This window comes from Phoca vitulina, unplaced genomic scaffold (assembly GCF_004348235.1).
Source record: "Phoca vitulina isolate PV1807 unplaced genomic scaffold, GSC_HSeal_1.0 scaffold5, whole genome shotgun sequence".
Taxonomy (NCBI): Eukaryota; Metazoa; Chordata; class Mammalia; order Carnivora; family Phocidae; genus Phoca; species Phoca vitulina.
The window spans coordinates 78021553-78154689 of NW_022589708.1; the positions used below are offsets into that span (position 1 = coordinate 78021553).

General features: G+C 37.9%; 2 protein-coding genes and 1 pseudogene across 11 annotated transcripts in view; 2 read left to right on the forward strand and 1 right to left on the reverse strand.

Moving 5' to 3' along the window:
- MICU2 (mitochondrial calcium uptake 2) overlaps positions 1-12677 on the forward strand; it is a 165770-nt gene extending 153093 nt beyond the window's left edge. The window contains exons 9-12 of the mRNA XM_032403355.1: positions 4284-4455; positions 9806-9914; positions 10390-10547; positions 12045-12677. Of these exons, the coding sequence (XP_032259246.1) occupies positions 4284-4455; positions 9806-9914; positions 10390-10547; positions 12045-12149 (544 nt within the window). The 3' untranslated portion in view covers positions 12150-12677. The remainder of the gene's footprint in view (positions 1-4283; positions 4456-9805; positions 9915-10389; positions 10548-12044) is intronic.
- A 25251-nt stretch (positions 12678-37928) lies between these two features.
- On the forward strand, positions 37929-114831 carry ZDHHC20 (zinc finger DHHC-type palmitoyltransferase 20). 10 transcript variants are annotated; one of them, XM_032403360.1, is made up of 13 exons: positions 37929-38222; positions 67848-67874; positions 72003-72106; positions 78089-78209; positions 87505-87574; positions 89386-89418; positions 90035-90155; positions 98743-98875; positions 103452-103514; positions 106846-106935; positions 107969-108013; positions 108358-108473; positions 111060-114831. In XM_032403360.1, exons 1-12 carry the CDS (start codon positions 38105-38107, stop codon positions 108438-108440), a joined length of 1008 nt encoding a protein of 335 aa, XP_032259251.1. In that variant the 5' UTR covers positions 37929-38104; the 3' UTR covers positions 108441-108473; positions 111060-114831. The 10 variants fall into 10 exon arrangements, with proteins under 10 accessions (XP_032259251.1, XP_032259256.1, XP_032259250.1 ...); XM_032403359.1 differs by lacking the exon at positions 111060-114831 and adding an exon at positions 109532-111043 and having other exon boundaries at positions 37930-38222; XM_032403357.1 differs by lacking the exon at positions 107969-108013 and adding an exon at positions 109532-109609 and having other exon boundaries at positions 37933-38222; positions 103388-103514; positions 111060-114830.
- Positions 114832-119054: 4223 nt separating this feature from the next.
- Positions 119055-121356, reverse strand: LOC116631261 (annotated as a pseudogene).
- Between the last annotated feature and the right edge of the window lie 11781 nt (positions 121357-133137).

Genomic DNA, 133137 nt, shown 5'->3' on the forward strand with positions numbered 1-133137 from the left:
CACAGTTGTGAAGGCTTTTGTGCCATGCCAAGAACAACAGAGAGCTGTGAAGGCCTTGAAGCAGGGAAGTAAGGTGAACATCAGATCCAGCAGATTGGCTAAGGAAACTAGACAAAAGGCAAGGAGATCTGTTAGAGACTATTGCATTGATAGAGAAGAAAGGATAATAATTAGACCAAGGTGGTGGCAGTGGGAACAGAAAGGAAGTGGAGGAATCCAAGGGATTAGTTAGGAGAAGGGACTTAATAGTATTGGTGACTGGTTGAAGAGTAAATAAGGTAAAATCTAAGCTACGCCTGGTTTCTGAGTGGAGCCAATGAAATGTGTGATACCTATTCACTGAGCTAGAGAACACAAGTAAGAACAAGTTTAGGAAAGAAAATGATGAATGTAGGGTAGATGTGATCAGTGGGAGCAAAAGGCAAATTGCAGTGGGTTGAGGAGTAAGTGAGGGGTGAGTAGAGAAAGAAATACAGGTAATTCTTTGAAGGAGATTGACTATAGCAAAGGAAGAGAGGGGGCAGTAGCAGAAAGGGAATGTAAGAAAGGTTTCCCCACATATTTAAATGATGATATGAAGAGGGAAAGACAATGCAGGAGTGAATGGGAGTCCAGAGGAGCAAGCCTCCTGAGAAGGAAGAGCTAGAGGAATATAGGTGGAATTCAGAGCACAGGTAGCCATCAACAGGAAAAGGGGCTCCTCCTTTTCACTAGGACAGAAAAGAGATTGGCAGTGGTGAGAATGGGGATGTGTGCTGTTACATTCCTAGAGTGATAGAAAGAAAATGAATTTCCTAGGTAGTGACCTCTAGTTTCTCTGAGAAGTTGGGGCAAGTCATCTGCTGAGGACAAATAGAAAGCCAGTGGGATAGATTTGTAGAGAAAGTAAACAAATTGAAATAGCCACCGTGTGAAATAAAGAGAGCTCTCTGGCCTAGCAGCAGGGTGTTGGCAGGGTTGAGGACCCAGTTACAGGTGTAGACCATTAATTTCTGCTGGTGTCACTGTGCGCAGTTGTATGATTTTCTTCAGGCTGCCCTTGAAGGCCTTCAACAGCCACAGGGAGCTGAGGGTAAGAGAGTGGCTGAAGCAATTTAGTAGCTAATTCTTGATACTAAGTCTGGGCTTGAGTAAGGATGGAAAGGGAGGGTGGTTACCTGCATCCTCAGTGCCATCACTACGTGCCTGACATTTGAGTATTTCACATATATTATTTCACCTATCCTTAGAAAGTCAGATAGGAGTCTTCCCTTTTTACAGCTGGAATTTGATGAGATTAATAAGGGACTTGGTCCAGGGTTAAAGATCTTAGAAATTCAGACCCAGGTTTCTCTTAAAAGGTTTAAATGGTCACAAAGTTTCTGAAAGAACTAGTCCCACAGTTCTGTGGTAGGTGGTTAGGTACAGTGAATGGGCTTTCAAGGACCTAGCACTAGACCAGGTGACCAGAGGGATAGAAGACGCATTAAGTAGATACTACCACATGTCAAGAGAAACTTACCAGTTAATGAGAGAGTGTGTGGATAAATTTGTGATTTGTTTGGGTTATTGTTTTTTGGGTTGGTTTGGTTTTTTACTTTTACAAGTAGTGAAAAGACTGAAATACCTCTTAGCCATTTATATTTTTTTTAAGATTGATTTTATTTATTTATTTATTTATTTATTTATTTATTTGACAGAACACGAGTGGGGGGGGGCAGCAGGCAGAGGGAGGGGGAGAAGCAGGCAAGCAGGCTCCCCACCGAGCAGGGAGCCCGATGCGGGGCCCGATCCCAGGACCCTGGGATCACGACCTGAGCCAAAGGCAGACGCTTAACGGCTGAGCCAGCCAGGTGTCCCCCTCTTAGCCATTTAAATAAAAACTAAAGTATAATTTAAGCTCTGTCTGCTGGAATTTCAGTGTTTATTCATTGTTATGAAATCAACAGGTAATTTAATTGTGAAAAATCCATTCTGTATCAGCATATATATAGCTCAGGGGAAAAAGAGATGATGCTCAGCCTACTCAGATAGCTGTTGATGGCCCTACCGACTCTGCATCACTACCTCTGTTTTTCCAGTCTCTTTTTTCCTTTTTTTCTATTTTCTTTAGGGCCTTTTCTTCTACATTTCTTTTCCCACTGTTTTTGTTTCCCCCATTGGCTTTCAGAGCCATACGTTTTGGGAGCTTTTCTCTGCAGTGTAGGTGCTAAAGGTTGGGGTGCCTGATGTAGAGTAGGACCATTACTCCTCAGGGAGAGGCTGCTTATTTGTGAGATCCATCCTGATTGGTTGTCCTGGGCTGGGGTTTTTACGGAGACCACAATATGGACCTTTTATCAGCTCTTCAGCTAGTTTTCAGGTCTTTTTCACAGGGAATTGATCCGTATGTAACTGTAGGTTTTGTGTGCATGTGCCATGTTCCTGATGTACTTTAATTCAGAAATGCCAATTAGTTGAGGATGTTCTAAATTCATGAGGAGTTTTTTATAATTTCAAAGATGTCTATAAGCAGTGGTGTGCTAATACATATGTTTAACAATCTGCTCTCAGGAAGAACAGCCTGTTTTGTAGCATTTGCCAGTGAGTAATGTATATATTCTACCAAGCCAGTTTCAAGCTGTCATACATGAAATAGAGGTGGAAAAACGTGCACAATGGATTCTCAGAGCTGGTAGAAGCCAGCTCCAGCACCCTGTGACCTAAAAAATTTTAAAAAAAAAAAAAAAAAGATAAGGAAAATCAGATTTTTTTCCCATTGTTCCCAACTAATCCACGAATTTATAATCTATTTAATTTGTTCAGAATGTATCTGGTGACTCTATTTACTCTAAATTCAATTCATATATTTACGTCCAGTAATCATGTTCCAAGATTTTCAAGTCATAGCAAGATCTATAATTTTAGAGTTAGGAAAGATGGTTTTCCTAAAATATACTTATGTTCTTCAGAAGTAGTATAGTTAGTAAGATGAAAGTAGCTTAAACCAGACAATGTATAGTTTAACAGTAGTTAAATTTATAATATTTTGACCTCAGGGCCTGAAGAAAAAGAAAAAGAAAAGGAGTGAGTTAGTAATGTGTTTATACCACATTCTCTACTTTCCTAAATTCACTGTACACTCATTTGCAAGTAAAGCATTTTTTTTAGCAATCCTAGTTAAGTTGAATTTTCTCACAGTACACGGTATAATAAAACTCAGTAAAACAAAGGACAAGGCATATCAGTAAAAGGTTTCGTCGATCTCTCAGCCCAAACTGGAAATGCTTCATATTTTAGACAAACCTCTGCCTTGACCCAGAAGGACACGTGGCATTGATAAATCTGTATATCCTAGTACATTCAGAAAATGTTGTAGGTAACAAACTCTTACCTATCACACAGATAGAAGCCTAAAATCAAACTCCCCCTTCATGCTTTTAAGGTTTATGGGATAAATGTAGAGCCGAAAGCAAGTAGTTTTTGAACAGTGGCAGTTTTTCTCCCACTGAACTGCAATAGATTTTTCACCCCACGTATAATTCCATTAAATTGTGACATGACAGATTTTTAACATGTAGAAAGGTGAATAAAACTATCTGCAACATGTTAAAACACATGGAGATAATACTTTTCACATGATTTAGGATATAAATAAATCAAGTGCAGCATTTCTGAGTTCTTGTTCAAAGAAGATTTTTTTTAATCTGATATCCTTTCAACCTGTACTTCTCTCAGGGAGCTGTTGGTGACTGTTTGATCAGACTGCCATGTTTTTATTTTCAAAAGAATGTTGAGTCATTTATTCATATGTTATTGTCCAAATGATTATAAATACTTTTAGATAAATCTAAGATTTTGATACAAAGCCATTGACTACATTAATCAACTTTGGTATCTGAAAAATATTAAGAACCATTAATTATGATTAACATTCTAAAAACAGTAGCCCAACTGAATGTTAAGTTTCTCTGATTATGGATAATTTTTCTATGTTGGAAAAAAATTGTTATAGATACATCAGAGCAACATTTTACATACTTTTGTAAATCTTTATCAGAATGTACGTTGCCAAGTATAATTTGCACAAACAAATTGAGTATAGGGAGTGACAGATTGAAGCAAGTATTGGACTTAATCATAATCAGCTTCTCTGCATCCTCCACTCCCCCACTCCTTGCACAGCACTAATACTTTGTTTGACTCAACATTTCAAGAGGCCAGCCACTCAGTAGGTTTTGCTGAAGGTGCTTTGCAATCCTATTTACGATACTAAGGTTGAATGCTACTAGTTCCTTACATCAATTTTATATTTTAACATTTAGATTTATGGAGAATTTACAAACAGAGGTCCAAGAAATGGAATTCCTTCAGTTTTCTAAAGGTTTGAGTTTCATGAGAAAAGAAGACTTTGCAGAGTGGCTACTTTTCTTCACTAACACTGAAAATAAAGACATCTATTGGAAAAATGTAAGAGAGAAGTTGTCAGCAGGAGAGGTTGGTATACCTTTTTATTATGCTTCTGGTAAAGGTGAAATAATGTTAGAAATATTTACGTAATTAGGGACACCTGGGTGGCTCAGTTGTTAAGCATCTGCTCAGGTTATGATCCCAGGGTCCTGGGATCGAGTCCTGCATCAGGCTCCCTGCTCAGTGGGAAGCCTGCTTCTCCCTCTCCCACTCCCCCTGATTGTGTTCCCTCTCTTGCTGTGTCTCTATCAAATAAATAAATAAAATCTTTTAAAAAATTAAATAAATAAAAAAGAAATATTTACGTAATTAAATAAAGTAACTTACAAATTAACAAAAACCATGTTACTCTCTATTATATAAGTATAAAATCAAGGTGAGAAATGTTCTTTACATACTGTTTTCATATGAATGAATTATTGCCTAAGATAGAATCAGTATAGCAATATGAGTTTTGCATTTCCGGTAAAGTCGGGAATAAGAATGTTCACTGTCACCACTATTACTTACTATTGTTCTGGAAATCTTAGCCAGTGCAAATTAATAGGATTAAAGAATATAAACATTTGAAAGGAGTCACAGTTGTCTTTGTTTGCGTAGATGTAATTATATATCTAGAAAACCCAAGAGACTCAAATTGAAAAGCATTTAGAAACAGTAAAAATTCAATAAAGTGCCTGTTACAATGCTAATATATTAGCAGTAACTGTCCTGTGTACAAATTGCAAATTAGAAAATGTATTGGGACTAGTGTGTGTATGTATATGAAGAAATGATTGCCAAACTACTAATAATGATTAATACACTGTTGTGAGATTTTTTTGTGACTTTTTACTTTATGTATTGCTTTTACTTCATTGTTCCAATACATGTTTTTGGAGTAGACATGTATTTTTATATAATTTTTTTAAAGCTATTTCTATAGTGAGGAAAAAGATAATAAAATGTAATGAAGATCCCATTTATAATTACAATAGAAACATGTAACAATTAGAAATAAATTTAACGCCAAATATATGAAGAAAACCTTTAAGGTCTTGATAGATATAAAAGTTACCTAATTATAGTGACATCTCCTATGAATGGGAAATCTTAGTATTATAAATGTAGCAGTTCTCCCTTAGATTCATCTATAAATGTAATGGTTATATTAGAACAGCCTCGGTTGCAGTTACAAATTAACCCTGAAATCCCCATGGCTAACACAAGAAAGATTTCTTTCTCAATCATGGTGGGAAGCTATGCATACAGTTGCTCAGGGACCCAGACTCTCCAAGCTCTGCCATCTTGGAGCTTTACCTCTGGAAAAAACATCATCTGCAGAGGCTGTGTCAGGAAAATAAAGGAGTGAGTACATTCTAGCAATTAAATCTTTTGGCCAGAAACATCACACTTGGTTATTGGCCAGACTAATTACATGACCCCCATGTAACTGCAAAGAGGCAAAAAGGTGTAATCTTTCCTATATGCAGGAATCAAAAGAGAACCAGATATTGGTGAACACGAATGGATTCCAATAAAAATGCTGTTGGATTCTTACAAGTGACCTAGACAACCCATAAAAGTTTATATGAAAAGAATGCTGAGGGGACAAGAGCTATATGGGAAATCTCTGTACCTTCCCCTCAGTTTTGCTATGAACCTGAAACTGCTTTAAAAAAATTAAGTCTTTAAAAAAAGAATGCCAAGATAAAGTGGCATTAGGTTAATTCACTGGCCATGTGAGGGAGAAAATGAAGGTAAATCTCTGCCTCACTCATTACTCTAAAATTCCAAATGGATCTAAGAATTAAATGTTAAAGGGAAAAATGGGGCACCTGGGTGGCTCAATCGGTTAGGCATCTGCCTTCGGCTCAGGCCATGATCTCAGGGTCCTAGGATCGAGTCCCACATCAGGCTCCCTGCTCAGCGGGGAGTCTGTTTGTCCTTTTTTCTCTGCCTCTCCTCCCCTGTTCATGCTCTCTCTTTCTCTCTCAAAAATAAATAAATAAAATCTTAGAAAAAAGAGAGAGAGAAAAATGAAACTGGATGTGTTTTTGGTTTTGTTTTCTTAAGATTTTATTTATTCATTTGAGACACAGAGAGAGAGAGAGCATGAGCAGGGGGAGAGGCAGAGAAAGAGGGAGAAGCAGGCTCCCTGCTGAGCCAGGAGCCCAATGTGGGGCTCGCTCCCAGGACCCTGGGATCATGACCTGAGCAGAAGGCAGACACTTAACCATCTGAGCCACCCAGGCACCCCGAAACTGAGTGTATTTAGAAGAAAACTTGGAAACAATCATCTTAGAGTGGGGTATACATATCTTTCTAGGCAAAACTCAGAAACTTTCAAGGAAAACTTGATGAAATTGCTACCTAAAAGTTAAAATTCTATTGCTTCCCCTCATCTCCTCCCAAAATTACAATCAAAGTCAAAAGAAAAAAACGAAATGGGGAGGGGAGGAATATTGGCATCACATGTAGTAGGCCCATTTCTTTAATTTATAATGAGATCTTAAAAATCAAGAACTTTGGGAGCACCTGGGTGGCTCAATCATTTAAGTGTCTGACTCTTGATTTCAGCTCAGATCATGATCTCAGGGTCATGAGATAGAGCCCCACATTGGGCTCTGCGCTGGGTATGGAGCCTGCTTGAGGTTTTTTCTCTCCCTCTCTCTTTGCCCCTTCCCCCTCAAAAAAAATTTTAAAAATCAGGAACTTTGAAGGGTCTTACATTTTGCCCTATTTAATATATAATGGGATCCTAAAAATCACTGTGTTAATAACTGTAAGGTATCTGAGGTTTTATCTATTTAGAAGTTAGCCTGTACCATTTCATGGATGCTGACAAAAGACACGTGCTTGGGTCAGAGACAAAACAACTTTATTATTCATAGCATAGCAACAGTATGAACATCATGTTTGGTCAGTTCCTCCTCACCTCCCAAGTCCTGCGGGGACCATGTTGAGGGGCCCTTGTGGATGCTGCCCATGCACATAGTCGAGAAAGCTCATTTTCAGGAATCTGAATCTTTTATAATGGGCAGTAAGCAAAACTGTCCTCTGCTTCCAAAGGAGACATTGTCAATATTCGAGGCTGTTCACTATACAAACATCCTTGGGAAGATAGTCTGGAATAAAAAGGTGGTTGGAGCCTTTGTTTGAAAGATGTGCAGAAACATGAGAGACCCATGGACACTTGTTTCCTAGCAATAAGTCACATAACATTAAAAATCTGGGCAAAGGACATAAAAAAGACACAAGAAGAGAAAGCCACAAATGATTAATAAGAACATAAAACTGAAAGTGTTTCACATCATTCACAATTCAAGACATACAGATTGAAACATTAATGGCGTACCATTTTTCACTTATCAGTAAAAGAAAAATCAGAAAGATTGCACCCAGTGATGGCTTATGACGCAGAGAAATGGCCATTCTTATTTGTGCTAATAAGATCTATTGTTAAAAGTATAAAGCAAGGGGGGTTGCCTGGGTGGCTCAGTTGGTTAAGCATCTGACTCTTGATTTCAGTTCAGGTCATGATCTCAGGGTCCTGGGATCAAGCCCTGCTTCAGGCTCTGTACTCAGTGGGGAGTCTGCTTGAGGAGTTTCTCCTTCTCTGTCTCTGCCCCCACTCACACACACACACTCTCTCTCTCTCTCTCAAATAAATCTTTAAAAAAAAAAAGTATAAAGGTGTAGAAATGTGTGAAGAGGATGCTCCCACTGTGTAAAACAGGGGTGTGTGTGTGTTCTTTTATATGAGTAGAATATTCCTGGAAGGGTACACAAAGAATTGGTAACAGTGCTTTACCTATGGGGAAGAGAACTGGAGGTCGAAGGAAGAGAGAAGACTTTATTTTTTATGCATAATATGGTTAGAATTTTTTTTACCATGTGTATATGTTACCTCTTCAAAAACTTAGTTAAAATTTTAAAAGTAAAAATTCCATAAATTCACAAAGGCTAAAAGCAGTAAAACTTGAATAAGACCACACATAAGCAGAGGACATGATCCTGAAGGTCCCTACAAAGAGAAACTTTTTCAGGAAGAGAAGAATTTATTTTCAAATTAAGAATTTTCATACTTGGGACACCTAGGTGGCTCAGTCGGTTAAGCATCTGCCTTCGGCTCAGGTCACGATCCCAGGGTCCTGGGATCGAGTCCCACATCGGGCTTCTTGTTCAGCGGGGAGCCTGCTTCTCCCTCTCTCTCTAACAAATAAATAAATTTTTAAAAAAAAGAATTTTCTTACTTTGTTTACTTTTTCAATGGAAAAACTAGTTTTTCTAACTTATTTTTTGTTTTGTTTTTATGTGTATAGGTGTTTTTTTTGTTGTTTGTTTGTTTTTTAAGATTTTATTTATTTGACAGAGAGAGAGATAGCGAGAGCAGGAACACAAGCAGGGGGAGTGGGAGAGGGAGAAGCAGGCTTCCCGCCGAGCAGGGAGCCCGATGTGGGACTCAATCCCGGGACCCCGGGATCATGACCTGAGCCAAAGGCAGACGCTTAACGACTGAGCCACCCAGGCGCCCTTTATGTGTATAGGTTTTAAAGTCAGGTGAACCAAGGTTCAAATCCCCATGTTCCATTTAGTAGACCTGAACAAATTACTTAATTCGTGAAAGGTTACTTACCTTAGGCTTAGAGAGGCTAAGACCATGCACATAGTAAATGGCAGAACTGAAGTTTCAACATAGGTTCCTCTAACTCCAAAACCCAGTACTCTTACTCAGTGCTGTGTCCATTGATAAAGCAGAAAAGCGAGGAGGCAGACCACTTAACAGGATGTATTAGTTTCCTTAGGCTGCCATAACAAAATACCACAGGCTGGATGGCTTAAACAACAAATTTGTTTTCTCACATCTGGAACCTGGAAGTCTAAGATCAAGGTGCTGGCAAGTTGGTTTTGGTGAAGTCTCTCCTCCCAGTTTGCATACTTCTCACTGTGTCCTCACATGGCCTGTCCTCTGTGCTTAACACACACAGTCAGAGAGCCCTGGTGTCTCTTCGTCATTTTATCAGGATACTAGTCCTATCAGATTAGGGTCCTACCCTTATGACTTCACTTAGCCTTCATTGCCTTCCTAACAGCCCTGTCTCCAAATACAGTCATGTTGAGCGTTAGGGTTTCAACCTATGCATTTTGAGAAGACAGAATCCAGTCTGTACCACAGGGCCACCCCAGGTCTTGGCCTACTCCAGGAGACCCCTTTCACCCAGTGAGCAGTCTACACAACCATACACCGTGGCCATGCCCATTCTCTTTAATAAGACTTTCTTAGAAAGCTATAAAAGTTCAGAAGCTTTATGACAGAAACAGGACTTATGCTTATATTCTAAGATTTTTAATGTATTTACAAAATTGTAATTAAAATTCACTTTTGTTTTATTAGAGCATTAGTTTGGATGAGTTCAAGTCATTTTGTCATTTTACGACCCACTTGGAAGACTTTGCTATTGCTATGCAAATGTTCAGTTTAGCTCATCGTCCTGTCAGACTGGGTAAGTTTTATGACTTAATTTTTATCATCTATAAACAGTGTCACTCTATTCTTCAACTAGAACATACTGATCAAGGGGCCAGTTATCAGTAAAACAGTTGATTGGCCTTTTAATTCATTGTGGTTACTCTAGACTTAAAGCATTGACTCTTACATTTAACAATTACTTTATTTGCTTTTACTTTCCTTATTTTCCCCTAAGAAGGAAAAGAGAATATTTAAATACCTTCTTTAAAATATTGGTTAAATTAAAATAGCCTGCTTCTCTTTCAATTACTTTCATGACATTTCTCAGCCAAATTTATTATTTCGATATGCTCTTAATGAGTATTTTTGGTTTTGTTTTACTTCCCATTAATGAACATTTAGATTTGTTTTTGCTTCTCAAATAATAAAATTTAGATGAATTCCACTTAGACTATTTCACTATTTCACCATCAGCTATGGTTGATGAGTTCTTTTATGTTTTCTTTTAGCGGAGTTTAAGAGGGCCGTGAAAGTGGCAACAGGACAGGAGCTCTCAAACAATATTTTGGACACCGTCTTCAAGATCTTTGATGTGGATGGTGATGAATGTCTTAGTCATGGAGAGTTTCTCGGGGTTTTAAAAAACAGGATGCATCGAGGTTTATGGGTAAAGATTTTGAGTTTTTAAATAATTACATGTTTACATGTAATTGAATGAATGATATTTTACACCTAGAATTTGGACAAATCTATAGTCTTAAATGGAGGCTTTATCATTTATAAAGAGATTATAAGCTATGATCACAACACCGAGATATCTCCTACAGATGGAATCCAGTATTTTTCTTTGCCTTTATTTTTTATCTGAATCTAATCAGAAACCACTATTCAGAAATCATAGCCTAGAATTTTGCCTTGGGCTCTGTAGTTAAGACACACCTAAATTCAAATCCCAACTCTGTCACTTACTAACTTCCTCATCTTGCAAAGCCACTTAATTTTTCAGAGCCTCACATTCCTCATCTGTGTACAATGAGGAAACTAATAGAATCTATCGGAAAAAAAATTTTTAAGAATTAAGTGTGGAATATTTAGTATAGTGTCTGAGACACTTGAAGTAAACGTTAGCCATTATCACTGCATTCAATTCACATACTGGTCTGTGGGACAAATAAAACTCAGAATTTTGTTTAAAGTCTTCAGGTTGAAAACATGGGTGGAAAGAGAACTATGCGATAAGCAGGTAGTTAGGCCATAAGAGAGGAGAGAGAATGAGGGAGAGGATATGGTAGGTTCATAAACAAATCTATTTATTTACAACTCAGGAAAGCATGTTCGTTTTCCTGCTACAAGCATTTATGGAAAATGAATAAATATGATTTCTATTAGCAAACATGTTTTACAAGCTTTGTAGTAGTACCCAGTACCTCATAGTTAACAGTCATATCCCTGGAAATTAAATCAGCCTTTGCAGTTAACAGTTTAATATACTAAGGAGCCTCTTTGCCATTTCTCAAGAGACATTAAATAGAAGACCTGTAAATCGATCAGAAACTTTTGCTTCCATTTGGCAGATTTCCAGCAATGCTGTGCTCCTGTGGTCACCAGGATACAAATATTTTCTAACCTTTACTTTGTTGTTTAACTGAGAAGACCCATACAGAACCTTTTAATTCACAGAGCACTTAGGTGAATTATATTATTTCTTCTTAAGGGTTCTTATCAAATGTATTGTTTTCTTTTTTTTAACTTCGGCAAGGTTAAATCAAAGTTTTAGGCTTATAATTTTTATCCCACTTAGCTAAATAAAGTTCACCGTTAAAAGGGAAACATTATAAAATATTATAAAGCATTATGAAATAATTACATTTTAAACCAATATGTGAACAAGATCACCCAAAGTCTTCATTATCTTCTTAGGGAGGAAGCTTTAATCACGTATACTTAGCTTCCATTCCCTAGTTACCCCAAGGATATTCTTACATCACGTTCACTTTTTTGTCTTTTATCCTGTCTTACTTACAATTCTGTTGCAGTTATCTTTTACAACATAATCCATCTCAACTACTTTTTGGAGGTGTGTGGGGAATAATAACAGAGCTCACATGAAATCGTGTTTAATCTTGAAGAGAATGATCTCTTTACTTTTACTTTTGGTTAACAGGTACCACAACAACAAAGTGTACAGGAATACTGGAAATGTGTGAAAAGAGAAAGCATTAAAGGAGTAAAAGAAGTCTGGAAACAAGCTGGAAGAAATCTCTTTTAGAAAAAGATAATCTGGGAATCAATACTGCTCCAAATGTCAGAATTTGGAATTTGTTTAAAATACTAGATTTTTGTCTTCTTGATTTTCTTTGTAATATAAAGATGCCTTGTATTTACCTTCTGAATCAATAATTTCTTAATAAAATTTCATTAAAGAACTTAGTAAAAATAGATACATTCTGTTAGAGGGCCTAGAATTGAAGTAATGCTTTGTACTTTGATAAGATGGAAAACCTAGTTATTCACTGATTTCTTAGACACAGTAGTACAACATGCTCTTTGGAAGGGTGTCAGCTAGTACTTACAGAAAAAAGTATTTGATATACAAGGCCAATATCAAGTCCAGGAGTCCTGATGTTCCCAGTAGAGCAAATTAAATTAAAAACTTCTCAGGTTTTCTCATCTGTATCTCGTAACTCATAAGCTTCTTGTGTATTTTATTTCAGTTAGCTGTATATTAGTTGTCTTAAAAATAATGTGTAAATTTCAATATCCTATGTAGAAACAGAATAAAGTATTTACACAGATACAAAATTACATGTGTTTTTTTACATGTGTTTTTTAAAGCTTTTTTTATAAATGTAAATTCTCTCATTAGTATTGACAACTTACTGGTTTATGTTCTTATAAACTAGTGTAATTGGTGGGGTGTCTGGCTGGCTCAGTCCGTGGAGTGTGCAACTCTTGATCTTGGAATTGTGGGTTTGAGCCCCACACTGGGTGTAGAGAGTACTTAAAAATAAAAAAATAAAAAAACTAGTGGGGCACCGGAGTAGCTCGGTTGGTTGAATGTCTGACTCTTGATCTCAGCTCAGGTCTTGATCTCAGGGCCATGAGTTCAAACCCCATGTTGGGATCCACAATGAGCATGGAGCCTACTTTAAAAAAAAAAAAAGGCAAACAAAAAAACTATTGTGATTGGGGAATCTTGATCACAAGATCAGGGTCTCATGGCATGTATTGGGTTGTGGGTAAATGTTTAAAATGGCACTAAAAATTAATTGGCATTAAATATAAAATGCTGTTATTAATAAAATAAAAACATAAAAATTTTTAACACAGTAAATGAAAATTATTTTTTAAAAATATGCTTCTCAAACAAGAATATTGCAAATATTTAAAACACATTGCATTCCCTGATTAAATGGCTGACTCTCAGACTGGAGCAGGAAAGGTACAAGATGAACCTGGAAGTGAAGTAGTCAAAAAACAATGAGGACATACCAAAAGGGCAAGAGCCACTTGAAGGGGCCCTCCCTGGCCAAATATGATACAATTTGAGTAACAAAGTAATTAATGTCAGTAATGGATCATAACCTATTGAATGAATTAAGAATCAATGAGCTTACCACTGATAATCAATTGATTAATGGGACAAGAGGAATCTCTCCCTTACAGCTGCTACATGGAAAACTCTTGTTTGAATAATGCTTGAGAATGACAAGTGGTAAAAGCTTTTGTCCAATTATTATTTAAAAAAACATTTATTTTGGTGCTGATTAGGAAACATAAATTTGTTCTAACTCACTATTTTAGGAATAACTAATTTTTGTATTTCTTTATTGTAAAACCAAACCAAGAGAAAAGATAAGCAGTGCAAATAGAGGATGTACATCCTCCCATCATTTCCTCTTAGCCATAAAAATACTATCTGACTCTCTCCTACCTGACTACCCAGTTGTCCTTATGGGTAAATATTAGGGGTATAAAAGTCAAAACCTAGGATAGTTTCTGGTGTTTTCACAGTCTCAATTTTCCCAGCTTCTACCTGGCACTGACTCCCTCTGCCCACTTTCCTCAGCATCCAATGAATACTATGCTCCAGCCCTATAAAACCTCTAGCCTTTCCCCACTTACACCCATGCTTTTCATTTTCATGTTTCCCTACCTCCAAGCCTTTACACACACCAGCTTCTCCTGATGGCAATGATTTTTGCTCTCCTGTCGTTGTGGCAAAGTTTTAGAAATCCACTTGCTGTCTACATGTCAAGTATGTCTCTACTAAACTGTTAAATCAGGATTAGGAACAGTGCCTTAGTCATCTTTATATTTTTTTATATAAAATGTATATATTTTTATAATAAATATATTAAAAATATAAAATTTATGTAATTTATAAAATTTTATATAAAATATATGTTAAAAAATAATATATATAGGGGAACCTGGGTGGCTCAGTCAGTTAAGCGTCTGCCTTCAGCTCAGGTCATGATCCCAGCGTCCTGGGATTGAGCCCTGCATCGGACTCCCTGCTCCGCGGGGAGCCTGCTTCTCACTCTCCTAATGCTGCTCCCCTGCTTCTGCTTTCTTTCTCTCTGTCAAATAAATAAATAATCTTAAAAAAAAAAGTTCTCATATCTAACCCCATTCTGTTTATATATATATATTTAAAATTATATATATAATTATATAATTATATATATAATTATATATATAACATATATAATTATATATATTTTATGTATAATTATATATAATTATATATAATATTACATATTTATATATATAATATATATATTACATATATAATATATATATAATTATATATATAATTTTAAAATTTTAAATCTAGCTGAGTACCTGGCTTATAGAAGGCATCCAACAAATATTTGTATAAAGGAAGAAAGAGGAGAATGGGACAGAGAAGGAGTGGAAGAGAAATAGGGAGGGAAGGAAGGCTTTTTTTTTTTTTTAAGATTTTATTTATTTATTTGACAGAGAGAGACACAGCGAGAGAGGGAACACAAGCAGGGGGAGTGGGAGAGGGAGAAGCAGGCTTCCCGCGGAGCAGAGAGCCCAACATGGGGCTCGATCCCAGGACCCTGGGATCATGACCTGAGCTGAAGGCAGATGCTTAACGACTGAGCCACGCAGGTGCCCCGGGAAGGAAGGCTTTTAATGTCCGTCAGTAAGTATACAAACAAGAACCTGCCGGGTTGCCAAACATAAAATGGTGAATTAAGACAAATGGTCACTGTTGTCATGGAACTTATAGCCTAAAGGTAGAGACCGAAAACTAACCAGGAAACTTTTTTTAAGATTTTATTCATTTATTTGAGAGAGAGAGCATGAGCAGGGGGACGGACAGAAGGAGAAGCCGACTCCCCACTGAGCACAGAACCTGATGTGGGGCTCCATCCCAGACTCCAGGATCATGACCTGAGTCCAAAGCAGAAGTTTAACTGACTGAGCCACCTGGGCGCCCCTAACCAGAAAACTTTTTAATTATATCATCATAAATTAAGATTTTTTAATAATAAAGCAGTATTAGAGAACAGAGGAGTAGACTTTCTTAAAACAGGAGTTTTCAGGGATTGAGAAAATTTTCAATTTTTCCAAGACAAAAGGAGATGTTCTACAACCAAAAAATGAATAATTCATTTTCATCATTATCATATGATTGCTGCAAACAACTTGATCCCATTTGAAAAGGATATGGATAAAATATTTGTATCAAATAAGCAAACTAGGTTTGCTAGTGTCTCCTCTTAGCAGTGTGGAGACAGTCACCTTGAAAGCAGCTGCACTTTCTAATCTGAACTGAATCTTCGGTCCTTTCCTTTTCTCTGATTTTATGGAATAAATGATCATTGAGTCTCCTGATATTTTGGTGGTTAGCTTGTACTTCTCTGCTTAATTTGAAAGCAGGGAGGGTGGCAGTTATCCTATCCTGAGCCCTGCCTCCACCTCTTTTCTCCTTGTCCACTCCCTTAGATTTCATTCTCACCTCTGGCTTCTGTTCCCTCCCCTGAATTTCTGGCCCAGCTACCTTCTGGATGTCTCCATTTTGTTGGTCCAACTCAACATGTCCAAAACTGACCTGATCATCTCCCCCTCTTTTCCCAAACCTTGCTTCTTCACACGTGTCCCTCTGTTTCAGTGAGTGTCTCTCAATAGACCAAAGCGGGAACCAAGCATTTGTCCTAGAATCTTATACTCCCTTATTCCTCCATATTGAATGAAGTCCTGTCAATTCTACTTCCTCAAAATCTCCCAAACTTGTTCACCTTCCAGCCCCATTGCCACTGCCTTAGTTCAGGCCCTGAGTGGTTAGTTATTACTTAGATCACCACAACAGAATCCTGGTACCCTCCAGGCCTGGCCCCCACTAACAGCACAGTGATTAAGCATCCACGCTGGTGTTAGACTACCTGGATTCAATCTCGGCTCCATCACTTAACAATGTCCTAATCTTTGGCAAGGTACTTAACTTTTATGTGCCCACTTGCTCATCTAAAAAGTGGGAATGATTGTAATTCCAATGTAATAGTGTGTTATGAGGATTAAATGAGACATATGTAAAATGCATGGGAGCACATCTTCATTATGTGTTAAATTACTGTTGTTAACTTCTTTCACCAGATTTAATTTTTTTTAAGATTTATTTATTTTAGAGAGAGAATGAGAGAGAGTGAATGAGCAGAGGGAGGGAGAGAGGGAGAGGGAGAGAGGGAGAGGGAGAGAGGGAGAGGGAGAGAGGGAATCTCCAGCAGACGCCACACTGAGTGCAGAGCCCATCATGGGGCTCAGTCTCATGACCCTTAGATCATGACCTGAACCGAAATCAACTGAGCCACCCAGGTGCCTCACACCAGCTTAATTTTTCTAAAACAAATCTGATCATGTCACCACTACTGACAATCCTATGACACTACAGTCACTACAAAATAAAATTCAACTCCTACATGATCTTGCTCCCCCCCCCAACTTCTCTGGCCTCATCTCCTAAACCTCCCCCACACACCTTATACCAAAATTACTTGCTAGCACCCCCGCTGGCCATGTTCTCACTCTCCAAGTATTTGGACTTGCTAGTGCTCTGGAAGATGTTCCCACCTGGCTACCTTCTTCAAGTCCTACTTCATTTGTGAAGTTTCCAATTTTTCTCCCTGCTTTTCTCTCAAACTCATTTAGGCATTCCCTCTCTCAGCTCCCTCAGCATCTTTTTTCCACCTCTTTCAAATCTCACCAAGTATACTGGAATTTTTCATTTGCCTTTCTCACTCAACTAATAGCTCATTAAGAACAAGTACCTGTAGTTCTTTGAACACCATCTCCCCAGCATCCATCAAAGAGCTGGCACATAGTGGTTGTTCAAAAAATATGTGAGAAATAAAGAATAAAAAAGGAAAAGGAGGGAGGGAGGAAGAAAAAGTGAGACAAGTAATATCCCCATATGTGCATGACTTTTCCTGATATTTCAGCTTTTCTGTTACAGGACTGGGCAGGAAAAAGAGAAGAGCCCTCTTAGGAGCTGTCTTCTCAGAACTATAAGACAGCTCTGGTTTGGCCTCTGCCTTGGACATAGAGGACAAATGAGAGAATCTGGCCAGGGGCTCTGCTATGGTTGGAAGACAGAATAGGTGCTAGAGATGGAAACAAAATTGAAGTGCCGTCCCGAAAGTTAGAAAGAAATAGGTTTACCCTCTGGGAGTTAAATCAAATAAGCAAAACATAATGTAGAGAGTGATGTCAAGGAAGATGGCAGAGTAGGAAACTAAGAATTTGTACCTCCACCTAAACAACTATCAAACTGGCAGGAACTGTCTCAAGTTACTATTTTGGAACTCTGGAGCTCAGTAGAAGAGGTTCAGCACGTGGGAGAACTCCGTGAAGAAGCTGGTAAATTTTGGTGAATTTGAGCCTTTTGCAAGGTTGCAGTTACCAGCCCAGGAGCAGGCAGCTGTGGACGTAGCAGCCTACATTCCTGGTGTGCCTTACTAGACCCAGGGTGGGCAAAAAGAACATTGTGTAGATAGCTGATGGCTGCTTTTGCTCACCAAAGGACCAGAGGTCAGCCATTTTTGAACACCCACTTCCTAGGAGCAGCTTCCCAGCTACCGGGGATTTAAAGAGACAAGACCTTTTTCTTCTTCCTCTCAGGAGCCAGAGATTTAAGGAAATTTTTGTCAGGTCAGTGGCTGGCCACAGAGAAAATGGAAAACTTCAGTGACCACAAAACAAGAAATACACGCTTTTTAAAAATAGTTTAGAAAAGCCACAAGAGGATGGATCTATCCACAAAAAAAGCAAAAACAAGCAATCCCAGAGGAATGGGAGAATTAGGTTTCAAGAGCTCCTACAACATATACTTAGAATGTTGAGTTCTCAACAAAAAATTATGGAATATACAAAGCAACTGGCAAGTATGACCCATTCACAGGAAAAAAAGAATTTCACAGAAACCATCCCTGAAGAAGCCCAGATACTGGAATTAATAGTCAAAGACATTAAATTAACTGCCTTAAATATGTTCAATGAGCTAAAGGCAACCATGGACAAAGACTAAAGGAAATCAGGAAAATGATGTCTGGACAAAATGAGAATGTTAATAAAGAGATATTATGAAAAGCAACCAAACAGATCACTAGAGGGATTCAGCAGCAGATGGATCTGAGTGGCTAAAAAAGAAACGTTTGCTCACTAGTAACCAGAGAAATGCAAATTAAAACAAGATACCAATTTACACCTTATCAGATTGGCAAAAAATAGGAATCTGATAATACCCAATGTTCATGTGGATGTGGAGCAACAGAATCCCTTCCTCATGTGCTACTGGTTAGAAAACAATCTGACAGTCTTTGGTGAAATTAAGTATATGTTCAACCTGTGACTCAGAAGCCTCCCTCTTGGACAGATGCCTCAGAGAAACGAGCACAAATCTACAAGAGGGCGTGTCCGAAGATGTTCATCCCTGGATTAACTGTAGTAGTAGGAAGGTGGAGGAACACAAGTGTCCACCACTAAGAGATGCATAAGTAAAATGTGGTGAGTGCATGCTGAGGAATGCTAGGTAGAACAGAGAACTATAAACCGGAACAACATGGATAAATCTTCAAAATATAATATTGACTTTAAAAGGGAAAAAAAACAAATAAGATTGATAACAAATACAATTTACCCAAATTTAAAATACATACAAGAACGACAATATTGACAGAGGGGAGGGTGGGAGGGAATGGCTGGGGAAAATGAATAAAGAGGAAAACAAATAAATAAAAAAAATTTTTTTTAAACAGACTCCTTTTTTTTAAAAGATTTTATTTATTTATTTGACAGAGAGAAAGAGAGAACAAACGAGCACAAGCAGGGGGAGCAGGAGAGGGAGAAGCAGGCTCCCTGACGAGCAGGGAGCCCAATGCGGGGCTCGATCCCAGGACCCTGGGATCATGACCTGAGCCGAAGGCAGCCGTTTACCCGACTGAGCCACCCAGGTGCCCCACAAATAAATAAAAACTCTTAAAAAATAAATAAAATGAGAGAGGCATTGCTTAGACCAATAATGTTGGTGTGCCTCAAAATAAGAAGTATGACTAACTCAACACTATGCACCTGAGGTCCAATATAAAACAAAAATATAGGGACACCTGGGTGACTCAGTCGGTTAAGCATCTGCCTTTGGCTTGGGTCATGATCCCCAGGTCCTGGGATGGAGCCCCACATTGGGCTCCCTGCTCTGCGGGGAGCCCGCTTCTCCCTTTGCCTGCCACTCCCCCTGCTTGTGTTCTCTCTCTCTCTCTCTGACAAATAAATAAATAAAATTAAAAAATAAAAAAGAATCACAGCCTAAAGGATCTGAGGTAGGCAACATCACCTAGTAAAATGGCTTCATATTATAATTTAATAGAATATATTAGTATATCCAAAGAAAATTTCTCTCAGGCTCTTACACTGGACTTCTCTTCAGAAACCACACAAGCAAGAAGAGAATGGACCAAAATACTCATAAGAGTTAGAAAGAAAAAACCCACCAACCTAGAATCCTGTATCTAGCAAAATCATCCTTCAAAAGTGAAGCCAATGAACAAAAATTCTCAGACAAAAATTGAGGGAATTTGTTGCCAGTGTACCAGCTTTGCAGGAAATGTTAAAAGAAATCCTTCAGAAAGAAAGAAAATTATGGGGGCAACTGGGTGGCTCAGTCAGTTAAGCATCCCTGTTCTTCAGGGAGCCTGCTTCTCCCTCTCCCACTCCCTCTGCTTGTGTTCCCTCTCTTGCTGTGTCTCTGTCAAATAAATAAATAAAATCTTAAAAAAAAAAAAAAAATATGGAGGTCAGAAACTCAGCTCTGCATAATTGGACAGTACTAGAGAAGGCATAAATGAAGTTTTTTTCTTATTCTTTATTGATCTAACAGATCTAATTGGTTTGCTCAAAATAATAACAGCAACAATGTCTTGGGTGATTCTGGATCACCAGCTTGTAGATAAGTGAAATTAATGACAGCAATGCTGTAATCGCTGGACATGAGGGAGGAATTGGCAACACCCTGTTATAATGTACCTGCAGGACCCAGCAGCAGCATCTATGAAGTGTGTAGTGTTCTTTGACATGGGGACACAGATTAGTTGTAAATGTATATTGAAAACTCTAGGGTAACCACTAAAAAAATAAATAACTTATTTAGGTTACTTTCAAAGGCTTCCCCTAACAGTAAAATATGAACTGCTACCATGTCCCAAGGCTCTTCCTCCCCTTCCCCCCTGACTCTCCCAACATTATCTCCCATTGCTCTCCTTCTTGCTGCCACCATGGCCATTTTGTTTCTCCTGGAACCACCGCCGCCCCCCCGCTCCCCGGGCTCACTCCTGCCTCAAGCTGTTTGCCCCTGCTATTCACTTGCCCTATACGGTTCTGACTCTGGGTCTTCCATGCGACTCACTCTTCTACTCGCTGCTCTCTGCTCTATTCTTATTTTTTTTTTTTTTTAGATTTTATTTATTTATTTATTTGAGAGAGAGAGATAGCAAGAGAGAACACAAGCAGGTGGTGTGGGGAGAGGGAGAAGCAGGCTTCCTGCTGAGCAGGGAGCCCGCCTAGGGCCTCGATCCCAAAACCCTGGGATCATGACCTGAGCCAAAGGCAGACGCTTAATGACTGAGCCACCCAGGCGCCCCTGCTCAAACTATTCTTATCAAAGAGACTTTCACAGACCAATGCCCATCCTCTTGCGATCTCCAACCACTCCATCTTCTTACTCTATTTTTTCTTTATAGAACTTTATCATCCCCTACAAATATATATGTACATAATTTTTAATTTGACTATTCTCTGTCTATGCTCTTAGAATTTCTGCTTCATAAGAGTAGGAAATTTTTTTCACCATTTTTCTTATTCTCATTTAACACTTAAAAGAACACCTGGCACATAGTAGATGCTCAACAAATATTTTTGAATCACTCAATAAATAAATCAGAAAGAGCTATTGACCAGCTATGGAAGCATAGAAAAGACACCACAGAAATAAGCAACGTGGGGCGCCTGGGTGGCTCAGTTGGTTAAGGGTCTGCCTTCAGCTCAGGTCATGATCCCAGGAACCTGGGATGGAGCCTCGTATCAGGCTCCCTGCTCAGTTGGGGACCCTGCTTCTCCTTCTCCCTCTGCCTGCAGCTCCCCCTGCTTGTGCTGTCTCTCTGTGTCAAATAAATAAAATCTTAAATTTAAAAAAAAAAAAAGTAATAAAGCAATGCAATGCAGAACTTACCAGAGAGAGGGAGGCTGATCAGTGAAGCATCCTTCTGAGACAGATCTATCCCTATTAAAAGATTAGCACATCAAGCTATCAGAGCCTGTGGTTATCAAGGCTCACATAGTTAGTGCTCCCTGTTCTGATTTTATGCTCACCAAACAACCTTCTGATAATCTGGTTCCATCTCGTCTGCTTACAGGGATGAAAAACTCTGGTCAGGGGGTACCTGGGTGGCTCGGTCAGTTAAGCGTCTGCCTTGGCTCAGGTCATGATCCCTGGGGTCCTGGGATCCGGTCCTGCATGGGGCTTCCTGCTCAGCGGGGCGCCTGCTTCTTCCTCTGCCCCACCCCCTGCTCGTGCTCTCTCTCGCTATCTCTCTCTCTCTCTCTCTCTCTCTCTCTCTCAAACAGATAAATAAAATCTTAAAACAAAAACAAAACAAAACAAAACAAAAAACCTCTGGTCAGGCCAGTCTTTCCTGACCATCCTATGACCTTGATGTGGTCCTTCCCATGGGTATTCGTTAGGACTCTTGGACACAAACAGTAGAAAGCTGTTCTGAAATAGGTTATACGAAAGAAGAATTTATTGAAAGCACGGAGAGGTGTGTCACATAGTCAGACCCTAGGAAGGTCAGAGGAGCAGCGGGAATTAGAAATTTCTAACTCCAGCCCAGGACCTGAAAACCACTAGAACTTTCACAGTCCTTTGCTCCTCTCTGCCTGTGGATCATTTCATTCTCTTTCACTGCCCAGGCAGCAGAGAAGGACCAACTCGGCTCTCTCTGAAATTCAGAAACTCCAGGGGAAGGTGCTGATTGGCTGGCCATCTGGCTCAGGTTCCATCCCAGACCAATCAACTGTGGCCAGAAGGGTGGGGTCTATAAGAACACGGCAGCTTCTAGGGGTCCGCAGGGTTGGAGTGTGGCAGAGGAGGGGCCTTTTCTAAAAAAATGGGTTGCTGCTTTCAGAAGAATGTGAAGGTACTGGGCAGATACACGGTCGATTCTTTCTCCACAAGTTGAAATTCTGTAAGCTGAAACCAGTTTAGGAGTCTCTAGAGGCATGCAGGGCAAGCTAGTACTCGGCGCTAAAGGAGCAAGGTGAAACTTACAAAGAAGTTTCAGGAAAACTTTCAAGAAATTGGCTGCCTGGCCAAAAAAAGGATACAGCTGAGCAAGTTACTCCTAAAGTTCAATATACTTAACCCTTTTTCACCAATACATTTGAAAGCATGCAATAAATTAAGAGCTATGTATAAGGTTTTTTTTTTTAAGATTTTTATTTATTTGACAGAGACACAGCGAGAGAGGGAACACAAGCAGGGGGAGTGGGAGAGGGAGAAGCAGGCTTCCCGCAGAGCAGGGAGCCCGATGCGGAGCTGGATCTCAGGACCCTGGGATCACGACCTGAGCCGAAGGCAGACGCTTAACGACTGAGCCACCCAGGCACCCCTATGTATAAGGTTTTAATTTGATTTGTATATTTGATTTTTTTCCTCTTCTTGCTAGAGCATGTTTTAGACTTTTATGTGGGGCCAAGAAGTGAAATAGTAGGACAATTGGGGTAAGCTGAGAGCTAGGCCTTCAGCTGCCAGCCCTTGAGTCTTCCTCTGCAAGCCCTCAGGTATCCCATATGCTAGTAGAAGCACGAGTGCCTGGAATCCTTCTCCTCATGATACGTGAAACCTTTCTCCGGACTCCAGCCTTTTCCAAAGAAAAGCAGAACCAATATCAACAAATGCACATGTTGAACAGCTGAGCTGAACGCCACCTTTGGAGAGTTACCTCCACATTCTCTCCCCTCTCCTCTTAAGTGGCAGATATTTACCTCTAAACTGTAATGGCTACAAAGATTTTTAAAGAAATTTCCCTGATGTTACCTGGGGAACTGGAAGGCAAACTAGAAAATCGGAGTTTGATGCCAGTAAGGAAAAAAGCGAATAGACAGGGGCCGCACAGGACAGGCAAGGGGTTAGGTTTTGTTTAGTGGAAATTACCTGTGCTCAAAAGCTGGGGTGCAAATCAACACCAATACCACCCCAATGCCAAAAGGATGAGATGAAAAAAAAAAAAAAAAGTAGTAGAAAAACTTAAAGAATCCTTGTAGAGAACAAAATGGAGTCTCTCATGTCAAGCGAGAGCCCGTGTCAAGCAATGACGCAAGCCGCCAGGACCAATGTCAGCTGACCCTCCAGAACTGATAACGAGCAGAACCAGAGGTCTGCAGAGACCCCAAACTGATTATATCCCTTTAAAAAGGGAAGGGTTTTGGCAGCAAACTGTCAGACTCTTCAGACCTGACCCCTCTATATCTGACCACTTCAAAAAGGCAACCGCTGCCTAAGGCTCTGTCCCTTGGATGTCGGAGCAGAACCGAGAGCCTTCCCTGCCTGAACGCCGTAAGCAGTGAGTGCGGAGAGCTGACCCCGACCAGCCTGAGACCTTGTCTCGACTGCGCGCCCACAGATGGACTTCGAGTTTAGTTCATTAACTTCCTACACCCTTCTGTTATCTTGTTTGTCATGTGGTTTGTCTTCTGTCCTGCTCTGTGTGCCGTGTAAGAAGCCAAGCTTAATCCCATGGTGAAACGTCATTGAGTTTGGAATCCTGAACCAGCTTTATAATTGAGGTTTAACTTTGCTTTATGATTGAATAAAGCTGACATTGTGAAAAGACACAACTCGTGTGTGCGCCTTCACAGAGTGCTCATGACAATCCTGCAAATCACTTGCAGTAGCTCTGCAGTTCATTGAAAATCATTAAAACACACACACACACACACACACACACACACACACAAAATCCTAAATATGAATGTTCCACAAGATGGCAGTCTTGCTTTTCCAAAATGTTTATCTGCCTTGGGCACTAAGCATGATCTTTAACAGAAAAACCGAGCAAATGTACAGAAAATTATAGAACATTTCAAAGACGACTTCCCTATTGAAGGAGAAGAACTGTGGGAGACTTTGGACTGACTTTGGACCCACACGCCTAAAGTAAATATTTACCAGCTCTTAGAGAAATAAACAGTGAGTTACCGTAATTATCACTAACATGTGCTGTTTGTAATTGGTTACATTCAGTGAGGAAGGAAATTAATCTTTGGAATCACTAGGTGACACTTTGTAATTGGGCAGGTTATTTCTTCAGCAGCATTAGAATCAAACCTTTATTGAAAGCTCCTCTGTTCGATGCACTCTGCTAGGTGCTAGTCCTCCTTCTCTAAGAGTTTTCTTTCCAAAAGGATGGAAACGGGAGAAAATATTTTGCTTATAACATTCATACCACCTAGATTTATATAATATTCAGATGCTCAATATTGCAGGGAAAAAAGGATTAATTAATAACTCCATTATTGTTTGCAGAATGTCATAGAACTCTCCCCAACTACAAATTTTACAATCCAAAGAGTATTAAAGGAATGCTCATTGCAGTATCATTTCAAATAAGAAAAATTTGGACCCAACTTGAATATACAGCCCCATGAAAATGAATAAATAAACCGTGCTATAGTTGTGTTGTGGATTTCTAGGCAGCTGTCAAAATGACGAATGAATCAAGTTACAGGATTCTGCTGGTCACTAAGCTATTGTCTCTGGGTCCCAGCCCCTCCCCTCCACACGCTCTGCTTTCTGATGCTGGGCTGAGCCTGCAAAGCCTGTTTCCCCTTTGCTGTGAGGCTCTGCGCAGCTGGAGGAGCTGGAGCTGTCCTGGCTGTGGCCCCGCAGTCACAGCCTTTGCCCTGGCAGCAGATGGTACCAGTCTCCGGCTTTTGTTGTTATTGTTTTAGAGCTTCCAGAACCAGCTCATTGTGTCCTGGAGGATGAGCACTGAGTGGCAGGCGCCCCCTCCCTGAGCGGGACAGGGCCTTTCCTTGAAGCTTCCAGACTCTGACACACCTAACCTTTCCCTTTGTACCCTTGGCCTGAGGAGCCATAGCTCTTGCTACAGGTCCTTTCTCTGTGTCGCCCTTTGCTTTTTTAGTTCTCTAACACCTGTTCGACCCATTCCTTAATATTATATTTCCTCTGTTGAAATACTTCCCACCGACCCTGGCTGATATAATGACCATATAGCAGGAATTATAGATATATAATATAGATAGATGATACATAGGAAGACAGAGGGATTCATATATACACATTAGAACATACGTGCATATATACATACAAGCCTATATCTACATTGTTGTACATATGCTACATCTATACCCATAGGCATGCATTGTACTTAAAATTTCATCTATTCCTCACAACAAATGCTGTGAGACGCTATTACCCCTGTCATACGAAAGAAGAAAGTGAGTCTCAGGACGCTGAGATAAATTTCACAATAGTACATAGCTAGTAAGTGATGAAGCTGGGATTTGAGTCCAAATATCACCACTCCACAATCTATCTTTTTTCTACTCAGTTCAAAGTCGGTTTATCCTGAAGAGTGCTCTATATCAAAGGTCAGTCCCTAGGCTAGTCCACAAATGGTTTTTTTTTTTACCTCATAATACAAACTATAGCACTATTCAAATAACACCAGAAAATATAACCATCATATACAAGATTGCCTCCATGATTGAAGTTATGGGGAGTTCGAGAAAAACTGGGAAAACATGGATATCCATAATTCCAGGGCACTTGTCATTCATGTGTTCAATTAATATGATTTAGTGCCTTTTGTGTCCCTAGCAATGCTCTGGTAAGCAAAATAGAACCTAATCACTCTGTCAAAAAGTTTACAGTCTGGGGAAAGTGATAGTTTTTAATTAAATCACCTCCCATAGGAGAGGTACCTGAGTGTATTATACAGAGACTTAACATAGACAAACTGCATGACTGCAGGGCAGTTCCAAATGCTGACCCCTCTACACACACACACACACTCACACACACACATTCATACTCACACACACACACACACACTCGCACTCACACACACGAAAGCTTGGCGTCTACGCATCTCCTGTCGAGCATGGCGTGTCCTCCCTGCTTTTGTTTTCCAAGAACTTGTCAGCTCTTAATCCAAAGTGATTGTAGAGAGATATCACAGCAGTAGAGACTGTGGAGTTGTGTAATGTTTCCTGAAAACCTGCTCTTCTCTCATAAGGAGTCAATCAATGTTTCCAACGGCAGCAGCCAAGCCCAGACTTTTCTCTGTCAGCTACACGCAATCAGTAACACATGCCTGGACTGATCGATGAATAAGTGGCCAGGAGGCCTTCTGGGGGACAGACTTCCAGATGTGCAGACATAAATGTAACCAAACCAGAAACTCTTGCAATAATCATGGTCAGGAATCTATTTGTCATCCCACCATGACAGCTAAATCTCTGGGCTCCCTTTTTGGCTGCATTTCATTAGTCAAGAAACAGATCATTAGTCAACTATGCAGCAAAGAAAAAGGCCTTGCTGCAGCCTAGGTCCTCAGAGGGATGTTAAAATTAGTGGGAGAAACCTCACAGAGAAACAGGGTATTGGTACAGCCTCAAAGTACCTCCCCCAAAATACTTACTAATTACTGTAATGGTTTGAGTAGATGTCCACACAGTCTTTGACATTCCTCCCTCCAGGAGGGAGAATTTAATTCCCTGTCCTTTGAGTGTGGCCGGATTTAATGACGGTTTTCCAATGAGTAGTGTAGGGAAAGGGGAAAATTGTGGCTTTACAGTAGAGATAGCATCTTACCCAAGTGGTGGAGTCCAAACCAGTATCACCAGTAAAAGCATGTCCACCCTGACATGATGTGAGAAGAAAGGCACATCATCTCTGTGGTTTTCTCCCCCAAACCTCATAACCCCAGTCTAGTCATGGGAGAGCATCAGACAAACCCAAATTGAGGGACGTTCCACAAAATACCTGAGCAGTCCTTCTCGAAAGTTCTTCTATGAAAACCAAGGGAAGTCTAAGAAATGGTCAGAGAAAGAATTGTTGACTGAAAGCCAACCTCTAAGTAGGTTAGGAAGCACTTTATTCATTGTGTTACAGAGGACTGTAGCCTGGGAGACACTCTTTCAGATTGCCCTGAAGATCTGCTCCGAAGCTTGTTAGTTACAGGGGAGTCTATATTTACTTTTTTTATTTTTTTTTAAAGATTTTATTTATTTATTTGACAGAGAGACACAGGGAGAGAGGGAACACAAGCAGGGGGAGTGGGAGAGGGAGAAGCAGGCTTCCCACTGAGCAGGGAGCCCGATGTAGGGCTTGATCCCAGGACCCTGGGATCATGACCTGAGCCGAAGACAGACGCTTAACGACTGAGCCACCCAGGCGCCCCAGGAGAGTCTATATTTAAAAAGGTATAGGGATATACGTGCTTGTAAGCAGTTCTCCAAATACTTGTGCTTCGCAAGATATACTTTGGTTGCAAAAATTAAGGTTTTCTGATTTCCACGTAGACACGAGAAAGACCCTTAGGTCATCTTAATACATTATATTTCTATCATATCTGATTGTTCAAAATATTGCCTGCATCCTTCTGCTTAACTTGTTTCCTTGTTCTTCCTGTTTTGGATATTTTCTTGAGGTCACTTGAGATGGTCACAGAAGGCTGACGTCTGTCACCTACTACAGTTTGAGTACACAGAAGGGGACTAAGAGGACATGATAACTAAATGCAAATCCTGGACCAGGAAATTACATTAAAGAGAAAACTGGTAAAAAACCAGTCTGTAGTTTAGTTAAAAGTGTTGTGCCAATGTTAATTTCTTAGCTTTGATAAATATGCCATGGTTATGTAACATACTAACAGCAAGGAAAGCGGGGTGAAGGTTATATAGGAACTCTCTACACTATCTTAATAACTTTTCTGCAAATTTAAAATTATTGTGAAATAAAAAGTTTAAAGAAGAAAAGGGAAAAAAGCCACCAGAAGCTGGAATCCATCTCTACTAATGCATATGGCATTTCTGCTATTTAAGTAATAGGTAATGGAAATGTTACTTTTACATTCAGCAAAGACGTGGTCTGCAGAGGAGAGGTTGGTCCTCTAAGAATTGGACCCAACCCCTTAGCAACCAGGCCAGGACACAGGAGGATTCAGGGAAGGCTCCCCTGAGGCAGAGATGAGTCAGGTCTGAAGGAGGCGTGAGAAATATCAGGGTGAGGTGGACGGAGTGGACACTCTGTAGGCGGAGTGGGCAGACGGAGCAGCATTGCCAGGACCTGAGGAAGCCTGGACTGAGGTTCAAGGGGAAGGAAGGAAGCCATGGGGGAGGGAGGTGAGCGAGGGTGGCAGGCCCAGCGAAAGCCTGGGGAAAAAAGAGCTAAGATGAAGTGGGGGTGGGTAGGAAGGCAACATGGCTGCAGGGCCTTTGAAGCCCCATCAGACATCATTCAAATCATTTAAGTGTGTTGAGATTTGATTTTCTAAAGGCTCACTCTAACCATGGCATGGAGATGAACAGAATACAAGAAAGAACAATACAAGAAAAGCTGCATATGACCAAGATTTTGTCTCTGTTCCCCATGCTTAGAATAGTGCCTGGCACAAAGCAGGCAATCAGAAAATGTTTACTAAATGAGCGAGTAAAGGAATGAATGAATATGTAGAATGGATTGGAGGAGGGTCAGTGTGGGGAGAGCAGATGCGAGGTGGGTGAGGTAACGCAGGCCCAAGACGTACTGGTAGACAGGTCAGCCGAGGGCGGGAAGCAGGCCCTTAGCCGTGAGTGATGTCTCTGCTTCCTGAAGCAGCTTGCCACCCCTCTCTTTTTACTGCCCCGCCCCCACCCTGCCCCTGCTCCCTCTCTCTCTCTGAATGCATCATCAAAGAACGGGCATTTGTAGCTTTCCTAACTCATTGGTTCCTAAAGCAAGACACAGACATTCTGAAGTCCTCAAAGAATATTTTTTATTATCAGTAGAAATAGGGAAGCAAGGCTTTGTTTTTTCATGTGTCTCAGCCTTTCCCCTACACTTTGATGGGCTGACATATTCAAAAGACTGTGGTACGATTCATTCCCACTACAACAGAAAGCCAAGACAAGGCCTGTGTGGGGGCCCAGGGCAGCCTGCCCCAAGAGCAGCCTGGGCCACTTTGGCATGACGATTATTTTGAGTTAAAAGCAATCCAAACCCAGCAGATTCAGAAGTTCTTTACCTCTCCCTCAGCTGCCCGCCTGTACCAGGAAGAGAGCTATTGACAGCTTCCTCTTGACCTAAGAAACTTATCTGCCTAACAGAGCAAACTTTGTTTTCCAAACATCTCCTCTCACCTCCCTAAAGGTCTTCCTTCCCTTTGTATCCTCAGACCCCTACCCCTCTCCTTAGCTCATATAAGCTTCACGTGGCCTCACTGTCTTTGGAGTTTCCATGTCTGTGTGGTTTCCCCTTATGTATGCTATTAAATTTTCTTTTCTCCTGTTAATCTGTCTTGCATCAATTTGATTCCTAGTCTAGCTAGAAGAACTCTGAGGGCAGAGGAAATTATTCCTCCCCAACACCTGTCTTGACATTTTTAATGATTATTAATTACCACCCATTCCAGTAGGCCAGGGATTTTCCTCTTTTTAAAAATGATCACATATAAAAGTATGTTTTTGTAGAACTGTGGAAAATACCAAAGCAATTGTGGCTGGTAACAGTTTGCTTCCAATTTTTTCCCAAGCACTTTTATGTTTAAAAATCTAGTGCCTACTCTGTTTATATTAATTGTAGTTACTGAGCTAGTTGATTTTAACTTTCTCGTCTCATGTAAGTTTTCTGTTTCCAATCTTTTTTTGTTGCTTTTTTTCCTCTCCTTCCTATCTTCCTTTGGACTGAAGAACTTTTCTCTATTTTCTCAACTGCTGTTCTGATAGTTTACAAGTTAGAAATTGTATTTCTATTCTTTCAGTGAATACACTTGTTTTAGCATACATATTTAAATTTTTTGTCTAACAAAATTATTCACTATTTATCTCCAGCTTGTGTATAAAAGAAGCTTTTCCACACAAAATGAACATACTTTTTAGAATCTCTAAAAGTCAGAGAGAGAGTTTTATTTGAGCCCAAGTTAGGACAGCTGCCAGGAAAACACATTCTTCACAGGGAAGAACATGCTCTGGAGAATGAACAGTTTTACAGGATTATATATTTTTTCCATTTTGTAAAAGCTCAAAAGATTATAGATTAACATAGAGGCAGAAATCACAAGTTTTAACCTCAAGAAATGCAGAGAGTAGGAGCATTGATCAATATCTTAAGGACAAGACGGTTTTCCTTTATGCTACTCATTTACAAAGTAGGTGCACAATGTATGCTTGGTGGGCCATAAATCAGACTATACAAAGTTTATGTACAGTCATGCTGACTTAAAAAGAAATCTAAAATGGCTTTCCTTATATCTCAGGCCCATAAAGAGTTGTTTGTTTGTTTGTTTGTTTTTCTCTCATCAAGCTTAACATCTGATGACCTATATGTACCATCCATTCCCTCATCTGGTTATCACTGTCCAGAGCTTTCCTTTTACTCTTTTTTAAACACAAAAGAAAGTTGTTTTAGGTTTTTACATTAGTTATAATTAAATTCTCAAGCATACTTTACCAATACCTGTATTCACCACTGTTTCTTGTTTCGTATACCTTCCTTCTTTCTGATCACTATTCTATGTGCTCAAATATGTCACCTAATAGCTCTTTCAGTGAGAGTCTGTAGGTGGTAAGCTTTCTTAGTTTTCATGTCTGAAAATGTCTTTACTTTGCCTTCACTCTTTTTGTTGTGGCAAAATATACACTACATAAAATTTACCTTTTTTAAGTGTGCAGGTCAGGGGTATTAAGTATGTTCACTAATGTCACCACCATCCATCTCCAGAACTTTTTCATCTTCTGCAGCTGAAACTCTATACCCATTAAACAATAATTTCCATTTCCCCTCCCCTCAGCCCCTGGCAACCACCATTTTTCTTTCTGTCTCTATGAATTTGACTCTTCTAGGTACCTCATATAAGTGGAATCACACATTATTTGTCCTTTTGTGACTGGCTTATTTCACTTAAGCATAATGTCTTTAAGATTCATTCATGTTGTAGCATGTGCCAGAATTTCCTTTCTTCTTAAGGCTAAGTGATATTCCACTGTACGTATATATCACATTTTGTTTATCCATTCATCTGACAATGGATACTTGGGTTGCTTTTGTAACCAAACTCAAGGGGCTCACTGCTTGGGGTGTATTAAATTGAACACAACCCAAAGAAGTGTTGAAAGCAAAGGACTTTTATTACTTATTACAAGTAAGGAGACAGGGAAATAGCTCTCAAAGCACTGTTTCCCCCATGGGGTTAGTACAGGAAGTTTTATTTAGTGTATTAGGTGGTGGGGGCAGGGAGCTTGTATACACATTAAGGAACCTATACGTATTCTATTATTTAGGCATTTGGTTCACTTGCACATATCTAGCATGTCAACATACATTGTATATTCAAAAAATGGTGGAAAACCCTGCCCATATGAGGAGCTCTTAGTATTATAATGAGCTAAAAGTAACTTTGGGACGACTCAGAGGGGCTTCTGGGTAGGTCCTCATCTCCAAACCACCTCAAACTTACTCACGTAAGGGGCTATCAGGCAAAACACCTAGCTAGGCAGCTCCTTAGTGGGAACTGCTGGTTCAGCAAAACAAAACACATTCCTTCCCTGCTTTTGTCCTTTCCCCTTCCTCCCTTCTGCTGATAGCTTTTAGCCCTCTGATCTAAACTCCCTATTGCATCCTAGCTAACAGGGGCAGGAGAATCCTGAGAGGGTGGATGCAGTCGATTGCTAGCCCATGAGGTCATGCTAACAGGCATTCTGGTGCCTCTTCATCTGGTCCCCTGGAGGTCTCTATCCTCTCAAGGGACTTGGAATCTAAAAAATAAACTTTATTCTTCAGGTTAGAGATTTCATTAGGTACATTTGGTGATTATATCTCTACGGTAGTGCTGATTAACTACTTGTCTGTCCTACAGGTTCCTTTAAATGATAAACAAGATTTCCCATCCCTTGAGCCTCGGCCAATGTGTTCCTTGGTTCGTCCAGCCGTGCCTGGGGATGATATGACCTCTAATGTTCGGAACTGATAAGATGGATGTTTGGATGGTGTCTTCATTTCCACCTTTCGACACCAGTGAATAATGCTGCTATGAACATGGGTGTACAAATATCTGAATCCCTGCTTTCATTTCTCTGGGCTATATACCAGAAGTAGATCGTATGATAATTCTGTGGTTAATTTTCTGAGGGATTACCATATGTTTTCCACAGCAGCTACACAATTTTATATTCCCACCAGCAACACACAAGGCTTCCAAATTTCCTCATAACCTCTAAATTTGTTATTTTCTGCTTTTGTTGTTGTTATTGTTTGTTTGATAATAGCCATCCTAATGGATGTAAAATGGTATCTCATTTTTGTTTAGTTTTGCATTTTCCAAATGATTAGTTCTGTTGAGTGTCTTATCAGTCATTTGTATATATCTGTTTGGAGAAATATCTGTTCAAATCCTTTGCCCACTTTTTAATGGAATTGTTTTGTTTTGTTGTTGTTGAGTTGTAGGGGTTCTTTATATATTCTTTATATCAATCTCTTATCAGATATATGATTTGCAAATATTTGCTCCTATTCCTTTAACTGCCTTTTCAATTTGTCTTTACTCTTTTTTTTTTTTTTTAAGATTTTATTTATTTGACAGAGAGAGAGAGAGCAAGCACAAGCAGGGGGAATGGCATGCAGAGGGAGAGGGAGAAGCAGGCTCCCCACAGAGTAGGGAGCCAGATGCGGGGTTCAATCCCAGGACCCTGGGATCATGACCTGAGCTGAAGGCAGATGCTTAATTGACTGAGCCACCCAGGCACCCCAATTTGTCTTTACTCTTAAGTGATCATATCTCTGGCTATAAAATTTAAGGATATTATTTTCCCTCAGCACTTTGAAAATATTACTTCATTGTCTTCTGGCATCCGTTATCACTGATGAGAAGTCAGCTGTCTGTCTAATTAGTGTTCCTTTGGTAATTTGACTTTTATGCCTGGAATTCTGGAAGAGTTTTCTCTTTATCCTAAATGTTCAATAGTTTCACTACTCTGTGTCTAGGGAAAGATTTATCATTATTTATCCTGGTTGATATTCAAGTGACCCTTTACCATAAGGACTTACGTCTTTCTTCAGTTCTGAAATTAATCTCTTCAACACTTGTTTCTTTAATATTCTTCTCAGTCTCTTCTGGAACTTTTAATAGAAATTTATGTTGAAGCCTGCAAATATATGTGTTTTTCCATGTGTTTTTCATATTTAAAAAAACTGTCTGTGTTGTGTTTTGCATGAATTATTCAGCACTGTCTTCCAACTTGCTAAGCCCCCCTTCTCTGGTATCCAGATTACATTTATTTTATCTACTGAGTTTTTAATTTGAGAAGAATATTTTATTATTTTGAAGATTCCTAAATGGGTATTTTTCAAATCCATCTGCTCTTTTTCCATTTTTGTTTATTTCTCATTTTATTTAGATAGAAGTTGGGCATGCCATATACTGTTTGAGAAGTTTTTTTAAGACCACTTCATAAAATTAATTTTATTTTGAGTGAATTCAAGTTGATTGTTTTTGTTTGTGTTCTTTCTTAGCATTAGATTTCTTTGTGTTTTGGCATCGTTATTTGATTCTGAATTTGTGAGTTTATGTTTTTTTCTTCTTCACTCTTTCCATATCTACCTGGTTTCCATAAACTGTCCAATGGTTTCATAGATGCTTAAAGCTGCCTTTATTCTTCTCCAGCTTTTAGTTCAAAACTAAAATTTTAAATGGCATTTTGAGGGGCACCTGGGTGGCTCAGTCATTAAGCATCTGCCTTCGGCTCAGGTCATGATCCCAGGGTCCTGGGATCAAGCCCTGCATCAGGCTCTTTGCTCAGCAGGGAGCCTGCTTCTCCCTCTGTTTGCTGCTCCCCCTGCTTGTGCTCTCTCTCTCTGTTAAATAAACAAAATCTTTTTTTTTAATTTTTTAAAGATTTTATTTATTTATTTGAGAGAGAGAGAATGAGGGAGAAAGAAAGCACATGGTGGGGGGGAGGGTCAGAGGGAGAAGCAGACTCCCCGCTGAGCACGGAGCCCAATGCGGGACTTGATCCCAGGACTCCAGGATCATGACCTGAGCCAAAGGCCGTCGCCTAACCAACTGAGCCACCCAGGCGCCCCAAATAAATAAAATCTTAAAAAAATAAATAATTCAAAAATGAAAAATAATATGGCATTTTGATGTTCCTGGCTGGTGGTAATAATAGAGACATCATATATTGAGTCACAAGGCCAGCTGGCTGTTTGGTCTACTTTCTGGTCAGGGAGCAGCAGTGTGGCCTCCAGTCTCTGTTAAAAGCCATGATCCTAGGGGTTGAGCACTTTATTCTGCTTCCTTTGTTGAAGGCTAGGGAGGATAGAAATTGGGAATGGAGGTTTGAGTCTCAGTTTGTCTGATTGGTTTTCTATTTTTGGATTTATAACTCTTATTGCTATGTTTCTGGAGCAGAGTTGGGTGTGTCAAAGTTGATCAGAAGTCCTAAATAGCTTTTTTATCACTTTCTTCACTGCCACACCCAAGTTCAGTCCGCTGTACCTCTTGCTTGTATGACTGCAACAGCATCCCAACTGGTTTCTCTGCCTCTAGTCTTTCTTTCCTCCAATCCATTCTTCCCACTAAGGCCAGGGGGGTTGTTATAAAATGTAATTCCACTCACAACACTACCCTGCTTAAAGTCTTTGAATGATACTCCGTTGTCACAATCGGTAGTAGAGATGGTGTAAAATCACCAGCCCAACATGGACAAGGAAAGAAGGAATTTAAGTTGCTGGCTCCTATTGATTATAGGCAAAGGAACATTAACTCATGTCTAGTCATTTAAGATAGAATCATTCTCATAAATAAAAAATAAAACTAAAAAAGGACATTAAAAAAAAAAGAAACATTCTCAAAAGAATGAAAATGTTACTACCTTCCTGAAAATGTGCATCCTCACTGGAATTATCTCAGGACAAGAAAATTGATCAGAAATATTCTCTAGGGGCGCCTGGGTGGCTCAGTTGGTTAAGCGACTGCCTTCAGCTCAGGTCATGATCCTGGAGTCCCAGGATCGAGCCCCACATCGGGCTCCCTGCTCAGCAGGGAGTCTGCTTCTCCTTCTGACCCTCCCCCCTCTCATGCTCTCTCTCTCTATCTCATTCTCTCTCTCAAATAAATAAATAAAATCTTAAAAAAAAAAAAAAGAAATATTCTCTAGATCTCATATAGAATCAATACCTTCTTAGAACACGTGACAAATATTTAGAAATCAAAAACTAATGTGATCTGGTTGGTGACTTCAAAAGTTAAGAATAGCTAGATCACAGCAGAATCCTTCAAATGTCCATTCAAGAAATAGTTATTGAATATTTCCGATTTTCAAGGCACTGTAGAGAAAACAGGATGTGTAAAATACCTTCTACTTTCAAGGATCTCACAAGGTAGTAGGAAAGGTGACATTTACAAATACCATAAAAAAATATGTGTGTTGTGGCCTGGATTGCATTCCCAAAAGACATGTTGAAGTCCTAACTCACAGTGCTTTAGAATGGGACCTTATTTGCAAACAGGATCCTTGCAGATGTAATTAGTTAAGATGAGGTAATACTGGAGTAAAGTGGACACTTAATCCAATAAAGAAAAGACATAGAGTTACAGACACAGGAAGAGAAAACATCATGTGACAATAGAGGCTGAGATTGGAGTGATCTAGCTGCAAGCCAAGGAATGCTGAGGACTGATGGCTACTACCTGAAGCTAGGAAATGGGCAAGAATTAGCCCCTATAGTTTTCAGAGGGAGTACAACTCTGCTGTCACCTTAATTTAGGACTTCTAACCTTCAAAACTGTGAGACAATAAATTTCTCTTGTGTTAAGCCATCAGTTTGTGGTACTTTGTTATGGCAGCCCTAGGAAACTTATACATGTATTATAAGCAAAATGGCACAACAGAAATGAATCATTTCCAGATTAAGAATGGCTGTTGGAAGACATGGCATTTGTGCTGAACTTTAGCAGGATGATTTTTATATACATAGATGGCAGGAAGGGAAAAGGCTTTAAGTTATGGTCTTCATGTCAATCCAAATTCCAGCCTGAAGCCTAACCCTCCTAAGAGCCTCTCTGGAAAACAAGCAGAAATTGATCCACCTTAATGCCTTTAACCTACTGTCAATTTTGCCACTAACATGACTTTGAAGATACAAAATCTGGGAGGACAAAATATTTCACACATCCTTTATTATTTCTAACACTGGTGTGCTGTGGTTAAATATTATTTGCTTTCACTACCTTTATATCACACTATAAAAGGGGGAAATCCGCTTCATGGAGACCTTAGTGAGCAGTAGCTAATTAAAATCTTTTAGTCTAACCAGAATAGACATGATAGTAACTGGAAATGAGGCTTGAAATTACTTGTAATGCTTCTGATCTTGTATTATGATGTCTTCACAGTGATGCTTCTAGGTTGTTATGACTATGGGCATTATTTAGCAAGATTCCCCAGTTGTAAATAAGCTCTCGAAGTTTTCAGTAGTCGTTTGGGGGACAGGGAGAGGGTTGTTGCTCCCCTTCTGGGTTTCAAATCAAACTGACAGACACCACGTGGCTTCCATCCTAAATCACATTCATCTACCAGTTCCATCTTCAAAAAATGATAGCGTCCCGGGGTCCCCCAGGCGCCTCCTTCTCCTGGGGAGGAATGCTCAGAAAGGGGTTTTCATCTGTCAGTTCCGCCTGAAACATGGAGGAAATTACTTCAAAGTACAGGGGTTCTTAACCTGAGATGCACATCGGAAGCACTGAAGGAGCTTATAACGATATACATTCCTTGCCCGCACGTTGGGTGGGGCACGGTCTGGTCCTGTTTGAAAATGGGCCCCAACTGGTTAGAGGCCAAAGGACCCCAGGAGAGCAAGTTCTGTAGGGAGAGGCCAAGGCCCACGAATCAGTCAAGGAATCATTTCCAGCAGCCTCCCGACGTGAGACGCAGTCCACAAAAGCCACTTCCTCCCCACCCCGTCAGCCATCCACGAAGTATGTCTCGTCTTATGGACCACTCCAGACTCGCTTCCTCCTCTCCTCCCCCAACCTTCTCCTCCCGCTGGGCCATTCCGCCACGCCCCAAGGGCCGTCCCCAACGGAACCACCGCCCCCACGCTCGGGCCCCGCCCCCGGAGGCGCGGGCGGAGGCGGGCGGAGGCGGGGCGGGCGTGGGCGCGGGGAGGGGGGCAGGGTGGGGGGCGGTGGGATGCAGGGCCGGGGCGGGACCTGGCCGGGCGCGGCGAGGGGAGGAGTCGTGAAGGGGACTCCCATCTTCTTTTCGGCGGGCTCTGTCTCGGAGGCGGGGCACCTGGGCGAGGAGCGGCCCGGAGCGTCCGAGTCGCCGCCGCCGCCGCCGCCGCCGCCGCCGCCGCCGCCGCCGGGGGCCTGGCGCGCCCCTCTACAGTGGGGCGCTGGGTGCAGCAGCCGCCAGCGGAACATGGCGCCGTGGACGTTCTGGCGCTGCTGCCAGCGCAGCGTGGGCTGGGTGCCGGTGCTCTTCATCACCTTCGTGGTCGTCTGGTCCTACTATGCGTACGTGGTGGAGCTGTGCGTGTGTGAGTACCAGGCGGGGGCCGGGACCGGGCGGAAGGCCGGGGCTCTGCGCCCCGCGGGCCTGCGCCTGCCCTTGCGGGGCCGCGGGGGTCCGGCCCAGGCCCGGGGGGAAGCAGGCCGCCGCGCTCGTGGCTTTGTCACGGTGGTGCGGTGCGGCGCGGCCTTCGGGCGTGCGCGACACCCCGCGCCGAGCCGCACCGCTCCGACCGAGGTCCTGGCAGAGCGAGGCGGTGATAGCGTCCTGGGGTCTGCGGTCCCCCGCGGGCGTCTCGTTCTCCTGAGGTGGAATGCTCCGAGACGGGTTTTCCTCGAACGGAAGAGCCGAGCTTCGTAGAAGTTTTGTGTGTGTGTGTGTGAGTGTGTGTGTGTGTGTATGTTGCATTCTTTGCTTTTGTTAATGTTTTAAAATCAAGAAATCTGTTCCTCCTAGATTGCCTCAACAGCGCGAGAAGAAAAGCGTGTTACCTGAAGAGCTGGCTGGGGGGTGGGGGAAGGCAGGTGGTCTTTTCGTTAGCCATAGAAGACAGATGAGCGCCCGCTTCTGATTTTTGGTGGCACTGACCCATTTTCAAGTTTATTTCTTTTACGTCTGAATCCAGTAACTTATACAAAATATTACGTTAAGGCCGAAAGAATGAGTGAGATGAGATATAGCTCGATTCTCTTTTTTTCTTCGCTATTTATTATGGAGGTGTATATTTTTTTCATCCTCAGATTTTAAGGTATTGTTTTATTTTCGTTCCTGCCAATTCAGTTCCTCACCAGGTTCCCTGGGATAAGAAAGGAGTAACACCGCAGTACACTTCAAGGATTTATGATACTGATTTGAATAGGTGGCCGTTAAGATTGAAGGAAATTGGTTGTGCTCAAAACACTGTTTGAGGGCTCCTACTGTGTTTGTGATAGTGATTGGTTCCTCTGCCTGAAGTTAATTGTTCATAGGCTTTGAGTGTGCAGCTATTTTAGGGTTACCCTAGCCTTCCGCTTCTGTGTGTGTCTGCTCTTTATACCAATTCTTCGTGACAACTTAGGACCAAATGGTAAGTGGTGTTTGTAAAAGCAATCCCTTGGTATCCCGGAATGATCTAGTTTTAGTCTCCAGGCCACAGCTCTCTAAAGGACCCTTGTTATATACACTTTTAAAAAAGAGCCACATGAGGTAGATTGATACTAATAGTATGAAATGAAAAGAAGTTGTACCACCCACTCCACTTGCAAGTGACAGAATCCAGACTTCTCCAGTTGTGGGTGGCTTTGGATTTGTACAACTGTCAAATACTTGGTTAAAACTGAGTTCTGCACATGAAAGAGAATGCTTTGGGTCAGAAAGTTTGAAGTAGGTTTTTAAATGAAAATAACCACCTTCAAGAAAATTATATTGTACCTATAGATATTTAATTTTAAGGAAAACTATCCCTGCAAATAGGCCCAGAATAAATTAGTTGTGGAATACATTTCCACATTATAGTGGAGATAATCTGTTGAATATTATTGAATAATGATGTTTGAATCAATGAAAATTGACTAGATTTAGGTATTTCTTGAAGCTACTTCCAAAAAGTGATAGTGATCATAGGATTCTCATCAGTTTATTATGGTACTTGATCTTATTTACTCTGAAGTGGGTATTTATTCCAAAAGTTGTACCAGTCTTTTTTAATTCTGTCAGAAGATTATTCCTACCCTATCCTAATTACACAGTGGTTTTGAAGTAAAGCTTCTGAAGGAACACTAAAAACGTGCATTTATGTTGAAATTGCACAGCCTGACCTATAGATCGTTTTTGTCAAAAAAAAAAAAAAAATCAAAGGTGAAGTTAAACATAAAGAAAGGGAAATGAATATGAATTGGGAAGTGCTGTGTGCTTGTGGGGATGGAGGGGACATTTTATTTTATTTTTAAACATTTTATTTATTTATTAGAGAGAGGGAGAAGGAGAGACAGTGAGAGAGTACAAGCGGGGAGGAGAGGGAGAAGCAGGCTCTCTGCAGAGCAAGGAGCCCGAAGCGGGGCTCGATCCCAGGACCCTGGGATCATGACTTGAGCCGAAGGCAGACACTTAACAACTGAGCCACCCAGGCGCCCCTGGAAGGGACATTTTATGCATTCTTTCCTTTAATCCTCAATATCTCCGATCATAGGTATCTTCTACAGATGTAGGAAATAAGACTCTGAGCAAATAGGTCTTTGGTTAGGTCACGCAATTATTGAGTGGCTATTGCACTGTGATCCACATCTTTATACTATACATGTAACTTTTAGTGAGTCACTGGAACTGTAATTGTTTGTTCCATGATTGGGGGGGTAGTGGGTGGGGTTAAGTGGTTCCCCTTTTTGGAGATCATGACTTCAGTTAGGCTTTAGGCCCATCCATTAGAGATCATACCCCAGGATTTCATTAAGTTAAAACATTCTGCAACAATTAAGGCCCAAAGCTTGACAGAATTTTAAAATATTCAGCAGAACTCGGAGGGGGAGACGAACCATGAGGGACTATGGACTCTGAGAAACAAATCGAGGGTTCTAGAGGGGAGGGGCGTTGGGGGGATGGGTTAGCCTGGTGATGGGTATTAAAGAGGGCACGTACTGAATGGAGCACTGGGTGTTATACGCAAACAATGAATCATGGAACACTACATCAAAAACTAATGATGTATGGTGATTAACATAACATAATAAAATTAAAAAATGTAAATAAAATAAAATATTCAGCAGTGAAAGGTCTTATAGGGCCTGCACTTAATATTTCTAAGTTATCTGAGGTTAACTAGGGAGAATTTGGGAGATCTGCAGTATCACTGGACTGTATGAATCAGCATAAAACCTCATTCACTTTCATAGTAAAACTGTCTTTTAAACTACTTTTATATATTTATGTTTTCATAACATGGACCCTCCCACTGGAATATGTCAATATATAATTTTGCTGTAAATTGAGTAAGTATGAGTTTAAAGTGCCGTTTTAGCATTATTTATAATAGCCAAACTATGGAAGCAGCTGAAGTGTCCACTGACTGATGAATGGATAAAGAAGAGGTAGTATAGGGCGCCTGGGTGGCTCAGTTGGTTAAGCATCTGCCTTTGGCTCAGGTCATGATCCTAGGGTTCTGGGATTGAGCCCTTCATTGGCCTCTCTGCTGGGCAGGAAGTCTGCTTCTCCCCCATGCATTCACTCTCCCTGCCACCCCCACCCCCAGCTTGTGCATGCACACATGTGCACATTCTCTCTCCCTCTCTCTCTCAAATAAATAAGTAACATCTTAAAAAAAAAAAATTGTGTGTGTGCGTGTGTGTGTATGCACAATGGAATATTATTCAGCTATAAAAAGAATGAAATCTTGCCATTTGCAGCAACATGGATGGAGCCAGAGGGTATAAGGGTATAATACTAAGTGAAATAAGTCAGAGAAAGACAAATACCATATGATTTCACTCATGTGGAATTTAAGAAGTAAAACAAATGGACAAAGTGGGGGGGGGAAAAGGAGACAAACCAAAAAACTGACTCTTAATTACAGAGAACAGATAGTTACCAGAGGGGAGGTGGGTAGGAGGATGGGTGAAATAGGTGAAGGGGATTAAGAGTATACTTGCAGGATGATGGGTATTAAGGAGGGCACATGTTGTGATGAGCACTGGGTATTATATGTGACTAATGAATCGCTGAACACTACATCAAAAACTAATGTGTTGGCTAACTGAACATATTTAAAAAAATTTTAAAAATATACTTTCAATTCTTAAAAAAAGTGTATACTTGTCTTGATGAGCACTGAGTAATATGTGGAATTGTTGGATCACTATATTTTACACCTGAAATTAATATAACACTATATACACAAGTTGAAATAAAAAAAAAAAGTGCTGTTTTAATAATTTTTATAGAATTTTCTTAGCTTCTGGTATTTTTTTTTTTTTATCAAACTAGATAGGAGAGAGTGATTATAATTACATCTTTATTGTGTTTATTTAATGCTCATATAAATATCCAAAAAGTTAAATAATTTGTCCAAGGTAATACAACTAGTAAATGGCATAATCATCATTAGAAGTCAAGTGGTTTGGCTCTAGAGCCCACGCTTTTAAAATTAACTACTATGCAAGACTAGTCTACTTGGTTATCCAGGTCTGAACGCTCATGGCAGATTTCAGTCTTATCTATGATCTATTTATATAAGGTAATTTTCTCCTAAAAGGTAGCAGCAGAGTGTTCCTAAATAGCTCAGACAAAAATGCTGGCCCACAAAAGGACATTTGAACAAACAAATTTATAAAAGGCCCTCATTCCTTTTCAGCCTCTATAACTTATAAGTTATATAAGTTATATGTTATAACTTATAACTATAACCACACACACACATATAAAATGTGTACTTTTACTACTAGAAGGAGTAATATTGAAGACAAAATTAAGAAGTAATGACTCTAAGATGGCCATCTCACAGGGGAGAAGTAATGATTAAGTAATTAGTAATATTGGCACTTGACATTAAATTAAACTGAAATCATCTTTTGATTTTCTCCCGAGGTTGAAATTTAAACATATGAATTTATGGGTGGATTGACCAACTTTTACACTTTGGTCAAGATGGTTATTTTCGAGGAAAGTACTAATTCAGGCTCCCAGGGTTTTATCAGGACATCTTGTTCAGGTCATTTAGAATTGTCAGTAGTAGATGTGTACCTCTTATTTGACATGTAGAGGATTTTAAAGCCCAAAAGATTTTAGAGATGATCTAATCCATTTATTTTACTTCTGAGAAAACTGTTGTGTGGAAGAGCTATGTGGTTTGCCCAAGGATGGATATGCCTCTTACCTCTTTTCAGAGAGACATATGTAGAAATGTGACCTCAGACTGTATAGCTAATATTCCTGTGCCTCCTTCATAATTTCTTCAAATTTAGAATGAGACAAGATAAATAGCTTAAATATCAACATTGAGCACAGTGTCTTGCCAGAGTTAATTCCAGTGTTTTTTATTGGTTTCAAAACAACCAGCTTTTGATTTCATTGATTTTTCTCTATTATTTCATTTTCTTTTTCATTGATTTCTTGTCTGGTATGTATAGTTTCTTTCCTTCTTTTACTTTGGATTTAATTTGCTCTTTTTCTAGTTTCTTAATGTGGAAACTGAAGTCACTGATTTGAGTCCTTTCTTACGTATTTAGTCCTATAAATTTACTCCTAAATAATGCTTTATTCACTTCCCATCAATGTTGATATGTTGTACTTTCATTTTCATTCAATTAAAATTATTTTCTAAATTCACTTTGGATTTCATCTTTGACCCATGGGTTATTTTAGGAGTATGCTAATTTGCAGTTATTTGAGGATTTTCCAGATACCTTTTTGTTACTGATTTTGAATTTAATTCCATGTGGTCAGATACCTTGCATGACTTGAGTCCTTTAAAATGTACTCAGGCGGGCGCCTGGGTGGCTCAGTTGGTTAAGCAACTGCCTTCGGCTCAGGTCATGATCCTGGAGTCCTGGGATCGAGTCCCGCATCGGGCTCCCTGCTCGGCAGGGAGTCTGCTTCTCCCTCTGACCCTCCTCCCTCTCATGCTCTCTGTCTCTCATTCTCTCTCTCTCAAATAAATAAATAAAATCTTAAAAAAATAAAATAAAATGTACTCAGGCTTGTTTTATGGCCCGAAATGTGGGCTGTAGTGGAAGCATTTCTTGTGCATTTGAGAAAAATGTATTCTGTTGTGTTCAGCGGTGTATTTCGCTGTTGGTTGTTGGGTAGAGTTTTCTATTATGTCATAATGTGCCATAGATGTTAAGGCAAGTTGGTTGACAGTGTTGTTCAAGTTTCCTATGTTCTTGCTGATTTTCTTTTCTTTTCTTTTCTTTTTTTAAGATTTTATTTATTTATTTACTTATTTGAGAGAGTGAGCATGAGCTTGGGGGGGTGGGACAGAGAGAGAGGGAGAAGCAGGCTCCCCTTGAGCAGGGAGCCCAATGGAGGGCTCAATCCCAGGACCCCAGGATCATGACCTGAGCCAAAGGCAGACACTTAGCCAACTGAGCCACCCAGGCACCCTACTGATTTTCTGTTTGTTCTATCGATTAATTATTAAGAGAGGTATGACTATAATTATGGATTTGTGTCTATCTCCTTGTAGTTCTGTCAGTTTTTGCTTCCTGCATTTGCAGCTCTGTAATTAGGTACATACAATGTTTAGGATTATAGTGTTCTCTTGATGAATTGACCCTTTGTCATTATGAAATGACTTTCTTATCCCTGGTGATATTATTTGCTTTGAAATCTAGTTTGGCAGATATTAACAAGCCCACTAATCTTCCTTTTGATTAGTTTTAGCATGGAAGGTCTTTCTCTGTCCTTTTATTTTAACTTGTTTATGTCTTTATATTTAAAATGCACTTCTTGGGCGCCTGGGTGGCTCAGTTGGTTAAGCGACTGCCTTCGGCTCAGGTCATGATCCTGGAGTCCCGCATCGGGCTCCCTGCTCAGCAGGGAGTCTGCTTCTCCCTCTGACCCTCCCCCCTCTCATGTGCTCGCTCTCTCTCATTCTCTCTCTCTCAAATAAATAAATAAAATCTTTAAAAAAAATAAAATGCGCTTCTTGGGCACCTGGGTGGCTCATTTGGTTAAGCAACTGCCTTTGGCTCAGGTAATGATCCCGGGGTCCCGGGATTGAGTCCCACATCAGGCTTCCCTTGCTCTGCGGGGAGCCTGCTTCTCCCTCTCCCTCTCCCTGCCACTCCCTCTGCTGTGCTCTCTCTCTGTCAAATAAAATCTTAAAAAAATAAAATGCATTTCTTGGGGCACCTGGGTGGCTCAGTCAATTAAGCATCCAAATCTTGGTCTCAGCTCAGGTGTTGATCTCAGGGTTGTGAGTTCAAGCCCTGCACTGGGCTCCAAGCTGGGCGTTGGAGCCTACTTAAAAAAAAAAAAATGCGTTTCTCATAAGCAGCCTATAGTTAGGTCTTGCTTTTTAAAGTCAATCTGAAAATCTGTGGCTTTTTTCCCTTTTTTTTGTTGTTTTTGTTTGTTTATTGAGTTACAGTTGACGTATAACATTATATTAGTTTCAAGTGTACAACACAGTAAGTTAATATATAAATATACTTGGTATAATTAAATAAAATGATCACCACAATAAATCTGGTTAACATCCATTAACCACACATAGTTACATATTTTTTTTCCCTTGTGTTGAGAACTTTTAAGATTTACTCTCAGCAACCTTCAAATATACAACAGTATTATCAATTATAGTACGATCTCTTTTAGTTGGGGTGTTTTGACCATTTACATTTAATGTAATTATTGGTATAGTTAGGTTTAAGTCTTACCATTTGCTTTTTTTTTTTTTAATCTGTCCTATCTATTCTATGTTCCCTTTTCCTTCTCCTGCCTTCTTTCGAGTTATTTAATGATTTTTGACTTTTGAGTTATTTTTTATGATTCTATTTTCTCACCTTTGTTGGCTTATTAGTTGTAACTCTGTTATTTTAGTGATTTGTTTTAGGATTTATAGATTACATCTTTAATTTATTATAATCTACCTTCTAGTAATATACTACTTCACATATAGTACCTTATAAAAGCACTTTTCCAATTCTTCCCTCCCAGCCTTATATGCTATTTATTATGCATTTTTTATATTATAAAACTCACTGTATTGGTATTATTTTGTTTAAACCATTTATTATCTTTTAAAAAGATTTAAACAATATGAAAACAAATCTTATATATTTAACCATGTTGTTACCATTTCTGGTACTTTTCTTTTTTTATAGATCCAGATTTCCTTCTCATGTCATTTCCCTCTACCTGAGGGCTTTCTTTAACATTTATTATAAGGCATGTCAGTTGGTAATGAATTATTTCAGCTTTTGTATGTCTATAAACATTTTTATTTTACCTTTTTAAAAAAAAAAACTTTATAACGTGTAATTTACATACCATAACATTCACTCATTTGAAATATAAAATGCAGTGGTTTTCAGTAAATTTACCAAGTTGTGCTGTTATAAGACCATTCATTTTTAGAACATTGCAGTCACCTTTGTCAGATCCCTCATGCCTAATAATGGTTAATTCCTGTTCCCAGCCCCAGGCAACCTCTAATCTGTGTTCTGTATCTGTATGCCTTTCTTGGACATCTCATGTAAATGGAGTCATACAGTAAGTGGTCTTTTGTGTTTGGTGTCTTTAACATGTTTTTGAGGTTTCTCTGTGTTGTAGCATGTGTTGGTATTTCTCCCCTTATTCTCTACTTCATATCTAATTTGTATTTTTCTGTTTTTAAAATATATTTAGAGCTTTATTTAAGAATATTATTTCTTGTAAGCCTCCACAAATCATTTGTGCATTGAATTAGAATATAAATTAAAAATATATACTATTATTATCACATTTAAGTATTTGAAAAATCCTGCTTACAAGATTTCAGTATGTATGGGTCTTGGTCATCTTTGCATCTACTAGAGAGTCTAATTACTAATAAACATTCAATTAATATGTATTGAATTGAATAGAATCATACAGTCATAAACCCACTTGAATCATGTTTGAATATATTAGAACAAACATCCACAATAACAATATTAATTAAATTATGATTACCATACATATATTTCAGTAGTCTTCAGGATTAAAGCCTGGATGATCTTGCTTATTGGTTATGGAGTCTTTGTTTTGGATAATGAAACAAAAATTCTTTGAAATTATACTGATATTATTTAGAAAAAAAACTAGTTCCCTATATCTCATCCCCAGTGGTTGACATAATTATAGGAAAAGTTAAGATGTGAATTAGGATATTTTTAAAAACCTTCTTATTGGGGCGCCTGGGTGGCTCAGTCGTTAAGCGTCTGCCTTCAGCTCAGGTCATGATCTCAGGGTCCTGGGATGGAGCCCCGCATCAGGCTCCCTGCTCGGCGGGAGGCCTGCTTCTCCCTCTCCCACTCACACTCCCCCTGCTTGTAGTCCCTCTCTCACTGTGTCTCTTTCTGTCAAATAAATAAAATCTTTAAATAAAAAATAAATAAAAACCTTCTTATTTTGTTATTTCCTATCTGCTTTCAGATGCTGGAGTATAGTAATATTCTATATAACTTGCCTTTGAAAGCTGTAGTGCCCTGTGAACCTTTTTATTTGCATTCTATAATTATCCCAGTCTTCTTTCCTTTTTTCTTTTCTTTTTCTAAAGAACAGATTTTTTTCTTTTGACTGCTAATGAATTAATTTGTTCTTATGTTATTTTCTGTTGATACCAGAAAGCAAACTGGTCTGAGAGAGCTCTATAAATATATATCCAAAAAACCCAACCCAAATGAACAAAAAGAGCTTTTGTATTTTCTTCCATATTAACTGAACCTTCTTTGGGTCTTCCCTGTTTCTTATAAGACAAGATACATGAAGGAAAAGGTGCCGGGCAACTTAGAAACCATGGCAGACTATTTGGAAGAAGACCATTATGCCCTAGTGATACAAATAAAACTTTCCTTCCCCCCTGGCCTATTCTAGTTTGTGGCAAAGATATAGCATGCTAAACTCCAGACTAACCATCTACTTGATATCTCTACTTGGATATCTAATAGGCATCTCAGACTTACCACATCTAAAACAAAAACTCCTGAGTTATTTCTCTCTCCGCTCCCCTCCCCCCCAACTCCTCCTACCCTAGTTCAGTAAATGAGTTTCATCCTTCTAGTTTCTTGGTTGAAAAATCTTCCCATATCCAGTTAATTAAGAAATCCTGGCATTAAATCCAGCTGCTTACCACCACCATGGAACTATATTCATTCAAGCCACTATAATCTCTGTCTTGTGGAGCAGATTGAATAACATGACCACAATAATTTGTACCTCCTCCCATCAAGACAGGGAGTCTTTTTGCCCACCCAGTGAATCTGGGCTGGCCTTGTACTTGCTTTGATCAATAGAATGTGGTAGAAGTGATGTGTGAGATCTAGAGCCTAGGCCTCAAGATAGCATGGATCTTCTGCCTTAACTCTTTTGAAACTGGCTGCCATGTAAGGGAGAACAGGCTAGACTGTATGGAGAGAGAGGCCCAACCAAGGTGAGCTAAGTGCCAAAGCCCCTGATGTATGAATGAGGCCATCTTAGAGTCTCCTGCCCCAGTTGAGCTGCCAGTTGAGTATAACTAGTAGAAAAGCAGTCCGGCTGATCATAGCCTGAACTGCTGACCCACACAATTACAGGAAATAATACTTGGTGGTTGTTGAAGTCACTAAGTTGTGGGTGGTTATCACATTATCTATATCATTATAGTACTATACTCTTATATTTTGTCTCTCCCTCATCACTCCACCCCCATCCTCACCCTGTACCTTGTCCATTCTCCACAGAGCAGCCAGAATAGTACCTTTAAAATCAATACCAGATTGGTCACTCCTCTTCTGAAAACCTTGGCTGGTTTCCTGTCTTGTTCAGTGGAACACCTAAAGTGCTTACCATGGCCTCCTCCCCTCATTACTTCTCTGATATAATTTCCTCTCCACTCTTCCTTTGTTTCTACAGCTGTCACACTGTCCTCCTGGCTATACTTTAATACTTGTTGAATGATCTTCATAAATCATTTAACCTCTCTGAATTAATGTTCCTATGCTATAAAATGGAATAATACCTGTCTTACAAAATAATGTAAAGTTCTTAGCGGAGTAGCCTTTCAGATATTACTGGAGATAGGGAGATTTAAATAGCCACTAGCATATTTTTTCTTGCCTTCCTTTTTTTGTCCTTTTTTGGTAGTTTTCTTTGTTTCTTTATTTTTAATTCTTAGTTTTTTTTTAAAGATTTTTATTTATTTATTTGACAGAGAGAGACACAGCAAGGGAAGGAACACAAACTGGGAGAGTGGGAGAGGGAGAAGCAGGCTTCCTGCAGAGCAGGGAGCCCGATGTGGGGCTCAATCCCAGGACCCCGGGATCATGACCTGAGCCGAAGGCAGACGCTTAACGACTGAGCCACCCAGGCGCCCCTCTTAGTTTGTTTTTTAACCTCCTCTCTCCATCTTTAGTGAGTGAAAGCATATTCTCACAGTCTTTTTTTCAATATTCTCTTCTTATTGGCTGTATTTGAAGATCATATTGCAAAAGCATGTACCCATTTTGCATGAGCTGCTGGTTGTGTCCAGAGTATGTGTGTGGGAGAATATGTTGTTTAAGGGAGGGAGGCTTTCACATAATGTGGGACTTTAAGAAGATTAATACCTGACACTATTCTTATAAGCATATAAGCTACACAGATTTAGGTATTGCTGAAATATGCAGCATATCTTCTTAAGCAGATGGGCACCTACACTTAACTGAAATAGTAGGTCAGAAATAATGGTGATTATGGTTTTATGGAGAATAGATTTCTCTAACAGAGAGATCCATATTCCTTGATGATAAAGATTGTTTAAAATTGTTTTTAAAACATTTCTGTTCTATGTGTTTTCTCACTCTTTCCAGTGTTTCATTATACTTATTAATGTGGACTTTGGCCCACCCAGTTGGAATCATAGGAGTAATTTTTATTAACATACTAATTGAACAACATATAAAAATAAATATGAACTTATTAAATGTGAAGTCTTCAAGGAAGCTTTTTAAACTAATTGCATGAAAAGGATATCATCAGCACCTGATGGAAAAAATAACACCAAAATGTTATTGTGTATGTTGATTGCATATATCACTAGTGTGAATTTATACTGTTTTTTTTCTTTTTCTTGTGTGGTTCTTATTCTTCTGTGGATAACGTATACTTTTTACAAATATTTAAAAAGGAGAAGTGGGGGGTCATGGCTATGACAAATACCATGTACACATATGCAGTAGCTTTCTAACAGTATATTGTGTTCCCCAAAAATGCCAGCATGAATCTTTTAAAATCCAAGGCAAGTTTATTACTCCTCTGTTCAGCACCCTCCAGTGGCTTTCCTCTTTGCTCATAATGAAATCCAAAGTTCTTTCTCTAGTCTCTAAGGCCCTAAATGCTCTGATCTGCCACTAATTTTGACTCATCTCTTCCTTTGCCAACTCTGCTTCAGCCAAACAGGCCTCCTTGCTTTTCATCTATCAGGCCATGCATGGTCCCACTTGAGGACCTTTGTACTTCCTTCTCTTTTCTGTTTGGGATGATTTCCCCCCAGATTCCACATGGTTAGTTCTCTCCATCTAGATTTCTTTTAAAATACTCAGCTGTCAAAGAGGCTTTTCTGACTACGCCATGTAAAATAAGTACTTCCTCTTTCACTTTCCCCCTACCTTGCTTTGTGCTTATAGTATTCTAGGTGCTGTATTTGGCACTAGGAATACAAAAATGTATAAATGTGCATGGTCAAATGCATTTAGACTTCAAATAGTAGTCCCTATCTTTAATATTATAGTGCTCATTTGCATATTATAAGTTTTATTTTTAAATTCCAGTGTAACTAACATATAGTGTTATATTAGTTTCAGGTGTACGATATAGTGATTCAACAGTTCCATATATTGTGCTCATCAAGATAACTGTACTCTTAATCCCCTTTGCTGATTTCACCCATCCCCCCCGCTCACCTCACCTCGGGTAACCATCAGTTTCTTCTCTGTAGTTAAGAGCCAGTTTTTTGGTTGGTCTCTCCCCCCCACTTTGTTCATTTGTTTTGTTTCCACGTATGAGTGAAGCCATATGGTATTTGTCTTTCTCTGACTGGCTTATTTCACTTAGCATTATACTCTCTAGATCCATTCTTGTTGCAAATGGCAAGATTTCATTCTTCTTTATGGCTGAATAATATTCTGTTGTAAATATTTATCACATCTTCTTTATCCATTCATCTGTTGACACTTGGGCTGCTTCTATACTTTGGCTATTGTAAATAATGCTGCAATAAACATAGGAGTGCATATATCCCTTCAAATTAGTGTTTCCATGTTCTTTGAGTAAATACCCAGCAGTGTGATTCCTGGATCATAGAGTACTATTTTTAATTTTTTGAGGAACCTCCATAGTGTCTTCCATGGTGGCTGCACCAGTTTGCATTCCCACCAACAGTGCACAAAGGTTCCTTTTTCTCCACATCCTCACCAACACTTGTTTCTTATTTTATTTTAGCCACTCTGACAGGTGCGAGGTGATATCTCATTGTGGTTTTGATTTGCATTTCCTTGATGACGAATGATGTTGAGCATATGTTCATGTGTCTATTGGCCATCTGTATGTCTCTTTGGAGAAATGTCTGTTTGTGTCTACTTCCCATTTTTTAATTGCATTTTTTGGTGTTTTTTTTTTTGGTGTTGAGTTGTGTAAGTTCTTTATATATTTTGGATACTAACTTGTTATTAGATATGTCATTTGCAAACATCTCCTCCCATTCAATAGGTTATCTTTTAGTTTTGTTGGTTGTTTCCTTTGCTGTACAGAAGCTTTTTATTTTGATGAAGTCCCAGTGGTTTATTTTTGCTTTTGTTTCCCTTGCCTCATGAGACAGATCTAGTAAGAAGTTGCTATGGCCAGTGTCAAAGAGGTTTACTGCCTGTGCTGTCTTATAGGATTTTTATGGTTTCAGGTCTCAATATTTAGGTCTTTAATCCAGTTTGAGTTTATTTCTGTGTATGGTGAAAGAAAGTGGTCCAGTTTCATTCTTTTGCATGTGGCTGTCCAGTTTCTCCAACACCATTTGTTGAATAGACTGTCTGTTTCTCATTGGATATTCTCTCCTGCTTTGTTGAAGATTAATTGGCCATAGAATTATGAATTTATTTTTGGGATCTCTGTTCGTTTCCATTGATCTGTGTGTCTGTTTTTATGCCAGTACTATACTGTTTTGATCACTACAGCTTTGTAATGTAACTTGAAGTCTGGAATTGTGATACCTCCAGTTTTGTTTTTCTTTTTCAAGATTGTTTTGGCTATTTGGGATCTTTGTGGTTCCATACAAATTTTAGGATTGTTTGTTCTAGTTGTGTGAAAAATGCCCTTGGTATTTTGATAGGGATTGTGTTAAATACGTAGATTGCTTTGGGTAATATAGACATCTTAACAATATTTGTTCTTTTGACCCATGAGCATGGAATGTCTTTCCATTTCTCTTTGTGTTGTCTTCAATTTCTCTCGTCAGTTTTATAGTTTTCAGAGTACAAGTCTTTCACCTCTTTGGTTAAGTTTATTCCTAAGTATTTTATTCATATTACAAGTTTTAAGAAGCCCTGCTATAATTAAGTATCTAAATCTGTTTAACCCAGTATTTTTCTAAACTTTTTTTTGCCATAATTTTTTTTTTTCATGAAACACCTACTTAAATCCTTTTAGACTTAGACAGTTGTTGATCTTTGGGAACAAAGCTCCCAATAGTGGTGTTGGGGGGAATGGGGAGCTGATCAGTACTGAAGGGACTGTGCCTCTGAAAAAAGTGGTGTTACCAGTAGATATGAGGGGTAATAGCTAATTTCTTCTACTTACCTTTTGTTACTAAATTCATCATTTAGGAAGAAAAATCATTATTTCTATAGATGACAAAAAGGTACTTGAAAAATCCCAACGTCTATGCCTAATTTTTAAAAAGGCTAAATAAAATTGGAATAAGTGGTTTTTGAACAAAATTGCACACACACAAAATACTCGATCAGTTTCCACTAAAACCAGAAACAAAAGATGCTTATTACCATGGCCATTGCTGTGTAGCATTGTACTGTATTAACAAAATCAATTACCATATTCAATCAAGAGAAAATAATTAGAAGCATAAGAAGGAAAGGAAGGGGGAAAGCTATTTCTGTGTATAGATGATGTGTTAGTGTATGTTGAAAAGCCAAGAGGATCAATAACAACAGAATACCCAAACAAAAAGAATTGAGTAAAATTAGCAAACAAAAACCAATACTTTCTGTATATACATAATAATTTGTTTGAGAACATGGTGGAAGAAAAGTCTCTGTTTCCACTAACATCAAAAAGATAAAATACTTAAGAATAAACTTAAGAAATATGCCAGATCTGTAAGAGGAAAACATTCTTGAAAAACAAAACGTAGGCTTGAACAAGTGGAAAGACATTGCATATTTCATGTTCATGGATAGAATAACTCAACATTACAAAGATTTCTGTTCTCCCCAAGTTAATGTATAAATGAATTCTATTCCCAGTAAGTTTTCTTTTTTCTGGCACTAGACAAGTTGATCCTAAAAGTCATGGGGAAAAATAAACAGAAAAGAATCAGGAAACCTCTGAAAAAGAAGAGTTAAAAAGGGGGCAAACCCTACTCTACCATGTTTTAAACCACAAAGCCTGTATAATTAAAACTATTAGGGTAGGGGGCTTATGAGAACTCTCTACTTTCTGTTCAGTTTTGCTCCAAACCTAAAACTGCTCTAAAAAATAAAGTCTGTTATAAGAACAATTGTATGTTATGATATGTGGACAGACATATGGCCAATGGAACAGAACAGAATGTCCAGAAATAGTAACTATAGAAATTTAGAACGTGATAAAAGTAGCATCTCAAATCACAGAGGAACAGATGGGACAACTGAATAGATATTTGGTGAGAGATAAAATCAGGTCCATACCTTGTACGATATTCCAAGATAAAATTCCAAGATTCCAAACTGATAAAATCTTATTTTTTCTTATATTTTAAACTTTTAATTTTAAAATAATTTCAGACTTGTGAAAAATAGTACAAAGAATTTTCTTATACCCTTCACCCTGATTCCCTAAATGTTATTATTTGCTACACGTTCTTTGTTATTCATTCTCTGAAACAGAGAATGAATTGCAGATATAATGTCCCTTTACCAATAAATACCTCAGTGATATTTCCCAAGAACAAGAATGTCTGTCGGTTCAAGCTTCTATAACAGAATACCACAGACCAGGTGGCTTATAAGCACCAGAAATTTCTTTCTCCTCATCCTGGAATCTGGGAAGTCCCACATGAGGGCAGCAGCATATTTGTTGTGAGGTGCGGGCCTACTCCTAGTTCCTAGACAGCCATGTGCTCACTGAGTCATCACATGGCAGAAGGGACTTGGGAGCTCTCTGAGGTCTCCTAAAAGGGCACTAATCCCATTCGTGAAGGCTTCACCTTCATGATCTAATCACCACCCAAGGGCCCCATCTTCACTACCATCACATCGGGCATTAGGATTTAACATAGGAATGGGGGGGGGGCACAAACATTCAGTCTATAACAAAGAACATTTTCTTATATAATCAGAGTACAATTATCAAAATCAGGAAATTAGCATTGATAAAATACTGAATAAGGCTTATAGATTACAGTAGTATTTTATCAATGCTTTTGGAAGAAAGATTAGTTGCCCCACTAATCCCTTCTGCTCCACAGTCCAGACTATGCTCACACACTGCAGTTGGTTATCATGCTCTTTAGTGTCCTTTAATCTGGAAGAGTTCCTCAGTGTTGCCTTCTCTTTCATGACCATAACAATTTTGAAGAGTATAGGCTTCTTTGTAGAATGTCCCTCAAATTAGGTTCGTCTGATGTTTCCTCATGATTAGATTCTCAAAGTAACATTTTTAGCAAGAATACCACAAAAGTGATGTTCCATCATTGAATGTACCATTTCTAGGACTGTTAACTTTAATCACCACTTCAGGTGGTATCTGCCAAGTTTCTCCATTCTGTAAGGGTACAGTTTTTCTTTGTAATTAATAAGTATTTTGGTAGACTCAGAGGTACCACACAGATCCTTCGAGGAAGGACTTTGCTGCTCAGTTGTGAAAGGTGTGGTCTGCAAACAGCTTCTAGCTGTTAGCTCTTTCTTTCAGCATGACTAACTTCACCCAAGGTCACACCCTTCCTGTGCCAGCCTGCATTCAGTGCCTGAGTGAGAAGGGGCCTGGCTGCTTTAGAGCTCTCTGCTAGTTGGCCAAGATTTTGATAAGCCTGCACTGCAGTTAGATTTCTCCTTAGAACATAGCCTGTACCCCAGACTCTCTCTCAGCATCTGATTCCAGAGAACCCAACCTGAGACAAGTGTCTTTGTGGGGAAATACCTTGAGACTCTGTAAATCTGTTCCTGATTACTTGCATTACTCTTTTTAGCATCTGTTGAGGATTCTTGCTTGAAACCGTTATTATTGTGCTGGTTGCCAAATGGTGATTTTTCTAATTCTATGATTTCGTTTACATTTTCTAGTTAGAATTCTGTAAGGAAGAGCTTTCCCTCCTCCCCAGTTAATTCATTTACATCTGCACGCTGTCATGGATTCTTTTTTTATGGATTATGATCTGTCATTTATTTTATTGCTCAAATTGTCCCAGATTTGGCCAGTAGGAGCCCCTTCAATTTGGTTTCTCTATCCTTTTGACATGTCCCCATCATTTATTCCTTCCTTACTTTCTGGCACCACAAGATTTCTCAGGCTTATCTGACACTTTTCCCATGCTGGAATCTGCCATTTCAAAATGGACCACATTTGAATGTAAAAAATAAAAGCATTCAAATACTAGAAAGAAACATGGGTGGATGATCTTATAACCAGGGAGTGAGGAAAGCCCAACAGAAAAAAATGGATAAGTGTCATAAACAGTTCACAACAACAGCAAAAAAGAATGGCTCGTAAAACACATGAAAAGATACTTACTCTCTTGTATAAGAAAATGCAAAGTAAAATTACCCTGTGATACAAAATGTTTGGAAACACTTTATTGGGTACACGATGGAGAAACAGGCAGTCTGATGCAATGCCTGTAGGAGTATAAAATGGTACAACTTCTATAAACAAGGGATTCGGGAAAACCAGGCAGATTAACTTTTGGTCCAGTAATTTCAAATTAGGAATCTACACTGAGAATAAACTTCCACAAATAAACAACACATGCATAAAGTTATTCATTGCCACATTGTTTGTAGCAGTAGAGATTGGAGACAACCCAAATGTCTATCAGTAGAGGCCTGATTATATAACTGGAACACCCACACAATGGAGTACTGTGCAGTGCTTTAAAACACAATGATTGTCTCTATGTACTGATGTGCGTGATTTCTAGGGTGTGGTGAGAAAAGCAAGGTGCGGAATAGGTATATAAAGGAAGAAATTAGAAATATTTTATTTAATACATTTATTTACTTTGCAGAAGGAAATAGGATAAAGCAAACTAATAAAAATGATTACCTGGGGTGAGAAGGTAAGAAAGGAAAGCCAGGCCTTTCTGAGTACGTTTTTATATAGTTTTGACTTTTAAACCATTTATATTTTTTACATATCCAAAAAAATAAAATTAAACAGGAGGAAAAGCAAACTGTAAAATTTGGAATCATGAAACAAATGAACTTAATTTTATGTGAAGTTGGTACCATACACAGAGGAAAGAATGATTTCAAGTGGCTTTTGAATATTGTACTCCTTAGTGGGATACAGTTTAAAGCCAAAACAAAACAGAATTTTAAAACTGCAAAGAAAACTTAAACTAGTATGCAGTGTTTAAACTATTTTAGGTATACTTTAGGATGAACTGAATAAGTAAATCAATTAGGAGCTAAGATTTTCATTGTATATGAACATAAAAAGATACAAATATAATGCCTAAGAAATTAAGGAGAAACTTTGTAATATTCTATTTGAATTGGAAGTATCAATGTGAATATAATTAGGTATATAATACTACTTCTGTCATCCCAAAGGGCCTTTAAAGCAGTGAAACTCCAGTAGCTATGATCACCCCTGGTATTCAAAGGTTGGTTTCTAAATATCATTAAAAGGAACCAGATGCAGGGCACCTGGTTGGCTCAGCCCATAGAGTAATGTGACTTGATTTTGGGGTCATGAGTTCAAGCCCCACACTGGAGGTAGAGCCTACTTAAACAAACAAAACCAATGCTCCTTGGAGAAATGGCTAATTTCAGGGGCTGGAGGTGGGAAAAAATATAAAGTGAGCCTGGGATATCTTGTGCTAGACAGCAAGGAAGTGCTCAAAGACTAATGGGGATGATTCAGGAGGATGCAGGAGTCGGTTGGAAGAGCAGTGGCCAAAGATGAGACAGTTTGAACATAAGAAAGAATGAGTGTAGTTGATAATGGCACATTAGATAAAGAAAAATCCATGTTTCCCTATTGATATTCAAAACAAGAACATTAAAATTTATTTGCTAACAGTGGAGTTGAATGTCATACCAGCATCCTATTCTAAAAATGGGTAAGTAAAGGGAAATAATTAAGTTTTTGTGCTGCCTTTTTAGGAAGCTCTAGTTCATCCCCAGTTGAAAGCTCTTTACAGAAGAATGCCAGCTTGAAAGTATAGAAATAAATAACAGAGGGTTTTTCATGGTGATTTTCAAATTCTACAAAATAATTGATTTAGGCAGATTATCGGTGGATGCTAACACCATTGGGTGAAAAGTTTTGGGGGAAGAAGATATTCACATACCGCTAACATTTTACCCCACAAAAACCTTCATGATTGTTAAAGTGGAAAATGTACTTTTACAAAGGAGAGACCTGGTGGTCACCACCTTGTTAAGTGACCCAAACATAGCATCGCTGATAGTGACAAACCTAAATAATGTACCTGATGTGCTGAACACAGTGCCCAGAATACTTCATACCTGAGTATTCTTGTCCATTCTCTCCCTCCCACCCTCAAATTACATTCAAATCTTTAGACTTGGAGTGGAATATTAGGAAGAGGAGTTTGGGGTAGGGGTCAGAGGATGAAATCAGCCACCAAAAAGAAACAGACAAATCCAGAATGTAGTACATTTCACAAGACATCTGGCCTGTTCTTTTCAAAAAGTCACTGTCATATGAGATTCTAGGAAGGTGATGGTAATGGTGCATTATTTTTCTCCCCAAATTACTGCATAAAAATGTTCAACAACTTGAATATCTACAACAAAACCAGTTTCCTAGAGAATGGGAATGAGTTTTAGACAACCAGAATGACTACTGGATATTAACTCTGATATGAACATTAAATATGTATTTATTACCTTATTACCTATGAGCAAAAGTAATAAGGAAGAGAGGCTATAGTTTGTAATGGATACATGATCTAACAGAGTAGATATAGTACAGCTATTAGAAAATGGACAACAATGTAAAAAAATTATTTAATTAATCATATTTTCAGTAATTATATTGGTCTCATTATCGAGGCTGTTGGGTGGGCAATATGGGATAAAGAAAATGGGAGGGGGGAAAGATGGCGGAGCAGTAGGGGACCCTATTTCAACTGTGCTAACAGTTGGTCCCCGGAATTGAGCTGGATATCTGCCAGACCACTCTGAGCACCCACAAAACCAGCCTGAGATGTAAGAAGATCTGGATCTCTACAAACAGAATATCGCAGGCGGTTGGTTTTGAGGTACGAAGCGGGGAGCCGTGATTCCGCGGGCAGACATCGGAGGATAAACGGCAGCGGGAGGGTGCCTGGCCGTGGGGATCCTACACCACCGGTGAGTGACAGCCTCGCGCGCTGCGGACAGGGCACAGACTTGCAGACCGATAGTGGCGGGGAAAGGAATCTAGGGCAGCCCCCAGGGCGGAAAACCGGAGCACCTGAGTGGCGGGGTCGCGCGTGCGATCTGGGGGCAACTGGCGGTTTTAGAAGCACAAAGGGCAGAGACGTGCCCCGACCTGGAGGCAGGACTGGGAGTGCTGCGGAGGGGTGCACAACCCAGGATGCTGCAGTTTATAGCAGCACGGACAGAAACGGAGATGATGTGGCCTGGAGAGCTCACTGAAGAACAGACTGAGGTCTCTCTGCTCTGAGGCAGAGGGTTGGAAACGGTCTCTTCTGCTCCGACTCGCGGAAGAGACGTGGAAAGCCGCCAGGCAAAGCCGCCAGAGAACAAAAGCCCCCAAAACTGATTCCCGCTGAGCCCATCCCCCGCCACAGGGGGGCAGGGCAACTCCGCCCAAACAGGGTTGCCTGAGTAACAGCGCGGCAGGCCCCTCCCGCAGAAGACAGGCTGGGAAAACAAGAGGCCAGCAACCCTAAGGTCCCAAGAAAACAGGTGCATCTTGCTTGGGTTCTGGTCAATAATTTGGACTCTATACATTCCCTCAAACACCCATCAACAGAATGACTAGGAGGAGGAGCCCCCAAAATAGAAAAGACTCAGAGATTATGACTTACGCTGCAGATTTACAAATGGATGCAGATATAACCAAGATGTCGGAGATGGAATTCAGGCTAGCAATTGTGAAGACAATGGCTAGAATGGAGAAATCAGTTAATGGCAACATAGAGTCTCTAAGGGCAGAAATGAAAGCTGAATTGGCAGAACTTAAAAATGCTATCAATGAGATCCAATACAATCTAGATAATCTAACAGCTAGGGTAACTGAGGCAGAAGAGAGAATAAGTGACCTGGAAGACAATATAATAGATAAAAAGGGAAAAGAGGAGGCCAGGGAAAAACAACTCAGAATCCATGAAAATAGAATCAGAGAAATAAGTGACACCATGAAGCATTCCAATGTCAGAATAATTGGAATCCCGGAGGGAGTGGAGAGAGAGAGAGGACTAGAAGATGTATTTGAGCAAATCATAGCTGAGAACTTCCCTACTCTGGGGAATGAAACAAACATTCATGTCCTAGAGGCAGAGAGGACCCCTCCCAAGATCAAGGAAAATAGGCCAACATCCCGGCATGTAATAGTAAAACTTGCAAATCTTAGAACCAAGGAAACCATCTTAAGGGCAGTTAGGGGGAAGAGACTCCTTACATACAGAGGGAGGAACATCAGAATAATGTCAGACCTATCCACAGAGACCTGGCAAGCCAGAAAGGCCTGGCAAGACGTATTCAGGGTACTAAATGAGAAGAACATGCACCCAAGAATACTTTATCTGGCAAGGCTTTCATTCAGAATGGATGGAGAGATGCAGAGCTTCCATGACTGGCAGAAACTGAAAGAATATGTGACCATTAAGCCGGCCCTGCAAGAAATATTAAGGGGGGATTCTATAAAAGTAGAAAGACCCCAAGAGTGATATACAACAGAAATTTACAGGGACAATCTACAAAAACAATGTCTTCACAGGCAACATGATGACAATTAATTCATATCTTTCAATAATCACTCTCAACGTGAATGGCCTAAATGCTCCCATAAAACGGCACAGGGTTGCAGATTGGATAAAAAGACAGGACCCATCCATATGCTGCCTACAAGAGACTCATTCTGAACCTAAAGATACATCCAGACTGAAAGTGAAGGGATGGAGATCCATCTTCCATGCCAGCGGACCTCAAAAGAAAGCTGGGGTAGCAATTCTTTTATCAGACAAATTAGATTTTAAACTAAAGTCTGTAATTAGAGACACAGAAGGACACTATATCATTCTTTTTTTTTTTTTTTTTTAAAGATTTTTTTATTTATTTATTTGAGAGAGAGAATGAGAGACAGAGAGCATGAGAGGGAGGAGGGTCAGAGGGAGAAGCAGACTCCCTGCCGAGCAGGGAGCCCGATGCGGGACTCGATCCCGGGACTCCAGGATCATGACCTGAGCCGAAGGCAGTCGCTTAACCAACTGAGCCACGCAGGCGCCCGACACTATATCATTCTTAAAGGGTCTATCCAACAAGAAGATCTAACAATTGTAAATATCTATGCCCGCAACAATATCCCTGATGAATATGGATTCCAAAGTCCTCAACAAAATCCTAGCTAATAGGATCCAACAATACATTAAAAGGATCATCCACCACGACCAAGTGGGATTTATCCCCGGGATGCAAGGATGGTTCAACATTCGCAAATCGATCAATGTGGTAGAACACATTAATAAGAGGAGGGAGAAGAACCATATGGTCCTCTCAATTGATGCAGAAAAAGCATTTGGCAAAATACAACATCTTTCCTGATTAAAACTCTTCAGAGTATAGGGATAGAGGGAACATTCCTCAAGTTCATAAAATCCATCTATGAAAAACCCACAGCGAATATCATCCTCAATGGGGAAAAGCTCTGAGAGCCTTTCCCTTAAGATCAGGAACACGTCAAGGATGCCCACTCTTGCCACTATTGTTCAACATAGTACTAGAAGTCCTAGCAACAGCAATCAGACAACAAAAAGAAATAAAAGGTATTCAAGTTGGCAAAGAAGAAGTCAAACTCTCTCTTTTCGCAGACATGATACTTTATGTGGAAAACGCAAAAGACTCCACCCCCAAATTACTAGAACTCATCCAGCAATTCAGTAATGTGGCAGGATACAAAATCAATGCACAGAAATCAGTTGCTTTCTTATACACTAACAACGCATCTGTAGAAAGAGAAATTAGAGAAATGATTCCATTTACAAAAGCACCAAAAACCATAAGATACCTTGGAATAAACCTAACCAAAGAGGTAAAGGATCTACACTCTAGGAACTACAAAACACTCATGAAAGAAATTGAAGAAGACACAAAAAGATGGAAAAATATTCCATGCTCATGGATCGGAAGAATAAACATTGTTAAAATGTCTATGCTACCCAGAGCAATCTATACCTTCAATGCCATCCCGGTCAAAATTCCAATGACGTTTTTCAAAGTGCTGGAACAAACAATCCTAAAATTTGTATGGAATCAGAAAAGACCCCGAATTGCCAAGGAAATGTTGAAAAAGAAAAACAAAGCTGGGGGCATCACGTTGCCCGATTTCAAGCTATATTACAAAGCTGTGTTCACCAAGACAGCATGGTACTGGCACAAAAACAGACATATAGACCAATGGAACAGAATAGAGAACCCAGATATGGACCCTCAACTCTATGGTCAAATAATCTTTGACAAAGCAGGAAAAAACATGCAATGGAAAAAAGACAGTCTCTTCAATAAATGGTGCTGGGAAAATTGGACAGCCATATGCAGAAGAATGAAACTCGACCATTCTCTAACACCATTCACAAAGATAAACTCAAAGTGGATGAAAGACCTCAATGTGAGACAGGAATCCATCCAAATCCTAGAGGAGAACATAGGCAGTAACCTCTTTGGCATCGGCCACAGCAACTTCTTTCAAGATACATCTCCAAAAGCTAGTGAAACAAAAGCAAAAATGAACTTTTGGGACTTCATCAAGATAAAAAGCTTCTGCACAGCAAAGGAAACAGTCAACAAAACAAAGAGGCAACCCACAGAATGGGAGAAGATATTTGCAAATGACACTACAGATAAAGGGCTGGTATCCAAGATCTGTAAAGAACTTCTCAAACTCAACACCCAAAAAATAAATAATCAAGTCAAAAAGTGGGCAGAAGATACGGAAAGACACTTCTCTGAAGAAGACATACAAATGGCTAACAGACACATGAAAAAACGTTCATCATCATTAGCCATCAGGGAAATCCAAATCAAAACCACATTGAGATACCACCTTACACCAGTTAGAATGGCAAAAATGGACAGGGAAAGAAACAACAAATGTTGGAGAGGTTGTGGAGAAAGGGGAACCCTCTTACACTGTTGGTGGGAATGCAAGTTGGTACAGCCACTTTGGAAAACAGTGTGGAGGTTCCTCAAAAATTTAAAAATAGAGCTACCCTATGACCCAGCAATTGCACTCCTGGGTATTTACCCCAAAGACACAGATGTAGTGAAAAGAAGGGCCATATGCACCCCAATGTTCATAGCAGCAATGTCCGCAATAGCCAAACTGTGGAAAGAGCCAAGATGCCCTTCAACAGATGAATGGATAAAGAAGATGTGGTCCATATATACAATGGAATATTACTCAGCCATCAGAAAGGATGACTACCCAACTTTTACATCAACATGGATGGGACTGGAGGAGATTATGCTAAGTGAAATAAGTCAAGTAGAGAAAGTCAATTATATGGTTTCACTTATTTGTGGAACATAAGGAATAGCATGGAGGACATTAGGAGAAGGAAGGGAAAAATGGGGGGGGGGAATCAGAGGGAGAGATGAACATGAGACTATGGACTCTGAGGAACAAACAGGGTTTTAGAGGGGAGGGGGAGGGGGGATTGGTTAGCCCGGTGATGGGTATTAAGGGGGGCACATACTGCATGGAGTGCTGGGTGTTATACGAAAACAATGGATCATGGATCACCACATCAAAAACCAATGATGTATTGTATGGTGACTAACATAACATAATAAAATTAAAAAAAAAAAGAAAAAATCTGTTATTTCTATACACCAATAATGAAGCAGTAAAAAAAAAAAAAAGAAAGAAAAGAAAAAATGAATGTGATATTCTAATTCTTCATCCTTTCTGTCCTTGAGAACCAGGATTCTCAGTGGTTAAAAAAAGAAAAAAAAAGGAGATACAATTAAAAGATGAATGATAAAAACTTTGCAAACTTGAATTTGAATTATTACTATGAACTCATAAGGTGTTTTATCTTTAAAAAAAAGTATATGTATGCACATACATAGATAGTAATGGGGGTAAAACTGTTAATTAACAGACAAATCATTTATGTAGAAAATCCCCAAGAATAGACAAAAACACTACTAAAAACTAGTAATTGAATTTATTAGCAAGTTCACAGGATACAAGATCAATAAAAATGGGTTATATTTCTACCAAGAATCCAAATTGAAATTTTTAAAACACTATAATCACATGAAAAACATTAAATATGGGGCGCCTGGGTGGCTCAGTTGTTAAGCATCTGCCTTCGGCTCAGGTTATGGGTTATGATCCCAGGGTTCTGGGATTGAGCCCTGCATCAGGTTCCCTGCCCAGTAGGGAGTCTGCTTCTCCCTCTTCCTCTGCCCCTCCCTCTGCTTGTGTTCTCTCTCTCGCTGTCTCTCTCTCTCTGTCAAATAAATAAAATCTTAAAAAAAAATTAAATACTTTAGGGATAAATCTAACAAAAGACCTACAAGTTTTTGTGTATTGATGAGATAAAATCTAAAATGAAGAAATACACTGTGTTCATAGAATGGAAGCCTGATTATTGTTAAGATGTCATTTCTTTCCAAACTGATCTAGGGAGTCAACACAATGCCAAACAAAATCCCAGCAGGCATTTTTTTTTTTTTTTAAGAAATCGGTAAGATAAGCTTAGAATTTATATGGAAATGCAAAAGACCTAAAATAGCCAAAACACTTTTGAAAAAGAACAAGTTGGAGGACTCCCACTATCTTGTTTCAAGATTTACTATGAGCTACATGTAATCAAGTCATGTGGTATTGGGATAAGAATGGACATATACATCAATAGGACAGAATAGAGTTCAGAAATAAACCCTTACACATATAAGTTTAATTTTTAATCAATTTTTGTCAAAAGTTCCAAGGCAATTCAGTAGAGAAAGGAGTTTCAGCTAACAATATTGGAACTACTGGGCATCTTTAATAAAATTAATCTCAACCCTTACTTTATACCATATTTTTAAAAATCAGCTTTTAAAATAGATCACAGACCTAAATGTGAAACCTCTAAAACTTCTAGAAGGAAACATATGAGCAAATCTTTGTGTCTTTTGGTTGGCAAAGATTTCTTAAAAAGGACACGAAGCATGAACCATAAAAGAAAAAATTGATAAATTGGACTTCATTAAAATTAAACTTTTCTGTTCTTCAAAGAAAACAACATATGGACTAGAAGGAAATATTTGCAGAATATATTTGTTAAAGGACTATATCCAGAGTATATAAAGAACCCACAGTTCAATAATAAGGGAGATAATGATCAAAAAGTAGCCAACAATTTCAACACACAACTTCACAAAGAAGAGGTGTAGGGGTGGCCAATAAGCATGTGAAACGATACTCAACATTGTTAGTCATTAAGGAAATACAAAATCACAATGAGATATCACTATATATTTTTTAGAATAGCTAAAAATTTAAAGATTGACCGTTCCAAATGTTGATGAGGATGTGGAACAACTTGTAACTCATACATTTTTGGTAGGGAATGTAAAACAATACAACCACTTTTGAAAACAGTTTGGCTGTTTCTGATAAAGTTAAACATAGATCCAGCAATCTTTTATCTAGATATTTTCCCCAATAATGAAAATATATGTCCACCCACGGCTTGCACAGGAGTATTCATAATAGCCAAAAACCGAAAGCAAATGCCTTATCAGTTGGTGAATGGATAAGCAAGTTGTGCTGCCTCCATACAGTAGAATACTACTCAGCAGTAAAAAGAAACAATTTGTTAATTAGAATTTCCAGTTCCAGGACAAGTGAATACATACTCTTCCTATTTTTCCTGCTAAGTACAACTAAAACCCCTAGATATTATGCATAAAGCAAACATAAGACAATTCTGAAACATGGACAGAGAAAGGCAGATCAGCTGGGGACCTTGGTACCTGAGAAATGATATGGTGGTGAATTCCCTGGGTTTTCTTTATATCCTATCCTGTATGCTAGAGAAGCTGGCAACCTGGAAATACCAATGAGCACCAATGAAAAGCCCCAAGAAAAGCTGGTTTTCTTTAGTCAAACAGGAAAGGGGCTACCTATAGCAAGACAAAACTAGGCAGTAACTGCCCTACTTCAGCCAAAAATGATGGGAAAACTCCACTCTGTCCCCACTTTCTCCAGCAGAGGCTGAGTATGAGCTTAGACTTCCCCTAGACTTCCCCCTTGCTCAGCTGTAACAAGGCACACCTCTTGTATCTCCCCACTTTCCTACTGGGGTGGTGTCAGAGAAGGTGAAGTCCTGGGCAATAGGTAGACTCCCATCCTCCCTGGGCAGTGATAATGCACCTCTCCCCATATGGTATCAGTGGAGGCCTTGGGTGGAGCACTTGTGTTATCTTGCTCAATTATGTCTGTACCTGGAATTTTATCTTTTTAGGTGGCTTTATAAATAAAACTTTTCTTTAGTTATAATTTCTATATAGTGATTGCATGTTTACTGGAAGGTTACTGATTTCCGTATGCCACTACCACCTCTTGTTTATAATAGTTTTTCAGTTGGTTTTCTTTGACTATAAAGGCATATAGTCTTATAATCTGCAAATAGTGATACATTTGCTTCTTTTCCATTTTTAAACTACTAATTTATTTCTCAGAATTGTGTGCCTTGTATAGTGCTTCCCAATCATTTCACAGCATTGAAAATTGTATTTTTAGTGTATATTAGCATAAATGGGAAATGCTTTGTGAGGCCAGAGGGGACCAGCCCAGGATCTAACTACTCCAGTGTTCTACCAGACTGACCTGAGATGGGTTGAGAAGAAGCCCTATGCCTCTCTAAAACAATGCTTTAAAAAAAAAAAAATCATGAACTTGCTTATTTTATTTCTAAACTTTAGTGGGACTACTTCTATAGTGTTTCTCATTAAATTATGCTGGTTTGGGGATTGAAGTAGATATATTTTAGTTTATTAAGGAAGTGTCCAGGTACTCCTCTGTTTTATCAACAGATTTTAGTCAAAAATGGTTATTGATTAACAAACATTGCTGAAGCATTGCTGCTGTATGCCAGGCTTTAGAACTAAAACAATGAATAAGGTGAGAGACACTATAGGAAATAATACAAGTCAAAGTAGACTTGAGCTCAGATATCTGTCTACACTACACGTCCCTAGTTCTGTGATCTTAGGCAAGTCATTTAATTATTTTGAGCCTTAGCTTACTTATCTGTAAAATAGAGCTAATAATAACTTTTAGAGTTGTTATTCTAAGACATGATTCCACACTTGTGCAGTCCAGTAGGGTGAGATAGACATATTACCAAGTAATTGCAAAAAAAAAATGAGGTGGTATGGTAGAGATGGAAAAATGAGCAGTGGCGATATAAAGGAGTATCTGCTCTGCCTAAAGAGGGACTTAGGACAGCTTTACAGAGGTGACAGTATTTAAACTGGGCCTTGGAGGATGAATAGGGGAAGGCACAACACCTGTGAAACTGCTTGATGTATTTAGGAAACTGCCATTTGTTCAGGATAATTAGACCGTAGGTATGGGCAAATGACAGACTGGAGAGGTAGACAGATTGTCGATCACAGAGGGACTATAGTTGTTACCCTGAGTATTTTGGACTTTATTATGTAAGTGACTGGGAGGTGTTGAAGACTATTCAGCCATCAGATTTGCTGGTCGTGAGGTGTGTTAAGCCAATAGTTGAAAGTCTCTTTAAGCTATTATGTTGGAGGAGAGCCTGAAATAACGCAATGGGACAAATTGAGAGTAGATGACAGATTTGAAGAGTCATAGGTAGTAGAATTAACAGGACCTAGAGGCCATTGGACTATCTCTAGAGAAAGAATAAATAGCAATCCCCAGGGTCTTAGGCTAGGAGTCAGAAGCACTCTAAAATTAACAAGGATAAGTTCCTGTACTTTTTTCTATAGAAAAACACAAGTTATCTTGAGTATAGCTTGTAAGTTTGGTAAGGTACATCACAGACTGATGACATGAGCACCATAGAGGAGGGTCCTATTCTTTCTGTAGGTGTCAATAAAGTAAGAGCTAAAGGAAACGTAACTATAACGATATTAATAGACTTAAAATTAACAGAAGTCTGAAAAAAATTTTAATGTGATTGCAGTGTTGATAAAGAAAAATTTTATGTTTAACATTTTAGTGTTTTTAGGGTTTTTTAAGTGCAATCCTGAATTTGCATTAGTGTTTACATTTTATAACTAAATTTTATTTTTGTGAAAATGATGTTAAGATGAGTAGTCAATCTGAAATAAAATGTATGTACAAATTGTTTAAAGTGTATTATTTATTCACTATTTTTCTTCTATTCTAGTTACTCTCTCTGGAAATGGAGAAAACGGTAAGGCACCTTAAGTCTCAATTTAAGTAGAATACTTATGGTATCCTAATTGTGACCCACATAGTTTTTATTTAGTGATGACTATATGTGTTTTTGTTTTCAGAAAGAAAATATATGTTTTTAAAGTTTAAGTAATTAAAAGGAGATACAGTATTGTGTTTATTCCTATTCAATATATTTTCATTTGTGTTATTTATATAAATTGAAGTAGCTGTTATTTTGTAAGGCATCTAGTACCCAAACTTCTTTGATATATTTATGTACATATTTATGCCTTGGATATTCTTCAGAATGCTTGATAGTAGTGACTCAAAGATTTTTAATACCAGTTCTAGCTAGGGTTGAGCAGATTTTGTTTCGTGATATCTAAATTTTATTTATGGTTCTCTTGTTTATATATTTGTTAAAAATAGTACTTTACTACTCACAGACATTTAACAAAATAACCAGACTGTAAATTTGTAAATTGTGTTACTAGTTCATTTTGAAAGGGAATTCTACTTTTTATAATGACTATTTAATGAGATAATGCCTAGAGGGAAAAATTCATTGCTCAGAATTTCAGCAAGCTAAAAGAAAATATTAAGTCTATTGAGATCAAATTTCAAAAATGAAATTTGATTTGAGATATGAAAATTCAGAGGATTTCCAAAATAGTTGGTTAGAAATTATTAATAAATATTTATTCTTATTGGCAATAATTAGGCATTAAGCATGTAAATCTCAAGTTGCCTTTGAATCTGATTTCTGAATTCTAGCCAGGGTTGAGGAGGAATAAATATAGACTCAATCTTGGTAGGCTTGATTTTCTTCCTTTAAATCAAAACTTTTCTATATGTGAAAGCACAGATACATAAAGCAGAGAACTTCTGAAGTACTTAGGAAAGAACATCTAACTTGTCTCATTATTTCTTGGAGCTATTTTCCCCATGTCTTTCAAAGAGTCTTTTGACAAGGTTGTTTGCCTTTTTGTTTTTTTAAATTCATTTACAGGTGATTTTTGAATCAGACTTTTTGATTTATAGATTCAGATTTTGAGGTTGCTTTTTTTTTTTTTTTTTTGCTTTGATTTAATTTGCTTAGTTAACTAAGCTTTTACTTTATTACTTCTTTTTTTTAAGATTTATTTACTTACTTTAGAGAGAGAGAAAGCACAAGTGGGAGAGGCAGAGGGAGAGCGAGAGAGAATCTCACACAGACTCTGTGCTGAGCACAGAACCTAACACAAGGCTTGATCCCAGGACCCTGAGATAACAACCCAAGCTGAAACCAAGAGTCGGCCTACCAGCTGACTGTGCCAGCCAGGCACCCTGTTTATCTATTACTTCTAACTAATGGTTTATAGCATGTATATGTGATCAGAAGTTTTCTTATTAACAATCACATTATTTCAAATTTATATAAAAGCAGTATTTCCTGTTATCCTTTACATTATAGTAATGTAATTTGCTATTTTCCATTTGTTAAGTACTTATTACATTCCAGGCATGATGCTAAGAGATATATCAGTTTTTTTTTTTTTTTTTTAACTGAGGGTTAAGATTTTTTAAAGCAGACACCATTTTGTTCTTATATCTATGGAGAGCAGAAATACTCTAAAAATATTTTGGGAGTATATTTTATATGCTGACCTTAGTTGTAAGTAACTAAATGATTAAGAAGTTTAAAGTACCTCAAGGTTACCATTTATCTCAAAGCCATACAGTAGAATACAGATGAGGATTGACAAACTTGATTGAATATGGCGGCCAGGCAAAAATTTTAAAAAGTGAAGTGAGCTAGGTGAAGATAATATTGCAAACTCGGTAAATGGCCTCAGTGTTCATATAACAGTAGGAGACTGAGCTCCAGTATACTTTTCCAAAGGAAAATCAAATGAAGGAATGATATTGAATCCATTAGGTAGACCATGAGGTTCAACCTGGAGGGAACGGAGATGGTAGAGAATGCAGATTTTGAGAAGCCAAAATTTTCAATGAGGATGATAATCAGTTTTAGTGCACATGAAAAGAAAGCAAATTTGAAGATAGAAGGAAGTTGTGGTAAGGTTTTTGTCTTGGCATCAGATGTTGGCTCTGAAATAGGGTGTGACTACTAAGATGATGGGTAAAGTGGAGGAAAATAGACTTCTAAGTATGACATAATGAAAAGAACCTTGGATTTTTATCGAGCAGATATGGGTTTGAATCCTGGCTTTATCATTTACTAAGTGACATTGGGCAGGATATTAAATTCTCTGCACCTCGGTTTTCACATTTGTGAACTGAAAGAATACATTCCAGGACTACAGTGAGGGTTAGAAATAGGGTACACATTATATACCTTCTAATAGGCTTTCAGTAGGTGGAAGTAGTGATTTGAGTAGCTGTGGTCAAATATGGTTAGCAGGAAGTCCCAGTGTTTTATAATGCATTCATCAGTCATGAGTCATGCACATGGAGCTATTTCCCAGGAACATCACAGCCAAGGTGGAGTAGAAACTATGAACAACACATTTATACTGGCCATTGAGATGGACTGGAGGGAAGGAGACCAGTTGGCTTTTGCAGTGATCCAAATGAGTTAAGCAACAGTTTATGAGCTGTTACACTGGCAGTGAAAATAATGAAAGAGAGGAACTAGAATTTGAGGTGCTTTGTACTGATTAGCTGTGCGATGTGAGGAGTTACTGGGCCCTGGCTTCCTGTGGGACTCATGGTTCTGTTCTCTTTGACCAAATGTGCCCCAGTATACTTACAAAAGAAAAGGCTGGGTCCAACGAGTTGTTAATTTTTTTTTATCATTATTTTATTTAAAAAGAACATTTTTTAAAACCAAAAGTGAAAAGAGAAATAACCTCAGACAAAAGGAAGAATAGTACTTTGAATTGTTCTTTGCAGACCAGTGAAAACTTCTATCATTCCTTAAACTTGGGAAACATGGAAATAGGGAACGTGCAAAAAGAACCAGATTTTGAGAGGAAAGATTCTTGGATAGTAATAATAATAATAGCCAGTATTGGGGTGCCTGGCTGGCTCAGTCAGTAAAGCGTGTGACTCTTGATCTCAGGATTGTGAGTTTGAACCCCAGTTGGGTGTAGAGATTACTTTTTTTAAAATGGCCAGTATTTATTAAGGATTTATTATGTGCCAGATGCTGTTTTAAATGTTTCTCATGTATTAGGTCATCAATATTAAGCAACTAGCTTTAATAAAACAAATTAATTTAAGTGCTTTAATTAAAGTCTGAGCAGATTAGAGGGGGCGTATAGTATGAAGAGGTAATGAATTCTAAAAATAATGGAAAAGGCTTATGTGGAAGAAGTAATATTTGATCTGAACTTTAAAAATGAGTAGAATTTCAAACTTTGAAGCTTGTGTCTGCTTTGTTTTCTTCATTGGATTTGTGGTGCCTCATTCCAAACAGAAAAAGTTAAGCACCTGATAGATAGTTCTTGCTTCCTATGGAAACTAGTCCTACTTCTTTCAAAAAGAAAAACTGTAGAACACAACAAAAAGCCCTAAATTATATCAGTGATAAGTTAATATTTGGAGATAAAGATGTTAGAATGTTTATACTAATCCACTTGTGAAACAGTTATTGCAGAAATTTTAAATGGGTAAAAATTTTTCGTTAGTCTGTGTTGAAAGGAGAATGAAATTTAGTGTAATGTTTCTGGTTAATCCAGGAACTGAGTTTTTCACATTACTCATTATCCACAATGGTGGGAACTTCCTTTATTACTTTGTAATTCCTTGAATTTAATGTTCATAGTGATGGAAGCGGTCTTAAATAATTTTTAAGTCATTTAAAATGTAATTTTTAGGAAGAGCTTGAAATTCAGTGAGTGAAGAGGGTGTTTCAACTTAAATGTTCAGCAGTTTAATAAAATCAAATCTCATCTCAGGCTACAAGTCTTTACTTACAAACCAGGCTGATAACCCTTAAATGCAGGAACTGAATGTTTCTTCGTATCTGTAATGGTAGGTCATTCAGATAAAGGAGTTTATAAATTTGATGTCTTCAGTAGGTTTGGATTAAGGTATTTATTGGATTAAGCCTCCTGACCCTAAATATTGTGTTTTAATGTAATGCTTTTTCCTGTTTTCACCTGGATTCAATGAAATGTTATTTGTTTTTATTTACCAGGAAAGGCCGTTGTTTACCTTGTGGCTTTCCATCTGTTCTTTGTTATGTTTGTATGGTCCTATTGGATGACAATTTTCACATCTCCCGCTTCCCCCTCCAAAGAGGTAAATTTAATGTTGGTAAATTACCAAATGCTGTAGCTAATTATGGAATTATTTTCCCTGTGTTACCTTTGTTAAAACTTTATTACATAATGCATTTGTTCTGTTTCCGTTCATGAACTTGCTTGGTGACTCCACATTGTGAATGTGAGTCGTCAGCCTGGTCTCAGTTACAGCCCACTGACTTAGCACACTAAAAGATTGATCATAGTTGACTTAATACTGGTATTTTTCTGCCATGCTATATAGTCTTAAAGACATACATTTTTTTACTGGACTAAAAAATCTTAGGGGACAGAATTGAGTTAGAAAAGTAGAGTGTATTTTTGGACACCTTAACATATTTTCTCAGGCCTGAACAAATATGCTGCAACTAAAGAAAGTTTTAATTGTGGGAAACAAATTGTCTAGGCTGTTGTTATACTTTAATATGGCTAGTGTTTCTTCTAATTTGAGGTTCCATTGGGAAAATAATGTGAGTAAATATTTAGGTAGAGTAAATTTTAAGACCAGTATGTTTCTCTTGCCTTGACATAGCTGACTGAAATCTGGTATAACTAACTAGATGGCTAAGAATGTACCCTCTGGTGTTAGGATTATCTGAGTTTGATTTTCTGCTCTAACACATTACTTAATGTCTCTGAGCCTCCGTTTTCTTATTGGAAAATGGAGCTAACAATAGTGCCTGTTTCTGTAAGATGTTTGTGAGGATTGAGATTCAGATAAAGCTTTTAACACAGTACCTGCCACATGGTTGGCAATCAAATATTAGATGATGATGATAATTATTTCCACTCATATAAAATTCATCAAAATTTGTTAAAAATTATAGACCATATGTTTAAGATAATATCAACTTCCATTTAACTTTTTATAAAACATATATACAGAAAAGTATATATAAATGTATACCTGATGGATTTTCACAAACCAGACCTTGAGCAACCACCACCAAGTTGAAGAAACAGAACATTACCAGCATCTCATAAGCGTCCTCATGCTCCCTTCCAGCCACGAAACCCACTGTCCTGCCCCCTAATAGCATCAGTTTGTTTTGCCTAGTTTTGCACTTTACATAAATGGAATCATACACTCTGTGTTTGTGTCTCTGGCTTCTTTCATTAACATTCTGTTTGCATATTCATCCATGTTGTTGCATGTACTTGTGGAGCATTCATTCTCATTATTGTTTAGTATTCAGCTGTGATAAATAATAATTTAATTGCTCTGCTGTTGATGGGCAGGGGCATTTGGGTGGCTTCCAGTGTAAGGCTCTTATAAAGAGGGCTTCTGTAAACATTCTATAGCATATACCTATGTATATACTTACATATATATAGAGAGAGAAAGAATTCTTTTGGGTAGGTGCCTCGGATTGGAATTGCTGGATCATATGTTGTGTGTACATTCAGCATTAAGTAGAAAATGCCAGACAGTCTTTTGCACATTTTTTTTTCCATTGGATGCTTTTGTTTTAAGGGGTAGTGAAATCATCAATCAAACGTAGTGTTTCTTAAAATATATTCATCAGACATTTGGTAATAATTAGTCAGCTCTTAAAGTTATGTTACAAAATGCCATCCATATCTTTTTTTTTTTTTTTTTTTTAAGATTGATTTATTTTTAGAGAGAGAGAGCACATGTGTGCAAGCGGGAAAAGCAGACTCCCGGTAAACACTGAGCCCGACACTGGGGCTTAGTCTCATGACCCTGAGATCATGACCTGAGCCAAAACCAAGAAGCAGTCACTTAACCGACTGAGCCACACAGGCGCCCCACAAACTGCCATCTATATCTTAAGCTCCGAGTTGAAAAGGAGCTAATTTTATTTAATCATTTACTACTAATGATGGCTATTGAAAACATAGCATGTATAGAAGTAAATAGTTCTTGTTATAGGAAATAAAAAATAGAAAAAGAGGGGTGCCTGGCTGGCTCAGTCGTAAGAGAATGTGATTCTTGATCTTGGGGTCATGGATTCAAGCCCCATGTTGGGTGTAGAGATTACTTAAATAAATAAACCTTAAAAAAAATAGGATAAAAACAATTGGTAATACTTTTGAGAAGCAGTATAGTACAGAGTTGTGAAGGACTCAGACTCTGGCTCCACACTGCCCAGGTTCAACTCCTGCCTCTGCTACTTGCTAGCTGGGTGGCCTTGGAGACTTGCCTTAGCTGTCTGTGCCTCAGATTTCTCCTGTAGAATGAGGGTGATAGTAGTACATACCTTACGGGATTGTTGTTAAGTATTGAATAAATTAATAATATATGTAGTTAGTAATAATAATATATACTAAATAGTATATGTAAAGTGCTCAGAAGGATACATAGCACTTAATAAGTGCCATTTAAATGTTATTTATTTTGGTGGTTGTTTGTCATATTGCATCCATTTAGCATTCAGCCGAGGGCTTAAGCCTTTACATCCACTCCATCCTTCATGCTCCCCTATTCCTAGATGTTCAGCTGAATACCCAGGCCTGTGTCCATTGGCCCTGCTATGGCATGCTCTGCCTTCCCCGTCATAGAACTTACCATCTAGTTTCATAATTGCCTATTGACTTGTATGCACCACCTTATTATCAGTTTTTGAGGGCAGGGATCATTTTTATGGTGTCCTGCACTACATCCCTTTCCCCACTATTTAGCACATAGTGGGTGTTCACTATTGAATGAGTTAATTATTAAATCATCAAGGGCCAGCTAAGTTAAGATGCAGTGACAACCAAGAAAGAGCAGGAGTTTATGGTTCTCTTTCTAAATAAGCTTCCAGTGTGCTGACTGAGATAGCTCCTTACAGTGGTTACAGAGCCGTGAGGTCGCTCCTAGAGTAACTGTATTAACAGGACTCTGTGAGCTGAGAGGTTAGAGCAACACTTGGGAATCAGACCCAGGGAAATTGGTTGAGTCTGAATAGCAAAAACACTACATTTTTAGGAAAGTTAAGTTATAAATATGGGTATTTTTTTCATCCTTTGTCAGCAAGTACTTGGCACCTTCTGTTTGTCAGACTGTGCTAGGCTCTGAGAATAAAAAGAACAAGAAAGACATGGTCCTTACATTTTAAAAGGAGAGACAGATGGTAGATAAGTAAACAAAATAATTATAAATTGTGATAAATTTAGATAACTTTAGAATAAGAACATGATGATATATTAAAGCGTAACAATGAAAGATACTAGAGGAAAAAGCTACCTTAAGTAGTATGGTCAAAGAAATCTCTGAGGAAGTGTCACTTAAACCAAGACTTTTGTAAGTATCTCTTTCACTAAAGTGTTAGCTTTTTGAAGGAAGAATCTTTGTTGCTTATTGCTGTATCTCCATTGCCTAGATTCAGACCTCGTATGTAACAGGCAGATTGCTAAATATGTGAATGAGTGAATGGTGAGGAGGCAGCATATGAAGAGCTGGCAGGCATCTTCCATCACTAAGTGTCATCTTTAAAAAGAAAATATGGCCCCATCACTTCTCTGGTAATCCTACAGAGGTTGCCAGTCAGCTACAAGATAAAGGTCATGCTCATTTGCATGGTACACAAGACCCTTCATGAACTAAAATCTTACTAACTTCATCACTGCTTCTTCCTGGAACTCGGTAGTCAAGTAATGTTTTGCCCTGACTATACCATGCTATATTCACATCTTTGTGCTTTCTGTATGCTGCTCCCTTTACCAAGATTCTCTTTCCCTCCTTGTTTTCCTGGAAGATTCCTGTTTATCTCTCAAAACCCAGCATAGGTACCACTTCTTCCAAGAGTCTTTCATTGACAGTCCCCACCCCCTCCTAAGGGAATTTTTATCATACCTGGTAACATATTGTACTATGCTGATATGTAAGTTATATTTCTTTATTGACATGGCCAGCATTCCTACTGGACTGTAGAAATGTACTTTTGAAGGCAAGGGCCGTATTATTCATCTATGGATTCCTATTACCTGCACAGTGCCAAGTTCTTAATTGGTATCTAATACATATTTAAATTGAACCATCTGAACACTGAATTTAAGATGATGGCATTTCATAGTTTGAATTCTGTTTTGTAGTTTTTAATGAAAACTAGATGTATAGTAATAATTTCCAAAGTCTAATCCATTTTAAATTTTGTTCCATTCCTCATCTAAAATTCTGGTGTCTCTTGAGATTTTCATTTTAAGTTTTTCATAATTTATAACATTAGTCCTTAAGGAAAAGTAATAATGTTGAGGCCTGGAATAGTACCACAGGCTAGAAATATGATAGCCCAGGGAAATCTGTTCAGATTTTACAAGGGAACTGTAAAATTTGATTGGAGCATCTCCTATCCAAATATACATTTATCATCATACCAAATGATTCTTATACTCTACTGTGAATGCTTCAGAGACACATGTCAGGGAAGAACTTTTAATTCAAACAAGTTACCAGTTAAAATTCTCTCAAAAGAGAATGGGCCATTTTGCAAAGTAGGGAAGTATTTCAGTACTTGAAAGTATTCACGAGGGAGTGGATCTCAGAAACGTCGTCTGAAGATTCCTACCTCCCTGGGAAGTTAGATAAGTGACCTCCAAAGTCTCAGCTTAAGATTATGGGAAACTTTTCTGACCTCTTTCTGTTCAATTTGTCTGTGTTAACTTCTCATGCCTTAGAAGTAAATTTGGGGATTTCTTATGCCATCAAGATTTGGTTGTGGGAACCAGGAAAGGTAATCTAAATAGATTCTTCTACATCCTAAACTGTGGTGTTTGGTCAGGTTAGAGTAACAGTCTGTAAAAAGCAAGAACAGTTATTTTACATTAGCAATATGGAGGGAAGCATGGTAGAGTAGAACTCAAAAGACTTGTATTTTAATATCAGCTCTGCCAATAATTGTACAATCTTAGAAAATTCCCTGAGCCTCTTGGTATCACTGTTCCCTCAGCCCAGAGCTCTTTCTACTACTATGCCAAACTGTTGCCTTGTTTGTAACAGGATAGGCTGCACTGATAAGCTAATACTATTATTACTGATGATGAAACATCAAGAGTATGGAAAGTTTTGGTAGTGAGTTAGCAGGTAGATCAAAATACTTGAATATAAAAACTCCATTCATGACTCTTTAGGCCTTTTCAAGCAAAACCTTGCTTTTGCTTGAAAAAAATTGAGACACAGTACAGTTAAAATATAAGACATGATCAAGAACAAGTCTCAAGCCATTTTTAGTTTAAACGGAAATTCTGTGAAATAAAGACTGATAGAAACTGAAAGCTTTTGTTTACGTGAAATTAGAGGCATAAAACTGAGGGTCCTTGAGATGCTGGGATGACATGATAAGAGGAGCAACTATAAACAAGTCCTTTGTAAGGAAAATGCTATTTAAGAAATGAACTGGAGGCTGGCCACACTATGGGAATAAAAACTTAAGAAATGGAAACTAGAAATAACATAAAGGAATTAACTCTTTGAGAAAAGGAGACTATGCTTGCTTTGACAATCCTTAATAATTTTGCAGAAAGTACTCCTATTGGTTAGCTCTTTAAAAGCTAAAACAGAGTAGTAAAAGAATGACTTGTTGACCTCACTGAAATATTTGGCCAGAAAATGGCTGGACCATGTGCCTATGATTTAACCTCTTAACCCAAAGCCAGTGAATCTTGGACATCCTTCCAAAAATTAAAATTTTCTTGACACTAATTTTCAAACATCAAAATTTTTACTAATAGAAAATATATATATTAAGCCCTTTTTGGTTGGGGGTATTTAATTTTTTCTGTAAAATACAAAGATGCAAAATTTTCTAGTTAACATTTTTTCCCATCACTAGTATAGAGGGCAAATATTTTTTAATCTGTCAAAGGTATGTAGTTTTGTTAAAATATACTTGATTTAGCTTCTTTAATTTGAAAATAAGTTTTGCCTTCATAGAAGAAAATGTGGTTTTTTTTTTTCTGTTCAGGATGAAACTTTGTTTTTCTGAGCATAATAGTTTATGGGATTAAAAAGAATTAATAGTTATTTCTCCTTTTATAGTTCTACTTGCCCAGTTCTGAAAAGGAACGTTATGAAAAGGAATTCAGCCAAGAAAGACAACAAGAAATTTTGAAAAGAGCAGCAAGGGACTTACCTATCTACACCACATCAGCTTCAAGGAGTAAGAAAAACCAGTCTTAAGCTTTCCTTGCCAAGGAATTTTTAAAATATGGTTAATCCTGCCAAGATATATCTGCATGATTTGACAGTTACATGGATATTGTGATTGCTACAGATAACATCTGCAAAAACAAGATTTTCCTGTGTTCTGTATCTTCTGTGGTATTTCAGATGTACATACATTTGTACATATATTGATACAGATTTTTTAAGGGGCTCACTATGAGCCTCTTCTCTCTGCATTTTTTTTTTCTAATTCAACCTCATGGCTAAAAATGTCACTTGTTATTCTTAGCAAACCATCATTTAGAAATTCTGGTTTGAATTTGAATATTGTGTGTCATCATGGAGTCATTTTTTAAAAAATCAAGAATGTGCTAACTTAGAATGGAGAGGAGTAAAAGACACAAAGGGGAAGAATCCTGTCAAGTTTTAAAACCAATACTCAAAAGAGCCAAAATTTGAACTCAGGTTTGTCTGGTTACAAAGATGTTGGTATTTCTACTCTCCCACTGCCTATTGACATAGGTGACTCCTGCGGCACCTTCCTTTTCTCAGGGTGACAGTCTTACAATACGAATGAATTTATGAGTGGCCAGTGTAGTCACTTAAGTATAGGAAATGGTTTTAAGTTCTGTATTATATACCTCATGAGTTTTGTTCAAATACAGGATAATATAATAGCTAACAATTATTCTGTACTTTATACATACTCATTTAAACTTCACAACAGCCCTTTGAGGTAACTATTGTTTTCATTTTACAGATGAGGAAACTGAGACACAGAGGTTTATAACTTGTTTGAAGCCATATGTAGAAAAATGGATTTAAATCTGGGTGCTCTGGCTCTAGAACCCACTATGCTGTTCAGCTCCGAGGGGAAATAAGAGGAGCTTTACCTTTGTATAGTTATGTGCAAGTCGTGGCTAAGGAATGTGACTAAGTTTGTACAAGATTTTAGGAGGGGATATTTGACTGACTTAAATTTTTCATGCATTTAATACTATTCTTTTTGCATGACTAATATATTGCTGTACATAACAAAAACATGAATTTCAAACCAGACCCAAGCTTTTCCAGTACTAGTGTAGTGAAAGTCACTAACTTTCTAAGTTCTTGTTTCCTTATTTTATTTTTTATTTTATTGGTTTTTTGGTTTTGTTTTGTTTTGTTTTTTGAGAGAGAGAGTGCAAGTGGTGGGGGGCAGACGGAGAGCAAGAGAAAGAATCTTAAGCAGTCTCCACGCCTGGCGTGGAGCCCAGTGTGGGCTCAATCTCACAACCCTGAGATCATGACCTAAGCCAAAATCAAGAGTCAGATGCCTAACCGACTGAGGCCCCCAGGTGCCCCTTTGTTTCCTTATTTTAAAATGAAGATAAGAATATCTACATCTTTGGGTTAGTGGAAATATTAAATGAGATACATAAATGAGATATATACATTTAGTGTAGATCTTGGTATTAATAATAAATTTTCAGTAAATGGTTAGCTAATATAAAATAATCCTTTTTTATATTCAATTATGAAAAGTCTGATTTATAATAATTATTTCTACTTATAGTTCTGTAGATTAGATGTTCTTTACCCAAAGTCTAAGACTTCAGAGAATTTATGAATTCTGAGATGATATGCAAAGTTGTGGGTACATGTAGTGTTCAAAATACCCCATTCATACCAAGATAATCTGATTTTCAGAGCAGTATGTGTGGCCTGAAGAGTTAATAGCCACTGATGTAACATCTTTACACTAAGGCTTTCCTCTACTCTGAATAATACCCTTCATCTATTCAATATTATACCAGAATTATGCTAAACACTTTACTGGTGATTATCTAATCCTCAGAACAACTCTGAGGGAGGTGCTGCACTTGTCTTCATTTTAGAGATGAAGAAATGAGGCACAAAGTAGGTGTCCAAAGTCCCCGAGTAATAAGATTTATAACTTACCTTCTGACTACAGGCAGAGTCCCTGCTCTTGAGCACCATTTTATACTGCATTTCTATTGCTTAGAATTCCAAACTTTGGGAGTTTTTATCTTTTTTCTTATTATAGAAATAATATGCATTCATTCTTTAAAAAACAAAATTACAGAAATACATATTATAGAAAGTAGACTTTTCATAGAGCAGAGACGAGTGAAAGTGATGGAGCTGCCTCCACACGGAGGAGGGGTGGGGGGCTTTTCACCCAGTTCCTTTTTGGGCTTTTTTGAACCATGTGGAGAGATTATTAGCTATTCAGGAAACAAAATGAGTCTGTCTAGACCTTCTCCCTCCACAGTGTGGATCCAACCGACATCTCTCTCTAGCTTTGTCCCACACTGTTCCCTTGCATCACCTCTGTGCTAAAAGCACTCTTGTCTTTCCCCACCTTTTTTATTCTTTTTCTCTGCTTAGAACAATTATTTTTTCCTCCCTAAATCCAGTTTAAAGCTTTAATTCAATGTCTGCTTCTTTTTACCCATTTCTATTCACTTGAGCAAGAAGTGATTTTTTTAAAGATTTATTGTGCTCGCTTCGGCAGCACATATACTAAAATTGCAATATTTTTTTAAAGATTGATTTATTTACTTGAGAGAGAGAGAGCGCGCGGGAGCGTGCGTGCGTGCATGCGGTGGGGGGGGGAGGGGCAGAGGGAGACAAGCGGACTCCCCACTGAGGGGGAAGCCTGACATGAGGCTCCATCCCAGGACCCTGAGCTCATGACCTGAGCCAAAATCAGGAGTCAGTCACTTTAACTGACTGAGCCACCCAGGCGCCCCAAGAAGTGATTTTTAAAGTCTTCTCTGAACTTCTCATATTCTTACCTTGTAGGTCACAAATCACTGCCCCATAGTTATTTCTATTTATGTCACTTACTCGACCTTATTCTAAGACTCTGGGAGTCAGGAATTTTTCCCATGGTCTCTAACAAAGTGTCTTGATTAAATAGGCCCTCAGTAGGTATTTGTTGAATGAACCTCTTCCTGGGTATTCGCCTTATTGGCTGTTTATTCACTTTTTGAATGTCATTCTCACACAGAGGCCATGTTTTTTTTTTTTTTTTTTTTTAATTTTTTTTATTGTTATGTTAATCCCCATACATTACATCATTAGTTTTAGATATAGTGTTCCATGATTCATTGTTTGTGCACAACACCCAGTGCTCCATGCAGAACGTGCCCTCCTCAATACCCATCACCAGGCCAACCCATCCTCCCAACCCCCTCCCCTCTAGAACCCTCAGTTTGTTTTTCAGAGTCCATCGTCTCTCATGGTTCTTCTCCCCCTCCGATTTCCCCCCCTTCATTCTTCCCCTCCTGCTACATTCTTCTTCTTCTTTTTTTCTTTCTTAACATATATTGCATTATTTGTTTCAGAGGTCCAGATCTGAGATTCAACAGTCTTGCACAATTCACAGCACTTACCAGAACACATACCCTCCCCAGTGTCCATCACCCAGTCACCCCATCCCCCCCCCCCCCCCCCCCACTTCAGCAACCCCCAGTTTGTTTCCTGAGATTAAGAATTCCTCATATCAGTGAGGTCATATGATACATGTCTTTCTCTGTTTGACTTATTTCGCTCAGCATAACACCCTCCAGTTCCATCCACGTCGTTGCAAATGGCAAGATCTCATTCCTTTTGATGGCTGCATAATATTCCATGATATATTATACCACATCTTCTTTATCCATTCATCTGTCGATGGACATCTTGGCTCTTTCCACAGTTTGGCCACTGTGGACATTGCTGCTATAAACATCGGGGTGCATGTACCCTTTCGGGTCCCTACTTTTGTATCTTTGGGGTAAATACCCAGTAGTGCAATTGCTGGATCATATGGTAGCTCTATTTTCAACTTTTTGAGGAACCTCCATACTGTTTTCCAGAGTGGCTGCACCAGCTTGCATTCCCACCAACAGTGTAGGAGGGTTCCCCTTTCTCCGCATCCCCGCCAACATCTGTCATTTCCTGACTTGTTAATTTTAGCCATTCTGACTGGTGTGAGGTGGTATCTCATTGAGGTTTTGATTTGGATTTCCCTGATGCCGAGCGATATTGAACACTTTTTCATGTGTCTGTTGAGGCCATGTTAATCTTATCTGTATTGTGCCAGTTTTAGTATATGTGCTGTCAAAATGAGCACTGTTTATGCACTTTTAAATCTCCCTAGTTTTCTCTCTTTCACTGATTTTCCCCGTCATAGTCTGACTTTGTATTTTATCAGAAATAATTTTTTTTAAAGATTTTATTTATTTATTTGACAGAGAGAGCACAAGCAGGGGGAGTGGCAGGCAGAGGGAGAAGCAGGTTCCCCACAGAGCAGGGAGCCCGATGTGGGACTCGATCCAGCACCCCGGGATCATGACCTGAGCTGAAGGCAGACACTTAACCGACTGAGCCACCCAGGCGCCCCGAAATAGTAATTATTATTATCATCCTAGTAACACCTGCTTTATTGAGAATCTGATATGTTCCAGGAGATTTATATTTAATCTGCACAATAGTCCTTTACACTTGGTATTATTTGCACGTACAGAAGAGGCAATTGAGGCTCATGGAAAGTAAGTTACTGACGCAAGGTCACAAGCTAGTAAGTGGGAGAGCTAGCATCTGACCTAACTGGTGACAGAGTCCCTGCTGCCAGTGCACCTTTACAAACTGGCTTTTCCAGAGCATATCAGTTTCCTCTTGGTATGTGTGTTCTCATCCTTTTTTTTTTTTTAAGACTTATTTATTTATTTGAGAGAGAAAGAGTGCGGGGGTGGGGGTTAGAGGGAGAGAGAGACTTTAACAGACTGAGCTGAGCATGGAGCCTGACACGGGGTTCGATCCCACAACCCTGAGATCAGGACCTGAGCTGAAACCAAGAATCGGCAGCCTACCTGACTGTGCCACCCAGGCGCCCCTTGTCCTTTGTTATATTTGCATGAAGATTACTGACCTTTTTCTTCTCTTCTCCCCCAGTTTGCTCCTATAACACTTGCGTCTCCACTGAAAAAATCACAGCCAGTTTCTTCCCTTTGCTCTCAGGTATATGTCAAAGTATATCTCTCTTAAAAACAACAACAGTTTGGTTCAGATTCTGTTCTAACCGCCATTATATTTTCTCTTCCCTTTGAGTTAGATCCTCTTATAAGTTGTCTGCACCCAAGTCCTCTTTTCCTTCCCAGCTAATACCAGGCAACTGGCTTCCATTATCCCTACCCAAGTTCAGTGACTTTTGTCATTCTGGCTTCTTGAAAAGCTTTCTTCTTTGTGCTTTTCTGTTCTAGTTCTGTTTCTTAATCCTTGAATGATTATTCTTCCTCCTAAATTTTTTTTAATTTTTCTGTTTCTTAACCTCACGAGGGTGCCTTGCCCTTATTCTTTTCATACTGTTCCTTCGGCTTTTGTTTTCACCTCTGGAATTCTGACACTAGGATATTGTGATTATTAGTTTATTGTGTCTCAGTTTGTTTTCTTTAGTAGTTTTCAGGAATGAGTTCACTTTTCTGAATATGAATTAAAACAGGTTCAAGGATATTGTCACACTAGCGCTCATTTGCATTCCAGACCCTTTCTTGTATGTGAGGAAAAGGGGTGGAGTTGCAGCTGCACACCAGGATCACTTGTCTATCTAGAAGCCTACAGTCTAGCTGCACGAGGGCTGCAGCATTCTTCCTGATGTTTCAGAGGGAAGAACTGCAGACCTCTCCCCCAGAGCACCCTGTAGCCATTATTCAAGGATTCATCCCTCTTGGCATGTGTCTACCCATTCAGCATCTCCAGCTTGGTCATTTTCTAGGTTAGTTGCACTGATATGTCTGTTTTCTACGTGTATCCATGGGACTGGGTGAGCTTAGAGTCCTCCTACTTCATCACCTTCCTGGCTCCCACCAGAATAGCTGTCCTTGAGTGACCTATTATCCAAACCTACAAACCCAAATAAAACTGGATTCATCAGTTCAAAATTTAATACCATCAAGCAATAGTTGTCACATGGTAGAAACTCTCTAAATATTTGTTGAATGAAGGAGAGAATGAATAAATGAAAAACATCCTGCCCCACTCTCCCTACTTCCCCCAGACTGAGCTTATTTCTGCCGTTGGCAGCCTTGTTCATTTCAGCACCCGAGACTAGAAACTGAAGTTTGCCGATGGCTCCTTTTTCCTCGGTTCTTCTGTCTACTCTGTCATCAGGATCCTTCGAAAGTCTTCCTCAAAGGTCTGTTCAGTTTGGTCTCATCTCAGGGCAAAATTCTCATCTCAGAATTTTGAGTGGAAGTATAGAGGAAAAAGAAAATAAGATACTCCTGATCCTCATCTTACCACTAATTCAGCTATATATAGCTTTGGGCAAATTACTTTCTCTTGATATTAGGGTGTTTTTCATCTGTAGAATGGAGATATCAACTAGGAGATTTCTACTGTCCTTTATAGCTTTACTTTTTCTACGTTGTATGGTTTTATCTCCCTCATGTCCAACCCAGGTGAGGTGTTATAGAACACACCCTCAGTAAACTATAGCTTATTCTTTTAGGTGGATATTTATATACATTCCCTTCATCTTAAAGATATTTTTGTTGAAATAACAGAAGTAATACATGCCATGATTTAAAAAAAAATTTTTTTTAGGGGACCAGATGAAAAGTGAGGGGCACCTGGGTGGCTCAGTTAAGCATCCAACTCTTGATCTCAGGGTCTGACTCTTGATCTCAGCTCAGGTCTTGATCTCAGGGTCATCAGTTCAAGCCCTGCTTTGTGCTCCATGCTGGGCATGGAGCCTACAAGAAAAAAAGAAAGAAAAGTGAGTTTACCCTTCACCCCAGCACTACTCTCCGGGGGCACCCTGTATATCTTTGCAGGAATTTTTTATACTTGGCAGAGTATTGCATAACTTATGTACAATTAATTAATATATTTTAACAACTAGAGTAAATAGATCTTAACCAATACAAATTTGGTTACCTGGATAGTGCCTTTTAGCAGGTATAACTTACAACATTACTTCAAAATAACACTTTGTCTCTCTTATATGTTAATTCACATCTGGAAGGTGGATGCATTTTATTGGGATATGTAAAGAAAAAAAATATGTGTTCTTATTCCCCTCAGACATGTGAAACATGCTACATATCCAGACTGTTCAACAATTTGCTTTTTTTCCATGTGATATATTTGCATTTTTCCAACTTAGGGTACATGTGTATTTTGTATGGAAAATTCTTGTTAAAGTCTACATAGTATTCCACTGTATGGATATATCAAAATGCTTTGCCATTTGGATAATTCAAGTTATTCATAGTATTTTGTTATTAAAAACAATGCTGTAGTGAACACGTCTATAGAATTTTCTAGAAGTAGAAATGCTGAGTCAGAGAACATATACATCTTAAATTTTTATTGATACTGCCAAATTTCCTTCCAAATAGATTGTAATACATGACATGATTCATGTACTTTTTAGAGGGTATACTTAATTTAAATTTTTATTTGAACCTATTTTCTACGCTATTACTATGTTTGTTAGGATCACAAGTAACAGGCAACAGCTTCAGCTTTTTAACTCCTTTCACCCCAAAAAGCTACCAAAAAATATGAAATGGTGTCAGAAATTGGTGGGTATTTCCTGTATGTGAAGGGCAGGACTACAAGAAAGAACTGGAACCCATAATTGGAAAGCCAAAACTGGGACTCTGTGCAGCTTATTTCTTCTTGTTTCTGTGTATCTGTTTCATTTTTAACACTATCTCCCTGCAAACAAGTTTTTATTTTTTATCCAGTTCACATGGCAAAATATCACATGTTACCCAGTTGCGGCAGCATGCAGCCATAACTCATTCTCAGTCCCAGTGCTGAATCCATAGGAGAGAGAGCATGAACTAGAAGCAGGCAGGGTGGTCTGAACTCATTTCCCAGAGAAGGAGAGAGTGGCTTATCAATCAAGCAGATACCTCCAAAGAAGCCATTTACAATATCAAGTAGAGTATTTGCCATTTAAGTGCTCTAAATCTATAAATGTTTCAACTATTTGTGAAAGATCAATAGTAATTTGCCTTGTTGCCAAGTCAGTACAGTTTGTTTGCTTTAGAGGCCATCATATAGAGAACAATTAGCATCTAACTATAATGTTATTATTCTCTATTCATCCATAATAATGGCTTTTAAGGTACTTTTTGATTTGTGAAGTCTTGGGACATTTCCCTCGTGAATCTCAAAGATTTATGTGTCACTTATTGAAATTTCAAAAACCGAAACTTAAGGTTCTGTACGATATACAGACTCTGATGGAACTCTTATTCCAGTGGACTTCTTCTCTTGAATTTTTTTTTAATCAGAGTACTTGAGCTGAAAACAAGTCTTACTTGATCTGATTTCTTATTAATCTCTGACGTCATCTCTGACCTCCTTTTCACCCTGTTCCAGGCACACCACACCCTTCCCTATTCTTTAAACAAACTAATCATGCTCCCACCTCAAGGCCTGTCCTCTGCTTAGAATCCTCTTTTTCCCAGTGTGACTTAGTAACCCCCTTCCTTCAATTTCAATTTTCTCAGATGTCTCTGAAATTACAGTATACAATATCCCAATTCCCCCTCCCTGCTTTATTTTTCTTATTAGCACGTATCACTAATATACTATTTATTTGTTAACTTATTTAGTACTCCCCATCTTCTCCAAAAGAATATAAGTTCCATGAAGGCAGGGATTTAAGCCTAGAACAGTATCTGGCACCTAATAGGTGCTCATGTTTTGAATGAATGAACATATAAATTGGGCAGCAGTAACATATGTTAGAATTGAGTGGGAAGAAGTTCAGGGTTGTTTGTTTTTAAAAATGTTGTCTTGATTTTGCTATTTGGGATAGGGATGGGAGATAAAAGGTTGTGGTTTTGTTTTTCTTGAAAAAGCTATTTTATAATGTTAAAAACAAAATCCCACAGGGTGCCTTAAAAAGTTTAAGCACATTCATTTTGGGATATTTTAGTATAGACAATGTATTATAGTAGGAAAAAAAGCTTGAATCGGGACTTCGTAAATCTGAGTTATGCTACTACCTGACTAGGTGTTTGACCTTGTGCAAGTCACTTACTTGCTATAGATCTCCTTTTCCATCTGAAAATTGCTGGGCGCTGTTCTATTTCTGAGGTTTCCTTCTACCTCTTGACATTTTGATTTCAGAAGCTCTCTAATGCATTTTGGTATTATTTTAAAATTACTAGTTATCAATTTCACAGAATTATTTGTAAGAGAAATGAAAGCAAATTATATAGTCAAATTAACTAAGCTTATACATCCTTCAACAATTTCCTTTTAATTCTTAAATATAGCCATCAGGTATTGTGAAAGATGTCAGTTGATTAAACCTGACCGGGCACATCACTGCTCAGCATGTGACATGTAAGTATTACTTGTTTGTTTCTATTTAACCCTAGCACTGGAAATTGGTGACAGGGGAATGGAAGGGGAAGGAATATTTCATATGCTTTACACTTAGCAAGAACACTGTATCCTCTCCCTTTATTTGCTATGTATTCTGGGCTAACAAAAATATTTATGTAAGCTAGAATATACTTTGAAGTAATCTTGATTAACAGTTCCTATAATAGTTGTTAAAATATTCTTCCTATGCTTATGCTTAATTTAATATTGATGAGCAAGTAAGTAATAACCCCCTTGAGAAAGATAACTTTATTTCCTGGATTAAAAAGACTCACTGAAAAAAAAAAAGACTATCATGACAATTTTCTTATTTTTACTGTTAATATTAAAACCTAACAAACCACAAAAATATTGTTTTCAATTACCATCTGTGACATTGTTCCCAGAAAATTTTGATTTTTTTTTTTTTTTTTTTTGTGTGTGTGTGTGTGTGTGTGCCCTTGTGAGAACGTAGTGTGTTGAAGGAAACATCCATAGTTTGGGAATCTCTACTAGTCCTTGAACTTTAGTTAGACAGGCTGTTTAACATCCTGGGTATTAGTTTATTCATTTCCTATATTGCAGCAGTCGCCTCTTATCTGCCTGGGGATCTATTCCAAGACCCCCAGTGGATGCCCGAAACTAGATAATACCAAACCCTACATATACTATACATACACCTATGATAAAGTTTAGTTTATAAATTAGGCACAGTAAGAGATTAATAACAATAGCTAATAATAAAATGGAACAATTATAGCAATATACTATAATAAAAGTTATGTGAATGTGGTCTCTCTCTCAAAATGCCTTCTACTATACTCACCCTTATTGTGATGAGATGTAGGGAGGTGAATGAGGTAGGCACTGTGACATAGCATTAGGCTACCATTGACCTTCTGAAGTATGTCAGAAGGAGGATCATCTGCTTCTAGACCTCGGTGACTGTGGGTAGCTGAAACCAGGGGAAGCTGGATATGGGGGTGACTATGGATAAGGGAGACTGCTGTATTTAAGATGTTCTATAGTCTAACTTTATACAAATCTAGATTGCATGTATTGGTGATGAGGCAAATTTGGAGGGGTTTTTTTATTATAAAAGTACAGTAGTGCTTATCCATGGAATAAAATTTTGTAAATTATATGGAAAAAATAACCATCTATAAGCCTATCATTGTTAATATTTTAACATATTTGCTCCTAAAGTTTTATTTTTATGTGTTGTGTGTGGTTAAAATAGCATAGGGATTTCTGTATTTCATTTTATCTCCCTCAGTAATTTGTAAGCTGGACCTATCTAATTTACCTAGTGCTATATGTACTATATCATATTAAAATGTCATTTGGTATGGTTCAAGGCATTTGGCTATGCTCAGCTAAATTCCCAGTATTAAAAATCATCTCTTAACTATAAAAGGCCTTGTGGAAATGCCAGAACTTTTCTCTAACCTAATGTTTACTGGGTTAGTTTTTCTTTATTTTTTTAGAGAGGGAGCAGGGGAGAGAGAGACAGAGGCAGAGGGGGAGGGAGAGAGAGAATCTTAAGCAGGCTCCACCCCCAGCATGGAACCCAGTGCAGGGCTCAGTCTCACAGCCCTGAGATCATGACTTGAACTGAAGTCAAGAGTCGGACACTTAACCCACTGAGCTACCCAGGCACCCCTCGGTTGGTTTTTCTAAGATATTATTTGTAAAGGTAAAAATTTAAGCCAAAGAAAGAGAAAACTATCAGAAATTAAAATTAGGGGAATTTTTATGCAAGGATTCTCTTATGTTTATTTGTTTTTTAGATGTATTCTTAAGATGGATCATCACTGTCCTTGGTATGTATAAAAAAGAGGAAATCACATTGGGGGTGGAGAGGTGGGAAGGAGAGAATTGGAGGTAAATTACCACAGCATTCCTAAATTTTGAAGGTCAGTTCAATTACTCGATTACTCAAGGTTGAATTAGTCCTACTTATATGCATATTTATGTATGTACATGTTTATATTAAGTGTATTCCTTTAAATATATACTCTGATGTTAGTAACCCAAGTAAGTATATATTAAGAATTAACATTAAAATTCCAAATTCCTCATAGAATTTATTAAAAACACATATCCACAATTAAGATACTGCTCCCTACTTCCCAAATGGCCCATTTCCAAGTAATAATAGTTAAGTTTTTTATCTGCCATATATATTATTACTGTTTTTATTATAGTTAAAAAATAACATTAAAACTTACCATCTTAACCATTTCTAAGTGTACAGTTCAGTAGTATTAAATATGTTCATATTGTGTAACCAATCTTCAGAACTTTTTCATCTTGCAAAACTAAAATTCTATACCCATCACCGCCCCCCTAACCCCTGGCAAACACCATTCTGTTTTTTGTTTCTGAGAGTTTGTGATTTGTCTTATTTTTACAGTGTGACTTTCTTCATTCTTCTAGGGTGAATAACTGTGTGGGATTTTCTAATTACAAATTCTTCCTGCTGTTTTTATTGTATTCCTTGTTATATTGCCTTTTTGTGGCTACAACAGTTTTACAGTACTTTATAAAATTTTGGACGGTAAGTCTTTTTTCTATCTTAAAACATATACTTAAAACTTTTTAAGATGCTATATTCATAAAGAATTCCTTCATTCTTTATTATAAGTAGATGTACTTTATTTCAATTTTACTAGGTAGAATTTGATCAGAAAGCAGATGGGATTACAATTTACCTTCATATGTTTATTTGCAAATAAAGGGATATTAAATAGGATATAGTGAACTTTTTTTGGTGAGCCAAACTATTTTCAGCAATATTCTAACAATAGACCTATCAATTTTAGGGAAGTAATTGCTTTTTACTTGAGTTGAAGAGACTTACTGCAGTTTTACAGTGATAAAAGTGAAATTGCCAACACCCCAAATAACCACTAATCTGGTTCCTGCCTCTATAGATGTTAATCCTTTTTGTCATAAGTTGTAAATGTTTTTTTCCACATTTTCAATTTATATCTTAAAACCCTGTTTTCTTTAATTTTTATCAAATCAAAGTTTTTTATTTTTAAAGCAGTATTTTTATGATTTCTTTTTTTTAAGATTTTATTTATTTATTGTAGAGAGAGTGCGTGCGTTGCTTGCACAGGAGTGGGGGCGAGGGGAGGGAAAGGGACAAGGAGACTTTGCTGAGGCGAGCCCTACAGAAGGCTCAAACTCATGACCCTAGGACCCTAAGATCATGACCCCAGCCAAAATCAAGAGTCAGATGCCCAACCAACTGAGCCACCCAGGAGCCGCTAAAGTACTGCTTTTAAATAAATAATCAGAAAATCAGAAATAATAGGGGTGCCTGGGTGGCTCAGTCGGTTAACTCTCTGCCTTTGGCTCAGGTAATGATCCCAGGGTCCTGGGATAAAGCCCTGCATCTGGCTCCCTGCTCAGTGGGGAACCTGCTACTCCCTCTTCCTCTGCCCCTCCCCCCCCCGATGTACACTCTCTCTCTCTGCACTCTCTCAAATTAATAAATAAAATCTTTTAAAAATAAAAAGGGGCGCCTGGGTGGCTCAGTCATTAAGCATCTGCCTTTGGCTCAGGTCATGATCCCAGGGTCCTGGGATCGAGCCCCACATTGGGCTCCCTGCTCCGTGGGAAGCCTGCTTCTCCCTCTCCCACTCCCCCTGCTTGTGTTCCTGCTCTCACTCTCTCTCTGTCAAATAAATAAATAAAATCTTAAAAATAAAATTAAATAAAATTAAATAAAAAAATAAAAGCAGTACTTTTCATTTATGATTTCTGGCTTTATTCTATTCACTGTATATTTACACAATATTCACCCAGGTTCTCCTTTGGTATTTTAGTTGTTTTTGTCTTCACATTTAAATCTTTGATTTTGAAGAAGGCATTATTGTAGTCAAAAAGTACATTGTATTTACTCTTCCTAAAAATCCTGTTAAGAAGTTTTAAAATGTAGGTTTTATAATTGAACCGTTCAGGTGTGGTGAAGCCAGCAGATCAGGAGATGATTTCTATTGAAAAGATAGTTTGTTGCTCACAGTTTCTGAGGGAAGGGGCATACCACACCATGCAGGGCCACACAGGGAAGCACCAAGCAGGGTAACAAGATTTAGGTTAGCCAGTTTGCATAATATCTGTGGTCTCTGGTCATAAGGGTTGTCCCTGGTTGTCTGTATGTATCCTTGGAATGGTTATGGCAGGGAAATTTTGCCTCCCGAGTGTAATAGTCCAATAGAGGAGGTGATATGGAGTATGAACTATGGTTGGTTAGTTTGTGTATGAGAGGTTTATTCCTTGCTATCACTTAAGAACTGGTTAGCTGTGAGAGAGGCGGTCTCTCTTCGGTCAGCAAGGCCTCAGATGCCAAAGCATCAAGAATACAGAAAATAAGGGGGGCCTGGGTGGCTCAATCAGTTAAGCATCCAACTTTTGATTTTGTCTCAGGTCATGATCTCAGGGTTGTGAGATCGAGCCCCATGTTGGGCTCCACACCGGGCATGGAGCCTGCTTAAGATTCTCTCTCCCTCTCCCTGTGCCTCTTCCCCCCCGCACCCCCGCCACTCACTCACTCTATCTCTCTCTCAAAAATAAAAAGAAAAAAGAAAAAAAAAAAAAGAAAATATAGTTATTGCAGAAGGAGCTATTATTTTCAATAATTTTCAACATTGAAAACTGAGGTTAGAGGAGTTAGGAAACTAGCCAGAATTTGAACATAGATATCTCTATTTCAGCATCCAAATACTTTTCACTGTGAGTTGCTATTCATAGTCATACTTGAGAATTACACAATTAAAGCCTCAAGTCATCAAGCACAATTATTTTTCCAAGAAATATCTAATACATTTTAGAAGGACTTTCACTAAGACATTGTTGAATTTTTAAACTTTGGGTATTTAAAACCCAGGGTATGCTAGTACTTACAGTTCCTTTGTGTGTTCCTTTATTAGAAAAGAGCACCCCAGTTCTGTGTAGTCTCAGCCCAGTGAATTTTGGGTTCTGTTGTTCCCTTAGTTCTAAGCATCTTTGTTCAGTTTACAACCTACTTAACCCTACTCAGTGGCCCTATTTAAATGAAGAGGATTCAGTGCCAGATGAATAAAGTCTAAATTACAGAATTTCACATTTCTTTACCAGAAACTTCAGCAGTGTTTGCATATAATGATTTATTAATTAAAGAATAAATATTTTGGGGGGTGACTGGGTGGCTCTTGATTTCAGCTCAAATCGTGATCTCACGGTCATCAGATTGAGCCCTGAGTTGGGCTCCATGCTGAACATTTCTGGAACCTGCTTGGGATTCTCTCTCCCTTTCCCTCTGCCCCTCCCCCACTCATGTGCATGCTTTCTATCTCTAAAAAAAATATATTAAAACTTTTTTCAAACTTGTCATGAGTCAGGAAAGACTAGTAAACTTAAATCTATCTTTTTCTTCATTTAACAAATATTTATTTAGTACCTACTATGTGCTAGGCAGTGTTCTAGGCACTTTGGATATATCAGTGAGCAAAACAGAGTCCTGTTTTTATAGAACTTACTTTTAAGAAGAGGACGGCATATAAGTGTAATAAGTAAATCCTATTGTATATTAGAAAGTAAACACTATGAAAAAAAGTAAAAGTAGAGCAGGGTAGGGGATGTGGCAAGTGTGTGTGGGGTGAGTATGACAGGGACAGATAAAAGTGTTAAAGAGAGTGATCAGGGTAGACCTACTCGGTAAGACAATCAGATCTGAGCAAAGACTTGAAGGAAGTTAGTGGACACATGGGAGCACCTAGATATATAGAGCAAATATTAACAGACCTAAAGAGAGAAGTAGAGAGCAATACAATAAGTAGAGACTTTAATACCCCACTTTCATCAATGGATAGGTCATCCAGACAGAAAATCAATAAGGAAGATTGGCATTAAAATGACACATTAGACCAGGTGGACTTACCAGACATAAAGAACACTCCATCCAAAAGAAACAGAAAACACAATGATATAAAACCAGAAATCAATTACAAAAAAATAAAGAACACTCCATCCAAAAGAAACAGAAAACACAATGATATAAAACCAGAAATCGATTACAAAAAAGAAAACTGGAAAACTCACAAATAAGAATGATCTAAAGTAACCTAACTTCACATCTCAAGGAACTAGAAAAAGAACGTACAAGCCAAAGTTAGTACAAGGGGCAAAATAACAAATCAGAGTGGAAATAAATAGAGACTAAAAAGACAATAGAAAAGATCAGTGAAAGAGCTGGGGTTTTTTTTAAAGATAAACAAAATAGTCAAACCTTTACCCAGACTCACCAAGAAAGAAAGAGGACTCAAATAAAATCAGAAATGAAAGAGAAAACATTATATCTGATACCACAGAAATACAAAGGATCGTAAGAGATTACTATGAACAATGATACACCAGCAAATTGGACAACTTAGCAGAAATGGATACTTTCCTAGAAAATACAACCTACCAAGACTGAATCATGATGGAATAGAAAATCTGAAGAGATTAATTGCTAGTAAGGAGATTAAATCAGTAATCAGTAACTTCCCAATAAACGAAAGTCCAGGACCAGATGGTTTGGTAGTGAATTCCAGTCCTCAAAATCTTCCAAGAAAATAGAAGAGGGAACACTTCCAAATTCATTTTATGAGGCCAGTATTACCCTGATACCAAAAATGGACAAGGGCACTACAAGTAAAGAAAATTATAGGCCAATATCCCTGTTGAACAAAGATGTAAAAATATTCAAAAAAATATTAGCAAGCTGAATTCAGCAATACATTAAAAATTAAAAGGATCATACACTATGATCATGTGGGATTTATTCCAGGGATGCAGGTATGGTTCAGCATCTTTAAATCAATCAGCATGACATACCACATTAACAAAATGAACGAAAAAAATCATATCTCAATAGATGCAGAAAAAGCATTTGATAAAATTCATCCATTTTTGGTAAAAATTCTTAACAAAGTAGGTATAGAAGGAACGTATCTCAACACAGTAAAGTCCATATATGGCAGTCCCACAGCTAACATCATACTCAGTGATGAAAAGCTTAAAGCTTTCCCCCTAAGACTAAGAACAAGACCAGGATTCCCACTCTTGCTGTTTATTCAACACAATATGTATTGGAAATCCTAGCCATAGCAATTAGGCAAGAAAAAGAATTCAAATAAGAAAGAAGTAAAGCTGTCTCTATTTGCATAATACATAATATATTTAGAATACCCTGAATTCTCCACCAAAAACTGTTAGAACTAAGAAGCCAATTCAGAAAAGTTGCAGGGTTCAAAATCAGTTGTGTTTCTATACACTAGTAACAGACTATCAGAAGAGAAATTAAGAAAACAATCCCATTTATACTTGCATCAAAAATGTCAAAATACTTAGGGAATAACTTTAACCAAGGAGGTGAGAGACCTGTACATTGAGATTGATGAAAGCAATTGAAGGCACAAATTAATGGAAAGTTAATCTGTGCTCATGGACTGGAAGAATTAATATTGTTAAAATGTGAAGAATTAATGTTAAAATGTCCATACTACCAAAAGCCATCTACAGAATCAGTGTAATCCCTAAGTTCCAATGACATCTTTCACAGAAATAGAACAAACAGTTCTAAAATTTGTGTGGAACCACAAAAGACCCCAAATAGCCACGGCAGTCTTGAAAAAGAAGAGCAAAGCTGGAAGTATCACACTTCCTGATTTCAAACCATATTACAAAGTTATAGTAATCAGAACAGTATGGTATTGGCGTGAAAACAGACACATAAATAAATGGAACAAAATAGGCCAGAAATAAACCCATGAATCTTGGGTCAGTTAATTTACAACAGGGGAGCCAAGAGTATACAGTGGGTAAGGATAGTCTCTGTAATAAATAATGTTGGGAAAAATGCACAGCCACATGCAAAGAATGAAACTGGATCCCTATCTTACATCATACAAAAATTCCAAATGGATTAAAGACTTGAACATAAGACCTAAAACTGTAAGTCTCAGATTTTGAAAACATTGGCAGTAAGCTCCTTCACATTGGTCCTGGTGATGATTTTTTAGATTTGGCACCAAAAGCAAAATAATAAAAGCAAAAATAAACAAGTGGGACTACATCAGACTAAGAAGCTTCTATACAGCAAAGAAAACCATCAACAAAACAAAAAGGCAGGTTACTGAATGGGAGAAGATACTTGCAAATCATATATCAGATAAGGGCTTAATAGACAAAATATATAAAGAACTTCTACAACTCAGTAGCCAAAAAAAATTTAAAAATGGGCAGAGGATCTGAATAGACATTTTCCCAAAGACATATGGATGGCCAGCAGGTACATGAAAAAGTGCTCAATGTCTCTAATCAGGGAAATGCAAATCCAAACCACAGTGAGATACCAACTCATACCTGTTAGAACGGCTATTATCAAAAGATAAGAAGTAACTAGTGTTGGCGAGGATGTGGAGAAAAGGGAACCCATGTACTGTTGGTGGGGATGTAGATTGGTTTAGCTGCTGTGGAAACAGTATGAAGCTTCCTCCAAACATTAGAACTACCATATGATCCAGCAATTCTACATCTGGATATTTATCCAAAGGAAATGAAAACACTAACTTGAAAAGATATGTGTAAACCCCATGTACATTGAAGCTTATTTATAATAGCCAAGACATGAAAACAAGCTAAGTGTCCCATCAGTAGATGAATGGATGAAGAAAATTGTGTTTGTGTGTGTGTACACAATGGAATATTACTTGGCCATAAAGACTTAGGAAATCCTGCCATTTATGACCACATGGGTAGGCTTGGAAGACATTACACTAAGTGAAATAAGTCAGAGAAAACAAATACTGTTTTTGTCACTTATATGTAGAATCTAAAAAAAATTTTTTTTGGACTCACAGATAACAGATTGGTGATTGTTGGGGCAGTGGCGGGGGATGGATAAAGTGAGTGAAGGTGCTCAAAATAACATTAATAAGTCCTGGGTATATAATGCACAACGTGGTGACTACAGTTAAGTATATTTGATGCTAAGTTAGTACATCTTAAAAGATCTCATCACTAGGAAAAAAGTTTTATAACTGTGGTATGGGTGTTAACTAGACTTACTGTGGTGATCATTTTGCAATGTGTACATATATTGAGTCATGTTTTACACCTAAAACTAATAGAATGTTATATGTCAATTATATCTCAATTTTTTTGAAGAGTGTGATCAGGGTAGATTTCAGAAGGTAAGATTTGAGCAAAGACTTGAAAGGAGTTAGTGGACATTTGAGAGAAGAACATTTTTGAGGAAACATCTCGACTTTAGAGCAAAGGCCCAAAAGTAGGAGTGTCCCCGTCATGTTTGTGTAACAGCAAGGAGGCCAGGTGGCTGGCATAGAATGAGAGAGAATGGGACTAATGAGAAGTCCAGGCAGTGGGCCTTGGAGAGTGTTGGAGGACTGTGTCTTTCATGCCGAATGAAACAGGAGCAGAGGAGTAACATGGTCTTATTGTAATGGATCACTCTGATTGCAGAGCTGAAACTAGACTGAAGGTCAATGATAGCATCTCTTAGAAGGCTTTTGCAGTAGTAGTGACTGAAGGTGGTAAGAAATTCTTGGATACAGTTTTGAGAAACTACTAATCAGAAGCTTTTTAATAAAAGCTATTTGCTAAAAAAATTAATTTATTCTTTCCTAGATATAAATCTCTTTAAAAATAGTGGGAAAGTATATATTTAAAGTGTACCTTGAATGTGCTTAAGGAGCTAAATTTTCTTGTCTGTTTTCTCTTTTGTGTTTTTGGAGAAAATGTTGTCAGTGACCTTTAGAGAACAACATCTTAGTGTTCCTTCAAAACGAAAGATTTATAAAACTAGTGTTCAGGATAATTTTGTATAAAATTTGGTTTCTTAATACATTATCTCTATTTGTACAAGCTTTGCCACAGGAAATCTACAGAGAGTTGTCCAAAGGTAAAATAACATTATTGCCATGCCATTCTTGTGAAAATTTATAGTAAATATGTATAATACTCATTTGCTTCACAAGATGGGAAGTTAAAAGAATTGCTTGATATGTTTAAAAGGTACTGTGGCTACTCTGGGAGAGAAGAGTAAAAAATAAATGCCAGAATAATCTAATGCTAAAAACCTTCATTTTATTGTGTAAACAGTGTTTAAATCAAGCCAGGACCACCTCATGTTCTAGTGGAGTCTGTGATTTGCACATGTGGTTTTATTTTAAGAGCTAACACTTAAAGGCTTCCTCTTTCTCCTATTAATAGATACTAATTTCTTCTAGGTTAAGATTTTGCTTCTGTTAAAATGAATATAGCCATAAGAATGGGTAACAGCAAAGCTGTTTTCATTCACTAATACCTTGTGGTAAATGTATTTACCTAAAGCGCTAATTACCTAAAAAAAAACCTGTAGAAATTGAGGATAAAAAAGGTAGGAATTGAACAGCTGAGGGCATGGGGATATATGCTGGGGTGTTCCAAAAATAGAAATTAAAGGGGCGCCTGGGTGGCTCATTAAGCGTCTGCCTTCAGCTCAGGTCATGATCCCAGAGTTCTGGGATTGAGCCCCGCATCGGGCTCCCTGCTCCACGGGAAGCCTGCTTCTCCCCCTCCCACTCCCCCTGCTTGTGTTCCCTCTCTCGCTGTGTCTCTCTCTGTCAGATAAATAAATAAAATCTTTTAAAAAAAATAGAAATTAAAGAAGTACACAAATTTATCACAATTAATGTTTGGTTAGCAGCATGTATAATTAAAATAAGCAAATATTTTAGCATAGATAAGGAAAAACTCTTGTCTATCCTGGATATCAGGGAAAGCTTAGGAATATATGCATAAAGTACAAAAGAAAAATGTTGAGTAAAAAAATGCTTCTTTTTATTTTATTACTGAATATATTACTAAAATTTTTAAGTGTTTAAGAGTAATTTTTTAAATGACCCTTTCAACCTTTTATATAAGCAAGCTCCTTTGATAATGCCAATTTTCTGTTTTGGGAGATGTTGCTTTTGGATTTATTATCTGAATTTATTTTATATTCTTCAGATCTGGCAAGATGTTTGGTAGATTCAACAGTCTTTAGGAAGAATCAAGTAATAATATATTTTAGGGGCTGACTATTCTAAAGTTAACTCTTCTTCCTTCCTCAGAATGAACTCTCTGATACACGTGCAAAGTTCCACGTACTTTTCCTTTTCTTTGTGTCTACAATGTTCTTCATCAGCGTCCTATCACTTTTCAGCTACCACTGCTGGCTAGTTGGAAAAAACAGAACAACAATAGGTAAGTAGGTTAAAAGAAATCATAATTATTTAGGAAGATGACCATAAATGACTATGAAATCCTGAGGACAATAATCAGATGATAAAAAAGTGTAAAATAATTCTGTATTAAGGTTAACTATGACTAGATAAGAACAATGGGTACATAATGTAAAGTTTCAATATTTTGAAGGTTGAGGATGTGAGATTGGCATTTATATGTATTTTCAGTTGTGCACTGTATATAAAAGAACTATATAAATATTATTCTTTAAAAATTATTTATTTATTTTAGAGAGCGAGAGCATGAGCGAGCAGTGGGGAGGGGCAGAGGGAGAGAGAGAAGGAGAGAAGCAGACTCCCTGCAGAGCATGGAGCCTGATGTGGGGCTCAATCTCATGACCCTGAGATCATGACCTGAGCTGAAACCAAGAGTCAGTCACTTAACAGACTGAGCCACCCAGGCACCTCAATATGAATTTTAATAAATAAGAGCTGTTCCCTGCATTTATACAGTGTCTTTTCAAAAATCATCCTATAGAGGCGCCTGGGTGGCTCAGATGCTTAGGCGTCTGCCTTCGGCTCAGGTCATGATCCCGGGGTCCTGGGATCGAGCCCCACGTCGGGCTCCTGGCTCACCAGGGAGCCTGCTACTCCCTCTCCCTCTGCCTCTCTCCCTGCTCATGCTCTCTCTTTCTGTATCTCTGTGTCTCAAGTGAATAAATAAAATCTTAAAAAAAAAAAAAAACATCCTATAGGGGCGCCTGGGTGGCTCAGTCGTTAAGCATCTGCCTTCGGCTCAAGTCATGATCCCAGGGTCCTGGGATCGAGCCCCGCATAGGGCTCCCTGCTCTGAGGGAAGCCTGCTTCTCCCTCTCCCACTCCCCCTGCTTGTGTTCCCTCTCTAGCTGTGTCTCTCTCTGTAAAATAAATAAATAAAATCTTTAAAAAAAAAATCATCCTATAAAGGTGTAGACAGTAGATTTACATGTTATATGGAGGTTCATTCTCAGAACGCAAAAAAAAAAAATTTAAATCCTTATTACAGCTTATCTTTTATTTTTTCTAAAGATTTTATTTATTTGAGGAGCACCTGGGTGGCTCATTCATTAAGCGTCTGCCTTCAACTCAGGTTATGATCCCAGGGTCCTGAGATCAAGCCCCGCATCAGGCTCCCTGCTTGGCAGGAAGCCTGCTTCTCCCTCTTCCACTCCCCCTGCTTGTGTTCCTGCTCTCACTGTCTCTCTCTCTGTCAAATAAATAAATAAAATCTTTAAAAAAAAAAGATTTTATTTATTTGAGAGAGGGAGAGCACACCCGCATGCAAGCGGGGGGGAGGGGCAGAAGGAGAGCGAATCTCAAGCTGACTCTGTGCTAAGTGTGGCACCCACTGCCAGGCTCAGTGTCACAACCCTGATATCATGACGTGAGCTGAAATCAAGAGTCGGACACTCAACCGACTGAGTCACCCAGGTGCCCTTACAGCTTATCTTTTAGCTAAAACGTGTTCTTTACCTTTTTCCCCACCTTTGATTACACACTGACTGGCGTGTTCCATGATTGAGGCTAAGGAGTAGTGTTTTTGACATGGTTAATCATTTCCATCTTTATGTCAACTATATCACTAATATCGGCATTTATTTCCATATTTTGCTGATTTTTTAAAGTGAAATATAGGAGAAGAATTCAGTAAGGTATTAAAATAATTGGACAAACATTTCCTAAATAAGAGTGGTATGGCATTGGCTCAAACTAAGCTATTAGCCTGTAAGCAGCCACTGTGCTATAATTGAAATATTTAGGCATTGGCTAATGTAGCAGGATACGAAATAGGGATTTGTCACATTGTTTCACAGGAAAGTCAAAGACTCCTTGCCATCTAAAGCCATGTGTCTGCCAGGGGAATTGGAGGCAGATAGATTATAATACATAAAGATGAAGACATTTTAGGGAGACTTTTAGATATGTTTATATTTGGATTATTTTAACTTGGTGTCTTACTGAGTCATGAAAAAGCTTGATGGGCTCCAGGGTAAGAATTTCTAAGCCCTTTCTTCCCCAGCTCACTCTCCATTGTGGAGCTCTCCTCCAGTTCCATCATGCCTTCATCCCTTTTCTGTGTAAATAAACTTTCTTGTATCTAGTAATTAATTTTTTATCCTTGTCACAGAGTATCCTGCCATCCTCTTACCTTTACTCATCGATGATAAAAGGCAGCTTACATGCAAAGTCTAGCCCTTACGAACTATGCCAATTAAAAAGGAAGAGATTTCACATAGAAAAGTTGATTTCTTTTCAAAAATTGATAAATCTGATAACAGTGGGCCCATTTTCCTCTCTGGCATCCTTCAGTTGGAACTAAGTAGTAGTCGACTGCTTTAGATGGGAGCTTGAACATTTTAATTTGGCACAGTTCCAAGCCTGCTTCATTTCTTGCCCAGCCACTTAGTTATGAGAGAGGAGTGCTTCATGGGAAACCCATTGTTCTCTTTAAGCAGTATTCTTCAGTTTTTTTTGCCGGTGACTACAATAAGAAAGGCATCATTTGTATTGTGACCTAGTGCATGCACACGTTTATAAAATTATATAAATAAAATAAGCATAAATTTTACAAAACATCATTAACCTCTACTATGTGCGATGTATTCTAATATTTTCTGTTCTAGTTCGTTAAAAAGAAATGCTGGTAGCAAAAAAAAAAATAGGTGTGAAAAACACCTATTAAGTTGTTTTATTTTATTTTTTTTTTAATTTTATAATGTTATGTTAGTCACCATACAATACATCATTGGTTTTTGATGTGGTGATCCACAATCCATTGTTTCTGTATAACACCCAGTGCTCCATGCAGTACGTGCCCTCCTTATTAAGGTGTTTTAACCCTTATTTTGAAAAAATTACCCTGGCACACCACTTCCTTTACAGCTCACCTTCCACAGCCCTGGCCCTAGGCTGTTTCTCCACTGCTCCTTCCAGAGTTATGTTCTTCTGTCCTTTGAGGTATCACTTCTACCCTTCTCCATAACTGTCCCCTACCTACCTTGAGAGCATTTCCCCAATTTAAAGAGTTTCTGTATTCAAACAAATGCAATCATCCCAAACAAGCAAGCTGGTCCGTTTGATGCTCATGGTCAATCATTCCCATAAACTAAACATTGAACCTTTTAATCTCTTCGAACTGAAGAGCCCCTGAAATTGTCAACTTGGACTTTCCATTCTCTGGCCACTCATCATCCTTGCAGCTCTCCTTTTCTGTACTCCTCTCCCAGCCGTTCCTTTCCCTTCTGGTCTCATTTCTCCCCTTTTCAATTCTAGATCCTGTAACAAATGGCTTTAACAACTCTTGACAACACTCTCACACTATACCTGTCCTGGCTTTCTCCTGTAATTCAGTTGCTGATCCATGACCTGGGTTATTCTAGCTCTCCACTTTATCCACAAGTACGTCGGGGCTGTAGAAAGCTGGGGAAGGCAGTCTCACTCCCACAGCGATTGGTGCACCTACACATGTAAAGTCTCAGACCTCACCTGGGTCCTCTGCTCTATTTGGCAGTCATATCCTGTGTTTCTGAAAAAATTAGAAGTTGTCACAAGTAAATTCTTATCTTCTTCCCTTTATAACCTCACACAGACATTTCTCCTTTCAAACCCATCACTGTCACTCTGCCTCTGACTTCTGAGGACAAATGTCTTTTTTGATATCTAAGGTTAATCTTTAGAACTCTTCTAGAGGCTGTCTCATTTCTTCTGCCCTTACAGCTTATCTTTTAGCTAAAATGTGTTCTTTACTTTTTTCCCCACCTTTTTTTTACTTTACTTTTCTATATCATCAACCTTTCCCAATTCCTCTCTCCCTGGCTTTTTATCCTTAGCTTACAAAACATGCTAAAATAAATTGTATTTTTAAATAAAGAAAAAAACCTTTTTCTTGTGAAATGTGTATCTTTCTCTAACCTCCACTCTACATCACTTAACAGCCAAACTTGAAATAATCATCTCTGATCACCATCTGCTTCTTTATCTGTTATTTGTTGTTCAAGATCATGCTCACATACCACCACCCCCATTCACACATGTATATCACAGTGCAGTTTTGTTAGATTTTGTTAGACTGTGGATTCTTTGGTAAGAATTTCATCTAATTTACCTTTGGATCTCAAATACCTGGTACTGTGCCATTAGGCACATAGTAAGAATTTCATAAGTAATAAATGAGTGAAGTTGCAAGAGTTAGCATATCTTTTTAAAAAGGTGAGATATAGTGAACACACTTCAGTAGATTTTTAGTAATATTAGATAATTGTTTTCACATTTTCATTTTATATAGGTGATGAAATACTCAGAGGTGGTATTTTTTTTTCCCAAATAAGTTTCAGAAATTTCTTTTAATTATTACAAATATCTTATTTATTTTAAATTATATTTGTATAATTTTGATATCAAAGATATAAGGCAAGAAAATTGCTGCTTTCCATCCTCGTATAATTTTTAAATAGATTAACTCTTTTTTTATATATATATGTACATATAACAGAATCATTCCGCTCACCCACATTTTCATATGGACCTGATGGAAATGGTTTTTCTCTTGGATGCAGTAAAAATTGGAGACAAGTCTTTGGCGATGAAAAGAAATACTGGCTGCTTCCAATATTTTCAAGGTAATGTACAAAATGCAGGTCTCGGAAATTACAGAATCTGTGATAGTCTGTCTCTCTGGTTAAATGTCTTAAGATTCAGAGAATACAGTATATAATGACATCCTTATGAGCCTTGAGAATGAAAACTCAGAACATCTTGATTATATAAAATACTTTATTTTTCATGTTTTTTATTAAACTCTCCCAAAAGAGAGTTTGGGCATATATTTGAATGGAAAGTAGAAAAAAAATTATTCATAAAAATAACAATCACTCTTTTTCCTTCGAGATGAAAATAAGTTGTTTGAGGTAGAGAATCATAAGAATTTATACGTATTAGCTATATCTTCAAAGATTCTATCACAGATACGTATTCTGTTGTGTCTTAAAAGAAGACCCAACATATAATGCAATTTTTAACTTCAAATTTAAATGAAAATTTAAATGAAAATATATGCTTGAGATGATTCATAGTTTCCTTTTCTCCCAAATTCCCAGCCATCTTAGGCCATCTATATACCAAAGTCATTACAGAAAAGTAAAAAATATTTGAAATTCAAGTGACATATTTATAAATGTTATGGGTTTTTTTTCCCTTGTTTAGCTGTATTTCCTATATTTTTGTCTGAAAATAACATTTTGCTTTCACTTTTGAAAGACAGTTTTGCTTGGCATATAATTCTAGATATTGCTTCACCATCTTCTGGATTACATTTTTTCTGACAAGAAGTTTGCACTCATTTTTTTTTTACTCTATATGTAATGTGTCTTTTTTTCACTGGGTGCTTTTAAGATATGCTTTTTAGCACTAGTTTCATGCAGTTTGATTATGATGTGCCTTGGTATATAGTTTTCTTCATGTTTCTTATGGTTGGAATTGGTTGAACTTCTTGGAACTGTGATTTTATAACTTTCATCAAATTTGAAAAGTATTTTAACCATTATTTCTTTAAATACTTATTCTGTCATCCCCACCCCCCCTTCCCCATTACTATAGAGACTCCAGTTACATGTATATTAGTACACTTGAAGTTGTACCACAGCTCCCTGATGCACTGTCCATTTTTTTGTTCAGTCTTTTTTCTGTGTTCATTTGATAGATCCTATTGCTGTACCTTTAAGTGCATCAATTTCTTCTGTGTACTTTATCATCTCCGGTATTACAAGGTTTTTCCACTCTGACTGGATAGAACACAGACTAGTATTTTTTAAGATTATTTTCTCTATACTGAGATTTCAGTGTTGACTGGTTTTGTTTTGTTTTTTCCTCTTTCTTTAAAGATGTTGTTCCATTAACTTCTGGCTTGCATTTTTTTTTGACAAGAAATCAGCCTCACTCTTATCTTTATTCCACTGTTTGTTAATTACTGTGTCTTTTTTTGACCTTTGGCTACTTTTAAGGTTTTATCTTAAAAGCCATTTGATGATGATTTTTTTTTTTTGGTGGTTTCTTTGTGTTTATCCTCTCTAGGGTTCATTAGGCTTCTTGGATCTGTGAATTTGTAGTTTTCATCACATTTGAATAATTTTTATTATGTCTTCCCATGCTTTCCCTCCACTGGTTTTGGGGGCACTCTTAAATATACGTATGTTAAATTGCTTGATTGTGACCCACAGGTCATTGCTGTTCTTTGCTCCCCCGGCCCCATCTTTTTTCTCTGTCTGCTAAGGTTTGGATAGTTTCTGTTGCTATGTCTGTAAGTTCATTGATCTTTTCTTTTATGATGTCTGCTCTGCTGTCAAGCTCATCTAGTGAATTTTCATTTCAGATACTGTATTTTTTAGCTCTAGAAGTTCAGTTTGGTTCTTTTTTTATATCTTACATTTCTCTTCTCCTATCCATTTTTTTCCTGTTAATTCACAGACATATTTATAATCACTATTTTAAAGTATTTGTTTCAAATTTTCATAGTCATTTCTAATTCTTTTCTATTAACCATTTTTTTCTTAGTTGTGGGTCACATTTTCCTGCTACTTTTCATGCTAGTAATTTTTGATTAGATGGTAGACATTTTGAATTCTGTGTATTAAATTTTGCTCTCTCCCTTTGGCAGTTACTTATGTTTTAGCTTGGTCCTTTTGAGGCTGTTTTAAGCCTAGATTCACATGTGTAGCTTCACATTCATCAAAACACTCCAGTAAAATGCTGTGCACATTGTTGTAGCCCTTTCTTTGCATATATCTCCCTCTTCCCTCAGCTCTGTCCAGTATATTCAAGCTACCTCAACTTCTTGAAATGCCCATCTCTGTCACCTCAATTCATTGAGACTGCCTTGCTCTACTTTTTTCCCCTGGTGGTGCTCAGGTCCTGGCAGAAAGCTGGGACTCACTTGGTTGGTTTCTCTTTTTTCAGAGACCACAGTTCTGTGTTTGCTGGTTTGGAAAACAGTTATTGTATATACTGTTCAGTTTTCTGATTGTTCATGATGAAAGGTCACATTTATCAGTTAATCCATCTTGGCTGGAAATGAAAGTCCCTGTTTTACATGATTTTGGTATTTTTAAAATGTGAAATTAAGGTATGTCTGTACTTTTTTTTAGATTTTAAACTTCTTGAGGGCAGAATTTTTCTCCTGTTTTGTTCACTGCTATATCCCTAGTCCTGATAATTGTACCCAGGGCATCATAGGCATTTAATAAATATTTGTCAAATGAATAAATATTTGGAACTTACACCTTGAATTTCAATTTGAGCCTTTATGATGTCTTAAAGGATTGTGATGAGTAGGTCAGTTACCCAAATATTTGCTTACCTGTGTTTGAGGTATCATAATCTTAATAGGCATCATAATCTTAATAAGCATTATAATCTCAATTACCCAAATATTTAACTAGCCAACTTCCCAGATATTTGAATACCTATGTTTGAGGTATCATAATCTTAATGGGCATTATAATCTTTTTTTAAGAGTTGTATTTATTCATTTGAGAGAGAGAAAAAGAGAGCAAGTGAGAGAGCATAAGCAGGGGGCATGGCAGAGGAAGAGGGAGAAGCAGGCTACTCACTGAGCAGGGAGCCCGATATGGGTCTCGATCCCAGGACTCCGGAATCATGACCTGAGCCAAAGGCAGACACTTAACTGACTGAGCCACCCAGGCGCCCCAGGCATTATAATCTTAATAGTCCTGAAAGATACTGTTTTTAAATATATGTAAATTATGAGAGAAGACAGCTTATTTCTTCAATGAGGCTAGTAACCCTCTAAATTAGAAAATTTTAAGAATTATTTTCTGAAATGACAAGTTATGATAATTTCTTTATACTATGTTTTTGAAGAATGGTTGTTGAATTTGACCACCTTGATTTAAGTTAATATGATTTAAATTATTACTGATATTTTTCATTATGCAGCTTGGGTGATGGTTGCAGTTTTCCAACTCGCCTTGTGGGGATGGATCCAGAACAAGCTTCTGTTACAAATCAAAATGAATATGCTAGAAGGTGTGCTTCTTATCATTAAGTTTTTCATTATTCATTATAAAGCAAACTCTGTGTGTGTGTGTGTGTGTGTGTGTTATACATACATATCTGATAAATACAGTAATAATTTGTAGGTCAACATAGATAAGGAAAGAGAAATTCTATGTAAAATTTTTTTTAACGGAGAGCTAATATGTATATGTACCTAACATGCTTAGGATAACCATATTTTTTATCATCCAAACCAGAACACTTGGAGAATAAGAAAGAGAATGCTTGCTATTAATAGTTGAACCAGGACAATCACATATAACTGGAAATGTCTGGGCAAACCAGGAAACATGGCTATCCTAAATATGCTACATCTTTCTAGAAACTAAGACATTCTTTCAAGATTTGATTCTTGGTTTATATCAGCTGTATTTTTTTTCAAAGAAATTAGTCGTACTATCCACCATTATATTTTGATAAACAGATTTAAACTGCAGTGTAAAAATAATATTAATGAGGATTTCAAAAATACAATGTAAAATTTTTTCTCATTCATTCATCTTAGAAGATACTTTTTCAGTATTTGCATGGCAAACAAGTCAATTCATAAATTAAAAGAAATAGTTCATTTTAAATGAAATTTTAAAGACAAAGATACTTCTGTCAAATAGTCGAAATTTATTTAGGACAGAAATAAATTGTGGGGGAGGAGGGGTTATAAATTCCAAACCATCTATTAGTATCAGAACATAGACCTTCAAACCTACAGTCTTAGGACGTTAGAACTCTAACATTTATTGTGAGTCTGAACAAGTCACTTAAACTGTGTGAGACTCAGTTTCCAGCTCTGTAAAATGAGGATTACCATACGTACCTCCAAGGGTTATTGTGAAGGTTGACATAATGTGTATAAAGCACCTAGCACAGTGTCTGGCCCATAGTAAGTACACAAGAAATACTAGTTCCCTTTTCCTTCTTTTGTTCCTCCATTCCCTCCCTCCCTGGATCTCTTAGCAAGAAAAGTAAGTCTACGCTAAATCACTAAATCATTTTTTCCCCTTAGATCTAAACTGCAGAGGTAGAAAGCAGAAAACTTGGGAAATGACAGGTAATTTTTTTGTCCTGGCCACAGACATAGATCCTCACCTTATGCTACTTTACAGCTCTTGATTAACACATTTTAAAAGTTTCACACCAGCCTCTGAAGCTTTTTTCTTTTGTCTAATTGTTTTCATTGGCACTGCTGGAATATAGATTCTTGGGTTTAGAGAGCCATTCAGTTGGGGGTCGGGGGCATATTTTTCTCTTGAAGATAGAGTTTTTTTAGAGTGCTAAGATCTCATGAGTTGCCCTCACATATTTAGGAGAAGGAATACTAATTTGCTGCTTATTAATTAAGTATCCTTAACTGAGCATTAAACTATTTACTGAATTATTTCTTCCTCTTTTCAGTATTGGCTCAAATCAACCCTTTCCTATCAAACCGCTTAGTGAATCAAAAAACCGATTGTTGGACAGTGACTCTCAATGGATAGAGAATGGATCTGAAGAAGGCACTGTCAGATCAGGTAATACTTGTCATTTGAAAACAGTGCTTTTTCTGGTTAAAATGAAGATCAACCAGATTTAACAAATATGTAAAAATCAAAACAACATGATATTTTAAAATACTAAGATATGTGAGACTTTTTAATAAAATATCTTACAATAGGGTGTCAGTGTTTATTAGTAGCTTTTATGGAGAAAGAGGTTTGAGTGAGGAGAAGTGTAGGGGCTACTACTGTGTTTTGTTCTGTTCAGAGTTGGGATTTTCTTTTGTTACCCAGCCACATATTTCTTTACCTCAGATATAGAAAGTTCTTTGGGCATTCACTATTCTGAATAACATTTAAACAAGGTTATTCTTTAGCACTTAACTTTTACTTATTTGAAAATAATTTTTGAAATGCATTGTAGTCTTTGCTACCTTAGTATAAAAAGAATGCACTGAATATATTTTAACCTTTTCTTGATGACTCAATCAATCCATGAATTGTGAATGCATTATAGAACAGTTGATAAGACAGAAATGGTCTTTCAAACCAGATCGGGTTTATAACATAGCCTGGCCACCTAACAAGCATTATAGCCTAAAATATATGCATGGTGGTTTTCAACAGCACTAGTAATAACATTGTCATCATCTTGCACTGTGAGAAAATGGTTTGGACATTCAAATCAATTGGTACCAACTCAAGGAAATACCCTAAAACTTGAAAACTTACTGTCAGAATTTCTGATTTTTTTTTTTTTATTCTCTTGAATTGGTATCATTAGGATCTTCATTAGGATCATTAGACCCCGTGTAGGTCAAGGGAAAAGTTCATTTCATGGGCTTTGTAATTATTGCTGCTGAACATCTTTAAAAGCCAGTGGACATTTTTACAAATATAAGCATAAAAGCAGACTTTTAGCTCTTTAGCACTGCTTTTCTTCTGGGTTCTCCAAGTGGATATTGGTTGACACTATAAGCCTATTTAGTGTTTACATAAGAGTTGCTTTTACTGTAATCATCAATTTTACCAATTAGCCAGAAACTTAATACTTCTTTTTTTTTGTCCTGTCATATATAATTATGTGCTTACAGGGACAAATAACCATGTTACAGTGGCAATAGAAAATTGAGTACCACTTGTTCATAACTAACCATTTGAATAAGAGCAAGGTAAGACAGTATAAAGGTAATTTCCTTGAACAAATGCAGTTATTTGCATATTTTGTAATTTCAAAACAATTCGCAAGTCAATTTTTTTTTTTTACTCTTTTAATTATATCAGCAAAATCAGGTAGTTCAGAAGAGATTGGAAGGTAACAGCTGTGCTTAAATCCCATTTTTTCTTACCACTCCTAGTGCAATCTTTGTAAATACATATTGGTATATTAATGAAGAAACTAAAAAACGGTTTGGGTTGATATGTGGACAACTAATCTTTTCAGTAAACAGGGTCTTGTTAATTAGTTTAAGAAAGAAGAGTGACTAATTAGGCTGCAGAAAAGACTGAAGAGGTTCACCAATATGACTTAGTTGGAAAAGATACAACAAAAGAGCACTTTACTGTAGCCAGCCACACTGATCCGCTATTCTTGATCTGGCTAGCCCCGAGACAATAGCCAGAGGAAATTAATTTAAATAGCAATCGAGGACGTTCCAAGCAGATTAAACATAAACTGTAGTATCAGCAGTGAGTAATGTAACTAAGTTGGATTTTGAGGGATGTAGTGAATTCTCTGTCTCTCCTGATACTTCAAAACACTGTCTGTTTAACTTAGGAGCTAGCTCTGTGACTCAGTAGCATTTTAGGCAGCTATTAGATTTTTTGAAGTCTTCCTTATAATGTGTATTGGTTATCTTTTGCTCCATAACAAATTACCACAAACTTAGCAATTTAAGACAACATCCATTTATTACCTCAGTTTCTCTCTGTCAGGAGAGTTCATTTTTTTCAAAGAGTTCTCATCTGGAGTCTCAATTAGGGGAATGTCTGCTTCCTTGCTCAGCATTTTTCATTAGCTTTTAGTTCCCTACAAAGGACCCAGAGCCCATGTCCAAAGTAACAGCCAGAGCCTAAGACCTAGACTGAATTGGAACAGCGCTCTCAGTGGGGGCTTGTGTCAGGCTGGACTCCGAAGATGAGTGGTGATTGTATCGTGTGATGATCATGTCAGCCAGAACTGCGGCTGTGGTATAGTCCTGGTTTTAAGATTCTTAATGTGAGCAGGATAATGTCTGATGTGTGGTTGTTGAAAATCTCAGCGACCTATAAGTGTTGCTCTGGGTATTTCCCCATATCCTGTAGCAGTCTTATGAAGGGGTAGATAAGGTGTCTCCTCAGATTATGTCCAAGTTAACAGCAAGGGAGAACTGTAAGAATCTACCTCTTTTTAAAATGCTCTCTTGATTGCTTCAGAGGAAGAAAGTCAGAGATATCACTTATTTACTGTTTATAAAAATCTTTGTTATTATTACAATATTAGTAGTATTAAAATATTCATTCTCTGTCTTGTTATTTTAGCAGCTTTATACCTTAGACCACAGAACCATTTAATAAATCTTTATTTTCAGAAATATAAAATCAAGTTTTAACCAATAACTTCAGTTGTTTCTGATTTTGTAGGTTTATAAAAACATATTATGGACTGATATTTTCAGCTTTATTTACAAGAAAATGATCAATGGAATGAAATAATTGAAGTATAACAGAAGATATATTTTTTAAAAAGGAAGCCTTTGTACAGATTGCCAGATCCACAGAAGAAGCATTACTCCAGAGCAGAAAGATGCCTTAATCTTAAATACACCCATTTGTGCTACATCAACTTACTGCTACAAAAGTGACTTAATTTTACTTTGGAAATAACACTTACCTGTTATGAGATGCTATACTATGAGCTATCAAGTCACATGTTAACATGGCATATGTACTTTTTTGACACCTGAGTTACATAATTAGAGTGTTTCTTAGTATCCATATAAAGTTTCGTTCCCAAAACACAAGCTGAAAAGTTGTCTTAAGTGAAGTACATGTCGGACAGTATGGTGGCTTAAGGTGAATAATAATATCCATTTACTGTTGTTTGTACTGTGTAAGGAAAAGAAAATAACTTTTTTTTATTGGGTGTTTGCTAATTTATAATTACTGTTTTATACTTTTCAACATTTATAATAAAGTTTTTTATTGTTGGCTATAAAATAACACTCAGAAAGATTCAGATATCTAAATATAATTATTTAAAACATGGAGCACATTTGTATAATTCATTGATGGCTTAGTTCTAAGCATTAATACAACCATGAAATGTAGTGTTGTGCCCGAGGCTTAAAGGAAATTTGGCAGTATAGGAAATAGGTTCTCTCTGCTTTTAAATTACTTTTTTGTTGAACTTTCATGGGTATTTTTATGGGCAGGGAGACACAAAGGCACATGTGCTATAGAAATATTGGACACAGTCAGAATAGTGGCAGTGGCTAGAAGAAAAGTAAAGAGGAAGATAGGCAGGTATTGTAAGCTGTTAAAAGTTATTTCTGGTCCCAAGGTATTTAGAATGCAACATGCTATTGACTTTCACGTGTCAATTTAGGCGATTACTAGAAATTACTTTGAAACTTTTAAGGTAGTCTTGTAACAGCTTAAATAGTGACGTGAAAGGCAGTTTGAACTAGGGTAAAACTGCTTAGTGTAATTCCTCTTTCTGGAAAGAAATTCTAACCTAAGTAGTCATTTAAGACTTCTAGTCTGTGAGCAGTGAATTCCACTCTTACATGCAAAATTTTAAATCTGACTTCCTAAACATCAGCCCCTTTCTGCCTGGTAGACCTAGATCTCCTTTTCCTTTTGAAATGCAATCTAAGTGACAGGAATTGTTGCATTAATTCTAAGGGAAAATACTGTATCCTGTAAAGGAGAAACAAGGTAGAAATGTTACTCCTCACTTATCCTGTTTAGTCACATATACAGACACAAACCAAAATGATTGATTGCTTCCAGTATTGGGTAGAGATAAATCTTAACCAGCATCTGTAAGTATCAACCATTACAGTTTCCCTATCTGTAAAATGGAATTGGGAGGAAAGGGTATTATGTATGAGTTGGACTGGATGACCACACATTCTCTGATTCCTAATTTTGCAAAATTAACCTTACATTTCATTCATCCAACAAATATTTTCAGAGTACCTCCTGTATGCCAAACATATGGTAGGGATAGCTCTATAATTTCCTAGTGTAGCATAAATTTTATAGTCAGCTATTCCAGATCTTCAGTTCATAGGACTTGTCTAATTCTGTTGGCTATACTAATATTAGATTTTAAAAGGAAGTTATGGGTTTTTTTCCCCGTTTGAGCCAAAGGAATGAGTTAGCTTTGAAAATATAGTTTGGAATATTATTATTATGATCTTCTGTCTTTATTTCAACTTTGTAGTCCTAATAATCTTGACTCTAGAAAACTGAGAGTTAAGGGATAACAAAATATCACTTCATTTTGGCATTTTGTGTATTATAAGGAAATTGTGAATGTTTAAACCTACTTGACTACTTTCAGAATTGTTCTCCTGGTACTTTTTGTGAGTATTTCTACATTTAGATCAAAGGATTTGCATGCACCTGATTAACAGTTGAGGAAACATAAATTTCCCCTTTAACCTATCCAGGCACTTTTGTGGTGGTGTATCTTCCTCTTTTAAGTTGTATTTCACCATCATCTTTAATAGCATAGCAAACACCTTTTCAGAAATTTTCACTTAAAGCTTTTTGCTTTAGTTACCTTTGCTTTAATTTATGGCCAACATTTTGCCACATTCTAAATACGTGGCTGATTTATTCATACATATTAATGGTCATTCAGCAGGGGCCTACAAGCTGCATGGGAGTCAGGGCAAGGCTGCCTCTTTGGTATTTCAACTGGTATTGATTAGCTCTATCAACTGTGGGGGAAAGGTCAAAATGAAGGCCTTCAAAATGTATTAGTACTATCTTTGGTCTGTCAAACACTTTGAATAGTTGTGGAGTGATATTTAAGGAAAATAAAGTTGAATTTCAGGGCTTGCCATTTACATTAAAGACAAAGTCGACAGGAGTCTTGGTTTTACCTGGGTACAGATTTACTTGAATATTCAGTACCTGAGGCATCTGACCAATATCACTTTGCCAAACCAAAGAGCAGCTGCAGTACAGTAGTTATTGAACATGAACACGTTTACAGAGTTTAGTTCCATCTTTACATGTGGATGATTTTTAAAAACCTTTTTACATATGGAATGGTTTTGATCCAATGTGTCATAGGTGAATTTAACTGTAAGATTAGTTTAAATCAAATATGCAATGTTTACTTGAATTTTATTTCTTTTAGAAAGATTTTGACTATGTTTACAGGATTGGTCAAATTAAAGATTATCAGACACCTGAGATGTCCATTCAGTAATCTTTAAAGCAAATGTATATTAAGGGCTTAGTGTTAGGATCTGTATATTTGGGGCACCGAATAGACAGTGACTTACAAATATGTTTTGCTTACATTTTGTTCTAGGACTAGCACTGCTATCAATGGAAACTATTTTTAAAATAACTAATCTGTTATTAAGAAATTAATCATATTTCTGCATTTCAGCCAAAATAAAGAACCATATCTGATAATTTGTAAGACATAGGTAATATGTAAGCCTGAAATCCATGTGATTCATATGATCTGAACTGTATTTTCCAATCTAAATTAAAAATGCAATATAGATTCAGAAAGTTTCATATTTTTCTAATGACTTCACTTTATATTATTTTGTTGGGTTGCATAAAGAGGCAAGGAATTGTATTTGTATTAAAAGATTAAGAAAGCTATTAGTCAAGTTTATTATATTTGTACATGATTGCAGATGAGGCTATGCCCATTTAAAAGAAAAGATGGACACTATTTTAAAGTGATCTTTAATATGTTTTTATAGAAACAAATTTGAAATACAGTTTATTTTGGTTGTCTTTGCTTATCAAGTACTGTAAGTCCTGTATTTGTTTCTCATAAGTATAATCCTGGACCATGACTTAATGTTAACTCTTTGCTTTGTCTTTTGGATGGCCTAACCTACATTAACATGAAGGCTGAACATTTTTAAACTTTTTTTTCAAAAATCATAATAATGATTTACTTTATTAATAAACAAAATAAAGTCCTGAAAGAACAGTTTTTTGTTGTTGTTGTTATAAAGTGGTATTTACCAAATGAGAGAATAACTGTTATTTTGGTCATCTTGAAAATTTGGTAAAATAGTGTTGAGAGAATTAGCTAATAATTTGGGAGTAACCACATCTAAGACAGGTACTATTTGAGTGCAGTGGTGTTTTAGTTTACGTAGGCCCGAGGTATAGATTGCTTTATTGAAAAGGATTTAAATTTGCTTTCACTGAGGGGCACCTGGGTGGCTCAGTCGGTTAAGCGGCTGCCTTCGGCTCAGGTCATGATCCCAGGGTCCTGGGATCGAGCCCCGCATCAGGTTCCCTGCTCAGCGGGAAGCCTGCTTCTCCCTCTCCCACTCCCCCTACTTGTGTTCCCTCTCTCGCTGTCTCTCTCTGTCAAATAAATAAATGAAATCTTTTTAAAAAAGAAATAAAAAAATAAAATAAATAAATTTGCTTTCACTGAACATAAGTTGACTTTCAATTCAAAAGTCACTTTAGGATTTTAAGTACCTTTGAAACATTGTAAGAGTTGTTGGAATTATGGCTGTCAAAATGCCCAATAATGGGTTTTATCTTGTGTAGAATTCTTTTCGACATTTGTGTTCTAATTCCCTTCCAAATCAGCAAAGTTTTGATATTTGAGGCTGCTGAATAAAACAGGAAGGCTGTGAGAGGTAGGATTCCCAGTTTTTAGACTAGCAAAATTTCAGAACATTCGTAGGAACCAGTAGAGGACAGTAGAGATGAAGCAACCTTTATGTTTTGTTTTTTTGGAAAGCGGAGGGTAATTTAGAGCACTGTGTTTGGGGTAGGAAGGAAGATAGACTACTAACTGGTCAAAAGGCCATTTTGACACCCAAAGCACTAATGACATCACATTGGCTTTACTTTTCTCACTTCTCATAAGCTAACTTTTCGGAACCATTCTGGAGAAGTTGAGTGATGTTGGCCTCTTTTACCTGTCTTACACTCATGCACCCCAGAATCTAGAGGGATGAGAACTAACATTTAGTTTTTCTTCTGTGTAACAGAAGGTTTTTATGGATGTTTTAACACTCCCGTGAAGTTAACCTCATTTTCTTTAACCCCTCCATATCAGTGCCTTCCATCTGATTGATATAGAGGATTTAAGTGCTGTTTCCACTCCTTAGTTTACCACCTGTTGTTCTTCAAGCAAGAATGTCACCTCTCAGCCCATTCTCCAGTAAGGTAATTCTTTTCATCCAGGATTTCCAATCCAGTAGCATGCTTCCATCACACTTCCCCATGACTCCAAACCAAGGTAGGGCTCTGTGCTGCCCAAAGGACCACACTATTATTACTAATTTAATTTAGCCATATATTGGTCACACATACTTTCAAGTCAACTCCCTAGATTATAAAATCTTGAGGGCTTTTTTTTTGGTATTAACTACCCACAAAATGAACACTGAAGTTCAGAAAAGAATTGTAAGGAATTTTATGTTCATTACTCTGTCATGTCCCAAGTTCTCAAAGAAAAGTGAGCATCATAGCCTATAAAATTATCCCATACCTGAAAAAGATTTGTCAAACAATCTTTGACACATTTTAGTGGAAGTCTAAATTTATGGTGCAGTATCATTGCAGAGCAGTTTGGCAATATCAAGTTTTCAAATGCCCATATTCTCTGACCTACTTTGAGGAATTTCATAGATTTACTTCTACACTATGAGCAGTACATAAAGATATTAGTTGCAGAGCTGTTTGAAACAACAGAAGACTGGAAACAGCATGTCCCACCGCCATTTATGGTGGCAGAATGCAAGAGAATATCTGAAAGGATACACGATGAACTATTAGTAGGGTTGCCTCCAGAGGAAACGAGGGGCCAGGAGTAGTTACATTTCACCGTTTGCCCTTTCATACTATTTTATTTTTATGTTGTGTGTACATGTTACTTTTAAAAAAGAAAAATGGGTTAGGCATTCTATAGATCAGTGAGGGAGAAATAGGTTGTTTGAGGTGTGATGCTGGACCTGCGTGCCAGCCATTTGGGAAAAAATGAAGTTGCTGTGTCCTTCACACCCTACATCAGGACAAATTCCAGTTGGCTCATGAACTTAACATTAGAAAATGAAAACAAATACTGCAGAAAAAGAATGGGTAACAAGTTCTATAATGGGCTAGGAAAGGTATTTCTCAGTGGGCACAGTACTGGTGGTCATGAAGAAAAACAGATTTGAGTACATGCAAATTTAAGAGGAAAACTAGCACTAATAGGAAAAAATGGAGGTAGAACAAGAAGAAATTCACAAAAGAAATAGGGATCAATAATAGCATATAAAAAGATGCTTGGCTTCATTAATTAAGGAAATACAAGTGAAAACACCAATGAGATTATTTTTGCCTAAGATAGGCAATAGCCAGTGTTGCTGAGGATGTGGGCAAAGAAGCATTTTGGTGGGAATGTAAAATGGCTTAACTTCACTAAAAAAGTAATTTGGCAATATATGTCCAAGTTTCACTGTGCATAATCTTAGTACTGGCCACTGTACTTTTAGGAGTTTATATAAAGATATGCACATAAGGCTGAGTGTTTGAGAGGCTTTTGGAAAAGCAGCACATGTTCCTTTATAGGGAATCAGCTAAATTATGTTACTCTTTTCCGGAGACTACAATGAAGCCATTTAAAGAAGGTTTTGTATAGCTATATACATAAAAATTGTATCTCCATGGGAAAGATCTCGAAGACATTACATATATAGTATGATCCCACCTAGAGCTTTCAAAGTACATGTTGTGTACCTGTGTGTTCGAACTCAGCCTATTTGTTGAGCACCTGCTCCAGAGGATGGGTGAGTGCTGGGACCAGAGGGAGCATAGAGCCGCAGCCTGCCCTGCCTTCCAGGGCTGACTTGGGGTGGGGGGGGTGGGCAGCTGCCCCTACCTCCTGGCTGCTGGGGGAATATGGGCACCCAGGACCTCTACACTGAGATGGTAAGGGAAACTCCTAGGCCGGAATCCCGGAGCCCAGGCAGACAGAGCGAGGGCCCAGGACATCAGCAGGCCTCTGGGCATTCTTGGTACAGGGGACGAAAAATGCCAGCTTATAAGGTGCCTCGTTTGGCTGCTCGGAAGTGACCACCTCTTTGGAAGATTTACCAACTATAAACCTGTGCATATAGTGTGGATAAGCTGCCGTAAGCCTTTCCCTCAGCCTTTTAAACTTCAAGCCCTTGTTGGCAACATGTGGCCTTTCTAGATGCAGAGAAGCTGTCAACATATGCTAAAAGTACAATTAGAGAAACGACTTGTTTGTGATCATCTTTTTGTTAAAATTCACTCAAGAGACATCATCTGGAAATGACTTTTGGAAATGCAATCTCTACATCACGTTTTGGATTCACGTCCACATTTGTGTCCAGAGTTGGAGGAAAGGAGAGAAGACAATGAGAGGCAGGGAAGGGTTTCCCCAGAACGTGTGTGTTGGAGCCATTTTCTGGATGTGTGCTGTCACTCAGCACTCCGGTATGTAGTGTATACAGTGATTAAACTTCAGTCCTTAATTAAAGTATGTAGCTTTTCTAGATGTTTAGATGTGCTCATCATATTTAACAGTAGATATAGAAAGATAGGGTTAATATTTCGCTCTTCTTAGATTTTCTTTCTAATAGAAACACTGAACCACTCTGAAAAATAATTTATCTATACTTTTCACTGAGTAGATGGAGGAGACTGAGAAGGGAAAATGCACATTTCCTGCAATGTTGCCGTATATGTGGTGTATACAATAGAAAAGGGTGTGCTCTGATTTCATATGACAGATAGAGGGTTGATAAATACTTTGTATACTTTCTTGGTTAAATTCGTAAGAAAGACTTTTGAACAATACTTTTAGAAGTTACATTCTTAATCTACCTCTGGAGTACAACATGCCTCTATTTTGTCCTTTAGTTAGGTTGGGAAGACAAAAAAGTGAGGAAAGATTTTGCCAAAATGTCGTATTTTGGAGACACTTTCAGATTATAACCATTCCTCCCCATGTGAGTTTTATTCCAAACAGCTCTGCGCAGAGTGAACTTTGTAGGTCCATATTTTAACATCTAGTCTTTCTAGACACTATGAAGTGAAGATGTTTGTTACACATAGTAAAATAATGTGTTTTTTATACCTTTTTTTTTTTTTTGGTGGTTAAATTCAAAACCTAATGTGCTGTGATGGAGTTTATTTAAAAAAAAAAAAGGACTATCTTCTGGAACTGATGTTGTTAATCCATCTCTGAGCTATATCACATTTATGAACTCTTTACTGGAAAAGTTACAAAAGAATGTATGAAAGGAAAGGTCCTATGCCATCTGTTCATTTTTAGAAAACACTCCAAATTATACTTCATTCCATATGTGTGGGGGTTTTGGGGGTTTTTGTTTTGTTTTGTTTTTGGTTGTTAAATGATCCTTTATTGAAATGCTTTCCTTGTAGTTCTTAACCAGCGGGGCATTCCACAGACGTCCCATTGACGTCATCTATGATGTCATGAGGGTGGCGGCCATCCACACTGCAGCCCACAGACCGGGCAGTCCCCAGGATCTCTTTAATGGTTCCAGACAGTTCTCTGGCTAAAGATTGGTGCCACATCTGTCGGGCATTGCTGACAATCTCATCAAAAGTGATATTTCCACTGTGCTTCATGTTTTCTTGCTTCTTTCTGTCTCTTGGCAGTTCCTTGAAGGCTCTGATAATCAGGGCGGAGGCAGAAGGTACCCCTTCAATCTGGACCTGTCTGTTCTAAATGCTCAATCTCACCGTCATCCTCAGACCCTCCAATCACCAGTTGCCTTGATAATGTCATCACCAACCTTTTTTTTGGAGACAGACCCAGGGGGCTGATCTTAGGAGCCAGGGCAGACGTGACACCAACTTCCCCACCAGTGCACCTCAGGTACACAAGTTTGATCTCACTGGGGTCGGACTTAGGGGTCGTGATGGAGGTGGCTGGTGTTGGAGGAACCCGAATTCAGGACGACTGAAGAGCGGCACTGTGGCCTCCTCAGAGCCAAAAACCAAAAGGTCCATATGTGTTTGTAGTGGATGAAATTAAGTTTCTTGGGGTGCCTGGGTGGCTCAGTCGATGAAGCGTCTGCTTTCGGCTCAGGTCATGATCTCAGGGTCCTGGGATCGAGCCCCGCATCGGGCTCCCTGCTCGGCGGGAAGCCTGCTTCTCCCTCTCCCTCTGCTGCTCCCCGTGCTTGTGTTCCCTCTCTCTCAAATAAATAAATAAAATCGTAAAAAAAAAAAAAAATGAAGTTTCTTGTTTTGAAACACCCTAGATGTCTTGGGTGATGACACATGATATAGAGCTAGTGCAATAACATTTTATAAATATCTTTCTGTTTAATTTTATGTAAAATTGGAGAAATATTTTATAGGTAGAATTGTTAAACCACTTTGAGAAGTACACATTTGGTACTTGTTCATTGGTTCGTGAGTGAGATAAAAGGCAGTACAAAGTTGAGGTTCTACAAATGTGTTTCTATGTAGATTATTAGCTGCAGACTGATCTGTATCAATCAGCATTTTATATAGCTATAGTTTATAGATACACTGTTAAACAGTTAAATGGAAAACATGCTTTCTTGCTAATACTCTAGTAGTATAGGTCAAGTAATGATTAGTCTTAGAAGCATTCAATTATATATTCTGTGCTTTATTGCTTAATGTCTTATTTTATACTGATTATTAAAAGAGAAGGGACTCTTCTAATTGAAATATTTACAGGGGCCTGATGTTCTGTCCTGCTTCTAAGATGAAACATTTTATTCTCCTACCAAAGACTAGACTACCTTTCTTTATTAACTGAGTTGATGATGTTCGCTCATACTGACAAAAATGCTAGTGCTTCCAAACTTTGACACAGGACATTATTCATGACAAATTAAAAAGTGAGATACAAAACCATGTGTATGATCCTCAGTCATGTAAAAAAATGTATACGCCTGGATACTGTGCTCTGTTTTGTGGGTTATAAGTGATTTTGTTTTGGGATGCCTAGGTGGTTCAGTCGGTTGAGCATCCAACCCTTGGTTTCAGCTCAGGTCATGATCTCATAGGTGGTGGGATCGAGCCCCAGGTCAGGCTCCAGGCTCAGTGGGGAGTCTGCTTGAAGATTCTCTCTCCCTCTGCCCCACCCCCTGCTCATGCACTCTCCCTCTCTCTCTTTCTCTAAAAAAATTAAAATCTTAAAAAAAATAAGTGAATTTGTTTTATTATCTAATTATTTTTCAGTTTTCTATGATGAGCACATATTGCTTTTAAATTTGCAGAGAAAAACATATATAAAAGCATTGAAGGAGCTGGAAGGAAGCACCCAAACAGTTGGGAAAGGGGGAGGAGTCAGCAGAGCAGTAGTGAGGGGATCTTCTGTGTTTTGCTTTGTATGTTATATACTACATGAATCTTCCTTTTTTAAAGATTTGTTTAATTAAGAGATAGCAGGGGAATATCTTATTTACCATTATACCTCCCGTGCCTAAAAATAGTGCCAGTCACATAGTAGCCACTCAGTAGTTTCTCAGTGTGATTCCCTACATAGAAAACAATAACTGTGCAGACATGGAGATCAGGAAGGGTATTATTTTTGTAACCAGGAAAAGAAAGTTCAGTCGTACCTTATGGCTGGAAGGTTATTTCCAGTCCCAATGCCAGGCACGGATGCAGGAGTTCCAGTGGTGGGGACTGTGCCTGAGAAGATGCGGCTGTGTGAGCACGTCTGTACACAGATACGCATGACGGCATCGAAACAACTAATTAGCCATAAGAAAAGATCTTAAATACTTAATGGATATACCCACCCTCTGCAATACTGTGCATTTTTTTTTTTAAGTAAAAAGAAGTATCTATATAGACTGATAGGGAAGGTCCATGATACATTGTTGAGTGAAAAAAAGCAAGTTCAGACTATCAATACATGCAACAACTCCAGTAGATCTCAAGGAATTACTCTGAGTGAAACAAGCCAACCTAATTCCGTTTATATAACACTCTTGAAATAACAAGCTTATAGAAGTGAAGAATAGATGGGTAAGGTTGTCAGGGGTTGGGAAGTAGAGAATGGAGTTATAAAGGGAGAGCATGAGAGAGCCCTGTGGTGATGGCACAGTTCTGTACCTTGATTGTGGGGGTTACACAATTCCACATGTGACAAAATTGCATAGGAAACTATACACACTCACAAGTGAGTGTGTGTAAAACCGTGAAATTGGAGTAAGCTCTAGGTTGTACCAGTGTTGCTTTCCTGGTTTGATGATGTACTATAGTTATGTAAGATATTACCACTGGGGGAAACAGAGTGAAGGATACACGGGGCCCCTTAGTACTTTTTTTTTTTTTTTGCAACTTTCTGTGAATCTCTAATTCCAAATGATAAGTTGGAAAAAAGTTGGAAAAAGCAAGTTGCAAAACAAAGTGTATAGTATGATTCCTTTTTCTTTTTTTTTGAGTATGTTATGGGTGGCTCAGTCAGTTAAGCATCCAACTCTTGACTTCAGCTCAGGTCATGATCTCAGGGTCGTGGGATTGAGCCCTACGTCAGGCTCCACACTGAGCAGGGAGTCTGCTTGAGGATCTTGTCTCTCTCTGCTCCCCCCAGCTTGCTCTCTCTCTCTCTCTCAAAATTAAATAAATATATCTATAAAAAAATAAATGTTATACACAACATGCACATGTGTTTGTATGTCTGTAAGTTTTATATGCATAGGAAAACACCTAAAGGGTAGACAGCAAATTGTTCCTACTACTTAGCCCTGGGGACGAGGAGGGTAAGTGGGAGTGGGCTGACACAGGAGGGAAGATTTTCACTGCTTCCTCCACATGTCTGCCCACTGTTTAGACTTTTTTCTCAATGGACTTTTATATTATACTTTGATATTATTTTATTAACCAATAAGAAATTTTGTGAGTGGTGCTTTTAAAACAGGAGGAAGAGAGGCTGTAAGAATGGCCAAGAAGTTATCACCTCCCTTTATAAATAATGAAATCTAAACATCACAGGAATCACCTCAGTAAAATTCCTGTGGCATCAAAATAAATACAAAGTAACATCTGCTTCTTAGAAATTTCAACAAACTTTAGTTGTCAACATAAAGAGCACAGTCAACAGAAATATCCTTGACTGTGGAGGTAAAGCTACCTGGCTAGAATCAGACTCGTGTGCCCTAAGGCTTTCAGGATTTGCACTGACACCACAAATAATGCTCTTGATTTCAGTTAGGGACAATTTATTGTACATAGTATAAGAGGAATTTAAGACTGTGGCTAGATATAAAGTTAATGTGAAACAATAATATATATGGTCTTTATTGTGCTGCTCATACAGATCACTCACATGGGCAAATTATTCATGCTCAAGTTAAGGTATAAGGAAGGAAGAAAAATGGAATAGAAAGTCTTCCTTTTTAACAACACCCTTTTTAAAGAAGAACAAAAAGGACAGCAAGTAAGAAAAATAATATGAGGAATCAATGCTTTGGAGTTTTCTGGCTTCTGAAAGGAGAAAATGTGAGTTTCCACAATGGAGAAGGCTAGTGAGAAAATAGATGCTTTGAGGTGGAACAGAGAGTTTGGTTTTGAATATCTTAACTTTGGGATAAAATCTAGATAAAGATGTCAAATAATGGAATGTTCAATCTGGAGCTAATAAGAGATATTACAAATTTTGTGCATCAGATCTATAGACTGGAAATGATCACCAGTAATGGCAAATGTGTAGATAAGTATGTAAAATTCTATTTTATTATCTTAATTTCTCTAAAAGCTGTGCTTGTTTAAAACAAAAATTATAATGCTATATTGTGAGATTTGTAACATTAAAAGCACAAAAAAACTGGTTGGTAAATGGAACTATACAGTTGTAATGAAAGTAGTATAATATTAACTCTAAGTAGACTGATAAAGATGTATTTCATAATTCCTGGAGAAACCACTAAAAAATACTGCAGAGCGGTATAACCTAAAAGTGAACAGAGGAGCCAAAATGGAATAATAAGAAATGTTAACCCAAAAGAAATCAAGGGAGGAACTGAGACACAAAAACCAAATGAGACTAATAGAAAACAAATAGCAAAAAGCAGACCTTAATCATAACTTAAATGTAAATATACTAAATACTACAAAGATAATAATTGTCAAATTGGATTTTTTTTTTTTTAAAGCAAGACCATAGGGGCATCTGGGTGGCTCAGTCACTTGGGCGTTGACTCTTGATTTCAGCTCAGGTCATGATCTCAGTGTTGTGAGATCCAGTCCGGCATCGAGCTCCATGCTGGGCATGGAGCTTGCTTAAGATTCTCTTTCTCCCTCTCCCTCTGCCCCTTGCCCCACACTCAAGCATGCACTCTCCCTCTCTCTCTAAAAAAAAAAAAAAAAAAGGAAGACCCTATTATATGATTATATCCTGTCTCTAAGAAATGTATTTTAAACACAAAGAAAAAAACTTCAAAGTAAAAGGATGAAAAAATATATATATGTCATGCAAACAGTCATCAGATAAAATATACTTTCATAATGATAAAAGATCAATACTTCAGGAAGGCATAATACTTAAGGATTTATATGTGCCTAATTACAAAGCTTCAAAATAAAGTAAAAACTAAAGGGTGAAATAGACAAACCTAGAGGCATAGTTGCAATATTTTAAATCCCTTCCTTTATAACTGATAAAATGCCTATGCCAAAAGTCAGAATATAAAGAGTTGAGTGACCCTATCACCCACCTTGACCTAACTGACATTTACAGAACAGTACACCCATTATCCTTAGAATGCACTTATCTCTGGGGCACCTGGGTGGCTCAGTCGTTAAGCGTCTGCCTTCAGCTCAGGTCATGATCCCAGGGTCCTGGGATTGAGCCCTGCATCGGGCTCCCTGCTCAGTGGGAGGCCTGCTTCTCCCTCTCCCACTCCCCCTGCTTGTGTTCCTGCTCTCGCTATCTGTCTCTGTCAAATAAATAAATAAAATCTTAAAAAAAAAAAAAAGAATGCACTTATCTCCATTAACACATGGGATGTTCACTAAGACCACATGGTGAGCCATAAAAAAATTTTAAAAATTTTGAAAGACTAGGCACACCTGGGTGGCTCAGTCAGTTAAGCATCTGCCTTCAGCTCAGGTCATGATCCCAGAGTCCTGGGATTGAGTCCCACATCGGACTTCCCTGCTCAGCAGGGAGCCTGCTTCTCCCTCCCCAACCCCACTCATGCTCTCTCTCGCTATCTCTGTTGCTATCTCTGTCTCTCAAATAAATAAAATCTTTAAAAAAGATTTTTTTGAAATATTGAAATATTTTTCAATGTCTTATTACCGTGACAGAATAAAATTAGAAATTAATAGCAATAAAACATCTAAAAAATTGTTACCCTTCTTGCATGGTTACATATTTATGTAGATACTAGCAGAAACACTAGTCCCCCCATGCCTAACACCTTGCAAACAATGCAGGTCAGATGGTGTAAACCTACATATGTGGTGGAACATTGTACCATCAAACAGGAATCCTGAAATATGAATTTCTCCACTTCCATAGAATTTCTGTGCTCCTAAGAGAGAAGACAGGATCCTGGGTCCTCACCCGTTGGAATGTAACAATATTTCCCTGGAGGGGAGACTAATAGGAAGATAATGTTTAACATCACTCCTGAGACTCCTGAGGTCTGGGTTATTCAGTCACCCTTTCCATTAGCCTTGCCCCCTACTCTGGAATGTAACCATTTGGCTCCCAAAAAGATAAGAGAAGATTTATTATCTTCTGGGTGGCAACAATTAGTTCTACCTTTCAGGCACAAATGACTGCAGAGTGATAAAAGTAAACATCTTAAAATCAATTTTATAGCTCAAGAGGTCAAGACTTTGCAAGAACACTGAAAAATTCAGGAACAATTTGTCTTTTAATAGCACATAAATATATCAATGGGTGAAAAAAAATCACAAAGGAAATTAGAAAATATTTTGAACTGAATGATAATGAAAATACAAAATATCAAAATCTGTCTTGTGCAACTAATGCAGTGCATACAGGAAATTTACAGATTTAAATGCTTACATTTAAAAAAGAGCCTTCAAAGTTGATCTGTCTAAATTAAGGGGCCAGAAGAAGAAAAGCAAATTAAACTTGAATGAAAAAAAGGTAAAGATAAAGAGCAGAGAATAATGATGTAGAATATAGAAAAACAGTACAAAAACTTACAGAACCAAAAGTTCTCTGGAAGAATTTCTAAAGCTGATCAGTAAGGTCTTGATCAATACACAAATTACTAATGTCAGTAATGAAGAGGATACTCACTACAGGTCCTACTGATGTCAAGAGAATCGAAAGGGAATATTATGAACATGATGGCAATGAATTTGATAACTTAGATAAAACAGATAAATCCCTTATCAAAACTGACAAGATGAGGGGCGCCTGACTGGCTCTGTCGGTTAAGCTTCTACTTCCGCTTGGCTGGGGTCATGATCCGCAGCCCAGCTATCAGTCCTCGCTGCTCCCTGCTCCCTGCTCAGCGGGGAGCCTGCTTCTCCCTCTGACCCTCCCCCTGCTCGTGCTTTCTCTCTCTCTCTCAAATGAATAAAATCTTTAAAAATTTTTTTTAAAAACCTGACAAGATGAAACAATCTGAGTAGCAAAGAGTGAATATGTAATCAAAAACTTCTACATAACTTCCAGTTCCAGAACAAGATTGAATAAAGGTATTACTTCCACTGCATGCAACCAAAATTTCTGGATATTATGTAGAAGTAGTGTCTGAAAAGTGAAGAGAAGGCAGACCATTTGGGAACCTCAGGACCCAAGAAACAACATGGCAGTTCCCTAGGTTTTCTTTTTGCCTCATGTATCTGATATCGGGTGTTGGAGAAGCTGGCAGTGTGGAAACCCCAGTGGGAGCAGACACAAAAAGCCTGTTCTCTAGCCAAAAGAGCAAGAAGGAGCAACCTACCAAGACAAAACATTTAGACAGTAACTCCCTTATTGAGTCAAACAGCACACTCACACACACACACACACACCTACACACAACCACAAAAGTGCAGCCCTCTGCTTACCCTATCAGCAAAGCCCAGCGAGGAGCCTAGATTTCTATTCTCAATCGGCTGTCATGAGGTGCCCCCCCTTTCCTGCTGGGGCGGCCTAAGAAGAAACCAGGTGGTGAACTGGCGCTTTCACCACCATCCAATAATAATGAAACCTCACCTCTTACACAGTGACATTAGAGACTACAGGGGGAGGGGGCAATAAGGAGGGACCTCTTCAACAACCAGAGGTGGTGTCAGTGAAAGCCTCCTGGGGATCCCAAAATACAGCCTCTACCCAACAATAACGAGGCTCCCTAATGGAGTATCAAATGGAAAACCTAGACTTTCACACCCATTTGGCAGAAATGAGACCGTACCTATTTCCTTAGGGGGGACAGTGTCAGAGGAGGCCTGCTAAAACAGAAGATTTAAGTAAGACCCAAGGTCACATAATACCTAAAATGTCCAAGATACAATAAAAAATCGATCACACCAAGACCCAGAAAAACCCCATCTTGAGAGAAAATATACCAGGCACCAATACTGACATGTTGGAGTTACCCGACAAGAATTTTAAAGCAGCCATCACAAAAATGTTTCAGTGAACAATTATATATATTCTTGAAACAAATGAAAAAGAGAAAGTCTCAGCAAAGAAATAGAAGATATAAAGAAGAAACAAATGGAAGTTATAGAACTGAAAAATACAATAACCAAAATAGAAAACATAATGGATGGGCTCAACAGTAGAACGGAGGGAACAGAAGAAAGATTTAGTGAAGGTGAAAATAGAATAATAGAAATTACCAATCTGAACAACAGAAAATGAACTCAGGGTCAGGGGAGGAAGGGGGAGCACAGAGCCTCAAGGACCTGTGGGGCTGTGTCAAAAAAGCTAACATTCCCATTATTGGAGTTCAAGAAGAAGAGGAAAAAGAGTGGGGCTGAAAAAGTATTTGTAAAAGTATGATCGAAAATTCTCCCAATTTTGACAAAATACATAAACTTGCAGATTTAGGAAATGAGTGAACCCCAAACAATAAAAAACCCAAGCCAACACTGATCATAATCAAACTTCTGAAAACTAAAAGGAAACAATTCTCGAAAGCAGTGAGAGAAATGACACCTTACCTATAGGGAAAAACAAGTTGAATGGCAGTGGATTTGGATTTCTCATCTGAAAATAAGAAGCAAGAAGGAAGTGACACATTTTTCAAGTGCTGAAAGAAAGAACCATCAATGCGGAATCCTATATCTGGTGAAAATATTGTTCAGGAATAAAAGGGAAATCAAGACTTTCTCAGACAAATGAAAACTAAGTGAATTCATGGTGACAGATCATAGCTACACTTGTGGTGAGAGCAGCATAAGGTTTAGACTAGACATTGAATCACTATGTTGTATACCTGAAAGTAATGTAACATTATGTGTCAACTATACTTCAATTTAAAAAAGTAAGTGAGGGGCCCCTGGGTGGCTCAGTCGTTAAGCTTCTGCCTTCGAGTCCTGATCAAGGGTCCCAGGGTCCTGGGATCAAGCCCCGCATCGGGCTCCCTGCCCCGCGGGAAGCCTGCTTCTCCCTCTCCCACTCCCCCTGCTTGTGTTCCCTCTCTCGCTCTCTCTCTCTGTGTCAAATAAATAAAATCTTGCCAGCAGACCTACCTGGAAAGAATGTCTAAACAGTAAAGAAATGATAAAATAAGGATTCTTGCAACATCAGAAAGAAAGAAAGAAAGAAAGGAAGGAAGGAAGGAAGGAAGGAAGGAAGGAAGGAAGGAAGGAAGGAAGGAAGGAAGGAAGGAAGAAAGAAAGAAAGATGGAAAAAGCAGTAACTTAGAGTTGGCTCCATGTTACATGTGATTGAAAAACTGGCTACAGAGGCCATAACTACTAACATTTGGAGGTTCGTATCCAATAAGAATATGAAGTCTCTCTAACCCAGCACTCCGAGAAAATCATCATTGTACCCCATGGACTCTCAGTGGATCACATAACATTGCCTGAACCAACCTCAACTACAGGTGTGCGAGGTGCTCACTGGCTCCATTCTTGAGATGGAGGAAGAGCCCCACCTGCAGCAAAAGACTGAAAAAGGAGGGATAATTTCCTGGAGGAAAATCAGAGACTTATTAGCAGAAAAAAACTGTGTTCTGGAAAGCAATTAATAGATGTTTCACTATAATGAATAAATAATGATGTATAGCAAAATGGGGAAAAAACCCTTCACCACAAAGAAAACACCAAATTCAGATCGTTTCATTGGTGAATTCTATCAAACATCTAAAGAAATAATAATACCAATGTTACATAAATCTTTCAGAAGATAAAGGAGGAGGCTCCCAACTTATTTTAGATATGGCATAACACGAATACCAAAACGAACAAAGGCATTACAAAAAATAGATTAAGTTCCCATATAAACATAGGCAAAATAATCCTTAACCAAACAAAGCAAATCAAATTCAGCAATATATGAAAAGAATAATATATATCATGACCAAGTGGGTTTTATCTCAGAAACACAAGATTGGTTAGACATCTTAAAATCAACCCCTATAATCTAACTTATTACCTGAATAATGGAGAAAAACCAAATGATTATATCAGTGCATGCAGGAAAAGCATTTTACAAAATTCAGTATCATTAATGGTAAAAATGCTCAGGAAACCAGGAATTCAAGGGAACAAGGCAAAATATCCACTCTCATCACTTCTATTCACTGTAATCCTGGAGGTTCCTATCCTGTTATGGAGGTCCTGTCCTATTTGGTAAGGCAAGAGGAATAAATGAAATGCATAAGGAACAGAAAATAAGCAAAACTGTCCCTATTTGGGGATGACAATTCCTTAAAAAATTCCAAGGAATTGGTAACAATGAAAAAAACTGCTATAACAAATAAGATTAGCAAGGGCTCAGGATACAAGGTCAATATAAAAAATCAATTGTATTCTTATATGAGTATCAAAGGCATATAATAGTTATAATAAATTAAGGGAAATGAAAGTTTTCTACACTGAAAACTGCTAAACATTGCTGAAACAAAGAAGATTAAATAAATGGGGAGAGAGAACACATTCATGGAGTGGAAGATTCAATATTTTCAAGATGGCAGTTCTCCTCCAGATTTATTTGTAGATTCAATACAATCCTAACTGTGATCACAACAGGCTTTTTTTATGTTTAAGAAACTGAGAAGCTGATTCTAAAATGTATATGGAAACACAAAGGACCTAAAAGAACCAAAACAACTTTGAGAAAGAAGAACAAAATTGTAGGAGTTACACTTCAAAATTTACCCTGAAGCAAAAATAATTGAGACAGTGGGATATGGGCATAATTACAAAACAAATGGATGGAACAGAATAGAGTCCAGAAATATATGTACATCCATATAGTTGATGTATTTTCAGTAAAAATGCAATACAAATTTAATGGGGAAGTATTTTTGAACAAACAATACTGAACCAACGGAGTATCCAAATGTAAAACAAAAGTGAACTTTGATTCCTATCAATACCATACACAAAATAATGGGAGAGATAGAGCATCGAGCTAAATATACAAGGTAAAACTAAAATGCTTTTAGAGGGAAAAATAGAAGAAAATCTTCATTATTTGGGCACAGGTAAAGATTTAGAACCCAAGGGGTGCCTGGCTGGCTCAGTCAGTAGAGCATGTGACTCTTGATCTCAGGGTCATGAGTTCAAGCCCCATGTTGGGTGTAGAGCTTACGTAAAAAAAAAAAAAAAAAAGAGAGAATGCAAAGCAATAACCGAAAAATTGATAAATTAGACTTTGACAAAATTGACAAATTCTAACCGAAAAACTGTTAAGAAAATGAATTAGACAAGTCTCAGACTGTAAAGAAATATTCACAAAACATTTCTGACACAGAACTTGTATCGAATATATATTAAGAAAACAACTACGATTCATTAATAAAAATCTAAACATGTGCAAAAGACTTGAATAGGGTCTTCAGAAAAGAAGCTACACAGATAGCCAAGATGTATGTTAAAACATGCCATACATTATTATTAGTCATCAGACAAGTACAAATTAAAACCACTCTGATACATTGCTGGTAGGAATGTAAACTGCTTTAAAACCACTTTGGGAAATATTTGACAATTTTTAAAATAGCTTTGTTAAGGAATAATTAATGTAGAATAAAATACACATATATAAAATGTGCATTTTGATAAGATTTTACATATATAGCTATGAAATCATCACCACAATCAAGATAAAAATACCCACCATGCACAAAAGTTCCTTATGCCAGTTTGTAATCCCTTCCTCCTGCTTCTGCCTGCCTACCCATCTCTGAACCCAGGCAAACACTGATCCTTGCATTTCCTAGAATTTTATATAAATGGAATGTACTTTATGGGGTCATCTAACTTTATTCACTTAGCCTAATTATTTTGAGATTTACTCATATTATTGTGTTTATCAGATCATTCATTCGTATTCATTTGTACAAGGATATACCACAAATTGTTTATCCATTCATCAATTGAAAGTTACTTAACTTAGGGGCGCCTGGGTGGCTCAGATGGTTAAGCATCTGCCTTCGGCTGGGGTCATGATCCCAGGGTCCTGCTTGGCAGGGAGCCTGCTTCTCCCTCTCCCTTTGCTGTTCCCCCTGCTCGTGCTCTCTCGCTGTGTCTGTCAAATAAAATAAAATCTTTACAAAAAAAAAAAAAAAAAAGAAGAAAGTTACTTAACTTGTTTCTAGTTTTTTATTAAAATGATAGAGCGAATATGAACATTTAGGTACAGGCCTTTTTATGAACACATGCTTTCATTTGTCTTAGGTAAATACCCAGGAGTAGAGTGGCTAAGTCATGATAATTGTATGTTTAACTTTTTAAGGAACTTCCAAACTGTTTCCAAAGTGGCTGCAACATTTTACATTCTTACCAGTATATAAGTATTCCAGGTGCTCCATACCCTCGATGACACTTGGTATTGTCAGTCTTTTAAATCTTACACATTCTAATGGATATGTGGTATATCATGGTGGTTTTAATTTGCATTTCCCTAATGACTAATGATATTGAGCATTTACTCATGGGTTTTTTGTTTTTTGGGTTTTTTTGCAATCCATTTATTTTCTTTGATGAAGTGTTTGTCCAAATATTTTGCCCATTGAAAAAAATTAGGTTGTTTTCTCGTTATTGAATTTTAAGAATGATTTACATATTCTGGATATGAGTCCTTCATCAGATATTTTTATTCCAGTCATCAGCTTTTCTTTTCATTCTTTTAAGAGAGTGTCTTTCAAAGAACAGAAGTTCTTAATTTTGATGAATTCTAATTTATCAGATTTGGATTTTATAAATCATGATCTTCATACATATTTAAGAAATCTTTGCCTAACCCAAGGTCACAAAGAGTTTTCCCCTATGTTTTCTGTGGGAAGTTTTATACAAATTTTAGGTTTTATATTTAGTCCATGATCCATTTTGAAGTAATTTTTGGATGTGACATGAGACACAGATGGAGAGTCATTTTTTGCATAAGAATATTCATTTGTTCCAGCGCCATGTTTTGGAAAAGATTATCCTTTCTTCAGTGAGTTTCCTGTGTGTGTCTGTTAAAAATTAATAGACTATATACATGAGGTCTGTTTATGGACCTTCCATTTTATTTATCTGTCTTTTTTTTTTTTTTTTTTTAAGTAGGCTTCACACCCAGCATGGAACCCAATGCAGGGCTTGAACTCACAACCCTGAGATCAAGACCTGAGCTGAGATCAGGAGTCAAATGCTTAAGCAACTGAGCCACCCAGGCGCCCCTATTTGTTTACCTTAATGTCAACACTACACTCCCTTAATTACTGAAGCTCTACATTAAGACTTGAAACTAGGTAGTAGTAAGTCCTCCAACTTTGTTTTTCTATTTCAAAATTGTTTTGGCTATTCTAGGTCCTTTGAATTTCCATATGAATTTTAGAATTAGCTAGTTGATTTCTAAAAATAAGAAAAAAATCCTATCGGGACTAGAAATGGGATTGTATTGATACTGTAGTTTTGGTAAAATTGGCATAGTTACCTTATTGGCTCTTCTGACCAATGTGCATAGAATATCTCTTCATTTCTTTAGGATTTCTTTTTTTGGTGTTGTTGTTGGTGTTGTTGTTGTTGTTTTAATTTTTTTTATTGTTATGTTAATCCCCATACATTACATCATTAGTTTTAGATATAGTGTTCCATGATTCATTGTTTGTGCATAACACCCAGTGCTCCATGCAGAACGTGCCCTCCTCAATACCCATCACCAGGCTAACCCATCCTCCCACCTCCTCCCCTCTAGAACCCTCAGTTTGTTTCTCAGAGTCCATAGTCTCTCATGGTTCATCTTCCCCTCTGATTTCCCCCCCCTTCATTCTTCCCCTCCTGCTATCTTCTTCTTTTTTTTTCCTTAACATATATTGCATTATTTGTTTCATAGGTACAGATCTGAGATTCAACAGTCTTGCACAATTCACAGCGCTTA

Coding starts and splice junctions, on each gene's coding strand:
- ZDHHC20 (XM_032403357.1), top strand. CDS start 38,105: ATGGCGCCGTGGACGTTCTGGCGCTGCTGCCAGCGCAGCGTGGGCTGG. Junction 89,419..90,034: donor ATGGATCATCACTGTCCTTG/GTATGTATAAAA, acceptor TCATTCTTCTAG/GGTGAATAACTGTGTGGGAT. Junction 106,936..108,357: donor CAAAATGAATATGCTAGAAG/GTGTGCTTCTTA, acceptor TCCTCTTTTCAG/TATTGGCTCAAATCAACCCT.